Below are 144,179 nucleotides of genomic sequence, written 5' to 3' on the forward strand. Positions count from 1 at the left end.
AGGTCTGCATGATTCACACAGCAGCTTAAAGGTCTGCATGATTCACATAGCAGGCATAAAGGTCTGCATGATTCACACAGCAGCTTAAAGGTCTGCATGATTCACACAGCAGCTTAAAGGTCTGCATGATTCACACAGCAGGCATAAAGGTCTGCATGATTCACATAGCAGGCATAAAGGTCTGCATGATTCACATAGCAGGCATAAAGGTCTGCATGATTCACACAGCAGCTTAAAGGTCTGCATGATTCACATAGCAGGCATAAAGGTCTGCATGATTCACATAGCAGGCATAAAGGTCTGCATGATTCACACAGCAGGCATAAAGGTCTGCATGATTCACACAGCAGCTCAAAGGTCTGAATGATTCACACAGCAGCTTAAAGGTCTGCATGATTCACACAGCAGCTTAAAGGTCTGCATGATTCACATAGCAGGCATAAAGGTCTGCATGATTCACACAGCAGGCATAAAGGTCTGCATGATTCACACAGCAGGCATAAAGGTCTGCATGATTCACACAGCAGCTTAAAGGTCTGCATGATTCACATAGCAAGCTTAAAGGTCTGCATGATTCACATAGCAGGCATAAAGGTCTGAATGATTCACACAGCAGCTTAAAGGTCTGAATGATTCACACAGCAGTTTAAAGGTCTGAATGATTCACACAACAGCTTAAAGGTCTGAATGATTCACACAGCAGCTTAAAGGTCTGCATGATTCACATAGCAGCTTAAAGGTTTGCACGATTCACATAGCAGCTTAAAGGTCTGCATGATTCACAAAGCAGGCATAAAGGTCTGCATGATTCACATAGCAAGCGTCAAGGTCTGCATGATTCACATAGCAGGCATAAAGGTCTGCATGATTCACATAGCAGGCATAAAGTTCTGCATGATTCACACAGCAGCTTAAAGGTCTGCATGATTCACACAGCAGCTTAAAGGTCTGCATGATTCACACAGCAGCTTAAAGGTCTGCATGATTCACACAGCAGGCATAAAGGTCTGCATGATTCACATAGCAGGCATAAAGGTCTACATGATTCACATAGCAGGCATAAAGTTCTGCATGATTTACACAGCAGCTTAAAGGTCTGCATGATTCACATAGCAGCTCAAAAGTCTGCATGATTCACATAGCAGGCATAAAGGTCTGCATGATTCACATAGCAGGCATAAAGGTCTGCATGACTCACATAGCAGGCATAAAGGTCTGCATGATTCACATAGCAAGGTGAACATTTCTTCTGGTCTGTAAATGTATTGCTGTTGATATTAAATGATTGCTGGTAATTTGTATAAAACAGTGTCACAAACGTTCCAATTCTGAGCTGCACAGTGGTGATGTGTTTAAAGACTTTATGAGTGAGTGAGTGAGTGAGAATGGTTTTACGCCGCTTTTAGCAATATTCCAGCAATATCAAGGCGGGGGACACCAGAAATGGGCAGAAGACTTGATGACACACAACAAAACATATTGTGCAGCAAGAAGTCCACTGTCAGCAGTATCACAACAGTTCATCCAGTGGTCTGGTTGTCATGGGGGGGGAGGCCTGGAGCACTCTTTACTTCATTCAGTACAACTTCCAATAAGTTAATGAGAAATGGCGAGGATGGTAATCTTCATGTTGTTACTTTTCAAGGTAATGTTCAAATGTCCATTTCTGTGAATCGTCTCCGTTGCAAGCGTTGACAATGACAGCGTCGTCATTTTTTAGTTTGGCCTTGTCTAGACACATGCCTGACTTGACGTGGATGATTGTCCCGTCCTTCTGGAAAACAGAGTGAGTGAATGAGTGAGTGATTATTGCTTCATGTCACAGTCAGTCATATTTCATTTATATCAAGGTGACCTGTAAATATTGTTTGTTTGTTGTTTAATGCCGCACTCAGCCTTTAGACAGCTGTCTATAAATATATCATATCTGGACCCAACAATCCAGTGATTTACATCATTCATTCGGGATACCAAGTCAACGAGCCTTGTGTTTTATGAAACCATGTAAACTGTTCTGTATTCAGTATTTAGTTTTCTGAAATAAACACTATAAAATCCAGATGATTTAATATAGTGAGTGAGTGAGTGAGTTATGGTTTTACGCCGCTTTTAGCAATATTCCAGCAATATCATGGCGGGGGACACTAGAAATGGGCTTCACACATTGTACCCATGTAGGGAATAGAACCCGGGTCTTCGGCGTGACGAGCGAACGCTTTAACCACTAGGCTACCCGATCGCCCCGATTTAATATAGTGAAGCCCATGCGCTCCAGGCAGTTAGGTGCGTATTTACCTTATTGTGTTTCCACTTCAGGGTCTCAGGGTTCCCGGTACATCCCGTGAGTCGGACTGCCTGCCCCGCGACGCCGCTGGACAACAAGCAGCCCTCCTCCCGGCGAAGCTCGTCTTTCATGCTGATTGACAGGATCTGAAGCAGGCATTGGAAGGGGAAATAGAGGTTTGTTTTAAGTCAAAGTGAGTGAGTGAGTGAGTGAGTGTGGTTTTACGCTGCTTTTAGCAATATTCCAGCAATATCACGGCGGGGGACACCAGAAATGGGCTTCACACATTGTACCCATGTCGGGAATCGAACCCGGGTCTTCGGCGTGACGAGCGAACCCTTTAACCACTAGGCTACCCGACCGCCCCGTTTTAAGTCAAAAGGTGGCTCATAATTTCTGAATACTGTCTATAAGACATAGCATAATTTCACTCTTTTTAGTGACAAATGCTTTAGCTTGCGGATTTTCATGCAGAATTTGAAGAATACTTCTGGAATTGAGCAGCCAGTTATTATCTGTGAGTGACTGAGTCAGGAAATTATTTCGTATGACTATAGTTAATCTGTCATGTCAATTGGAGTGAGTGAGTGAGTATGGTTTTACGCCGCTTTTAGCATTATTCCAGCAATATCACAGCAGGGGTCACCAGAAATGGGCTTCACATATTGTACCCATGTCGGGAATCGAACCCGGGTCTTCGGCGTGACGAGCGAACACTTTAACCACTAGGCTACCCGACTGCCCCATGTCAATTGGAAGGCCCACCAGCAAGGTGCCAAACTACCCAACAGTGTTAAGGTGTCAAAAGGACGAGTAGAAATTTGCCATTATTAAGGGGTTTGCTATTTGTTAGGACTAGCAGACTAAAACAGTTCTTCTATCGCTGACCAGCCATTACAGATTAGCTATAGTCATCTGAAAAGATTGTGAGTTCTTTTCAGTAGTTTTAACATGATATGTAAGATAGCTAAGTGATAAATCGCAAAGAACAATGAAGAACAATGAAATTTTCATCTATCATGACGTCATTTCTGGAGCTGAGCAATGCAGAAAATACGTGATGGCTGAACGATCACTTTCCAAAAGCAGGAGAGATATGACAATAGGCATTGGAAGAAAAGGTACAGGTAATCGACGTGAGGATTATGAGAATATGCAGGAAATATCCACCTGTACATAAAATGGACTTGTCCTACATTGCCGAGGTTGGATTCTATTGAGGGAGTCATCATTATTAAGATACGGGTAAATAATTTTAAAGCTTGTACATTTTATCATCAACCTTAAAGAGGCTGTAAATAATGTTGATATCTCATATAAGAAATAAAAGACTCGTGGTCGTCGTTTATCGTTCAATAAAACACAGCAGGGAGAATAAACCACTCAGGACTGCTCCTCAAGGTTCCTTCTCCCTGCAGTGTTTTATTGTACGATGAACAACTCCCACTCATCGTTCATTTATAATTACATGATATAAAAGAGATATAAGGCTAAAAAAATATATATAAAAAACTGGTTCTCTGGACTTTTGAAAATAAAGTGCATGCGGGCAGTGTTTTTTTGTTTTTTGGCTTGTTCAAGCTATAGTAAGTAACCAAATAAACATTTGTGTACCACCTTTTGGACTGGACTTTTAAAAATAAAGTGCGGGTGGGTGGTGTTTTTTTGTTTTTTGGCTTGTTCAAGCTATAGCAAGTAACCAAATAAACATTTGTGTACCATCTTTTGGACTGGACTTTTGAAAATAAAGTGCGGGCGGGCGGTGTTTTTTTGTTTTGGGGCTTGTTCAAGCTATAGTAAGTAGCTATAGTAAGTAACCAAATAAACAGTTGTGTACCATCAACCTGGGAAAGAGCCTCCCTACATAAACAAGCATAGAAACTCCTATTGCCACCATGGCCATAACACGAGATGCGCAGTAAAGCAGTGCCCATGTAAAGGGAAGTAACCGCATTGTTTTTAAGTATTAGGATTCTTTTATGTTTTTTGAAAATGGAAATAAAAATGAAACGTGTGGCAAGCTTAATGATGATGCGGGCAGTGCTTGAGAACAAAGACTATTATTTTTTTTAACCTAATACACTGGATGATCAAGGATGGAGTGTCCTTCAGGATCCACAGGTAATCCACATAACAGACTCACGTTAATGTATCACTGAATGACAAGCACATTTTCACCAGACTAATCAGATAAACATATGACTAGAATGGAAAATGGTCTATTTAATAATGTTTTTTGAGAAGAACTCACTTGATTTGCACTGACACCATTCTGACAAGAGAATAGTCCCATGTCGAAGGAGGACTTCTCGTCTTTCTGTAATGTGTCGAGGCAGAGATTGCTGGACGGATTCCTCACCTGAAACAGGAAGTGGTGCATATATATCTATGTCTTTGAAACACTCCATGCATTATCTCATAATGCAGTAAGAAATTCAAAACCAGGTGCTTTTAGATTTGATTGTTTGTTTGTTTAACGCTGCACTCAGCAATATTTCAGATATATGACGGCGGTCTGTAAATAATCGAGTCTGGACCAGACAATCAAGTCATTGACATAATGAGCATTAATCCAAGCAATTGGGATTGATGACATTTATCAACCAAGTCAGTGAGCCTGACCACCTGATCCCATTAATCGCATCTTGTTACAAGCATAGTCCCCTTTCACGGCAAGCATGGGTTGCTGAAGACCTGTTCTACCCGGAATTATCACGGGTAGGTGCTTCAGAGACTATTTATACATGCAAGACTGTATTTCTACATGCAAAACCGAAATGTTTTCAGGGTGTGTAAAAGTGAGCACTATTTCCGTATACCAGTATATATCACAACACGTCAGCTTGATGTGGGAGAGAAGCCCAAGGCAGGTTTTAGAAGTTTACCACTTTGTCAAAACCCATGGGCATTAGTCGGTACTGACAAACCTAGATTGTAATCTAGGCAATTCTGGGATTCAATCCCACCATCATAGGATTTTGGCACATCTAAGGAAGGCAAGTATTTTTCACATACCAAGGATAACAAGAGGACAAAACCATTGATATCCCCCACTTTTGAATGGTAAATACTTGTTGTTATACACATATAGATATATTTTTTAATTGAAACTCCAAAAATATTATTTTTTTAAATCCCAAACTATCAAAAGGCACCAGTTCACCACTAGACCTATCTATTAGCCAAGTTTGGTGATAAAATATTGTACTTTTTTCAAGATCTGCTCCGGAAACAACATCTTGCACCGACAGACGGACAGTGTCCATTTTAATACGCCCCAAAAAGCACAGGGGATAATAACCTAGGTGGATCTGGGAATCAAACTCATGACTTGCTGATCGTGGCAGACTCAAGTTATAATGCAACCTAGACCACTGACCCGTTCACACTGCTAGGAATGTCACAGGATGGATGTATGTGTTGTCATAACAACTTTAGCTGAATATCAAACTTGTGACATGTTCAACAGATGATTTTGATTCAAATCAGTTCACATTTTTTAAAGTGACAGTTATCATCTGAAAACCTTGTTACAATCGTTGGCCTTTCTGAACACACAGGTATCCTGGTGAACCTTCCATTTTTAAGGCTGTCCGAAATATGAGTAGTCCATGGCACAGTCTGATAAGGAAATGTATGACAAGGCTACAGCTGAACTAACACATTCAACTACTTACAGTTATAGTTGCAATGTTTAAATGTATGCCTTCTTACAGTGACTGACTTCCAAGTTCACTCATCGAATGAAATGATTGAGAAAAACTGAAACCATTATGGCAATTGCATGAGTGAGTGAGTGAATATGGTTTTACAAAGCTTTTAGCAATATTCCAGCAATATCATGGTGGGGGACACCAGAAATGGGCATTACACATTGTACCCATGTGCGGAATCGAACCAGGGTCTTCGGCATGATGACCGAAGCTTTAACCACTAGGCTACCCGACCGCCCTTTGTGGCAATGGATGGTCCTGCTGAGTAACAATAATCTCATCTGACTGTCAAGTTCTATTTGTAGCAGTTTCCCATTATCAAGGGTGGTCAACTGATTTGCAAATTCATTGAAAAGATTTAATGATCCTGGTAATTTCACAGGTTACCATGGTTACACACATGAAACTGTAAACCTACCATTCCCCAAGCCTTCACATTCTCGTCAGGAATGAACTTTTCAGGGTAAACATTGTCCAGGTACCACTTGAAACTTTTACACTGGAGCTTCTCCCTCAAAGCCTTTCTCTCCGAGATGTCGCCATGGTCCTTGCCCTAGAAAGAAACATTTCATAGATTGATGGGATGAGTTATGGAGTGAATTGTTTGCACTGCTTTGAACATTATTTTCATTGAGTATATGCATGAGTAACCCAGGAACTTCCTGACAAATATGTGAGTGAGCATGGTTTATGTTTGCAGCTGCTTTGAACAGTATTGCAGTTCCATCAGCCTAAACCAGGGAGGAAATCCTGAATTGATGCAAGTCTTAGATGTATACTACTTCAGTGAAACTTACGAGTACAGAGTGAGTGAGTGAGTGTTGTTTTACACCGCTTTTAGCAATATTCCAGCAATATCACGGCGGGGGACACCAGAAATGGGCTTCACTCATAATACCCATGTCTGGAATTGAACCCAGGTCCTCCGCGTGACGAGAGAACATCTTAACCACTAGGCTACCCGACCGACCCTACAAGTACAGAATGGATGATAAATCAAAGATCATAATCCATGATTCCAGCTTATGACAAATAATGCCAGTCAACAAACCTATCCTAAAATCGAGACACAATCCAGGGGAGGCTTTACACTTGAACGGTTACCAAACAAGGCAATACAAATACAATGGCTGATGGATAGTAACGTCCAAGGGAGATAACAAGCAGAGTGTATTCGACAACCACTAATAACAGCTGAACTGGGAGTGCTCATCAGTCAATAACATTTGGTCAGGACTGTTTTGGCAAACAGCTGACTGAAACTAACCAGCAGTTCTCTCCTGTGTGTGTAGTAGAGGCGCTTGTATCCATCCATCCATACCTCGGCAAGTCTCATGGAGTTGAGGCCGTGAGTGTCCTTGTTGCCTGTAACACAAAAGCCGGAGTGAGTGAGTGAGTTGAGTTCAATGCCACTTGGAGTTGTATTTCCTTTATATCATGACACGTCTGGGGTGATGTGGGTTTTAACTACAGTAAACTACGTTGATAACGAACACGCAAATAACAAACTTATTTTTTTTGTTCCGACCATTTGCTGTACATATGCTGTATATGTTTATAACGAACTACTGTTATAACGAACAAAAATTACTTGTCCCTTTGAGTTCGTTATAACCATAGTTTACTGTATTTACTACTTTAGCGAAACCCAACGCTTTCAACAATTTCAACAGCGTTCATGATGAGTAGGACAATACTTGGTTCATTTAAGATTTTTACTGAAATAAATGAATCTATATCAAAGCTAGATGTCTTTTCGTCTTTGTTTTATAAGTAAGCGTGTCATTCCTGTACAGATTTAGGTAATATTTTCCACATGACATATCAATGGGTCATTATGATTACCTGTGTCAGTAGCGGTATGTATGGGATTCTATGAGCTGAATGTAATGTAATCTTGTAAGGTTAAGATGCAGTTTGTACGATCCAGAGCCTGTTTCACAAAGCGGTCGTAGGGCTAAGACGATCATAGTGAGGGACTGAGTTGAGTTTAACGCCGTTTTTAACAGTATTCCAGTTATATCACGGCGTGTCAGCTTAATGTGGGAGGAAAGCCCGAAGTGATGCGGGTCTCTGACTTATACCACTTTGGTGAAACCCACGAGCACGGGTATGGTGCTGACAAACCTAGAAACATAATCAAGGCGAACCAGGATTCGAACCCACAATCATAGGTTTCTGGCGTGCCCAAGGGACGTAACTCTGCACAGCGAATTGCAGCGCCTTAGACGACTGGGCAACCCGTGCCCCCTCTAAGACGATCATAGCTCCCATACTTTAACATACTCTAACAGTCGTAGCGCTCTGATCATTTTGTGGAAGTGGTTCTTGTACGTCCTGCCTACAAAGATGTACTTTGTGCCTGTTGTCAATATACGAACTGGGTCAATAGTGTCGTGACAGGCAATGACGTCACATCAAACATAATGTCCTGATACCCGCACAGGCCGGCCAGCCGACTTGTATGTGTTCTTGCAAGACAGCAACTGGCCAGTGAGACAGCTAGATAATTAATGAGTGATGATGACAGTAGTTACCAGGGAATGTGTAGGGATGGCTGGACCGGAATATATGCCCCACTCGTGAACACGGAATAAACTCTAGTTTGCCACCACACATCCAGATCTGGAAAAGAAAATGGATGCATCTGACTCTGGGCCGATTGGGAGGTCCCTGGCAGGAGGGAGAGAGTGAATGAGTTTGGTTTTACGTTTTATTGTTCTCCTGTAGGGAATTGAACCCAGGTCTTCGGTGTGATGAGCGAACGCTTTAACCACTAGGCTACCCGACCACCCCTCCTTGGAAGGAAAGTCCAAGAGAGAAATGCCATGCATTATACCAGGGGTCCGGAAACCGTCATATGCGCCGGACATGTCCGATTGGGAATCTCAAATGTCCGTTTTAAAATATTGCTTACCGGACATTTTAAAAAGTATTGTCCGGACATTCTTAAATTTTGACCGGACATGATCAATAGTTAGGACTGAGCAGTTTCTGTCTGCAGTTGCAACACAATGAAGATTAACTACACTGACAAGCTTTGTTTGTTTTGATTGCTGTAAATACATCGTACCTACATGATAGTCCAATCGGTCAATCACTGTAATAGGCAATAAACTGAGTTGACACTGATTAATCGAGGATTAATTACTGAGAACATCTTGTTAATTTGAGTGAAAGGTGTTTACAACTGTACATTAATACCTTGCATCATCCATGTACCTCATTATCCTCACAATGCTACGATACGTAACCTCAGACAAGAAGCGAAAGCGTGACGACAGCCAGTCGACCGATGCAGATCAGTCGAGCGGATCTGCCAAACCCTCAAAGTCTGGACGATCATTTTGTAAGTCGTGGCTAACGGCTTTCACTTGGTTGACATACAATGAGGATTTGCAGATTTTATTTTTTTTAATAGCTAGTCGTATATTGAATCTTGATTGACCGCCATTTTGCTTTCTCGGACGATCGATATCCAATTTTTTTATGGTCAATAATTAAGTACAGATGAAAAAAGTATTCAAATAACTATTGCTATCAACGATATTTTAGTATTTGTGATTAAATTATCTGTCTTGTTTTTAAAAAAATCTTTAGTTTAAAAAACAACTTTTCCCGTGAGGTCACGTGATAACCAAATATGGGATAATAGTCTCGATCCAAATGTTACAACGCGTACACTTGAGCAGACTCATGAATATAACTCATGAATATTAATTAGACCGTTCACTACGTTAATAGATCGTTATTATAACAGAAACAAACGTATGTTTTCTATGTAAATCTAAAATGATATTATTTGTTATTAATTGTCCGGTGAATTAAACAATTTAAATTGAAACAATTCATAATTCATCATATTATGAATACGTAAACTTGTAATGTGTGTGAAAAGTCGTACTAAAATACTCTATTTGAAGGGGGCGTGGCCTAAATGCAAATGTCCGATTGGGATTTTAAATTTTCCGGACCCCTGCATTATACAATGAATCAGAATCACTCAGAAATACACATTTTTTTGTAGTATTCAGAATTTTAACAGCTCTGGCAACGTGGTAGGGTAATAATTCATTCATAGAGTTTGCTGCTCAGCAATATTCCAGCCATACTCAGGCTGCTTGTACACAACATGGACAAACTGTAGTCCTTGCCACTTGAAATAAAATGAAATATCACAATTAAAGAAGAGGGCTGCATGTGTTCTAATACTTATAAAATGAAAACAAGCCATTCCAGCAATAATAAACATTACTTACAGTAATGACAACAATTTGCAAAGTGCGCTTAACAAGAAATATCTATTTTGCATCGTTGAGTTTGGATCACCTGGTTACAATGCGGTTAAGGGTCGACATGTGAATATGAGTGGTTATATTTAGCAGTGTATTCATCTCAAACTAGGTCAATAGTACTACATGTGCATTTTTTTCCTGTTAGCTAGTGCTGGTAATGAATGTACACACTGCTACATGTTTTGTTTTTTTATATTTTTTTATAATTTATTATTTTTGTTGCATTTTACATAAGTTGCGCATACATATTAGACTTGTCACTACATTTTCTAAAATAGTAAATGACAGCTTGACCAAAACTTATTAAACATGTTAACATTCGATTTCAAAGTTGCTGCATATTTAGTTAAGTTGTAATAGTCGGAAAGCTCCCGTTGGATGTCTTTGAAATCTGGCTTTCTTCGGACGCTCAGATAATACAAATATATCTGAGGAAATAGTTTTCCTGGGTTACACCCAAACAAACAATTCTCCTCTCAACATAATGATAATTATATTAAAATATTACATATTTAATAAAAGAATACAACTGCTACATGTAGCCGCTCGCAGCTCTCTGACTGCCAAGACTTATCCCAGATTGAAAACAGTCTAGCTAGTCCTGCTAGAAGAAGGCAGTAATGTGAACTACCTTCACACTATCTGTCAGTTCCAATTTGTAGCAAAAGTGAAACATTGAGAACAGGTTCAGAATTATAGCTCTCAAATGCTACCAGTCTATGAGGACCATCATTGGAATTTTACTTGCCCTCACCACAATTAATTAGCCTTGAGCTAGCGGACTTGTGTGCATATCAAAGGTTCTCATATTTTTCTTATATAAGCATAAGAACTATCATTATTAAATCATTGTGGTCAGGACCACTAGAGATCCAAAAAGACCAGTAGATTTCTCTATCTGCTTGAGGGGGCACGGGTTGCCCAGTCGTCTAAGGCGCCGCGATTCGCTGTGCAGAGTTGTATCCCTTGGGCACGCAAGAAACCTATGATTGTGGGTTCGAATCCCGGTTCGCCCCAATTATGTTTCTAGGTTTGTCAGCACCATACCCGTGCTCGTGGGTTTCACCGAAGTGGTAAACTTCTGAGACCTGCATCACTTCGGGCTTTCCTCCCACATTAAGCTGACACGCCGCGATATAACTGGAATAATGTTAAAGCGGCGTTAAACCCAACTCACTCACTCACTCTATCTGCTTGTCCTTAATCCTCATTTATCCAGAGTATAATATCTCCATTCTATAATTTACATAATACCATAGGTAGTCAAGGGTCTTGTTCTTAGGACTACAAACAAATTCGGGTTAGTGCCCTTGTGTCTCATAAATGACATCACCACCTCCATCCATCCAATCTGTAACTTTGCACAGAATTTCTCTTGCTTATTACAGTATTTTGATTGGATGGTTATTTTTAGCAGTGAGCAATTATTATGGGGTGCAAAAAGAATCTATTTTAGTTCATGGAACCAGACTATTTATCAATAGAATGGAGATAAACTGCACTGGATAGTCAAGGGTGCTTGTTCTTAGGACTACATACAAATTCGGGTTAGTGCCAAACAAGGAAATACTCACTCTAAATGATATTTCCAAATTTTCTCCTCCCCAAACCTCCATTCCAGGGTCATATGATCCAATTTCAAAAAAGTACTTTCTGTCAGCAGCAAACAATCCTCCTGCCATTGTTGGAGACCTACAGGGGAGACAATAAGGAAGTCAATCATTGTATTACATAACATACTTACAATCTATTGCCATGATAATGATTAATCAATGTATTTTCACACCCATCTCCTGAATGGAACGAAACTTGATAAAAAAGAACATATTAAAATGCCACCCAATAAAGGACAAGGTATGATATACATGATATAAGCCTACTGGGAATGTAAAAACATTAATGGTGACCTTGAAGTTTCAGAGGATATATAACAGTTAACAACACACAAAGATTGAGTATGGTTTTACGCCGCTTTTAGCAATATTCCAGCAATATCACGGCAGGGGACACCAGAAATGGGCTTCACACATTATACCCATGTGGGGAAACGAACCCAGGTCTTCAGCGTGGTGAGCAAATGCTTCAACCATTAGGCTACCCAAACACCCTTTATGGTCCTGCTGAGTAAGAATAATCTCATCTGATTGTAATGTCAAGTTCTATTTGTAGCAGTTTCACATCAACAAGGAAGGTCAGCTGATTTGCAAATTTGTTTGATTAAATAATACTTGTAATTTCACAGGTTACCATGGTCACACACATGAAATATGCTAACCACAGATGCTGAAAATCTTCCACTTGAGGGTAACAATCATTGACACACAGATAGTTAAGTAGTACATATATTCAGAATCCCATACAACCAGGGATTTATCTAGGATTCCAAACTTGGTGCCCTTCACAGACAAATTGGGAAAAAAGGTCATTTTGTTCAAAATTTTGGATTTTCTAAAATTCTTATTTTGGTAAATTCAGGGGGTAATCCAACATGTCATTCAATGTAAAAAATGTTAAAATTAAACATCTGAGCTTCTTGTTTATTGGTTCTGTTGTCATTGAAATGCAAGTCACCTCTGCAAATAACATTAGTTATCAAACTTCCATGTCAGAATGATGAGATCTGATTGGTTCAACTGATCTTGATAAAACAACATGTATCCCACCTGGGAGGGAAAAAAATTCTGAGCGGGAGAATAAATCCCTTAAATCCCACCATGAAGAAGATAGGCTGCATATGGATTCCTGAGTGGGAGAATATCGGCAAATCCCTTCTACCCTGCATGCTTTTTCCGAGTCAGTGAAAGTCATGTGACAGCCTAAGTTAGCATGTCGGTAAGATTAATTCATTGTAGCAGTATCACTCAGGGTACATGTGGTCTTATGCATCCCTCGTTGGGTTTTATGGAGGCAAGTAGTATAAAACCTAATGAGAGTCAAATAAAACCACATTTACCTGAATGATACTGATACAATTTATATTATTACCATAATAACAAATTTTTCATTCTAATTTAGAAATTTTTGCTTCATACCTTGGCCCATCTTCCAGAGGCAAGAGAGTTAACTGACTATAAAAGTCCAGTTTCAACCCATGCCGAACTAGGCTGGTATTATGGAGTTACATTTTGGCTGGACTAAGGAGTCTATCAAAATCTTGCAACGAAATCAAAATCCAGTTTGTAAACTGTTGTGCAGATTTCGGTCGATTACAGGATTTGCAAAGCAGGTGCACCGCCAAATCGTTGTCAACAGATATTTTCCAGATCTTTTCCTATTTTTAATCAATGTGCTTATGTGATTTGGTGCACTTCGCTATATAAGACCCGTTTTATCACAATATAGATCTTGATTATCGATTAGATCATTTTGACTGAGCGCTGCCATTTGGTTTGTAGCAAATGCAAGTGATACAAGAGGTGGGATCTGATTGGTCCAAGGGGAGGCTTAGAAGGGACATAACTCGTAGTAGCCACAGGTGGCTCTACAATCGAGCCAAGGAATTCCAGCCTAGTTCGGCAAGGGTGGAAACTGGACTTATAAAGTCAGCTAACTCCATGTCTCGGGAAGATGACCTTGGGCTGAATATCAGCTTCTGAGCAGGGTGGGATAAATCCCTGATAACAGGTTAACATGACAAATGACAATAAACATGACACTAATACAAGATACATTTGACAAGGCTAATCAAGTTTATACGGTTCACAATAACCACAATAAAAGCAGAGGACGCTAAAGGTATTGATCTATACACACCCAACACGTTCCTATTGATATGTCACATGTTCTCATTGATTTTCCTATTTAATAGCAAATGAAACCATATCATAGCACAGCTGCTACATACATCAGTGCTTCAGACTACATAATGTATCAGTTAAATAAACAATGAAAGAAACAGGTGTGTTATGTGTTTAACATTGTGACGCAATCTGTGAAAACAACTCTTTTGACACTACTTGGCTCTCAACAACATTTTCAGCAGATCATGGTCTCTTACAAACTGAGTTTACAGTGTTTTTGTTTTTTTGTTTGTTGTTATTACTCAGCAATATTCCAGCTATATGACAGTGGTCTGTAAATAATCGAGTCTGGACCAGACAATCCAGTGATTAATATCATGAGCATCGTTCCGCACAATTGGGATCGATGACATGCATCAACCAAGTATGCAAGCCTGACCACCCGATCCCGTTAGTCGCCTCTTACGACAAGCATAGTCGCTTTTTACGGCAAGCCTGGGTTGCTGAAGACCTATTCTAACCCGTATCTTCACGGGTCAAGTTTACAGTGGGTGAGTGAGTGAGTGTGGTTTTATGCTGCTTTTAGCAATATTCCAGCAATATCACGGCTGGGGACACCAGAAATGGGCTTCACACATTGTACCCATGAGAGGAATCGAACCCGGGTCTTCGGCGTGGCGAGCGAATGCTTTAACCACAAGGCTACCCCACCGCCCTTGAGTTTACAGACCCAAACAGAATTTTACTCGACCATGTAGACTTTGGCTTCAGATGTGTGGATGAAGTCGCAGTACTGTCACACCATACCTATCTCAAATCTTAAATCACCATTCTACACTAACACCTGTTAGGGTGCTAGTTGGATGGAAATAACTATAGCCAGGCCAGACCTTTTCTTAAAAAATAGTTTACGAACTGAACTCCCAAAAATTTAAATGTGAACAAAAAACAAATAAACATAAAATGCAGAGCTTTTTTCATTCTGCCGATGCCATATAACATGATATAACATGCACAGTAATATATAAGTAAAATGTTACAAAATCCAACTAATATAATGATCTAATACTGTAATTATAATCCCACACCTACTTTTATATTTTTCCTACCTAATTCACATTTTGGGGGAAACATAATATATAATTGAAATTAGAAAATGAATTTTGGTATTTTTTCGACCTACCGACCTGTGATTTGGGGTCATAAATCTGTAAACAAAATAAAAAGCCTGGCCCTATAGTCATGACAGTAATTCAACACCGTAATGCATACCCTTCCCTTCTCAGTGCAGGTTACCTTGCATTCAACGTACAGGATGTCAAGGCCTAACATGTTCTGAATTTCAGTGGATCATTACCATGGTCATGTACAGGTGAGAGTATCTGTCTGCAAATGAGGTTAGTCTACTGAAAAACCTAGTGTCATGTATAGTCTGGTAGGTAATTTAAGGTACCGACATTTACTACAATATCTGAAAAACTATCGGACCTACTCCAGTCAAAGTTGGTATGAGATTATTAAACAGTCTTACATAGCTGTATATTACATTTAAAGACAATCAGTGCATCAATAAAAAATCTGTCTATTTAGCTATCACTATATTTCATCAACAACCAGACCTGTTCGTCACGGGTGGAACGAGCATTCATTGAAACAGCCATCTGCATAATGCTACCCCTGCGTCACAGGGCCATATGACACAGTTGAACCAATCAACTCAACTCGAAAGGATGCATAGGAATCACGCACGTTGACACGCCCAACGCTAACACCATCTCTCAATTTTCATTGGGAGGAATTTCTAACTTTCCAGGGTGTAGTTGTACAAAGCGATCCTAGCGATAAGGTGATCGTAACTCCCATACCTAAAAATAGACTTACGACAGTCGTAGTGATAAGGTTGTTTTGTACAATGGCACACTGGGCAGAAGCTCCTATCTGTAACCATGGTAACAGGATTTCACAAATAAAAATATAATTACAACAAAAAATACCTACCTTATGGGGTCGACGTTAGATTTCCTGCGTTCCCGCTCCCTCTGGGGGATGGGTCTCCAGGAGAAGTGCAGACTCCACCAGAACCCCCCCACTGAGAAGCTTCCTGTGCTCCCGTACTGAAGAGTGTCCTTATCAATGCTGTCGATCTCTGGACACAACACGGCAGTGCGGTCCTCCTTGATGCGGGCCAACAACGGCTCCAGCCTGCATCAGAAATAGTGAGTGAGTGAGTGAGTGAGTGAGTGAGTGAGTGAGTGGGTGGGTGGGTGGGTGGGTGAGTGAGTGAGTGAGTGAGTGAGTGAGTGGGTGGGTGCATTATCAGGCTGAATGTAAATATTTTAATGGGCTAACAAGCATCTTGAATAATATAGTGCTAAAGTGAAAGAGTGTGCCTAATTAAAGCCGGGAGGTTGAAAGCTTGAGATTATGTACACAGTCGAACCCTGTTATCTTGAACCCTGTTATCTCGAATGCACTGATATCTCGAACTTTTTCTCTGCTCCCAACTGCCTCACAATATAAATAAATAAAAAGCCGATGGCTAATCTTTAATTAAAGATGAAAATATATAGGGCGATCTCAAACCCGGGACTTGGACTTTACTTTTGAATATTGGCTCATTTATCTCTAAGTTGGCATTTGCCACATTAACAGTTTTCAGGAGTGCAAGAATATCTAGTACCTTTCCCGACACATCTAACATTGCTGTTATTGTAATGGTGACCTTTATTGACAAATATAACATTGTGAGTAAGACATGAGTAAATACATTGCAGCACTTCCTGGTTACATCAAACAGTGCTAATCAAAGTCAGATTTAAGGAATCAAAACTGTGTGATGCTACTCACACAACCAAGCTGTGATATGATAACCTCGCTTGAGGTGAATGTTGCACTTTGTTGTTTTGTCAAGTGAACAGGCTAAACAGTATGTCTATGCCTATTAAGGTACATATACACTGTACATATTTGTCACAATTGTTAATCATTGCAGTCGAATTATGTTTCAATCTGTCACTGCATATAGGAGATGTGTTCTTCGTAATTCCTTGTGTATTTAATCTTATGGCTATGTATCTATGATACAGTTACTTGATCTGTTTGGATGTTCGTGCCCCGTTATGTCAAATGTCCAAAGATACAATATGGTCCTGCTGGGTTCAAGGTAATGGAGTTCCACTGTATATAATTGTATTCCCCAAAGGGAATGAACTTAAAAAAGGGTAAATGAGTGAGTCTGGACCAGACAAACCAGTGACTGATAACATGAGCAGCTTGCCATGTGAGGTGAGGTGAAATGGGGTTTAACGTCGCGTCCAAGATTATTGCACTTTTATAGCGACGTGCATGTACATGTATGTGCTTGTGTGGCTGCTTGTACTAGTCCGGACTGATGCCGATTTATAGTGCTAGCTCACTGAGATACCATGCCGCAGTTTAACATAAATACCCGACTCAGACACAGTATACTGACTCCGAGCCGACCAGTCCTTGTTTTAGCCCCTTAATGCTGAGCGCCAGACAGGGGAACAACAATTACCATCCTTTAACGTCTTTTGGTATGATGCGGCTGGGGATCGAACCCCGGACCTTCTGCTCTCCGGGCAGACGCTCTACCACCAGACCATGGAGGCGGTCCTTGCCATGTGACCAAGCATAATGACATATAAATAGTCAAGCCTTACCAAACCAATCCTTGTTATAGTAGTGACAAGAACCCTTTTACCATGTTTACTTTCTTTCTAAATTTTGACCACTGCAAATGCACTTACCATCCAGGACTGGCCTCGCAATGGGAATCAAGGAAAATGAGCACGTCACCAGTTGCAGCCTTAGCCCCTGCAATCCTGGCCCGAATCAGTCCACTTCGCTCCTTGGTGCGGACAATCCGAACCACACCGTCAGGCCACGTCTTGGAGACAAAGTCCACTAGCTCCTGGCCCAGACCGGCTGACAACAAAACAGCGGAGGGGTCTTGCAAATACGAAATGTCCAAGACCTCGTTCCACAAAGCAATCTTAGCCCTACAATTATCTTTAGCAATTTTAAAGCATTGGAGTTATGATTATCTTAGCGCTTCCCCTATCATAAATCATGTTAAAGTGAGGGAGTTATGATTATCTTAGCGCTTCCACTATCGTAAGTCATGTTAAAATGAGGGAGTTATGATTATCTGAGCGCTTCGACTATTGTATGTCATGTTAAAGTGTGTGAGTTATGATTATCTTAGAGCTTCGATGATCGTAAGTCATGTTAAAATGAGGGAGTTATGATTATCTTGGAGCTTCCACTATCGTAAGTCATGTTAAAGTGTGTGAGTTATGATTATCTTAGAGCTTTGATGATCGTAAGTCATGTTAAAGTGTGTGAGTTATGATTATCTTAGAGCTTCGATGATCGTAAGTCATGTTAAAGTGTGTGAGTTATGATTATCTTAGAGCTTCGATGATCGTAAGTCATGTTAAAGTGTGTGAGTTATGATTATCTTAGAGCTTCGATGATCGTAAGTCATGTTAAAATGAGGGAGTTATGATTATCTTGGAGCTTCCACTATCGTAAGTCATGTTAAAGTGTGTGAGTTATGATTATCTTAGAGCTTTGATGATCGTAAGTCATGTTAAAGTGTGTGAGTTATGATTATCTTAGAGCTTCGATGATCGTAAGTCATGTTAAAGTGTGTGAGTTATGATTATCTTAGAGCTTCGATGATCGTAAGTCATGTTAAAGTGTGTGAGTTATGATTATCTTAGAGCTTCGATGATCGTAAGTCATGTTAAAGTGTGTGAGTTATGATTATCTTAGAGCTTCGATGATCGTAAGTCATGTTAAAGTGTGGGAGTTATGATTATCTTAGAGCTTCGATGATCGTAAGTCATGTTAAAGTGAGGGAGTTATGATTATCTTAGTGCTTCGACTATTACAAGTCATGTTAAACAGTGGGAGTTACAATTATCTTAGCGCTAAGAATGCTTTGTGGAACAGAGCCCTGAGATACAAGATTCACACAGTCAACGTTATAAGGGAGTTCCTCATCCAATCATCTTCGAGTTAAGATCACTGTGGAATGAGGCCTAGGCTGTAGATGTTCAAGTGTTGAGAAACCTACCATTACAGCCAATTAGATATACACTGCAGTGTTCATTCTAGAGCATCACAGCATCCTTGTAAACAGGTAAAATATTGCTGAATTTCACAAAACAAGAAACTTTAGCAAATCCCAAGTTTCGAAAAAATAATTAACTTTTCATTATTTTCCTGCCACTGGCACTAAAGTCCCTGTTACACTATCAAAAACTTTGATAAAAAACATCTCAAAATTAAAACCCTCTCTTGTGTCCTTGTATGTACACACTCGCCTTTTCAGAAAAGAAACATGAATGTTTCCCTGTTCATTCTTAGATCGTTGATATAGGCACTGGAATCATCTCTGTCCAACTCTGTCCTCTATTGTAGGCACTAAGCTGGTGCCATCTCAGCAGCCAATCCCATATAGTCCTTTGCCAACACCAATGCCTACCACAACTTTGACGAGTGTAAACAGCCAAACTTTGATCAAGAAAGCTAGTCACGTTTTCTTTGACCAAGTTTTTTTTATCAAAGTTTCTGATAGTGTAACGGGGACTTCACACTCACTCACCCCTGTCACTGAAGTCGTCGAGGAGAATCACTTCGTGGAGGTACTCTGGTGGCGACCTGTTCACAACACTGTGGACAGTGCGTATTAAGGGTGACCAGGCCTCATTGTGGAATATGATCACAACACTGGCAGTAGGTAGTACCTTTGGATGTGTTAATGTCCTACATCTGTCAAAAGTTGAGGAAGAAAATAAGAATATGTAAACATGGTAATATTCTGTTTGATTAAATGTCCTTCAAAATCCAGTCAATATATGGACCCAGTCAATTTTTAGATATCTTTCCTCTAATGATCATAGAGATTATTCCAGGGCTTGATTTAAGGAACTTGATTTAACTTGCACAAGGTGCATGTTGACATGAAAACCTTGTTGCACCAGACAAATCAGGTCACACCCTGGTCCCATGAATTTGAAAGTTGAAACATGCTGGTCTGCTGCGAGTGTCACATAAATTAATGACACATTGCTGTTAAACATAATAGCAATATGTGCACGATTGTGAAGTACCCACAGTTTGATGACATCATGCCCAAGAAAGTATTACAAATTACACATAACAGGGTGATTATATGAAAAACATTTGAGAGGTAATGAGTGTGTTCAAAGAGATTGATTTTGTGTGTGAACAAGTATGGATTATTTTTTTTTTTGGGGGGGGGGGGGGGGGGGGGCATGCACTTAGTACATCAGACATAGCTAGTAGGTTTCATTTAACAATAATAGGTTGCACTGGTGCATGTTTTATATAACTAAATCGAGTCCTGTATTCATAACAAAGTGAACAATGCATTTCATAAGGCATGACACATTCCTATGACACTATGTTGTAGGGCTGGGACCAGTCCAAATTTACTACCCGGGTACCCTCCACCCTATTACCCGACCCTACCCAGGTACCCATTGTAGATATTTAGAGATAGTTACAAACTGTCCGATTTGGAAAAGTTTGACCGTAGCCCTGGCAAAATGTATTAAGATACATGTGTAAAACAAAATCTGGTCATGCATACACTGAAGTTTACTGCATGAACTTTTATCTTTATTCAAACATATAAAAGTCAGAAGGAATGGGTGCATTGTCAGAAAGAAATGGGAACATTAGTGACTTGTAGTGAAGTTATTGAGTTTTCGAAAATCTTTGTCATTAAACAGTATATCATGTGACTAACCACGGGTCCGGGTAGTCCTGTGGGTACCTGAGTCCTACTCAGGACCCACCCGACCCGAGTACCCGAGTTACCCGTCCCAGCCCTAGTATGTTGGCTGTTAAGAAATCTGGTGCAAGCAAACCCAAGACAATGGGTTTTGTATTATTTTGAAAACATATATAAACACTTGCCGTTATTATAGAAATAGTATTCCTGACTTCAGGCAAGTATTATATGAAACCTGGTCAATTCTCAACTTTGATTAGATGCTGGTATCCTATCTCCTCCTCCACACCCTGCTACTTTTCTGCATATTCTTGTTAAAATATACATTTTATTAAATAAGGATAATTTCTTACATCCATTACCATGATAAATTAAATAATCCTCATTTACATTATTTAACATAAATGTTTTAATTTACATGATAGTTTAAAATTAATATTTAGGTTAAACCTTAAGATAAGGAAATATCAATTTGGGTGTCAGGAAAGCATACGTTTCCAATCATTTACATCCCAAACGTTGGTGGGGGAATGACAGCGTACAGTTATTGATCCTGTTGGACCAAGATAGTAGGGGCACTTGTTTATGTCTTCAGCATGCTTGTCTAGACAAGCCAGTCAGTCAGTAGTGCATAAACATCGATGTTGTATGACAGTCAACAATGCATTGGCTATAACATGTCCTTTCAACATGACATCTAATAAAAAAATGTGTAAGTTATTCAACCATGTGAAATGTCAGTTTAGGAATGACATAAACTATAATGCATACGGTAGGTGCAGTATCGTAGAGCTAAATGTTTACTTACTCTGGGTCTCTCACATCCTTCAGTCCCCTATCGAGGGCTATCTTATCGCTTGCAACTATATTAAACGCTTCTTTTGTCATGAGTTTTTCCGCTTTTGCTTTTTCTTCTCCTTCCAACATAACACCTTCTCCTAATTCGCCCGGCCCAGTCCGCTTAAGTTCACCGTTCTGATACTCCACATATCGCTTTTTCCGAAGAGAGAATAATTCGTCCGGCGTCTCCCAACTCGTGAACGCATACCAGTTGCTGTAGATGTAATATAATGCAATAGCCGCTACTGCAATTACAGCGATACTCCTCAACTTAAGCCTCTTGTAACGTGAAAATAATCTCATTATTGCTGTTATAGAAATATAATAAGTTTGTTTTGGACAACTGTCACAAACTTTCAGAAGTTCGCCATGCTCAATGACGTCACGACAAGGGTCGATAACTCTAAAATATTCGTAGCAGACGACAGGCGCTTGGAAAATGCCACGTGTAATGTCTTTTGCAGATCGATAATACTGATAACGACCTCCTCAGGCAGCTGTGATTCAGCAACACTGTGCATTTTGTAGTTCAGCTGAATCACGGCCATTCTATCATGAATAATACAAACAATGTAACGAATTGTGTGTTTCGTATTGCCTGGGAAAAATGTTATGAGATTATATTGCATAGCAGGTGCGACATAGTATGACAAAACATTTCTTTATGTTCAATAAATATTTATTGCAATGTTGCTAGATATGTTGTTATATTTATAAAATGCATAAGAATAATTGAAAAACGTAAGCTGATTTTTAGATAAGAATATCAATTTTTAGAGGCGGATACAGGATTTTGAAGAAGGTGGCGCACACATAATACTCTAGTCACGAAGTCACGACCCGTGAAGATCCGGGTTAGAATAGGTCCTGCGCAACCCGTGCTTGCTGACCAGAGGGATCGGGTGGTCAGGCTTGCTGACTTGGTTGATGCATGTCATCGTATCCCAATGCGTAGATCGATGCTCATGATATCAATCACCGGATTGTCTGGTCGAGACTCGATTATTTACAGACCGCCGTCATATATAGCTGGAATAGTGCGGCGTTAAACAACAAACAAACAAAACTTGACCTACGACGCAGTTTATATGTAAGGTGTCTGAAAAAAGTGAGGTGCGCACCCCTTGTAACCCCCTTCTCTGGAACCGCAAGTGAGTTTCAAGGAACGATTACACTTATTTGAATAGTTGCCGGTCATTGAAAATCGGGATAATGTCTACCGTATAATAAGTTGACACGTACTTGAAATAGGCCGTGCATCATGCATGTATTTCAAGCCACGGAACTCTCACACAAGCCTCTTTCCTCAAAATGCAACATTAGTAAGAAAAATCCTGCTGCATAGAAAATACAGTGACGCCATTTATTGATGCCGAAATCGGCATTATTTGCTGAGGTGGCTGTGTTAAGCGAAGAATGAAACATGATTTACGGTCGTTAATGTGTATGAGATCTGAATTTGTAGACGAATTATATCTCTCTGTCAAAATGTGCCACGGGTCCAAACCAAAAAAAGTGCTGATCATGCATATATAGCAGATTGTAAACTCAGCTCTCAGCTAAAAACGTTGAGTTTGTATGAAATAAGTCGCGGTCGCGGATGTATGGAAATAAGGCGTTTGTCGGGCAAATGATACACAGAACGTGACGTAAGGGACGTACGGCATCTGATATTTAACGAAGTGGTGTGTAAACACAGCCTTACAAACGAGGCACGTACCCAAATCTATAGGACTCGGTTTTTTATACATATAGCCAGTGTCCCAGTGACGGTTATTAGACATAGGAAATCAGTGTCCCATATGCGGAAACAGAACAATAGGCCTACAATCGAGCTGTTTGTTCACTTGCTCTGTTTTCCTACAGCAAATCCAAGTCGAGTGTACTTGAACGTGTTTATTTAGAAACAAATTAGACACAATACGAGCATGCGTTTTAACGACTCGGTTGAAGCGAGGGGCGTCTCAAACTTGTGTAAACTGATTTATGAGATTTTGGCAGCCATGTACGTTTAGTCAAAGGGCATCAAATGAAAGATGAAAAGGGGGACTGAAATGAGGACATTGATCTCAACTCTTTATAAATTAAACAAGCTCTTTGTCAAGTTTATTGAACCATTGTAGGTGGGAAGTTATATTTCTTGATAACACTTACGCGTGATAACGTCAGCTCTGTACTTTCTTGAATAATCGGCTTGTGTGTTTTGAGGCGTTCCTTAAATGTCGTGTCCATGTCAACTGTCATATAAACTGTATATTCACAGGTCACACAGCACGAGACCCTATAATATGGAGAGTGCGTGTGAAGACACAAGCAACGCTTGGTTATATAGGGTGTTCACACGTGAATTAACGGAGTACAGACCTACAGGTAGATCGGAAATAGGCCATAAATCCCAAATCAACAAATTAATATTCTTCAGATGGTCGTTAATACAGAGAGAATAATACACAGAGTTAAGGGACAAGGCATGGTTAATAAGCGCGTGCGTTTGGCGTGTGTGTGCTGTTTTACGCCGCATTCAGCAATATTCCAGCTGTATGGCCGCGGCCTGTAGATAATCGAGTCTAGATCAGACAATCCAGTGATTGATATTATGAGCAACGGTCCCCCGGGGTGCGATGTCACGTTATCAACCAAGTTGCTGGGCCTGGCCTCCAGGACCATTTATTCGCCTGTTATTTGCATTGATTGTTCGGGACCTACTATATCCTGGAATCCCATCGGAGTTGCTTAATAACAATCCTTAAAAGTATAAATATACCAGTGAAGCAAGTTGAAATACTTCCCATGTTTTAGCTCGCATCATCGCCACACTATTTACTTTTTCATCAAGTATACACTGCCGGGCAAAAGAAAGTATACGCTTGAAATTGGATGTGGCCAAAAACGTACAGACGTAATCAAACCGTTACTAAATAGGCTGAAACTTGAGGTTCAGATCACAACTAAGATACCCGTATCAAATACATCACCATTTCTTGTGAAATGTTTGTGTCAGTTTTAGTCTCCATCAAACATGCATAGGTGTATACTTTCTTTGCCCGGTAGTGTATACAGGAGTTTTGATGTAAAAACAAAAGAAGTAAAGATGCATGTAGACTTTCTCCTGATTATAATAATGTTACCAAACAAAGTTTTCTATAAAATAATAGAACAAAATCTGCTCAGTTGCGTAACTACCCTATATATAAAAAGGCGACTGCATGATTCTCTTTAATGATATTTGGAGAGAGAGAGAGAGAGAGAGAGTGAGAGAGAGAGAGAGAGCTCCATTTAAATGTAAAAAGGAGCTCTATTAAGATGGGAGATCCAGAGCCCTTGGGGAATCTAGACTTGCTTCCTTTAGGGCTATAGAAGAGATGCTATCTCATGCGCACAAGCGGTACATACCACATGTTGCTCAGATCGTTTAGCCAGGTAAGTATCGACACTTTGCCAGCAGGTGTATCGATAGCAGATGCTTGCCAGCGTTGTATCTTTACATTGTTATCATTGTTTATTATTCTTTTGCCATGGACACGTCTATTTATTGTGAATATATATGTAAATCATGCACAAATGTATTCATATAAGCTAACAAATATAATTTTCACGTTCAATGTTTAGATTAATAATATTATTCTCAAAGCTATGGTTGGCCGTGAAAATGAAGACTTGTATCTTTAGTGCATGTTATACAGGCTATGAGTTTTCCAGTATCAGGCATCTGTGTCTGTGGCTATTATTAGGACATGTATGTGTAGGACGTCAATGCTAGTTTCTATGACCCACAGTATATTTGTATCCCTTTCTGTTTAACAGAATGGACATAAGGGACTGGTCATTTATGATAGGGTGGGAGTGGGGCGAAAAAATGACAGCTAAAGAGAGGGTCACCACAATTTATCAACAGTATACAGTTCTATTTGACATTTTTTAAAATACTATATACACATTTTTTTACTGGTCATCTACGAGAGGGACAGGTGTGTCGGGAGTGGGGGTGGGGTGGGTAGGGTGAATGTTACATAATATGGGGAGTCGGCAAAGTAGGATACATTCCTAAGACAAATCTCCCTGATGTAAAGATACAACGCTGGCAAGCACCTGCTATCGATACACCTGCTGGCAAAGTGTCGATACTCTCTCTCTCTCCCTCTCTCTCTCTCTCTCTCTCACACACACACACACACACTCATGAAACTATCAACCTTGCAGGTCACTCTCCATCGATGACGCACAAATAGCTTCTATATATTCTTCCCACCTGTAGATGTATATCAAATGCCCGTGTTACAAGCCGCGCATTCCACATGAGGCTGACACGGTTTAACCAAGGAAGTATCGATAGCATGTCACCAGCCATGTCTCACGCAGGTGCCCGTCTCATGCTCTTGCTGTAGTCGAAAGAATGTTAGCTTTTTCTTTGACCTGAATTAAACCATTGTGTCTCTTTTGTTTTTGCTTATTTGGACTAATTGTTATGAGAAACGAGAAATAAGATTGTTTTTCTTTTACAAACAAATTAAAAACATCATTACCATTGTCTCAATAATATGGAGGCCGAGAGGGGAAACATCGCTTTATCGACTTCAATCATAGCAAACAGCCTCTGGGTAGAAGAAAACGACTCTTCCAGATTGAAAAAAGTGTTTTCTACACAACAGCCTCTGGATTTATCGAAAACTGTCATCGCAAAATAATGAAACAAGACACACGAGAACACCAATTTTGTAGTTATTATTCGAATCACTAACATATTAACTCAACAAAAGACCAACATTCTATCCAAGCGGTAACCAAACAAATCGACTATTATCGTCAAATATTATTCACATAAGGACAATTGATCAATAAAGGGAGATAACTCTAATGGGCGTATCACCAAAGGCTTGCGACGCATGAATGAAACAGTTGGCTGGCTTCCAATATAGCATTTCACGCTGTTGTGCAATATCCAATGAATGTCAACACTAGCGTTGTTTTCTAAACAAATTTGAGAAAATGGGAAAACAATTTCTCTCACATTTATTAGAAGTTTCGCCGTTTCATTTAACCGGGTACATATGATATTGATTGTTATACTATATATACACAACATGTGTAAAGTGATAAATTAGTTGAGCCAAATATAATTACTGACAGGTGATATGTATGCATATCGATGGTGGTAAGACATTATTTACTTTATGAAATATTCTAGAAAAGCTTAAATCATTTTATTCAAAGAATGACTTCATAACGATCAATTGTACTTGCACAGTATTGATGTAGAAATATTTGCAGTGAGTTGAACGCGGGTAGTTCTGTCTCGTTCGAAGCAGCCACGATCGGTTTAGACAGACTTGGGCAGACATGAACCGGTTCTCTTGTATATAACGCACGGCTTTTACTGCGTATTTCACAGTGGTGATTTGGTGGTAACCAAACGTCAAATCTCTGTCCGACGCTCATAGAAATTTACCTAAGATGGACAGATCAATTCCAACGTTTAAGTTAGTTTTGATCGGAGATGGGTCAGTGGGCAAAACGACTTTTTGCAAGGTAAAGAATAATTCCATATCTTTTACAATTATTAAAGACTCATTCCTTTTTTGTCTATTGAGGGAACCATCTATAGATAATAATGTGATTAATACTATACATTTATTTGCCTTGTTTGCTAGTAACCAATATAAACATCGTTCGTTCACGATCGTTTACATTTAAAATAAAATATACGTTAGTATAGTATGTGTTAATGTCTAGACATACGTTGTCAAATAGTTAATATTGAGTTAGTTAAATATTAAAATATTAGAAAAGGTATCTATCAAAGCATATCCATCGTTTCTGTTTAAACGATTTCCTATCAAGTGTACATATTATTCCATACTATAACATCATTATATGCATATAGTGCTAATAGAATAACGTGATTAGTAGATCAAATGTTATTCGCGAGTATTCACCAGGTATATAGTTCAGCCTTAGCCAGTCTCACAGTCCCTGGACCATATTACTTTCAGGTTGACCCAGCCCTTACTGTTATTCTATAGCCCTAAAGGAAGCAAGTCTAGATTCCCCAAGGGTCCTGGATCTCCCATCTTAATATCCAAATCATATATTTTCAGAGACTAAGCGTTTGTCTGAGTTTAGCCTCTGATGCATAGGATAAAGCATCTAGTCCCCCCCCCACCCCCCAGTACTCTCTCTCTGTTTAGAAAACTATACAAAAAAACGAATTAATTGAAACACCGAGTCCAATGCCTCTTTAGCAGCGTTCAAAGGATAATCTGTCTGGTGTACATGTGTGATGCATATAAAGTGAGTGAGTATGGTTTTACGCCGCTTTCAGCAATATCCCAGCAATATTGCAGCATGCGGTATATATAGTGGTTGTACTTGTTGCCGTGTATGAAAAGTGAAATTATGATCATGTCTCAAGGAAATCAAGGCATATAGAGAGAGGCCGAGAGTGTTTTCGTAAGATAATAATATTGCGAAGAGTGAGTGAGTGAGTAAAGGTTTACGCTGCTTTTAGCAATATTCCAGCAATATTACGGCGGGGGACACCAGAAATGGGCTTCACACATTGTACCCATGTCGGGAATCGAACCCGGGTCTTCGGTGCGACAAGCGAACGCTTTAACCACGAAGCTACCCCGTCGCGTCTAATATTGCGAGGAATACAATTTGTAAATACATATGTTTATACCCGTTATGTGATATTACGATACAAAAACACACCAGGGTTATAATCTCTTAATGATATGATTTTTTTTCTAAAGCTATTTTAGAAACCGCGTAAGTATACGTTTGGGTGAACCAGCCCATTTCACTTAGTGCTGAATGATTTTAAGCCATGTTTGTACACAGAATCACCCACACATCGGCGAATCCCCAGTCTTGACGTAACGTGAGCGTCAGCCAATGGTTTAGTGAGCAAGTAGACATTGCATCGATGTATAGGCTTGAAGTTATTTCCTGCTAGGTGACATCATTTGCATATTTATCGGATTGCTTTGTCGCATTGATAACACTATGATAAATTAATATATTTCTTTATTAATCTTGATAATAGAAGCTCGGCTAGATTAGGAGAAGGTGCTGTTTGAATGACTCGATGTGTAACAGTAATTTGACCCGATCATATATCATATGTGCTAGAGTCACAGTGGTCTAGTGGTAGGGATCCGCCCGGAGAACAAAGGTCCGGGGTTCGATCCCCGCCCGCGTCATTCCAAAAGATATTAAAAGATGGTACTTGTTGTTACAATGTCTGGCTCTCGGCATTAAGGGCTAAAACAAGGACTGGTCGGCTCGGAGTCCGTATACTGTGTCTGAGTGGGGTATTCATGTAAAACTGCGGCATGGGATCTGAACTTGCGATGGGAGTACTGGAACTAGTATTAGTACTAGTACTCGTGTACTGACATGTTTATTACTTTTATATTTTCAAATTGAAATGAAGCTGCAAATTTGTCAGTAACATTACAAATGTGCCCCCTTACGCAAACCGATCTTGTTAGTGTTAAAGTATGGAGGTACGATCATATTTTGGAAAGGGTTCATATCGGATTTGAAAGAGACTGGAAATGTGCCAGTTCCATGGTAATATTGATTACTAGTCATATGACAAAATAGCCAAGCAATCAATCGCGTCAAGAATATTTCCATTAAAAATTGAGTACAATTGACACATATGAGTAATTCTTACAAAGACGCCCTATGCATGTGATTAGATATTAAATATGATAATGTACGTATTTTGTAAGTGTATTTGTAACAAACAATAATTGTCTTCGCTTCCTGGTGTGTGGGGATATTTCGAACTTTCGTGTTTGCTTGTTGTTTAACGCCACACTCAACAATATTACAGCTGTATGACGGCGTCTGTAAATAAACGAGCCTGGACCAGACAATCGAGTAAGAATTGGTTCCCGGCATCCTTTTCTAGACTTCGCTCCACGATGCACAGGACCATGCAAGTAATAATAATAACAACAAACTTTTATTATAAGTTATATGGTCCTGTGCAAGAAGCAATCTCGACATATTACGACTGTCGGTTCCAAGTTAAATATGCCTCTTATTGTCATTATTTGGCTTATCTTAATTACTATCTTTATTGGCAGCGCCACCTGACGGGTGAGTTTGAGAGGAAGTACATAGCGACAATGGGAGCTGAGGTACACTCCCTCCTGTTCCACACAAACCGCGGCCCTGTGAGGTTCAATCTGTGGGACACAGCAGGACAGGAGAACTTCGGCGTCCTCCGTGACGGCTACTACATCGGGGTGAGTGAGTAAGTGGGTGAGTGAGTGATTGTTGGGTTTTAAATAGTATTTCGGTTTTATCACGGCATGTCAGCTTGATGTGGGAGGAAAACCCGAAGTGATGCATTTAGTTGTGAGATGAAATGGAGTTTAATGTGTGTGTGTGTGTGTGTGTGTGTGTGTGTGTGTTTTCAGATATAACAAGGTCCCAGTCTGCTAGGGAGATATTGGCAAATACATACCACATTGTAACCTACCAGCTGTATTTTCTGTGTTTGTTGTTTAATGTCGCACTCAGCAATATTCCAGCAATAATCGACATCATGAGCATGGATCCACGCATTTGGGATACAATGACATGTATCAACCAAGTCGGCGAGCCTGACCACCCGATCCCGTTAGTTGCCTCTTACCACAAGCTAGTCGCCTTTTATGGCAAGCATGGGTTGCTGAAGACCTATTCTACCCCGGGTCTTCACAAGTCACCAGCTGTAGTAAAACATATGAAGGGGAATTTCTTGAAATCGTTTTGCAATATTCCAGCTAAATGACGGCGGTCTGTAAATAATCTAGTCTGGACCAGACAAGCCTGTGACTGACATCATGAACAACAATCTAGGCAACTTGGATACGATGACATGCATCAACTAAGTCAGCAAGCCTGACCACCCGATCCCCCTAGTCGCCCCTTACGACAAGCATAGTCGCCTATAAGGCAAGCATGGGTGGATGAAGACCTATTATAACACGAATCTTCAGGGGTTACAGACTGATGTTTAAAGTCTCTTGGGATTTGATATATGAGGCACACTGCTATATGACGAATATTACAATGGTCAAGGCCCCGTTCCACAAAGCGATCTTAGCACTAAGGTGATCGTAAGTCCCATACTCTAACATAGGTTTACGATCATCGTAGCGCTAAGATCGCTTTGAGGAACGGGGCCCAGCACCCCAAACATGTCTAGAATGGGAATCAGGTGGTAACAATGTAGGTTGACTATGCCTTTCTACCACAACAGTGACTTGTTGCTCATGCTATCAACCGCTGTTTTTTCTAGTCCAGGTTCGATTATTTGCTGCGATATAGCTGGAATGTTTGAACTAATGCTGATTTCCTTCACATCTTCCACAGGCCGAGTGTGGTATCATCATGTTCGACGTGACTGCCATGACAACCTACCAACACATTCCTGATTGGTGGAGAGATCTTGACAGAGTCTGCGGCAAAATACCCATAATGCTGTGCGGCAATAAGGTCGATGTCCGCGAACGCAAAGTCCGATCAAGAATCATCAAATTCCATCGCAAGAAGAACTTGATGTATTGCGACATCAGCGCAAAGAGCAACTACAACATCGAGAAGCCGTTCCTCAGCCTGTTGAGGAAACTGGTGGGAGACTCAAAGCTGGAATTTGTGTCTGGGCCCTGTCATCCCCCACCGGAGATCAGCATCGACAAGGAAACTCTGGCCAGGATGGAAAAGGAACTGGAGGATGCAACAAACATGGTGCTCCCCGAAGATGATGACGATCTGTAGTTTTGCAGTACAGATACAGCTGGTGAAAGACACTGCATTCGGAGTCTTATACCAATGCTTTGGTTACAAGGGTCAAACGACCACAGGGATAAGGTAGCCTAGTGGTTAAAGCGTTCGCTCATCACGCTGAAGACCCGGGTTCCAATACACAGGCACAATGTGTTCCTCCTTGATACTCCGATGTAGCTGGAAAATTGCTAAAAGCGGCGTAAACCAGTACTCGTTCACTGGACTGAACGAAACTCAACAGAGACATCATGTTTCTTCCAGTGTCAAGCTTCATCCAAATGAAAGGTTGAATTCTAGGGTGAGAACCAGCGCTACAGGAAGTCTGGATGTGCATGAAGAGTGAAAAGTGGTCACGTGTATGACAGACCGAGTATTCCTCTACCATGACTGATGGTCATCAGGGATCATCCGTGTTCTACATGGGCCTTCCAGGTGCTCCCACCTCATCAGGAAACACCCCTTTACCTTTACACACTATTTCAACAAGCACCTGCAGTCCTCGGGGAAACACGCATTCACCTTCAAGGAACACCTGGCCTACAGACTATTTCAAGCACTTGCAGTTCTCAAGAAACACTCCTTAGAACCACCTGACTAACGGACTATTTCAAGCACCTGCAGTTATCATGAAAGACTCCTTAGAACCACCTGGCTTACAGAATATTTCAAGCACCTGCAGTTCTCAGGAAACACTCCTGGCTAACTGACTATTTCAAGCACCTTCAGTTCTCAGGACATACTCCTTAGAAACACCTGGCTAACGGACAACTAAAAGCAGGTGTACTTCTCAAGGAAATGGACTATTTCAAGCACATTTCCTTCTTGTTCTGAATAAATATATTTTTGTGCAATTCCACTTTGAGTTGTCCATGATAGTTTCTAATGATGAATGTTTCTGTGGAATTCACTGGCTCCAGTTCACGAAGATGATAATTCTGTAAATTGTATCATAGAAACATGATTGCTAAAACAGTCATTGATTCATTAATGTTGTCCCGGGATGATACAGTGATTTAAAGGGTGTGTGTGCTCTCAAAGGCCTGGTGCCCATGTGTTGTCTTGTTCTATATTTAAGAATTAATCTCATGGTGAAACAGAGCGATTCTGGCAGTGTAATTGTGTTGAACATTAACTACTACATTGATATATTTGTACATAACATTTCAACTAAAATGTAGCAGGCACATGCAATTATGTTTGTGGGACATTTATCAAATTTAAAGAGACTACAAATTTGACTGAGCCGAGCACCCTCTTTTATTAATGTCGTGGATGAAAGGGTTTGAATTGTCTTGAGGTTATCCACCTTCAACAAACGTACATTGTGTAGGAGCCTTCTTTATCACTCATGTAGCATCATTAAGGCCGTTCTTTGATTTTTTACAAGACATTATGTGTACTCTTTCGAAGTTTCATTTTCTTTGTTATATGTCAAGTTAATTGTGAGTGAGTTGGATTTAACACTGGCTTGAACAGTTTTCCAGTTATTTCGCGGTGTGTTAGCTTAAGTTGGTAGGAAGGCATGATGTGACGCAGGTCTGACATTTACCATCAAACCCAGCACGGGTACAGTGCCAACAGATCCAGAAAAATAAATGGGGCCAACCTGGATTCAGACTCCCGATCATACATTTCTGGTGTGCCAAGGGACGCAACTCTTCACAGCACGGGGCACGGGTGGCCCAGTCGTCTAAGGCGCCGCGATTCGATGTGCAGAGTTGCATCCCTTGGGCACGCCAGAAACCTATGATTGTGGGGTCGAATCCCGGTTTGACCCGATTATGTTTCTAGGTTTGTCAGCACCATACCCGTGCTCGTGGGTTTAACCGAGGTTGTAAACGTCTGAGACCTGCATCACTTCGGGCTTTCCTCCCACATTAAGCTGACACACCACGATATACCGGTAACTGGAATACTGTTAAAAGCGGCGTTAAACCCAACTCACTCACTCACTTCACAGCGCATTGCAGCAACCCGCACCCCTTGGGTAAGTGACTTGCTTTCATGCTTCGAGTCATATGTCAGGTTGACGTGGGTGGAAAGGTGATGCAGATTTTATAACCCTTACTTTACCACTTTGGTGAAACACACAATAGAAAAGTTTACACTATTTGGTATCTTTGTCGCACATGTCATGTCAAAACTTAAAACTCAAAACTTAACACCTACAACCTGAAACATAAAGGGTCAAAGGGAGACTACTCTTCAAACCTCAGAGGCCAAACCTTGTTGATAATTTTAACTTTATATAATCTTTATTAAAGTCACAAACGTGATCCAGAAAACATTTACATCCTTGCACATCAAAATTAATGGTATTAAAACACAAAACACAAAATGCATTACTGTACCAGAAAATTCTCATGTGAAAATTGTGAGGTGGGTGTTTGAAAATCCAAAATGGCTGCTACTAACTCTACATGGTCTCATATTAGGTCTCTAACAACCATCTTGGAATTTTACTGATGGTATTCATGCTCATTTGGGATTAGTAGTTCTGCTCTCTGATTGGTCAAACTAACTTTGAGGCATAATAAGCACGGGTATGGTGCTGACAAACCAAGTAAAATAATAATCAGCAAATTGCGGCACCTTAGATGACTTGAAATATTAATCATCATTACGAACAGGCACTCTATTGTATCTTCTTCAAGAATGTTTGAAATAAAAAGACAAACAGAATAAATGCAGTACATTTAATATATTAATAAATATACCATGATATACAACATATCAATCAATAAATACCCATAAAATGACTTCAATAAGATTTAGACTACAAATGGCAGCACTTGTCTTGTTACCAGTAGGGATAAAAAAATGTCAGTTAAGCGACGTGTTATATTGCTTTGATCAGTACTTTACAAACCAAAGGGAAGTAACTCTAATCTGAAGTGGTCATTATCCTTGCTAATCAACACAGTAGGTTCGAAACTGAGCTTTCTGACGCATAATTTACGTGTTATATCGTAACAGTGGTACAATATATATCGTATGTAAAAATGCTGATAGTATTGTCAACTGTATGCATATCAAGTGATAGTTCCAATTGTGGTAATTTTAAATTCCTATTGATACAGTACAATTGTAGGGCCAGAACTGCTATACATTGATAGTTCGATATATTGATACACTCCTGCTACACAGCATAGTAGATGTATTCATACATCTTCCCAAGGCAAGGGAGTTCACTGACTAAAAGTCCAGTTTCCACCCTTGCCGAACAAGGCTGGAATATTGTGACTCAATCGTAGTACCACAGTGGCTATTACGAGTCATATCCCGTCTATGTCCCTCCTTTTGACCAATCAGATTCCACCGATCATATTACTTGCATTTGTTTCAAACAAAATGGCTGCATGTAGTCAAGATGATCTGATTGATAATCAAGATCTATATTGTAATAAAATGGGCCTAACCTCGTGAAGAGCAACAAATTACTTGAGCACCTTGATTAGAAACATGGAAAGATTTTGAAAGTATCTTTCAACGCCAAGCTGGCTGTACACTGCTTTGCAAATCCAGCAATCAACCGATATCTGCACTGCAGTTTACGAACCGGATGCCAATTTCGTTACACAATTTTGATTGGACTGTGTATAGACTCGTTAGTCCAGCCAAAATAGAACTCCGAAATCCCAGCTGAGTCCGGCAAGGGGGGAAACTGGACTTTTATAGTCAGTTATCTCCCTTGCATCGGGAAGATGGTATTCACATGGATGGAGGAATGTTGTGTCTACAAACTCATGAAGTATTGACAATGGTGACAATATTCGGCATCGGTGGCAACATCGGTGGTTACATCGCCGACTTCGTCAGCGACTACATGGTGGTCACATGCGGTGTATTGTGGAGTGGTCATTGTCTTGGTCAACATTGTCCAGGTGATCCCACCAGCCAAACAGGAATGTGTTTGCCACAAGGCGAAACCAGGGAGTGAGAAGAATACCTTCCGCATCAGCTGTCTCTGAAAGTTCACACAGTCAGTGAGTGAGTAATTTAAGCAGCATTCAAGCAATATCACAATGGGGTCACCTTAAACGATCTTTACATATTGAACCATGTGGGGTACGGAGTGGCAAGTGAACGCTTTAACCAGTAGGCTATCCCACTGCCCCTTACAGTCTGGTTTGTTTGTTTGTTTGTTGTTTAACGCCGCACTCAGCAATGTTCCAGCTATATTATGGCAGTCTGTAAATAATCGAGTATGGACCAGACAATCCAGTGATTGACATCATGAGCGTTGATGCACCCAATTGGGATACGATGACACGCTTCAACCCTTTTTATACACTTCCTTTGGCCAAACATTATTTTATTTGGTTTTAGAATCAACTGACCCCAAAAATCGAAAATTTAAAGAAAAATAAATCAGAATTGCAAGATGCGATGGACAAATAAAATTGTTTTCCTGATAAAAATAATCTCAAAGCATTTATAATCAACTAAAATGCTGAAAATTCATGGGTACATTTTGAATACTTGAGACAATACTGAAATTTTCAACTCTGGTGTTCAAATCCAGTTATTATTAAAAGAACCAGAACCAGTGAGACCGGCTAATATTCCAAATGGAACTTAAGAACAAAGGTGATGACAAACCTAATAAATCTTTCAAGTCCTTTCTACTGACAAACTTGTAGTCCTTTACTTCATTCTCATTAGGAACTAGGTCTACATCTCTCTGTGACAACAGGATGTAGTCGATCTCGTGCTCCCCCCACGTCTTGTCGTCAGGCACGTTGTTGGAGCGGTAGTGAATTCTTGTCAGGTAGTGGAAGCCGTCAACAGGCACCTGCAAGAACAGACAAGAAGCTTTGATAAATAAGTAAAATTACAGGATCATAATTCTTTCTCAGTAGCAAGGCACATTTCATTTTCAAAAGCAGAGGGGAAATTTATTTCTGGAAGTCGACTTTCAACATGATCATAACATATTATGAGTGAGTGAGTTGGTTAGGTTGCTGCTTTTTGCATTAATCCAGAGATATCACTCACATGGCTTCACACATTGTGACCAATCCCTCGGCCCATTTTTAATTTGAGTCTACAAGCTGCAATGAGTGACTTGCAGCAACCAGGGACATCTTCTCTGTGTACTGATTAACTGTTTGAATGATATATATCATAAAGTTGAGTACAAGGTAAAAAACAAACAGGTTTTTGAATGACTAGAATCAAACTTGGAAGGTCCCCCTTCAACCGCAGATACAGTTTTTTGAAGAAGGCGCACTTGAAATATGAAAACAAATTGAGAAAATTTGGGAAACAATTTGTTTTTGTTAGCCAAAAAAGTGTTAATAAAAATGTTTTCTTTATTGAAATGATGATCATCAAAAGATTTAGTTAGGCATGACTACTGTTCTAGAGTATACACGCATGCGGGAGGTCAACTTCCATGCACAGTAGGCCAAAGGGTTGGTGCTGAAATGTCAGACCTGATTTTATTAATGTTTTTTCACCTGTTCTGGCTCAATGCCAAGTTCATGTTTGAGTTTCCGCTGTGCGGCTCTGCGGACTCCAACAGCAGCCGCCTCCTCCAACTCCCCCGTCACATTCAGGGGGTGGCTGCAGCATGTGTTGGTCCAGTGACCTGGAGGGAGTGAGGAAGTTGTACTCAACACCACGTTAAACAGTATTTCTCCAGCTCATCAAAATCAGATCTTTAGTCTGATAAATCTCCCTAAGCATGAAGATCTTAGGACACTGTCAAGGTTGTCAGTTGAACTTCAAAAAAACTTTAAATGCTCAATCAAAATGAAGGATGAGAGAGTTCTTGAGCCAATCAGATGTCAGCTTTCGAAAACAATCCGGCTTTATTTCTTCACTGCCCTTATTTGGAATTTCAGATCTCTGCCAACTGAAACCCCCCAGAACACAAATATACACCACCCTACATTGTACACCCTTTTGAGGGCAAAATGAATGAAATATCCACAATATATTAGTGAGCTTTATTATTTTCCAAATGGATCTCCATGATCATATTCGTTTCTGAGATAGAAAAATCAGATATGCTTGTATGAATGCTTTGCTCACTCGAACTAAAAATTTAGAAGCCTTGACGCTGATTGGCTGATTAGAAACTTTCATGGAGATGGCCTCCGATCTTGCAGAGGGGTATCATATCTGAGTAAAAGATTGATTCTCATAAGAATCAACACGTCAGTGTGTGTCAAGTAATGTGAGACAGTGAAGATGGTAAGATAAATAACTGTATATAAAAAGAATCTCTCCTGAGTGTCTTCTGATGTCAAACACATCAGCACAAATCGATAAACATTAAAAACTCCAAAGCAAATTGTGGCACTTTAGATGACTGGACCTGTGTGCTCCCATACTGATATACAGACACAGAGCTCCAGATAAGCTTTTGGTGTTGTGGGTATTTTACCCATGCATTTTAAAATCATTGGGTATCAGTAATTCTATCTGGGTATTCAAATTTCTGTTACCCACTAGTTTTTACACATGTGGGCATTTAAGTTAAATATTTAAAAAAACTATTCATCTAGTCCCTGCAAACTGGTGTCATGTGGGTTCGAGAGCTTTATAGGACTAAAAAATACCACAATACTTCCACAAGAAAATGTGATGGCAAATGATCATGATGTAACTGTCATCGTGGAGTTGGGCAAGGTTGACGGAATGCCCGTTTATAATTTCAAAAAATGTTGCTGATTTGCTAATCGAATACGCAGGGATACTTCACAATATTTTGATGATACGCTCAAGTTTTATTTTTGTAGCGTATCTGTAATGTTCGTTGCGTATTTGATACGCTTGGATTTTATTTTACTGCGTATTTCTGCATTTCTGATGCGTATTTTACGCAGATACACAGCTTATCTGGTGCTCTGCAGACACATGTACAGAGTAAAGACACCTACCTGGAAACGTAATCTTAGCATCCGATCTCTGTTGGATCAGAAGTTCGCCCTCCTTATTGAAGAGAAACACGCTGAATGCTCGATGCAGCATACCTGGAATCAGAGGATTATTACTTACATAAAATCAGATCTTTTACTCCGATACAGTACCACACTGTGTAAAGACTTGATGACACATCCAAGAGAAGTCCCGTCAGGTGGACATTCTAATCAGCCAATCAGCATCGTGGCTTCTACAACTTGTTAAAACATTCACACCAGATCTGATTTAAGCATCTTGAAAATAAAGGAAATCCAAATGTGAAAAAAGAATGCTGCAGTATTATCATGATACTGTAATGGAAACATTTTAACATCCTGTCATTTGTGAGTGCAAGGGTATCTACACCCAAAAGGGTTAAAGTCAGAGAAAGGCGTTAAATAAAATCAAGCCAAATTGTCTTAGAAAGCTGACATCTGATTGGCTCATGGGTTCCCCTGACACTTTCTGGTCCTCACATCTTGAGGCAGACAGGTATCGCATTTGTTACAGCAGTATTGACACAAAAGTCTAGACTGACAATTACTCCCAGAAATAAAGTTATCTCATTTAAAAATAAAGTTACCTTATTAAAAAAAATGATCTACAAAATAAAAAAATAAAAATCCAAATGGAAACCAGAACAATCCTGAGGCAATCTAGACATGCCAAATCATTCTCGACTTGAGTTAATTTTATTTTCTTTCTACTCTGGAGTCTGGGAGACAGACTAATGAAAGGCCAATAAGTCATGTTGGCATGTGCTTGTTGTTGATGATGATTTAGACGGAGATTTAACAAGCTCATGGAATGTGGTCAGAACATTTACCCGAAGGGTGTGAACGAACCCATACACTCTCTCTCTGTCTGAGTTTGGTTTAACGCCGCTTTTAACATTATTCCAGTTATATCACAGCGTGTCAGCTTAATGTGGGAGGAAAGCCCGAAGTGATGCAGGTCTAAGACGTTTACCACTTCGGTGAAACCCACGAGCACGGGTATGGTGCTGACAAACCTAGAAACATAATCGGGGCGAACCGGGATTCGAACCCACAATCATAGGTTTCTGGCGTGCCCAAGGGACGCAACTCTGCACAGCGAATCGCGGCGCCTTAGACGACTGGGCCACCCGTGCCCCCAACCCATACACTGTGTCATTACGGCACTCAAAAGCAAGAGTCTCGCCATAGTGATGTCTTGCCATCAAGAAGATATGGCGTTACACAGATGTCTACAGGGATTTATCCAGGATTCCAAACTAAGTTGCCTCAGCAGACGAAATGGGGAAAAACATGATCTTGTTCAAAATTGAGACTTTCTTACAAGTCTTTATTTTGTTAAAATTCAGGGGTATATTAATATTCTGTTTAATGCAAAAATGTAAAACTGAACATTAAAGCCTCTCTTTGTATACTGGTCCTGTTGTCAGTGAAAACTGAAATGCAAGTCACCTCTGCAAACCCCTTCCATTTAGTTATTACCATAGTAACACATCTTTACAATTTTTTATTCCAATTTGGGAACTTTTTATTGATAATTGCTTAAGACTTGGGGCCAAATATTAGCTTCTTGGCAGATCTAGCTAAATCAAGCTAAATCTATGTCCAACCATATCACTGTGGTAAGAAAAGGGCATATCTGTACAGATAAAGATAGTATTAAAGGAGAACTAATATTAATGTTTGTCGAAACATATACTGACGTAATAAGCGCTGTGCTCTAATAAGCGCCCACGGTGATATTTGCTAATATATTGGCTAGTGAACAATCCCAATTAGCACCCCTTCCGATTGATCAATGTAGACAAGAATTATTTGTTCGCGTATAATACGCACTCATGTGTTATATGCACCCTTGATTATGGGCAATTAAATTCTGGAAAAATATATATGTCGTATATAAACATTTCAGGCTGTCAGCATAAACCATGAAATTTACCTTTCAACTCTGTTTTTCTTTTACCAAAATAATATTCTAATAAGAGCCCCCTATTTCTAATTTTGAAAGCGCCCTGGGCGCTTATTACGTTGAATACGGTATACATATTTTTGAAACATGTCTAAGGAGCTGTTCTTTTGAACTATCCATAACGAACCATAGCCCTGTACCATGTGAACCCAATCTTTTCCAAATACATACAGAGAACATCAAACGTCAGGGAGATCATCATGTCAATGACAAGAAGACCCAAATGAGCTATTGGGAATAAAACCAGGGAGATTGTCTGTAAGCAAACACACCAACCACTGGGTATCAGGGTTAGACACAGCCACCAGTCTGTTAGTCGGAGACAAGTGAAAATCTAGATGGTCAAGTTGTTTTCTTCCGTATCCAATTATTCTATATACACCATCGGTCTGAAATGAGCTGTGAAGTAGATGGTGCTAGATGAACTAGACTCCCGCACTCAACATGTTCGGCTTGACTCATTCAACACCCAGTACCTTAACCACCTACCTTCATCAATATTCTTTAGCAGGTGACATTTTTTCTTGGAGGCTGAGCCAATATTTTTATCATTCCTATCCACAAGGATGCATTCTTCTTGTAGCAACTTGATCTGGGTGTCATCCAGTTCACGACAACTGTTTGCCATTACTGCGGCGTGTGCAAAATATCTGCAACCCAAATTTGAAACAATTCATTTTTTAAATTAGCAAATTAAATATTTGAAACACAATACAAAATGAACTATTTGTTTATTCCAACAAGGTTAGGTGAATGAGGTTTAGCGTTGCATTCAAGATCATTGCACTGATATCATGTATATAGCAATGTGCATGTGTGTGTCTGCTTGTACCAGATAGCACTAAGGCCGGTTTTATAGAGCTAGATCACTGACTCCTAGCCAACCAGTCAGGATTACAAGAAGTACGATCTACTCATCTGTTAGCATGATTACTAGAGAGACTATTGAAAGTTTTAAAGGACCATTTATAGTCTCCAAGAATCTAGATACTAGCATCCTTGATTATCCAGGGTAATATATCTCCATTCTATAAGGATATATACCCTGGACCTATAGCTGCGTTTTGAAATGACTTCACCAGCTCCATCACTCCTGTCTGTAACCATGGTAACTTACCAGAGAATTTCTCATGCTTATGCGAGTAATTTGATTGGGTGGCTATTTTAGCATTATGCCATTTCAATGATGCTTGAAACAAGGCTATCATAGTAAATTGGTCCAGGATTTTTATCCAATTAGAAAAGACACTTAATATGAAATAACTATTGCTGACACCAAAGAACTGGAAGTATTTGTCATAAATACCTCATTCACCAACTTACCGGTACTTGAATCTACAGTAATTTTAGCATGCTTTTATTTTATTTTTAAATGTGAAAAAAGAAAGCCTTCTTATTTAAGCTAAAATACAATCAGAACCAGACAATATTTTATAGGTCTCATAACAATGTACAGTCAATGTGGTCATGAATTCAGCCCCTATTAGGACACTTCAACATAACTGTACAAGACAACAATACTACATACATGTACGATATTTTACAGCTGGCGGGTGAATGGATCCCTGGACAACAAATGCCTCCTCCATATGCCAGACATCTATATCATCATGATCATGTAGCCATGGTAGCCAGGTCGCTTACAATGTTCATAGACAAGAAATAATGAAATACCTCCACAACAGATGACACGTCATGTACATGTGGTTAGCAAGGAACAGCAGGGTCAGTAATAAACTGAAGATGAATCTAATTTACGTACACCCACATGTTGCGTTCATAGTGAGTACTTTAATTGTATGACATATTGGTTAAATTTGCATTAGTAATATCACAGGCTATGTAAGAACGAGTTACATTGCATTGATCAGGATGTCTATCGGGCAGTCAATCACTAATCATTGTATTCTGAGGCCATTATTTTTTCATTTGGTGGATCACAGATTATTGTTTTTAATGTCAGAGGAGAGAATATAAAATAAGAAAAAGGCTGACATCTTCTCTCTTTCTTAACTAGATCAGATGACGAAATGTTTTTTACAAATATTAATATTACCTGTATTGGGGAAAATGGTTAAAAAATTAAGGCGATCTTCAGCGCCTACGTCTGCTGGCAAATATTTTGCATTATCATAAAATGATAGTGTGTCAGTCCTGTGCCTACAGGAAAGCACACTAACTTCTCACCCTCCATCTCATGTTGTCTTCAGCGTTAGGTTTCACCAATTTTATATTATTCGATAGCCTAAATTAGAAGCTACATAAGTGTGCTATAGGTCTAGTACTGTTTTCTCCTACCCAAACTTCTTAATTCGCTGATGACGGAGCAATATGCGTAAAGCACAGAGATATTTCACAAATCAAGGATAAAAATGAAATCATATCAATATGAGAAAATAGAAATCACATCAAAACAAAAACAGAAATTATGTGAATACCAAACTCACAATAGATATGTGTACCCTACTCACACACAGGAGTCCCAAAGAGGGACAGGTCAGCCGAAATTGCTTAGGCAGAAGGCGACCTCTTAACACTTAATGCAACAACTAGTAGCCCTGTATACCTCAGTCTGCTGAATGAAATGTGTAGACCTTGTGCCTTCTGATTTAACGTTGCCGTTGATCTGTTCGCCTCTGATCTCACCAGAACTTTCAAAAATGAATAAACGCTTTTCGATCTTATCAAGTTTCGCATGATTAGTGGACATTCATCTGATGATAAGGTGGGTAGGTATTCGAGATGTCTGCTTGGTTAAATTCAGTGGACTGATATTGCGGTTATATCTAAAACATACATTTGACGAATTAAGAACGCTTTCCATCACACAAAACGATTGAAGTTTGTGTATTTACTGAGAAATCATAACCTTTTGTGCTAATTTGCCCTTCTACGTGAAACCATTATCGAGGTTTTCCAAGTAAACACAATACAGATAATGTTACCTATATTGCTTTCGTATATGAGTTTATATTTTAAATAAACCCATTGTTTACTATATTTTCGGTTGTCGCTAAAGCACGTGTTCCTAAAGTAATATAGCCTGGTCTTACAATATTACAGGTTTCATATAATAAATTGCATGGCGTTTGATCAGAAGCAAGTTATAACCTGCTGTGACTAAGATATTTAGTTCTTACCCTCACAACATATCGTATGTGGCATTTTCAAAATGGCAGCGCCCATGAAAATAAGTGTTGCACAACTATAACCCAATATTTTTTCTGGTGCAATCAGCTAAACAGAGGATATATATCGGAAGAATCACCACAGTCTGTACATTTGGAGGTAGGCTACCTTTTGCTATATGTTTCTGAAGTATTTATGGTTGTGAGATTGAGAAGATTTCACAATTCACACGACATAGTGGCACAGCTGCCATCACTAGTAGGTCCTATCAGATGGTGCTGACATTTGACAGTTCGTGAAAACCGAATATCTTAGTGTTCCTACATGGCAGCTACAGAAATTATCCCGTTCACTCTGAACAGTTTCAGAAGTAGAAAACTCAAAGCGGTAAGACATTCATATAGATTTGATAGACAATGTTCTCATCGTCGAGCGCTGCTAGTGCTAGACTAACGGCTTTCCGCTGTCAAACAGCAGAATTTGTACACGGAGCCTTTGACGACGAGAATTTTGTACTTTGTAATTTTGATACTTGATAGATAACCTTCCGAGGCTTCTACTTCCAATTCCACTATGTTGCCAGGATTTGTCATCTGGTCATATATTGCTCATGGTATTTCATTTTTTAATGATGTGACTACCACTAGTACCAGGCTTCAAATGGCTAGAAGTTTCATTTGTTAAAGAGGTGTGAATTTAAAAAGGCATTGTGTTTGTTCCACTCTCTTGTTCTCATTTCTAGCCTTAGTGCTAATTGTAACCATGCTATTAAGACTTGTCTCCTTGTAATTAGTGCCGACTGATGTACATCTTTGAGTCAACATAGTCAAGGATAGCATTCTAACAAATCTACGAGACAACTGACTTGAAACCATTTTGCCAGGACTATCACTTGTCCTGAGCAAAGTCTGGTGCCTTATAGCTGAACGTCTTTGTGTCACAAAGCTCTGGTTCCCCCTCCCCCCCCATTCCACTTTCATCCCTTGTTCAGCTCTAGGGATAGTAGAGGGGGCATGGGTGGCCCAGTCGTCTAAGGCGCCGTGATTCGCTGTGCAGAGTTGCGTCCCTTGGGCACGCCAGAAACCTATGATTGTGGGTTCGAATCCCGGTTCGCCCCGATTATGTTTCTAGATTTGTCAGCACCATACCCGTGCTCGTGGGTTTCACCGAAGTGGTAAAGGTCCGAGACCTGCATCACTTCGGGCTTTCCTCCCACATTAACATGATGAGCCGTGATATAACTGGAATACTGTTAAAAGCGGTGTTAAACCCAACTCACTCACTCATTCTAGGATAGTAGGAATTTGGGAACTCAAGGGTGCCTTTAATACTTGTGGGTTCCCTTGTGGAATGATTTTTATTTAACCTTATACCATGTATTCCATACCACAACATTATTTCAGGGACTATATGTTAGTCTAACAATGTTCATATGATTCTGGTTCTTGTAAGTGATTAATGATTCCCTTTGAAAAAAATGTTCCGATGATATCAATGTCTGTGTAAACATGATCAAACTAAGTATACCATTTCATGCTAATAGTGAGTGAAATCCACAGTCACCAGTCTGCCGGAACGAGGAGACTATCATGTATATGACACATGTTACTTTAAGGCCAAGGAAAAAATATTTGATTTTCCCATTTCAGTCTATCCCCCCAAAAGTGTAGGTAGAATGGATTGCTTTTTTTGTTCTTTTTGGCTTGTCAAAGTACAGTTTAGACATCACTCTACTGAACCTTTCTGAATTGCTGCAAAAAAGGCATTTTGATAACAGACCTTATTATGTTTTTGTTTAAAAAAAGTTGAGTTGTCACTCGTTTTTTGGCCAAACCAAAAGACCAGAAACATAAGACTTTTTATTTTGGCCTAACAGGTACATATATTCTCTGATCATGCTGATTGCAAGTAATGCCATATCTGTTTCCAATGATGATAGAAAATGGAAGGGGGCACCAGAAGTCCCAGGAAGCTGCCAAAGAAGAAGAGCCAGCATTATTCCTCCTGTATGTTATACCATGGGAGACTGGCCCAGGAGAAGCTGTACGGCATCACCATAGCAACATGCAACCCAAGTGTTGAGGATGATGACAGGATTATAGATAACGCTGATTCTGACAAAGGTAAGACAATGGACTGAGCAGCTTTTCATGTTTATGGTGTGTTCATCCTTCGAAAATGATGTTCGTCCATGAGCCTGGGACTACAATTCTTTTTGCTGAAGGCAAGTGAAAATACAATGATTGACTAGAAGTATTTGAGGGCTATAAGGCATCAATTTTACTACAGAGGGTCGGGTAGCCTAGTGGTTAAAGCGTTCGCTTGTCACGCCGAAGACCCGGGTTCGAATCCCGACATGGGTACAATGTGTGAAGCCCATTTCAGGTGTCCCCCGTCGTGATATTGCTGGAATATTGCTAAAAGCAGCGTAAAACCAAACTCACTCACTCACTCAATTATACTACAAATTGGAACTGAATGAAAGTGAATATTTAAACATAGTAAATGTTTCTGTTTCGTTCATGCATGACAAGTGATGTAGGGGAGATAACTCTCATTCCGGAAGTTCAGGTGTTATGATAGCGTGTGAATTATATCAGTAAAGTTGACAGATGTAAGTATAGAATGTGACCTTGATTGTGTTTTGGAATGATTGTGTGTGTGTGTGTGGAGATGATTGTTTTGTCAGTTGTAGAATGAAAGTCAAACGAATAACAATGTTTGACCTGAAGCAGCGAGTTTTGTTGTCTGTTTGTGTTCGTGCTTATGCTTTCAACATATTACTGAGCCTTGACAAGGAGAGGGAGAAATATCCCTGGTGTCCATGCTACATTCAAGGGAGACAATGATCCAAGATCTGCTGCAAATGTCCAGTCTTGGTTCAGACATTGCAATATGTGCCTTGTTTTAACTAGTTTAAACTGAAACCGTGTCTGTGTAATTAGGGTACTCATTTAAAAGATAAATGAACTTTTTTTTTTTAATTTGAGCTCGTCTCCTGTGGAATCAATGTCTCATATTTGTTATTTGGACCGAGCACTTAGCAGGGATCAAACATTCTGCTCAGTGTCATGGTAGAATAACTGTTGCATTGATTGTCATAATAAATATTGAATATTGATATTGTGGTAGAGCGTCCGCCCGGAGAGCGGAAGGTCCAGGGTTCGATCCCGGGCCGCGTCATACAAAAAGACGTTAAAAGATTGTACTTGTTGTTACCCTGTCTGGCGCTCGGCATTAAGGGGCTAAAACAAGGACTGGTCGGTTCGGAGTCAGTATACTGTGTCTGAGTGGGGTATTCATGTTAAACTGCGGCATGGTATCACAGTGAGCTAGCACTATAAATCGGCATCAGTCCGGACTAGTACATGGTACAAGCAGCCACACACGTGCATGCACGTCGCTATATAAGTGCAATAATCTTGGACGCGACGTTAAACCCAATTTCACCTCACCTTCAACATAATAAATATTGAGCCAGCAGACGAACAAAGTCATGTTTGAAGGTCTGGGATAAAGTGTGCCGGAAGTGCCAATTGCCTCATCCTATTTTGAAAAGCCCATCTTTCACGTGGTGTTGTTTCTTCTTTCATTGTTTTAATAAAACATGCCAAACTGCTTTTAATGGAGCAAAATTATTATTATGATCTTTCAGTTTTTTCCTAGCATTGTATTTTTGGAAAATCTTGATACAATTGTATATGAACTTTGGTTCTGCAGCCTCTTTGGGGGAATGACAGGGTCTTGATTGTCTTGTTTCCAGAAGTGTTCGGCCATCACCACCACAGAAGGCAGCATGTGGTGTCGGACAAGATGTCCTGCAACTTCTGCAGTGTAGAGTTCGACACACGCCGGGGGCAGGTACATGCCATCGTTATCTTGCATCTTTTGTCAGCTTGTGTAGCTCAGTTTTAAACATGCAGGTTGTGAAGGAGACGGAATTACAAAATAACTCCTGAACAAATGACGTTTGAGATAAAGTTGTGTTTTTATGGTTATGTTATATGTCTCTGTCGGTTGTTTATTTATCCACTCTTCTGTCCATTGTCACTGAACTTACAGAATTACAATTTAGTGAAAAACAGATCATTATCATGATTATCAGCTAATTATCATTTTCACAGAACATGTTTTACCCATACCTAAAGACTGCCTCCGTGGTCTAGAGGTAGAGCGTCCGCTCAGAGAGCGGAAGGTCCGGAGTTCGATCCCTGGCCGCTTCATACCAAAAGACGATAAAGATGGTACTTGTTGTTACCCTGTCTGGCGCTCGGCATTAAGGGGCTAAAACAAGGACTGGTCGGCTCGGAGTCAGTATACTGTGTCTGAGTGGGATATTCATGTTAAACTGCGGCATGGTATCTCAGTGAGCTAGCACTATAAATCGTCATCAGTCAGGACTAGTACAAGCAGCCACACACACACACACACACACACACACACACGTGCATGCACGTCGCTATATAAGTGCAATAATCTTGGACGTGACGTTAAACGCAATTTCACCCACCCATACCTAAAGTAAAGTTTTCATTTTGGACAATGCAAAATACACCCTGCCACAAAAATGGGAACATATTACACCAATTTCTGCATGCTATTTGATTTAAGACTATGGGAAAGTCTCCTTCAAAATGTTCATTTTGATGTCAATTTTTCACCCATGACCATCTTGAACTTTCAAAACTCAAACATTACTTCAACATGTTCAATGTTTCTGATGTTCAGACAGCGCTTCAAAATAGCTTGAAACCTTAACTCTCAAAATTTATTCAAATTGTTATGTTTTTAAATGTTGGAAGACTGTTATTAATAAGAACATTATCATGATTATATGTATGAGTAAAGAGCACATGCTGACACTGCTGAACTCCACTTAAAAAATGTCAATACCGTATTCGACGTAATAAGCGCCCAGGGCGCTCTCGAAATTAGAAACAGGGGGCCCTTATTAGAATAGTATTTTGAGTTGAAAGATCGTAAATTTCATGGTTTATGCTGACAGCCTGAAATGTTTATATACGACAGATATATTTTTCCAGGATTTAATTGCCCATAATTAAGGGTGCATATAACACACGAGTGCGTATTATACACAAATGAATAAGTCTTGTGTACATTAATCAATTGGAAGAGGTGCTAATTGAGATTGTTCACTAGCCAATATATTAGCAAATATCGCCGTGGGCGCTTATTAGAGCAGGGCGCTTATTACGTCGAATACGGTATAACAAAATATTATTCTAATATACAAATGTTGTGGTCATTGTCGTTCAGTTCAAATATCCAAAAGACCTGCCAGTACTCCTTTGTTTGAAGTTAGGCAGTGTTGTCAGCTAGTTATTTGGCCTCAGGCACCACACTTGTGCAGAGTTGTGTCCCTTAGGCAAGCCATAAACCTATAATTGTGTGTTCAAATCCCAGATTCGCCCTGATTATGTTGCTGACCCGTGAACCCATGCTTGCTGTAAAAGGCGACTATGCTTGTCGTAAGAGGCGACTAATGGGATCGGGTGGTCAGGATCGCTGACTTGATTGATGCATGTCATCGTATCCCAATTGCGTGGATGGATGCTCATGATGTCAGTCACTGGATTGTGTGGTCCAGACTTGATTATTTGCAAACCGCCGTCATACAGCTGGAATATTGCTGAGTGCAGGGTTAAACAACAAACAAACAAACAAACACACATAATTATGTTGCTGATTTTATCAGAGAAATTTATCATCCCAAACTGGCTCCCACAGGAGATATCGCTTGGGTGAGATCAAGCTATATCTTCAATGTATCTGCAATGAAATTGCATCACAATACTTTGCAGGCCATTGTGACGTCATTGGTTACCATGTCACAATCAAATGACATCAGTAATGGCTCTGCTACTGAAGCTGTTAGCAGTACATTTTACACTTAAGACACTGCTAATTACTGTCTACAAACCGAAAAAGTAGGAAGAATGATGTTGGATGATAGATAAGTTTTCACCCTCGTGTCTTGTGATATCAAATATAGGATCAACACTCGTTGATAAAAGTGGAAAAACTCCTCGGCAAGCCTCTATATCTTCCTGTGCTTGTTGGTTTCATATTGATCTCCAGTGTCTTAGATCTGCATCACTTCAGGCTTTCCTCCAGCATCAAGCTTCCCTCCATGATGTAACTGAATACAGCTCAAATTGGCGTGAAGCTAAACTCGCTATCTAGCCTCATCAGTACTAGTCACATCCTCTTTGTTTTAGTGCAAAACTTAGCTGACTCAGAACACATATGATTATTATGATTATTTAGTGATAATATGTTAATGAGTGTATTTAGTGGTAAGATGTAAACGAGTCAGATATTGTTATCAGATCTATTGAAAACGGGAAAACACGCGTATCAGAAGTACTTGTTGCACTTTTGGCAACATGTGTGCCTCACCTATCATTAATTTTACTATACAAATGAATAGCCTGATTATCATAAGTTAATCTGACTTAATCAGACTATCAAACTTTATGCAGAAACAGCAGAAAATTATCAGGAATCTATTGCATCAGATGTCACAATATATTTGCATCAACATCAGCCAGATGTTTCTCTCATGTCCTTGGTTAGCTTTACTGTCAAGGACATTTTATGAATTTCAAGTTCTCTTTAGAGAGACTCGTAATTTTTATTGGGGGGTGGGGGTCCTGAAAAAAAGGCGCATTACATGCAGGGAAGGGTAGGGGTCGCAGCAAAATATCATACAGTATTAGACAAATCTTTCAACACCCCCCCCCTATTAAATGACCAGTCTCCTTAAGCCTTGAATCTTTCTAAACACAAACAAGGACAAGTCACCATGGTAACTGTAATCAAATGTTTTTATTTTATATTTTCAGAAAGCGCATTACAAATCAGACTGGCACAGATACAACTTGAAACTTCGACTAAAAGGGTCCAAGTTTGTTTGTGAAGACGAGTTTGAAAAAATAGCAGGTACTTCAAGTTAAATATATCTGTAAACAATGGGTAACATGTCTGATAACATGTGGCCCCGTCGTCTAAGGCGCCGCGATTCGCTGTGCAGAGTTGCGTCCCTTGGGCATGCCAGAAACCTATGATTGTGGGTTTGAATCCCGGTTCTCCCCGATTATGTTTCTAGGTTTGTCAGCACCATACCCGTGCTCGTGGGTTTCACCGAAGTGATAAACTTCTGAGACCTGCATCACTTGGGGCTTTCCTCCCACATTAAGCTGACACGCTGTGATAGAACTGGAATAAATGTTAAAAGCGGCGTTAAACCCAACTCACTCACTCACTCACTCACTCATCTGGCATTGGGGCGGTCAGGTAGCCTAGTGGTTAAAGCGTTCGCTCATCGCGCCGAAGACCTGGGTTTGAATCCCGACATGGGTACAATGTGTGAAGCCCATTGCTGGTGTCCCCCGCTGCGTTATTGCTGGAATATTGCTAAATGCGGCGTAAAACCATACTCACTCACTCACTCATCTGGCATCATGGACTGTTGCTCATAATATCGACCACTGGTTTGTCTAGTTCAGTTATTTACAGGTGACAGTCCTATAGCAGGACTTGTTACTGAGTATGGCGTTCAACAACAACAATGAAACACAAAGCTGAACCTGATGTAAACTGGGAACTATGTGTCAAATTAATGTTTGTTTGTTGTTGTTTAACACCGCACCCAGCGATACCACTTGAACTAAATTATTCTTGATCAATATTTATTCACTTATTGTGGAAGTATGTGATGTCATCCCGACATGGGCACTCACTCACTCACTCACTCACTGTGTTACCTGCATTAGATGGACATTGCTGTCATTCCAGGTGATGTTTCCAGCATATCGGGGTCGGAGGATGAGTCGGAGATGTCTGACACGGACACTGATACCGGGGGAGGGAGAGGGAAGAGCAAACCCATGGCTATACCCCAGCATGTGAGGGGAGCGTCAGCCCACAGTGGCACAGACAGTGAATCTGAGGGAGGGTTGACGATAGAAGGAACAGCCAGGAAATACCCCAAAGTCTATTTTAAGAACAAAGAAGGAGAGCTAATTTCCGTGTTCCGATGCCTACTGTATCATAAAAAGGTGAAAACAATCATAAGAAATATTTTTGAAAGTGACCCAGCAATTCAATCTTATAATCATTTAAACCATCCATAATGGGATGAACTGTATAGAAAAATTAAATTTAAAATTAAAATTAAAATTAAAATTAAAATTAAAGTTAAGATTAGCTGATGAAATCCGTCAGGAATATCCCCAGAAATTTCATTTTACAATACCCTGAGACAAAAATATTAATATGATTTTTATGATATTGTGTGTGTTTTCAGAAACCTCCTAGCACCCAGGCTGAGCTGATAGCCACCGCTGCTGATCTGCCCCAGAAAACCAAGTGGGCGATCTGTATGACAGCTGGCGGCCATTTTGCTGCAGCAGTGTTTGAGGGGTACGTGACAACAGAGAAGAAGTGATTGTTGGCAGTGTATTAGGGCTTTGATGAGTCCAAATTTACCTGACCCCTATTACCTGACCCTATCTGGGTCTAGGTCTTGGGAGTTGGGTACAAAATGTCTGATTGGAACTGTTTTTCTGGAGCCCTGGCAAAACCTATTCAGATACACGTAGAAAATGATCAGGTCATTCATGCACTGAAGTTGACTGAAGCTTTATCTTTACTCAAACATTTAAGTCAAGAATGCGTACATAGTCAGAAAGTAATGTGACCATCAGCGACTTGTAGTGTAACCTTGGAGTTTTCTTGTTATCATCAGGGTCCGGGTAGTCCTGTGGGTACCTGGGTGTAACTTAGGACCAACCCGAGCCGAGTACCAGAGTAACCCGTCTCACCCCTACCCTGTGTAGAGGAAACTTCTGTGAACTTCTTCTCTTTGACATATAATGGATAGTGTTATTGAAACCATTCTCATAAAAATTTGCATTACAAGTTGATAACTATGCAAATGAGGTCACATGGCTGGAACTACTTTTTGTTCATTGATGTGATGGCTACTGGCTCATAAACCTTTGGGGGCACGGGTGGCCCAGTCGTCAGGGCGCCGTGATTCGCTGTGCAGAATTGTGTCCCTTGGGCACGCCAGAAACCTATGATTGTGTTCGAATCCCAGTTCACCCCGATTATGTTTCTAGGTTTGTCAGCACCATACCCGTGATCGTGGGTTTCACCGAAGTGGTAAACGTCCGAGACCTGCATCACTTCGGGCTTTCCTCCGACATTAAGCTGACACGCCGCGATATAACTGGAATACTGTTAAAAGCGACGTTAAATCCAACTCACTCACTCATAAACCTTTCCTCACTTCCCCCCAAAATAGATGGGGGTTTCATGATGTGAGAATGGTTTAGTAAAACAGACATGGTTGCAAATTAGTTGGCTCTTTTTAACAAAGTGGGCGATTCACTTTGGCTTTGTGTTCCTACACAGTCCTTTATAGAATGAAAATTAATATACTTGTTCATGGGAACACAAATTCCTATAGTTTCTTCTTTCATCTGGGGGCACAAGTGGCCCAGTTGTCACTTTGCAGAGTAGTGTCCCTTAGTTGTGCCAGGAACCTAATATGTCTAAGACCTGCACCACTTGGGGCTTTCCTCCCACATCAACCTGAATATCACTGAAACACTGTTCAAATTGGCATTAACACAATCTCACTCACTCTTGTTTTTTGTGTAACATAAGAACGAGATTTGCCAAGATCCATGCTAAGGAATTCAAAAGATTCGTGTGAAACTTTCAGAGAGACCTTGGTAGTCCACAAGACCTTCCATCGGTATGTGGTCCGGGCGAAACGCGGGACAGCACAGAGCAGTCGAGACAGCCAGGGGAATGCCCCCAAGTCAGCAGGTGCCAGCATTAGACGCCATAACGAGGCGGCACTTATACAGGTAGAAACACTTTTATAAATGTCCTGAATTTGCCCTTGAGATAGTTCTTGATATAAGTTGTAATCATGACTTGAGCTGTTTTACTGGTATAAACCCATGTAATTATAACCGGTATTATGCAACCATGTTGTACTGGTATAGTATAGACCCTGCTAGTTACACACTCCAATGTTGTGTGTTCAGGAAGTCCAGGATCTCCTGACCTCCTGGTCTGAGCACCTGAAGAAATGTGACCTCATCTTCCTCCGAGCGCCGAGCTTCAACAGACAGATGTTCTATGCCAGCAAGAACCCGCCCTTTAAGAAGGATGACGTTCGCATCAGAACAGTTCCATTCCCAACACGTCGACCAACTCTAAATGAAGTGAAACGAGTCCACCAGATGCTGGCATCAGTCGAGTGTTATGGTAAGACACAAATCCTTGCTACTTGTTGCCAAGGTGACAAGTGCCATCATTAAATGCCAGCATATTTTTCCGTGCATGATGACATATTTTCCGTATATGATAATTTTCAAACCCAATAAGACAGTCGGGCAAGTGATCCATTAATGTTGCCTGTCCGTCTTCAACATCTTCCCGAGGCAAGAGAGTTAACTGACTTTAAAAGTCCAGTTTCCACCCTTGCCGAACTAGGCTGGAATTCCTGGGCTCGATCGTAGCGCCACCAGTGGCTAATACGAGATGTCCTTTCTATGCCTCTCCTATTGACCAATCAGATTCAACCTCTCGTATCACTTGCATTTGTTTCAAACAAAACGGTGGCACCCAGTCAAGACGATCTGATCGATAATCAAGATCTATATTGTGATAAAACGAGTCTTACATCGCGAAGTGTATCAAATCACGTGAGCACCTTGATTAAAAACATGAAAAGATTTAGAAAATATCTGTTGACAACGAGTTAGCGGTGCACATGCTTTGCAAATCCTGCAGTCGACCGAAATCTGCATGACACTCTACGAAATCGGATTTCGATTTCGGTGCACGATTTCGATTGGACTATGCATAGACTCGTTAGTCCAGCCAAAATGTAACTCCATTATACCAGCCTAGTTCGGCAAGGGTGGAAACCTGGACTTTTATAGTCAGTTAACTCACTTGCCTCGGGAAGATGGTGTTCAAAGTTATCTGCCACTTTCAGAGATTATAGATATTTAAAAGTCGTGAAAAAACAGGGACAAAACCCATCTTGATTCATCAATAATAATGCAAACAATTACTTGAGAATCTACAAGGAATGATAATAAAACAGAATACATAATTAGTCATAAAATTATCTGCCAGATAAGCGGGCAAGTGGAGGAAAATTACAACAGTGAGTGAGTGAGTTTGGTTTTATGCTGCTTTTAGCAATATTCCAGCAACATCACGGCGGGGGACACCAGAAATGGGCTTCATAAAAATTGTACCCATGTCGGGATTCGAACCCGGGTCTTCGGCGTGACGAGCGAACTCTTTAACCACTAGGCTACCCGACCGCCCCTCAGCCCAGAAAAGTTACCAGCCACTGGCAGGCAGGCAGGCGGTTATTTCAGACACTCAATGAACAACTTATTCTTATGCTAGTTCAATGATTGACCCTTGAAATTCGACATTAGGTCAACACGTACCACACTGTTGAGTCCCGAAAATCCTGTAGAGAGACCCCCATTCTCTGTTCCAAAAGGTGTTGGCAGAGAGAGAAAATCAAAGCTTCTGTGAACCAAAAATAACATTGCTAAAGTGTTAAACAACACTTACTCCTTTATAATTTTTAGATTTGAAGTTTACACGATATACGGCTTTTCCATTGGACGAGAGGTCGGTCACAGGACCGCGAAATTGACGTTCATAAGTGTATGAACGACACAATTTGACGTTCATACGTTTTTCACGAGACCGTGTTCTTGAAATGACGTAAAAACTGACGGACTACTTCCACATTCCTGGGGAAACCCCTGGGAATTCCCTACCACGAAAACATGCATAAGCGTTCTTTCTGATCATTTAGAACCTTTATTCTTGGTCTCAGCGTTTCAGTATACTTTGAGAAATGTCAGAGAGAGTGACTGCATGATTGTTCACGAATATCCTCGCTACCGCCCATCCTAATGAACAAACGAAGAAATGCACATCTAAACTATCGTAGTATCGACTCGATGCGTGCCTAGGCTGACATTGACCGTCTCCAGCAATCTATGAATTTACCTTTGTGTCTGTTTGACGCATCTTTATTAACCTTTCAATGATCGGCCAGTTGATTAATGATGACTAACACATGTAACCGCCAAAGGTTCATCAACAACTTCGGAAATCTCTCCCGTCACGTTTATCGTGTCGGCCATTTTGACGTCTTGTACTTGATGTAAATGTATTACGACGCGCTGTCATTGTGACTGACTTACTGAGGTAGTTCTTTACAGACCTTTCTCATCTAATGAGGATATGATTTGAACACATGTGCTGCGTAAGATGTTTCTGGAGAGCAAGTTGTGCATCCATACGCCCATGTCACCTCTCTTTTTGAGGAACTATTTTACTCCGCGATGTAGCTGGTTGTTGTATGGCTGTCAGTGTAAACATGAAGTCACACGTACTAAATAAAATTGTGTTTAGATCTAGGCCTACATCTTTTGAGGTAAGAAATAGTGATAAAAAAATTATAAGAATTGACCTTCACTTTGTGTGAGTTCATTGGAGTATGAACCTTCATAGAGTGAGGGCCAAACATTGTATGAACGTCGTCGCAAGCTCCGACGTTCATACAGTTTGGCCCTCACTCTATGAAGGTTCATACTCCAATGACTCACACAAAGTGAAGGTCAATTCTTAAGTGTAGAATACCTGACAGTAATACAGGTATACAGTAAACTACGGTTATAACGAACAAGCTTATAACGATCTAACGGATATAATGAACTAACTTTTTAGTCCCGACTATTTGCTGTAGTTATACTGTATATATGCTTATAACGAATTACGGTTATAACGAACTAAAATTAGTAGTCCCTTTGAGTTCGTTATAACCATAGTTTACTGTACTTTCATAGAATTACAGGTAAATATTGACCTTTGCATGTAATAATATTCTGGCAATTGTTAAACTCGTTAGTATCAGGTTTTTACTCTGATATGTTGTAAAATGTTGAATGACTCAAGGGTTCATAGACTTCATTGACTGTACAGTCAAAGTTTGCTCTGGGTTCACATGATGCTATCTTCTGTGGCGGGTGTGTGAGATCTTTACGCAGAGAGGTATTGTGTCAGAGTAGAAAATCTGATTTTGATGATATTGGGCTTTGGCGGGAAGTGTGTAGGTGGAAGACAGGTTTTGTTCCAGACATATTTGTCTACGTTGTTTTTGTCACAGGTGAGGAGGGCAATGTGAAAGATTTTCTGCCAATGTCGCCATTGCGTCACTTTAGTCCTGAGACAGGGCGACTGGAAATTGTGTCTGAGGATTCGCTACGCCGATCTCCACGGAAACTGAAAGATAAAGATTTAAGCGTGTCCCCACTAGCTGCCTCCCCGAAATTTGTTAGTGGCAGCCCAAGCAACAAACAGACGGGCAAGTTCATTCTCCCAGGTGGGTAGTGATAGGTTGTGATACTAAAAACGTTTAGGCTTTATTAAAGCAATACTTGTTTTCACCATTGTGATGGAACAGAGGGCATGGATAGCCTACTTGTCACAGGCATTGCAGTTCACTGTTGCATCCCTTCTAACCAGCGTATAACCAAACTTGCTTTCCTGACCTTACCATAGTAGTAAGTTATTTTGACAATTACTGTGATCACAACAATGATAATAGTGTCATTGTCCACACCCTAAAGTATGCTCAAACATTATTACTCTGTTCAATGGTTAAGTGTGCTCTTGATTTTCATTCTCAGCTCCCTGGGGAGTATACAACTCAAGCTACCTGTTTGGCTCTAGATCGTTAACAGTCACATTACCTATCGGATATCCATTCATTACTAGGTGAACAGGGGCATATTTCGAACAAAGTCACTTGCTTAAGGCAACACAACATGTGACCGTGCTGATTGCGTGTTTTCGTGCCCCGATGTCATGTATCATTACTCATGCTATCAATCACTGGTTTATCTGCTTGATTATTGGCAAACATTCCATCACTCATTCCGTACAAGCCATTGGTTTTGTAGTCCCAGTCTTGATTACTTAACATGATAAATTTCAGACAATCACATGACTATCATCGAAGCCTTCACTCACTGCTTTTCATTGTGTCTGAATCAGATCACTTGCTTTGTGAGGAAAACCAGCCCTCGTCGTCGGCAACGTCGACCGCGAGTGAGGCAGACCTCGTGGAGATGGAGGAGACCATTAGTACACTAGATCTGCAGCAGTTCGAGCAGACTGGGAAGAGACCTCGCAGGAAGAAAAACAAACGGCAGCGGCGGCCATCTTTGAAACATCAAGTGGAACCAGAAGGTGATCTGTTTGGTGAGCAGACTCATTGGACTATCGTCTTATCTTCAGAAATATACATAGAGTAAAATATAAATGATGTGATGTTTTTTAAAAGTGGTCAGTTTTGTGGGATGATACTTTGGACATTTGGTGAGTCCAGTAGCTGAGTTTAGATGGACTCGACTTCTTCCTCAGGGACTTGCGTAACCGATCAGGGGAGATAACTCACATCTTAACTCGTCTGTCGTGTGTTGCAGACACATTTTGACTGAGATTATGTTTAAAAAGAGAAAAAATGTTGATTATCTGGAAATTGGGGATTCAAGTCTGATCAGGTTTCGAGACATGGTACTCGAGTCTGTTATTGTTATTACAGTGCGTCAGATTGTTTTTATGGACTAATGAAAATCTAAATAAATTTCAAACCCTGTGAAGCCATACTCCAAGTGGTGTTAAACGTTAATTCTCCTCAGAAAATAAAACATTTCTACTGCCGGTCTAAGTTAACCTGTTTGTGTTTTGCTTTCAGCTGAAGAAAGATACCACCTCCGCAACGCCTTGTACACCGCCTGCAAAGTCGGAGACAAGAGTGCACTCCGCAGTTTGTTGGCTATCTTCAACCACCCAGCAGCTTGTGTAGATAGTCCCCTGATTGACGACACTGCCCAGCAGGGGGGGCAGGGAGCACCTGTTGAGTCTGGGGAGGCAGAGGTCCTCCTGCCCGTGGGGGTAGACAAGGGGGAGGAAATATCCCAGGTCGATAAAGATGGTGGTTCAGCCACAGAAGGAAAAGAAAACATTCCTGAATCTGTTTTTGAGACAGAAAATGTTAAGGACGAAAGTTTCCATCAAGGAGAGGGGGATTATGAAATCAAGGTGACAGATTGCGGAGACATTGATTCAGAGATTGTCAGTAAAAATGGGCAGGAATATACAGAGAATGTTGATGCCTTGAAAGATGAGGATGCAATTTCAGAAATTGTGCATCACGACAGACATAAAAATGGCGAGACTTTCGAGAAAGAATCATCAGAGAAGATGACAAGCACGAAACCTGCAGGTCTTCCAGGTCTCACGCTGGGTCTGGCTCAACCTACATTTGAGTTATCTCCCCTTTTTACAGTTGAAGTGTTGAACGAACCTTTTGGTGACAACAGCACGACGTTGCTCCACGTGGCCTCGAAGGGTGGCTATCCGTCCCTGATCAGACTGTTGATGAAGGCGGGTGCCGATCCCGCAGTCAAGTGAGTCTCCTAGTCTCTCCAACCCGATGTCAGTACCTTTTACCGACTTACTGCTAAATACCGTTTTACAAAATGAAAATGAAAATGAAAATCAACCCATCTCACCTTCCCTATTTTTGGGGGATGGGCTGAACAATTATTTTTCTTTGGCCTTAAACATCTGTCATACGCATGACAGTCGTACAGGCAGACTAGAGACAATGGATTTCACTCACTTCTAAGGCCACACTTTTCCTTTTACTTGCTTTACAGATTTTTTACAGGTAAAAACCTGTTGGTAGGTGGGGGAAAAAATTGTTGGCTGGTTTAACAAAAATGAAAATGGTTTAACATTGGAGGAGAGCCTGCAACACAGCTGTTATTTTCAGCAATGCAAACCTGATGAATTAAGCGGTAATACTGTTGTGCACATGTGCATCCTATCAAAAATACTGTAAGGTCTGTAAGAGAGACCAGTTCATTTTTTGTACACGAAGCCATTCTACCATAAATGTTATGTGTTATTGGTTAAAAAAAAGGCACAAGACCTTGCTCAGGACAATTGAGTTAAAATGCCATGAGAGCATGAGGAACAGGCTGAAAATACAGTTGAATCAGATCTTTAAACACAGTGCACTCACTGTTTCTCTAAGTCTGGTCTCGGTTGTTCTTTCTTTTTTTTAGTTTTGAGATAAAATTCACATTCATGTTCCTTAAAACCATATGTTTTTCAGGTTTGTTTTATCTCTATATGAATATTTATTTCTCACTCAGAGACAAGTTTGGAAAAGTGCCTTACTCCGTTACGACCAGTAAGGAGACGAGGAATGAGTTCCGTAGATTTATGGGGGAGTTCCCAGAGAAGTTTGACTACAGCAAGGCTCAGGTAGGGGACAGTTTACATCATAGCTCACCTGGCTCAAGTAGGTCACAGTTTACATCATAGCTCACCTGGCTCAGGTAGGGGACAGTTTACATCATAGCTCACCTGGCTCAGGTAGGGGACAGTTTACATCATAGCTCACCTGGCTCAGGTAGGGGACAGTTTACATCATAGCTCACCTGGCTCAGGTAGGGGACAGTTTACATCATAGCTCACCTGGCTCAGGTAGGGGACAGTTTACATCATAGCTCACCTTGCTCAGGTAGGGGACAGTTTACATCATAGCTCACCTGGCTCAGGTAGGGGACAGTTTACATCATAGCTCACCTTGCTCAGGTAGGGGACAGTTTACATCATAGCTCACCTGGCTCAGGTAGGGGACAGTTTACATCATAGCTCACCTGGCTCAAGTAGGTCACAGTTTACACCATAGCTCACCTGGCTCAGGTAGGTGACAGTTTACATCTTAGCTCACCTGGCTCAGGTAGGTGACACTTTACATCATAGCTCACCTGGCTCAGGTAGGTGACAACTGATATCATAGCTCACCTGGCCCAGGTAGGTGACAGTTTACATCATAGCTCACCTGGCTCAGGTAGGTGACAGCTGCCATCATAGCTCACCAAGCTCAGGTAGCTGACATCATAGCTCACCTGGTCCAGGTAGTTCATAGCTGACATCACAGCTGACCTGGTTCAGGTTGGTGACAGCTGACATCATAGCTCACCTGGTCCAGGTAGGTGACAGCTGACATCACAGCTCACCTAGTGCAAGTAGATGACACATTGACAGCTGACATCATAGGTCATCTAGCTGAGGTAGGTGACAGCTGACATCATAGCTCACCTGGTCAAAGTAATCCATTGGGTGACATCATAGCTCACCCGGTCCAATGTTGCCTCCCCTACTTAAATTGTACTGAGGTATACAAAAATCCACTATTTCAATTTATTACTTTGCTGGCTTTTATTTCTGGTAATATCAAGCAAAATAAGAGTCTGACAATTATGATTTTTCTACCAGCCAATCAGATGCTCTTGATTACTGATAACAACAACTGGCCGCCACACACGCACACGCTCCTGATGTTCATAGTGGCAGTGTGGGCAATGTTTGGTTATGTGACTTCCTGTTTCTCCCAGATCCCAAGTGCACTCACACCCGAGATGGAGGCAGAGAAGCGGGTCAAGGATGCCGAGAAGAAGAAACAGCAGAAGAAAGCCAAACAGGAACGCCTCAAGGTAGACCTTCCCAGACTGTTGTCATGGTGATGTAGTATGTGTAACCCCTTCCTCTACTGTAGTAGTAGTAGTAGTAGTAGTAGTAGTAGTAGGGATTTGTATAGCACCTGTCGTGAGATAGTTATGACTACACAAAATTTGCCTAGAAAAATAATGTTAATAAAAGTAATTACAAACCAAGAAAAATAAAATATCGAGGAAACAGGAAGCAGTTTTATGGAGTACAGTAATTCTTTTTTAAGCTTTAGACTACTCACGAGGGAAAGAAGACATATTCAGGTCACTGTGTCATGTTACTGTGACAAGTCCCACATTACAGTATAAGGGTTGTAGAATACTGCTTTGTTGGTTGCAGGTTTCCCAGTGTGTCTCATTGCTGCACTCTGCTTTGTATTGGTGCAGCTTAGTATGGAACTACTGTTGCACTTTGTGCTGGCCAGTCTTTGTGTGGCCGAAGGTGTTGTAACTAACTCTACCACTCCAGCTCACCACAGCTCACCACAGCTCACCGCAGCTCACCACAGCTCGACACACCCCACCAGAGCCAACCCTGCTCATCACGGCCCTCCCCAGCAGACCCAGTACGCTCATACTCCAATTCATGCCACACTCCACTACATCATCTGCCACCCACCCACTTCACCCACCCTCACTCTACAATCACACTCCATACCACCAACCAACTACACTCTTCACAGCCACCCGATACAATCACACACCATAACAACCGCACCCACCCACTACATCCAGCCACACCCACCCACTACACCCACACACTACAACCACACCCACCAACTACACCCAGCCACACCCACACACTACACCACATCCACCCACTACACCCAGCCACACCCACACACTACACCACACCCACCCACTACACCACACCCACCCAATACACAACACCCACCCATTACACCACACCCACCCACTACACCCAGCCACACCCACACACTACAACCACACCCACCAACTACACCCAGCCACACCCACACACTACACCACATCCACCCACTACACCCAGCCACACCCACACACTACACCACACCCACCCACTACACCACACCCACCCACTACACCACACCCACCGACTACACCCATCACACCCACTACACCCAGCCACACCCACACACTACAACCACACCCACCCACAACACCACACTCAACCACTACAACCACACACCACACCAACCTATTACACCATCACACCCACCCACTACATCCAGCCACACCCACACACTACACCACACCCACCCACTACACCCACACACTACAACCACACCCACCAACTACACCCAGCCACACCCACACACTACACCACACCCACTACACCCAGCCACACCCACACACTACAACCACACCCACCCACTACACCACACCCACTACACCCAGCCACACCCACACACTACAACCACACCCACCCACTACACCACACCCACTACACCCAGCCACACCCACACACTACAACCACACCCACTACACCCAGCCACACCCACACACTACAACCACACCCACTACACCCAGCCATGCCCACACACTACAACCACACCCACTACACCCAGCCACACCCACACACTACAACCACACCCACTACACCCAGCCACACCCACACACTACAACCACACCCACTACACCCAGCCACACCCACACACTACAACCACACCCACTACACCCAGCCACACCCACACACTACAACCACACCCACTACACCCAGCCACACCCACACACTACAACCAGCTACACCCACACACTACAACCACACCCACCCACTACACCCACCCACTACACCCACACCACACCACACCACACCACACCCACACACTACACCCAGCCACACCCACACTATCAATATTAACTTACCACTGGTTTATTGGGCCTGGACTCAATTATTTAAAGGTTGCCATGATGTAACTGGAATATTGCTGACTGTGGTCTTAAACACAAACAAATAAGACTGGCCTGCTGAAACTCTCTACCTCTAACATGTCTTATACTCACTCACTCACTTTTAAAGATACTCCAACTCCAAAAACTACTAACCACCGTCTTTATGGCACTTATTAGGGCAGTGGGGTAACATAGTGGTTACAGTGTTTAACCCGGTTTGATTCCCCTAGTGGGTACAGTGTGTGAAGCCCATTTCTGGTGTCCCCTGCTGTGATGTTGCTGGAATATTGCTAAAAGGAGCGTGAAACCCAACTCATTCACTGGTGCCAATCACAAGTGGAAATCTCATCAACATGTATTTATTTTGAAATCTTATTCAGTGCAGACATCTATGTGGATGTGTTGACCTGACATTTGTGTTTCTTCCAGGAGAAGAAGGTGGAGATGGCTAAGACGAGAGCGGAGGAGGAAGAGAAGAAGAGATACCTGTCTCTCTCGGATCGGGAGAAGGTGAATATCACACACACATCAACCTCAGTGAAGACCCAGGGTAGAAGTGGTCTCCAGCAACCCATGCTTGACACCCCACCTGAAGATCCGGGTTAGAATTGGTCCTCAGCAACTATGCTTGTCGTAAGAGGCGACTATCGGGATTGGGTGGTCAGGCTCGCTCACTTGGGTGATTCATGTCATCCATTATCTGGCCCAGACTCCATTATTTACAGATCGCTGTCACAAAACTGGAATATTGCTGAGTGCATCGTTAAACAACAAACAACAAACAAAATAACCCACACATCAACAATTATATATATGTGTACGTGATGGTCTTCTATTTGCTAAGATCAAAATTTCTTGATTTGGGGTGGTTAGGAAATAAAACCAAATCGCTAAAGAAATCTGACATCTGATTTGCTCAAGATCCTACACATCCTTCATTTTGATTGGGGGGTCAAAGTTTACCCAGGGTTCACCTGACACAACAGTCTTTGGAGGTGTTCTCAGATCTTGATGGAGAGAGGTATGTATCTGAGTAAAAGATCTGATTTTAATGAGATTGGTCCCCATCTGTACTCTGTGTGCCTAGTGTGTACTCTATGAACTTGCTAATGTTGGACCATGGAGATAATGGAAACTGATGTCCTTTTTCTAGCGAGCACTGGCAGCCGAGAGACGGATCTTGCAGCAACAGGAAGTACAGGGAACAGCACCATCTGTTCTCAGGTAACCATAGAAACACTTGTCTCTCATTACCCCTGAGTTCAGTCCAGCTGTGTTGTGTTAGACTGGGACTACCCAGGCAGGCTAGGCAAACACATCAAGTATCACTGGTTTATGTAGAACTTGCAGAGAATATCTTGGTGACTCCACTGTAGCAATCTTCACCATGTTACAGCATCCTGACCTGATATGTCGACTAACGGGATCAGGTCTTGGTTGATGCATGTCATCGGATCCAAATTGCATAAATTAGTGCACATGATGTCAATCACCGAATAACGGGATCGGGTGGTCAGGCTCGCTGACTTGGTTGATGCATGTCATCGATCCAAAATGCTCGGATCGATGCTTATGAAATTAATCACTGGATTGTCTGGTCCAGACTTGATTATTTACAGACCGCCGTCATATAGCTGGAATATTGCTGAGTGCGACTTTAAACAACAAACAAACAAAGAAACAATCACCGAATTGTCTGGTCCAGACCTGATTATTTACACACCGCTGTCGTATAGCTGGAATATTGCTGGGTGTGGCGTTAAACAACAAACAAACAAACAAACTTATCAGTCTGACTACATTCAACTGCATAGTAGTGGTGTAACAAAACAGTGATACAGTATTGTATCCCAATACGAGGCCCAAGATACATAACATAGATTTACAACCACTTTAGCGATTCGCTGTGCAGAGTTGCATCCCTTGGCCACGCCAGAAACCTATGATTGTGGATTCGAATCCCAGTTCGCCCCGATTATGTTTCTAGGTTTGTCAGCACCATACCCATGCTCGTGGGTTTCACCGAAGTGGTAAACGTCTGAGACCTGCATCACTTCTGGCTTTCCTCCGAAATAAATCTGACATGCCGTGATATAACTGGAATACTTGTTAAAAGCGGTGTTAAACCCAACTCACTCACTACAACCACTTTATCGCGATACTTATGATATATTGCATCGCAAGTTTTATTGGTGTAAAAACATGTAAATAATAACAGCAATTGTTCAACAACCAGCATACACAGATTTTCTAGTATTTCCTGGTTGGCTATGAATAGCATAACAGTCACAGTGCCCTCTATCCTCTATGCTTCCATCTTCCCAAGGCAAGGGAGTTAATTGACTGTAAAAGTCCAGTTTCCACCCTTTCAACACTAAGCTGAAATCTGTGAGCTCGATTGTAGTGCCACCAGTGGCTATTACGAGTTATGTCCCTTCTATGTCCCGCCTATTGACCAAACATATTCCACCTCTAATATCACCTTCATTTGCTTCAAACAAAATGGTGGCGCCTCGTCAAGATGATCTGACGGATAATGAAAATTGTTTTTGTAATATAAAGGGTCTTACTTCGCGAAGTGCATCCAGTCACACGAACACCTTGATTAAAAACCTGAAAACATTTGGATAATATCTGTTTATGCTGAGTTGGTGGTACACATGCTTTGCAAATCTTGCAATCGATCGAAATCTGAACGGCAGTTTACGAACCGGATGTTGATTTCATTACGCGGTTTTGATTTGACTATGCATAGACTCGTTAGTCCAGCCAAAATATAACTCCATAATTGCAGCCTAGTTCAGCAAGGGTGGAAACTGGACTTAACAGTCACTTAACTTAATTTGCCTTGGGGAAGATGATATGGTTCTGGGGCACAGCATCCCTTCTTCGATTGCCGAAATTTAAGCAGTCAGGGTTGTGAGTCACCTGCAAAAAGAAAGAATATCAACTTATACAGTACAAATGAAAGTACTGTATCGGGATACGACCCCACCATATTGTTACACCTCAGCTGCGTTGCTAAACACTTGGCACTGCAGGTTATTATTCAGTGATTTAAAGTTACCCGGATTACATTGGGGCCCCCGTGAAGATTCCAGGTTAGAATAGGTCTGTAGCAACCTATGCTGGTTGTAAGAGGTAACCAAATGGATCGGATGGTCAAACTTGGCGACTTGCTTGACTGTGTATCATTTTGCCCCGATGACATGGATTGTTGCGCACGATATCAATCACTGGATTGTTTGGTCCAGGCTCAATTATTTACTGGCTTCAGTCATATTGCTGGAATATTACTGAGTGACAGTCAAAGTGATTGATATCGTGAGCATCGACCTACGCAATCGCGATAGGATGACATGCATCAACCAAGTCATCAAGTCTGACCACCGATCCCATTAGTTGCCTCTTACGACAAGCTTGGGGTGCTGAAGACCAATTCTAACCCGTATCTTCACAGAGACTTCAACAGTGGGGCAGTTCAGCATTGTTAAGTTTGATTCTCAATTTCGATCCATGTAAAGTTTGGCCAAATATATCGCAGTTATTTCTGAGGTGTCATAAGTTCACTCTATTTTCTGTTTCAGTCGCTGCTGGCAATGTGGGACTGACACCACTGGAAAGGTTCCCTTTGAATACAAAGACTACAAATTTTGTTCCCCTAAATGTTTACAACTACATCGTAAAAGCTGTGCTAAATCTTAACACAAGCTGTTTCTAGATATTGTTTGTACCTTCATCAGTGATGAACCAGAGATTCTTTCAGTATCTTACCATATTAAAACGTGCTTGTTTTTTGTTCATTAGTAGCAGATAAATCTGGAAGTTGAAATTTAATAAATAGTTTTTTGACCACCTACATTGAATTTAAGGCCAAAAGTTGTGTAAACCAACTAAGTAAAAGTAAAAGGCCTAATGTAGATGTGCAGAAGTCCTGACTGGCCTTGGTACGTCACTGATGGATTAAATTATTGAAGTCTCAAGTCTTCCTCGCAGTAAATTAATTAATGTTTATTCATTCCACTTGAGTTAGTGAAACACTGTTCTTCTTTCTCCATTGTGATATAGTTATGGATACATTGCGACTGTTTTGGCAGACATGTTCTCTGAGCTTGTCCTAGTTAAAGGATTAGCATTTTGTAGAGTTTAAGATAATTTAAAGTTTTGTTTAAGCTAAAACTTTGGGTTTATTTGCATCTTTCATAAAGCTGCAGTGAATTACATGATAGAAAAGAAGTGTTCTTATTCACAAGTTATATTCTTATCGACCTACTTTTCAACAACTCAGGCCATTGGGAGTGTAAGATCGGTTCAATCCCCTGGCTGCCTTGTGCCAAAACAGTGTAAAAAGATGGTTTGTGTTGTTACCCTGGTGCTGCGCATTTATGAGATGAAACAAGGACTGGTCGGCTCAGTCTGTATAAGGTGTCTGAGTGGGTATTAGTCTGGACTAGTACAAGCAGCCACACACACACACATGAATGCATGTCGCTATGCAAGTGAAATAATCTTGACGGGGCTGCTACATCCCATTTCCCCTCACCTAACCTACTCAGACTACTGTTTGACCTGTCAACCATGAAACTGGAATGGACATGATGAAATCTGCAAGGAAAAGACAAAACAGAGTTTACGTCCACGATTTCATTGACTCTTCTGTGGGCTTGGGCAGCTGGAGACTAAATGTTTTGAGAAGAGCTGTTATATAATATGTTGTTTGAAGTCATACCATATATAGTCATATTATTGTCAGTATGCAGTAGGACGGTCGGGTAGCCTAGTGGTTAAAGCGTTCGCACGCCACGCCGAAGACCCGGGTTTGATTCCCGACATGGGTACAATGTGTGAAGCCCATTTCTGGTGTCCCTCGCCGTGATATTGCTGGAATATTGCTAAAAGCAGCGTAAAACCATACTCACTCACTCACTCACTCAGTATGCAGTGTACTAAGTACCATGTAATGTCAGACCAGTGTGTGAAATAGTCTCGAAATATTTTCTGGCCGGGTGTGCTGGCTAGTCTCAAAAGTTACTTGCTAGTTTCAAATTTCATTAGCTTTGTTAAGCTACAGCTTACGTTTCCAGAAATATGATTCTGTGAAGGTATCAACGAAATAAACCGAAATTGCAAATTATGAGTCAAATATTTTAAAGGGGTTTGGTTAACTCACAACCTCACAACCTCATTTTTTTATTTTTGATGATCGTATTGATCTACAGAAACAGGAGGACCTTTTTTTGGTTTAACTAAGTGAGGTGCATAAAAAATTCTGTTCCAGTTTCAGTAGCCAAGCTAGGGACATTTCAGAATCTTTAGCCCGGCCAAAATTTTGCTAGCCACGGGCTACTGGGTAGGTGGCAATTTCGCACACTGCGTCTAACCAATGTAATTATTTTGTTTATAGATGTTCATGCCAGAGATGTTCAGGCAGGGGGCAAAACAATAGATAAAGAGTGACAGGCAATTCTGTATACAAGTAATTCTATTGGTCGGATGTTTGAGTGCATTCTATTGGTCAGATGTTTGAGTGCATTCTATTGGTCGGATGTTTGAGTGCATTCTATTGGTCAGGTGTTTGAGTACAATAATGTGATTACCCCCACAATGTTGTCATGGGCATTCCTGGTATCAAGCATTTAGTATGTGTGTGTTTCATTACAAATAATGTGTGTGTCTGTATGTGTGGGTGTGTGTATGTATGTGTGTGTGTGTGTCTGTGTGTATGTGTGTGTGTGTGTGTATCTGTGTATCTGAATGTGTGTGTCTGTGTGAGAATGTGTGTGTGTCTGTGAGAATGTGCGTGTGGCAGTAAGAATTGAATGTGTGTTTGTGTGTGTGTGAGTGAGTGTGAGACAGTGTGAGTGTGTGTCTGAGTGAGGATGTGAGTGTGTGTGTCATGAGTGTGGGTGTCTGTGTGTGTGGAGGATGGTAATTAATTAGCATATTTCCTCAACAATCAAACAGAGAGACGATGTCATTGGACCAATTTAATATCTTACTTTATGGACAATATTTGTCAATGTTCCAAAGGGCATGAGGCAAAGTAATATTTGCCAGAGTTGATTTTGAAAAAAATATCAAGTCATAAGTTAAAAATCATACCCCAAGAAGATGCTCACTAAACATATTTTCATTCAAACCGTTATTTTCTTCTCCTTTCTGTAATTTCAACATTGTTTTGAATTTTTTTTTATTTCATTATTTTTAGAAACACAAAAATGAAAATGTTGAGCTTGATTATAATACATGTATGTCAACAGTTTGTCTGTTTTCAAGATATTGTTTGTAAACATTGTACCTTGTGCCAAATGTGACGTTCACACCCCAAGATGCTTTAGTGCTTGTTGGTGTTCTGTGCTGGTGTTCTGGATATGTTAACATAGAAGACAAAAAGCAGTATGTGTGTTTCCTGTTCATGACGGGGGCACGGGTGGCCCAGTCGTCTAAGGCGCCGCGATTCGCTGTGCAGAGTTGCGTCCCTTGGGCACGCCAGAAACCTATGATTGGGGGTTTGAATCCCTGTTCGCCCTGATTTTGTTTCTAGGTTTGTCAGCACCATATCCGTGCTCGTGGGTTTCAGCGAGGCGGTTAACGTCTGAGACCTGCATCACTTCGGGCTTTCCTCCCACATTAAGCTGACACGCCGCGATATAACTGGAATACTGTGAAAAGCGGCGTTAAACCCAACTCACTCATTCACTCACTCCTGTTCGTGACAGTTCCAAATCTGGCCCTGAAACTTCAATGGATGCAACATAGCTGTGATCCTCGTCCAGAATTATCTGTATTTTAAGTCACCACCAGCTGGTACAGCTTCCCTGGGAACTCGTCATTGTCTTCATGTGAAATCAGGCTCTACTGACATGCTGAAAATTGACATTTTTCAAAGAACAATAACAGTTATTAAAAAGAATATGACACCCTTCCTATCCTACCTTTCAAGGGGCTGAATTACAAAACACATATATATTGCCATGGCCCTACACGCATAATATTAACTCTGCTGAATATGTCAGTACAATTTGAAGACACTCACTCTTAATCGTTATCCTTTCAGAAAAAGGGGACACGGGTGGCCCAGTCGTCTAAGGCGCTAAGGTGATTCGCTGTGCAGAGTTGCGTCCCTTGGGCACGCCAGAAACCTATGATTGTGGGTTCGAATCCCGTTTCGCCCCGATTATGTTTCTAGGTTTGTCAGCACCCTACCCGTGCTCGTGGGTTTCACCGAAGTGGTAAACGTCTGAGACCTGCATCACTTCGGTCTTTCCTCCCATGTTAAGCTGACACGCCGTGATATAACTGGAATACTGTTAAAAGCGGCTTTAAACCCAACTCACTCACTCACTCACTTTCAGAAAAAGTGACATATCAAATAAGATATGTATATTCATTTGAACTTTTGACTTCGATTTTCCAAAATTAAATCTTTAAATAGTCATTAATGGATATTTTTATTGAGTCAATGACTTATTTATTTTTTGTGCATGTGCAATATATATTTTGAGCGGCAAATAAATGAAAGACATTCTCATACTTGTGTTTGACTTGGGATATCATCATTCAATGGTTGTGTTAATTTTTCATAATTGGCAAATAGACATTGTGTTTACTTTCCGGTGATAAAAGGATATCATCAACTGCATCCTATAATTTAACATGTTTATGTTGACGGATCGTCTGTCATTACATTGGGACAGGGTATGCATTTCAATAATCATTCCAGTGACTACCTGTCCTGTGTCCTTCATCTATTTAGCAGTGGTGGAGTAGCCCAAGTGATGGCTCATTAAGATCATGGTTGCAGTTTGATTCCACAAATGGGTTAAATGAATGTAGAACACACGTTTTTCCATGCAGTGGTAAAACTCCTGTACTGTTAAAACCTGCATAAAACCTCACTCACTCACTCACTCACTCACCCACCCACCCACCCACCCACTCACTTACTCACTCACTCACTCACTCACTCACTCACTCACCCATCCACGCACTCTCACTCACTCACTCACTCACTCACTCACTCACTCACTCACTCACAATATTAATGTTTTTCATTTATTGTTATCCAAACCCAACCAATAGGCCCATCTACCTATGCTGGTCGTAAGAGGTGACCAAGGGATCGGGTGGTGGTCAGGCTCGATGACTTGGTTAATTGTGTGTCATCTACCCGATGCTATGGAACTTTCTCACAATATTGATCACTGGATTTATCATAGGGAATATTGTTGTCAGCATGTCTGTGTGTCTGTCTGTAATCATGTTCTTGAAAACATTCTTCATATCGGTACTGTATGTCTACACATACTTTTGCACACATATCAGATTAGGGGTGAAGTGGTGCCTTTCACATGTTAGGATTTTTTAAAAATGTTTTACTTACATCCCTCTGATGCTGTTTTCTTTGGCGCCAAACTCCCGAACTGTGGAATAATTCTACACAAGAATATACACACATATCAACGAAGTAGTGGGGTTGTGCCTCTGCGGTGAAGTGGATAGAGTGTGAGCCCGGAGAGTGGAAGGTCGTAGGTTTGATCCCTGGCCTAGTCAAACCAAAAGATGTTAAAAGATGGTACTTGTTGTTACTCTGCTTCATACACACACAAGCAGACACACAACTGCACACCGCCACACACACTACAACACACCACACGCAACACACCACCACAACCACACCACACTACAACACACCACACCCACACCACACCACAACACAACACACAGAGGCACCTGCACATACTATGGTTAACTATGCTATTGGATCGGTTGTTGGGGTGTCTTGAAGTGCCATATAATTGTCATGACTTTGTTTTTGTTATTATCATGATTATTACTTGTCATCATGGATAATTAGGTTGGATTGTACACTGGGAGCCATGCACATCTTTCACTCATGTCATGATGGTGGTGGTATTCCACAGTTGTTGTCATGCCCAGTAAACTGTCATTGAATGACCAGCTTTTGTTATTCTGTTCAAGGAGCGTTCAAAGACAACAGATTGGCACCTTCTCAAGGCAAGAGAGTTAATTGACTTTAAAAGTCCAGTTTCCACCCTTGCCGAACTATAGCCTTGTGTTTGAAGGGGTGGTAGTTTGGGGAGGGGGTTCCTTGTGGTTGAAGGGTGATAGTTGGTGGGGGGGGGCTATCGTTGTGGTTGAAGTGTGGTAGCTTTTGTGGTGGGGGAGGGCGTGTGGTTGAAGGGTGATAGTTGATGGGGGGGGCTATCATTGTGATTGTAGGGTGATAGCTTTTGTGGTGGGGGAGGGCGTGTGGTTGAAGGGTGATAGTTGGTGGGGGGGGCTATCATTGTGATTGAAGGGTGATAGCTTTTGTGGTGGGGGAGGGCGTGTGGTTGAAGGGTGATTGTTGGTGGGGGGGGGCTATCATTGTGATTGAAGGGTGATAGCTTTTGTGGTGGGGGAGGGCGTGTGGTTGAAGGGTGAAAGTTGGTGGGGGGGGCTATCATTGTGATTGAAGGGTGATAGCTTTTGTGGTGGGGAAGGGCGTGTGGTTGCAGGGAGATAGCTCAAGGGGGTGGCCTTGTGGATCAACGGTAATAGCTTGGGGGTGGGGGTAGCCTTACGGTTGAAGGGTTGTAGCTTGGATGGGGGAGGGTAGCCTTGTGTTTGAAGGGTAATAGCTTGGGGGTGGGGGGTGGTAGCCTTGTGGTTGAAATAGCTTTGGGGGGGGAGGGTAGCATTGTGTTTGAAGGGTAATAGCTTGGGGGGGGGGGGGGGGGGGGGGGGCTAGCCTTGTGGTTGAAGGGTAATAGCTTGGAGGGGGAAGGAGGGTAGCCATGTAGTTAAAGTGTGATAGTTTGGGGATGGGGTAGCCTTGTCGTTGAAGGGTATTATCTTGCAGGGAGGGTAGCCTTGTGGCTGAAGGGTAATAGCTTGGAGGGGGTGGGTAGCCTTGTGAGACTAAAAGGGGATGGGGTAGCCTTGTGGTTGCAGGTGTGATGGCTTGGGGTGAGGGTAGCCCAGTTGTTGAAGTGTGATAGCAGGGGGGGGGGGCTTGTGGTTTAAGGGTGATAGTTGTTGGAGGGGGGGGGGGGGGGCGGCTATTGTTGTGATTGAAGGGTGATAGCTTTTGTGGTGGGGAAGGGCGTGTGGTTGCAGGGAGATAGCTCGAGGGGGTGGCCTTGTGGATCAACGGTAATAGCTTGGGGGTGGGGGTAGCATTACGGTTGGAGGGTAGTAGCTTGGATGGGAGAGGGTAACCTTGTGTTCGAAGGGTAATAGCTTGGAGGGATAGCCTTGTGGTTGAAGGGTAAAAGCTGTGTGTGTGTGTGTTGGGGGGGGGGGGGGGGGGGGGGGGGGGTAGCCATGTGGTTGAAGGGTGATGGCTGGGGGTGAGGGTAGTCTTGTCATTGAAGTGTAATATCTAGCCAAGTAGCCAAGTAAATATATATATGGGGGGCATGCTGCAGCAGCACATCGTGAATGTAGAACAGCACTTACATAAAATATAATTTTGCCATGATGATTCAACTAAAACTCGGCTGAGGCAACTTAACCTGACTGACCATATATATCTGTGTAACGACCTTGACATACTCATGTTCTGTGGTTCAACATTAAAATGGCGCCATGTTATGAAATCGCCTCTCTACTAAACGAAATTGTAAATATATTATAAAGCATGTTCGGAAATGTTAGATCAGTATTTAGGGCAAGTTAATTGTTTTATATGCTGAATGTGTTATAATTAGCATATTTCCAGATTATGCTTCTAAACGTGTTAGGGGCGGTATAGGGGTTATCGCCTGCCAACACATGTTGACTACAGTGACGCGTGTGCTTGAGAAGTGCCATCAGGCATGGATAACAGCGGTAGGATGGGCCAGCAGGCTTGTGGACGGTTGGCCAGGTGGCGACTTCTCACTCCTCCAGAGTCGAGCAGATAACCACAACACATGGTGCCTGAAATACTCGCGGGAAACCACGGTCATGTCACCTGCATTTACAACAAACCTACCTTCAACAGAAATACATACACCATGTCATAAAATGTCTGCTGGCGTATGTTTTATTTTTGTTTAACGCCACACTCAGCAATATTCCAGCTGTATGACGGCGGTCTGTAAATAATCAAGTCTGGATCACATAATCCTGTGATTGGCATCTTGATTATCGATATACGCATTTTGGATACGATGACATGCTTCAACCAGGTCAGGAGCCTGACCACCCGATCCCGTTAACCCCTCTTACGACAAGCAAGGCGGTCGGGTAGCCTTGCGGTTAAAACGTTCGCTCGTCACGCCGAAGACCCGGGTTCGATTCCCGACATGGGTACAATGTGTGAAGCTCATTTCTGGTGTCCTCCCGCCGTGATATTTCTGGAATATTGCTAAAGTGGCGTAAAACCATTCTCACTCACTCTTACGACAAGCATTGGTTGCTGAAGACCCATTCTAACCCGGATCTTCACGGGTGAATTCATGGCAGGTGCATTTACAACACAGTTAACCTTCAATAGAAAAAGCATACGCTTTGTCATATATGTCGTATATGCTTATGTAATATACAAACGAATATATATTGTAGGTTATATTTCCCGAAAGCCGCAGAAGTCATAAAATGGTCATGTTAATGATTCAAGCGCTAAAAAAAAGGACGCGTATGAGAATCGAACCAGTACATAACGGTTGCTTGTCCCGTTCATCTAGCAGTCGGATTACGTTGAATTATAGAGTGAGTGTTTTGAGCCGCAGTCGGCTTTATTTTAGCTATGCCAGGCGACCTGTAACTAGTCCAGTATTATTGGGGGCACGGGCGGCCCAGTTGTCTTGGGCGCCGCGATTCGCTGTGCAGAGTTGCGTCCCTTGGGCACGCCAGAAACCTATGATTGTGGGTTCGAGTCCCGGTTCGCCCCGATTATGTTTCTAGGTTTGTCAGACAATACCCGTGCTCGTGAGTTTCACCGAAGTGGTAAACGTCCGAGACCTGCATCACTTCGGGCTTTCCTCCCACATTAAGCTGACACGCCGTGATATAATTGGAATACTGTTAAAGCGGCGTTAAACCCAACTCACTCACTATTACTATTATTATTATCATCATCATCATCATCATAATACTGACGGTCACTTATAAGGGAACACAATATTATGATTTGACTATTCAAAAAGCAAAATGCGACATATCGACAAAATCCTCTGAGATCCTGAAATTCACTGAAATCCTCACAACGTTGTGCATATCTGCCTGGTTGGGGTTGTCTTTCGGCGTTGACAAGACGGTAACTTTTGAACGTTGTTTTTTTTACTGAGAAAACTTAATGATATGGTCAAGGGATATACCCTGTGTAGAAACATGTTGTTGATATGTGTCTGTCCGTCTGTCCGTCCGTCTGTCTGTCTGCATATGCACCTTCAAGCATGCACACAGTATCAGTTCAGAAATAACATGAAAGTCAAATAGTCAGTGTAAAGGCCACGGTAGAGGGAACCCATAGAGGTCATAGGTCAGGTATGCCAAAGGTCATCGATCTGGTCGCATCACAATGACAAGGACAAAACAATGTCAAGACCTTATCTTGTCTTATCTGGGATAGAAACGGCAGGATTAATACTAATACTCTCATCCCATCCCCGTAACCCCTTACCGTCTCTTCGTATATTTCAACGGTTTTCAAAATAAAAAAATAACTAGATTCAGGTTGATTAAGACCGCCTCCGTGGTCAAGTGGTAGAGCGTCCTTTTGGAGAGCGGTAGGTTCGGGGTTCGGTCCCTCAAACACCTGCGACGTAATCTATTGTTTTCGGAGTGATTTTTCCTTAGTTTGTTTGTTGTTTATCGCCGCACTCAGCAATATTCCAGCTATATAATAGCAGTCTGTAACTAATTGAGTCTGGACCAGACAATCCAGTGATTGACATCATGAGCATCGAACCACGCATTTGGAATCGATGACATGCATCAACCAAGTCTGCGAGCCTGACAACCCGGTCTGGTTAGTAGCCTTTTACGACAAGCATATAGTCGCCTTTTACGGCATGGGTTGCTGAAGGCCTATTCTACCCCGGTTTTTCAAGGGTCTTTTCTTTCGAAATAATCAATAATTCCTATAATTGAGCACCTGTTTATGTTGGAAACAATAATTAAGCTTCTAAACTATCTAAACTAAATCCTAACATTAGAGTGAGTGATTATACTGGTTTTAACGCCAATGTTGAAGAGTGTTCAGTTCTTTCACGGCGTGTCATCCTACTGTGTGAGGAAAGTCAGAAGTGATGCAGGTCTCGGACGTAAACTACATTGGTGAAAGCGACTAGCATAGGTATGGGGCTGACAAACCAAGGAACATAATCAGGTTGAACCGGGATTCGAACCCAGGGTTATAGGTTTCTGACACGCTTAATTGACGCAACTCCTTACAGCGAATTGCGGCGCCTTAGGCCAGCATCATGACCTGGTCAATTTTATTCTAAATTTATTTTGCATTGTACTTAATCCGCCGACATTATACTACTCAAATGAATTAAAGAACACCCGTTTTGTTCGCATGACTCAGTTAATCTGTCTTGGCTGATGGGTATTGCAACGTGCAGGCTTCCAAAAGTGGGTGGGAGCACGGGCGCCGGGATGCGCTGTGCAGAGTTGCGTCCCTTGGACACGCCAGAAACCTATGATTGTGGGTTCGAATCCCGGTTGGCCCCGATTATGTTTCTAGGTTTGTCAGCACCATACCCGTGCTCGTGGGTTTCACCGAAGTGGTAAACGTCTGATACCTGCATCACTTCGGGCTTTCCTCCCACATTACGCTTACACGCCGTGATATAACTGGAATACTGTTAAAAGCGGCGTTAAACCCAACTCACTCACTCACTCACTCCAAATGTGGGTGTTCTTGTTTCGAGTAATATATATTGAACATCAAGCATTTCTTCCTAGCTGTGACACCGATTAATATAATCCTCCCTGAACCAGGCAAACTTGAGGTAGAGAGAGTGAGCATTAATCAAGCAGTTAAGTGACGACTCGATACACTACCTGTTTTCCCCTGTGGAAGATCCGGGTTAGAATAGGTCTTCATCAGCCCATGCTTGGTGGAAACGGCGACTATGCTTGTCGTAAGAGGCGACTAACGGGATCGGGTGGGCAGGCACGCTACATTGGTTGATGCTTGTCATCGTATCCCAATTATGTGGATCGATGCTCATGATATCAGTCACTGGATTATCTGGTCCAGACTCGATTATTTACAGACCGCTGTTATATATAGCTGGAATATAGTGCGGTGTTAAACAACAAACAAACAAACAAAACAAAGCGTTAAGTGACAGTTATGAAATGGTTGACCCAGTTGAGCACTCCTCCTAACAGCTTCCTCTCTGAACAGTCACTACAACTCCGCATAGACAACTGCGCCACCCCAGATCAGTAGGCCAGCCGTCCCCTCATAATATTTCAAATGTTCAGCGTGGCCGTGTCAAACCTTCAGGTAACATTAAAAACAAACCATATTTGTTCCCTAATTATGCACGAATCGATTTGTAGGATACTCTTGGAACTTCAGTAATTTATTATGAAAACCAAGCAATTTTGAATTTCAAACTTAAAATTGATAGTGTTGTACGTTTTATATGTTAACAACGGTGCGAAGAAGGATATTGATCCTTTTTGCCCACTGAAAACGTCAAATTTTAAAGTTGCGGAAAACTGTTGTTGTTTTTTAAAGTTATCTGACGTCTTCCAATGGCTGACAACGTGCCTTTTTCTATTTTTTTTCTTTCCTACACTTGCAGGTTGTAGACTTCTGTCATGATCAATTACTTGAGACTGGTGAAAATGAGTTTTAGAACTTCAAATGAAAATCTAGGTATGAGCAACGTTTGACACAAAATGAATGTTTTATGAAATGTTTGCAATGTTTTTGTGTCTATCTCATCTGAAACTCAGCATGGGTGAAAGCTCTGCTTATGTTCAGATAAATAATAAAATAAAACGCTTCGTGAAAACCTCTACAATCAGTCTTCTATTTACCCAGTTTGTTTGTTGTTTAACGCAGCATTCAGCAATATTCCTGCTGTATGAAGGCGGTCTGTAAATAGTCTGGACCAGACAATCCAGTGATTGACATCATGAGCATCGACCTACGCGATTGGGATATTATGGCATGCATCAACCCTGTCAACGAGCCCGACCACCCGACCCCGTTAGTCGCCTCTTACGATAAGCATAGTCGCGTCTCACGGCAAGCATGAGTTGGTATTCTCCACCCGGACCTTCACGGGGATTTTACACAGTTTCACCTTGCCTATGCATTTACGCCATTTTCAATTGCGTGGATCGATGCTCATGATATTAATCACTGGATTGTGTGGATCAGACTCGATTATTTACAGACCGCCGTCATATAGCTGGAATATTGCTGAGTGCGGCGTAAAACAACAAACCAACCAACCGTCATAACACGTAACTTGACAAGGATTCTCAACACTCAGATGTAGCATTACATTGTCCTGTATTATATATGATCCAGCGTCTAAGTGGTATGTGAGTGAGTTATAATTTAACGTCACATCGGCAGTGTTCAAGCCATACAGTGACGAGGACAGTTACATCGATAAAGATTTGACACAAAGGACAGAACGATGTCAGCACTATATCGCAAACAGTAGATTAAAAACTAACCTTTTCAAATACTAGTATAATCAAACCAACACATACATCAATATTACATGTTATACTATTGAAATACTAGCTGTACCGGTGGCTAAGATTAGGGGGGTGTGTGTGTGTGTGTGTGTGTGTGTGTGTGTGTGTGTGTCAGGTGCCCCCCTCGATTTTTTTTTATAGAAAACAGTTCTGTTTGAATCAAGTTGGGGACAAATGATACTTGTACAAATATTTGCCCCCCCCCTCCCCCTCTGTCAAAAAAATTTAACTATGGCCTTGAATATCGAAAAGGCACACGCATGAACGCATGCACGCACGCACGCACGCACGCACGCACGCACGCAGACAGAGTCGTTTCTCTCTCTCTTAAAATTGAGTTTTCTTCACGTTTTGCGGCCCATGGGCTCAAATTATGTCATCAGTGTCTAGTGGGCTATCGGGTGTTTCAAAACAAGTGGTATGTGACGGTAATTCATGGGTAATCTAGATTCTCTAGCGCTGGGAGAAATATTAGGTCCTAAAAAGTGATAATATCCACTATAAGACCCTGGACTTAAATACGTGTATTCCCGGTACATTAATAAATTATAAGACTATGTCGAGTTATACGTTATCTACTCAAACCAACAAAATAGTTTATCACGAAACCTAAATCACGTGACGAAAATTATACAACGGACTTCAACACATTCTAGATAATGTATAATGACCGTTATTGTCGACATCTGTTAATCAGCCTTATCAATTGTGCGTCTCTGCCCCCTTTCAATCCAACCTCCCCGTCACACGCGCGTTCCCATCCAGGGTGGCTCTGGGTATCTACCGGGTGGGGTAGCCCTATCTTCCTGTTGCAGGCCTGCACACAGCGGCGCGATCTCGGGCCAGGTGGTAAATTTCTCATGTCCCTCCGCCCTCATAAAGAGACCGCGCAACACTTGGTTGTCATTCCAGCTCACGCGACAAGCCGAATTTGATACTTGTCCAGTGATGGTTAAAGGGAAAAAGCGACACTGACTTCGGAAATATTCCATGTTGGTGCTCAAGGTGAGTGTAAAATATAATTATTTCGATTAATAATTGAAAATGAAAATAATATTGGCTCTTAGAAGTAATGTATGTTTTATATTTATTTATATTTCATTTCTCATTGCGCAACATATATATTGTTTTCGAGTGAAAAATATATAAGCTGAATTATAAGTAATAATTATCTTACCTTTATGATTATAAGATTGTAACAAAGTGTATCTAGGAAGAAATCATTACACAATCAGTAATCTTGTATAACAACAGATTTGGTTATTTCAATTACCACTTTTTGTCCACGTGTCTCTAATGTTTTTGTGGTATTAGAATAAAGTATTTAGATGTTTCAAATGCTATTGAGCGAGTCGAATTTGAGTTTAACTTATCATGTGCATCTACCGTTCAAATCAAAACGAGAAATCGGCACCAAGACAATACAGTTAATAGACGGCGTATGTGACATGACGTTATAAAATTTATATATACATGTATAGATATATATTCTCACCTGGAGTAAAAGTAGAAGTTAAAGCTCTACTAACCTCGTCCCTGCAACGCACGTGCACGGGACACGAGGTGAATCGTTCATATTCATTCTAGAGTATTCCACACCAACCGTCAGCTCCTTAATAAGTTACAAGTATATTTTGTGTTGATTAATACAAACGGGTTGTTGGTATCTGGTATTTTAATAAGAAAACAGCTGATGTCCGAGACAATGAACAACGTTTTTTCATTATCCAGCCACCTGTAATCGACCATGTGGTGAGAAGTACGGATAAAAGAGGTTAAACTTTACCGTTGTGTAACGGCGATGCTAATACTTCCCTGGAAGTAATTTGGCGATAAAGAACAATATCGTGTTGCGAAATATTGAATATCTTTTAACAGTTATCCAAGCCTTGAAAATATTCCAGCTGACTCATTTATTTAAAGATATTCCTCTCCAACAGGATGTTTTCAAGTGCTGATAGTGCTATCGGAGAGCTGGGCGATAATGGCGACCCTCCACTACGGACGATAGAACGTTTAAGATTTAGACACTGATTATATTTTAAAATTATCGAAAATTCAATATGCCTTATATACATTTCTGCCTTCAAAGGATTCAAACTTATCTCAAGTTACAAATAATCGTGATATTTTGTAAAAAAAACGCACCCAACAATCTTTTTTAGCTTTCGGGCCACGTGACAGTTTTTAACATTGTGAGCATGGCTTGTGGGTAATGAGCTTGTAGGTGTTGTTGAAGCTTAACCGAATTGCATATGAACATTTTAGGAATGTAATACATAATATACAGAAAACAAAAAGGTCAGAGTGGACAATATTAACCTCCTCAAAAGAAGTTAAAGAACGCCTGATTATTTTCATGTCATGTGATGACAATCATTTGAAAAAAAATCGGTGTTTTTTTTAACTTCTTTTGAGTAGTACGCAAACGTTTAAGCTATTTCCCTCCATTCCTTTCCGTCATTAAAAGTATTAATTGTAAATAAGCATACATGTACGTCTATGGTAGAGGGCGTTCTAAGTTGAAATAACATGTGCCCAATTCTTTTCGTGTAATTTAAAATAAGGTTAAACGTACAACTAAATTATGATGGTGTATTGGTAACCGCAACAAATACGATTCAAGTCTTCAAATCTCAAAGGTGGACGTAAACACCTTCTAGCGCCCCTAAGCAACAACAACAACAACAACAACAATAATAATATTAATAACAATAATAATGATAATATCACTTTGTCTAAATTCTCAAAATTCATTGACTCAGTTTTTTATATACTACAAACTATAAAGAATACATCAGTTACTGATAATACGTTGTGTCATATTTTCGAGTTTGAAATATATACGCGATGACCTTTTGCAGTTTTACTGTCGCGTGCATGCAGTGTATTACAGCCATTACCATTGTTCTTTATGCCGTGGTAGTATTACTATCTTAATTCAACATGATCCAGCTAGCCAACAAGTCCTAAAACTCCAAACTCTGCAGCTGTTCGTTAACTGACACAGGTGTGTTCGGAGATCCTTCGATTCTGCCTCCATAGCACGTTCCGGTATTGATATTCTAACAGAGCATTGTAGATTTGGTTTTGGGTTTGAATATAACCTACCGAACATGTCAATATAAGAATAATTACTTTAAGTGAAATTTTCGCATTCACGTAATACTTCTAATAAACTTTATTTAAACTAGACCCAAGCTCCTCACAGCGATAGTCAGTTCGCGGAGCTCTCTATGCTATGTTACCGAGAGTGTAACGAAGGAGTCACGCGCTGGGAAGGAGCTTGAATTAGACCTATACAAGGGAAGGTACTCCAAAACTTGAATAAATTAAGAGTTATCTCCCTTTCGAAAGAACGCAGCTAGACTCGGACAAATAGATGTAGTCCCAGCAAGTCTTTCCAACACCATTTTACCCCTGCCGCCGTAGGGTGTATAAGGTAAATCAATCTAATTATGGGCCTCACACATTGTAGGGAATAGAACCAGGGCATGACGAGTAAACGCTTTAGGTACTAGGCTACCCACCACCGTCCCTAACGTTAAAATCAGACAGTATCAATCAAGGCACTAATTACATCGTCTAGGCGGAGACTGAAAATCGGCAACAGATTGTGCAATAGTTTCCCTCTTAAAGTTTAAGTTTTTAAAAAGAAAAGTTATTTTTCGTCACAAGGATATTTGCCGTTGAAACAATCTCTTTTATTAATGCTCAAAGGTACTGATGTCACCCATGAATTAACCCAGTACTTAGGGGACTCCTACCCGTTTTAATCCCTATATCATTAGGGTCGTATGTCAGACGTTGAAACACACGACATAAAGCACAGTTTTGTTATCAAATTCAGGGTTACAGAAACAATGTCACTGCAGTAGGCGTGAATATGTTTCCAGTCCTAAGCGGTGGGTAAGACCAAAGGAAAGACCAAAGTTCGTCAAGTAGCAAACGCAATCTCATAAAAATCTCCGATATGATACTTCTCAGCGTCAAGATGTGAGGGCATCGACGTGGAAGCTCGCGTCGGGTGTACCCTGGGCAAACTTTGACCGCCCAATCCAAAATGAATTTTTAAGGAGGCGTGGGTTCATGAGCCAATCAATGCCATTTCTTTACCGCCTCGGTCAAAGAAAACGCCAAAGGACACAAATAAACCTTCAATAGTAACCATTGTGAGTGTAGATGCCATGGCTCTTACAAACTATAGATGTATAAAATGTCCACAACAATATAGCTCGACAAAAAAAAATTGCATTCACTTTCCCCGCCGATATTCGTTTTCCAGGTTCGAAAGTTAGGTATGCTTGTGTGAATGCTTCCGTTACTCGTACCAAGAATGTAGAAGTCTCGACGCTGATTGGTTGATTCCAATGTTCACCCCACGCAATGGAGGTGTCCACCCATTTTCACACAGGAAGGTATCATATCGGAGTCAAAGATCTGGTTTAAATTATATTTGTAGCCGACGTTTGCTTGATAACGGTATAAGGATCGATACAGAAACGTCGCGTCATAATGAAATAAAAAAGCTGGCACCCATAAACTATCTTGTCTTCACTGAGACGTTTAGTACGTTTGTGAAACCAGTGAGCATGTGGATGAAGCATCACCATGTGATATCGGTGCACATTTTCACGTTATTATTTAGTATAAATATATAAGCTGAAGTGTTTGTGGTTGTTTAACGCCGCACTCAGAAACATTCCAGCTATATGACGGAGGTCTGTAAATAATCGAGTCTGATCCACACAATCCAGTTATCGACATCGTGAGCATCGATCCACGTGATTGGGATACGATGACATGCATCAACCAAGTCAGCGAGCCTGACCCCCCGATCCCGTTAGTCGCCTCTTACGACCGGTCCTGTCAAGTCTGTGTACAGACTGCGATACGAGAGACAACCTGTTATCTGCGGTCTTCCTTCATCACAAAGCCCCCGTACTTGAACCAGCTGGAGAACACGCAAATATAGCGTTGTGGCCTATCTACGGGGAGCAGTCAAATCATTTTGTTGAGTACAAGATTATTGAAACATTTCCTTGACGGCATCATATCTCACGAGAAGCGCTTGATAAACAGCGCTAGCGCTAGCTTTGCAATAAAATGGTGGCCAACTTTGAGGTAAGGTGAAACGTCCCGATAAAAGATTATTGCACATATATATAGCGACGTGTGTGTGTGTGTGTGTGTGTGTGTGTGTGTGTGTGTATGTGTGTGTATACTTGTACTAGTCCGGACTAAAACACATTGAGATACCATGCCGCAGTTTAACAAGGCTACCCCACTCAGACACATCAAACTGACTCCGAGACGACAAGCCCTTGCTTCATCCCCTGTATGCGGGCGCCAGGCAGGGTAACAACAAATACCATCTTTTGGTATGACGCGGCCGTAGAAATTGAACCACTCCCTTCACCTTTCCGGGCAAACGTTCTGTCCATTAGATCACGGAGGCGGTCTGGCCTACTGTAACTATCTTATCAATTAATATAGTAAAATGTTCTGTGATAGATATCACGGGTTGTTGAAGTATCTGACTGTGAATAATTTGAAGATATATTAGTGTGTCTACTAAAACCCTAGGAAGTCGATACCACATACTAGAGGTAGTCATTTCAATATGAACTTTTCATCAGCAGCATTAATTTCCTTTGATGGGTGTAAAATATATTGCCCGTGAAAACGCACTTGCGGGTCTGAAATAGATTCAGCAAGAAGAATATAACAAACACTTTGAATCTAAAACCAATTACAGAAAAGTACGTTTATAACGAACACGCTTAAAACGAACTGACGGATATAACGAACTGATTTTTTGGTCCCGACTATTTGCTATTGTTATGCTGTATATATGCTTATAACGAACTACGGTTATAACAAACTAAAGTTAGTGGTCCCTTCGAGTTTGTTATAACCGTAGTTCACTGTATGTATTTTTCTTGTTATTCAGTGGAAGCTATATTAACATTGAGCATACACATGACATCCGAATTTAACGTGGTCAAAAGTTTGTCAAAGGTTTTTTAACGCCGCACTCAGCATATTCCAGCTATATGATAGCTGTCCTTGAATACTCGAGTCTGGATCAGACAATCCAGTGATGATCATCGATGACCCGCATCAACCAAGTCTCACCACCCGATCCCGTTAGTCGCCTCTTAAGACGAGCATGGGTTGCTGAAGACCATGAACCCGGATGTTCACGAGTGATCTAAAGTGAAGGCTGTGAAAGGGTACACTCATCGGGTCGATGTTAATACATGCGGACGCATGGAATATATACATCTCCAATCAGATCCACTATACCCATCTGCCAGGCCACTGTACGCTAAGTAACCTAACCCCTGCTGGCTGTATGTCTATAGTGGATGCCCTGTTTGCACACATGCTTAGTTCAATATGTATGCACACATGGACACGCGGCTCTTTGTTCCGCGTGCTACTGAATCTAGTGTCAATGACAGAAAACAATATACAGGTGTGCATGACAATTCTCCATCAGAATACTCGAGTACTGGACTTATTTCAAGTTGCTACGCGTAGGGAGACACAGTAAAACCGAGGACCAACCACGCGCTTCTAGCTTAATTTATACGCGAATTTGGAGTGTGAACAAAGAGATCGTAACTTCTTTGAGTGGCATTTTCAAGCAAATGATGTACAAACTAGGTATGACCTAGTTTGTACATCATTTGCTTGATAACGGTGTTAGAATCTACACCGAAACGTCGCCCAGTTGTAATAAAGAAGTTGCTCATCCATAACAATTTTGTCTTAGTTAAAGAGATCGTAGTGCTAAGACGGCCGTTAGTCCATGTTGAAGTATGGGAGTTACGGTAGTCGTAGCGCTACGATCGCTTTTTACAACGGCGCCCTGGCGCTACGATTGCCGTAAGTCTATGTTAAAGTATGGGAGGTACGATCGTCGTAGCACTGAGACAGTTTTGTGGAACGGAACCCTGGTGACAAAATTGTCGCTTTGGATAATGAGGTGTGAATTACGTCCCCTGGTCAAATACTACTTCAGTCAATATCTTGCAGACTTGAGTCCAGGGTGGAGATATATGAGAAGCTGACAGCTGCTGATCAGTGTCGGCCCTAGGACATCACACTTCTATTGCTTCATCACATGTGTTGAGCTTGATGCATGTGGGACTACATATCAAGCCAAGGTTTGCTTCCGTTAAAGGAACTAATGTATTTTTGTCAAACTAATTAAGCAAAGCTTATGACCTTGTGCAACAACTAGACACGGCGTAGCAGCTATGTAGTATTTTTTTGAACTATTTGTGAATACTAGTATTTTTGGTTGTTTTATTTCGATGTAATTCTTTCGCTGCAATACAGAGTTGTCTCCCTTAACTGCTAGGATCTGCAATACAGAGTTGTCTCCCTTAGCAGCTAGGATCTGCTCCTCTTCGGTCGGAATTTCACTTGATTCTTGATTAGCGAACACCATCCACGACTTGGTATCGTTGGGCCTTCCTCCCACTATAAGCCCACACGCTGTGCTTGAACTGAAATATTGGTGAAAGGGCACCAAACCCAACTCACTCATACATATTTTGATGACACTGTTTAGCTTATATTCACACCCGATACTCCATCGTTCTGACTGATGTTCCATTGTTTTCACTGATGCTTCCTTGTTTTGACTGACTGTGAACCCGCCATTAGAAATTACGATGTCTGGAACAATGGAAGATGACGTAGTCTGGGATTTATCAAATGTTTACGAACATCTGGTGTCATTATTGATTTTCAGTGATCCATTCATATAATTTCCATCACTATTTTGCCTTTTATGTCTATGGAATCTGTTTCGGCAGATAAACGAGACTAGGTTATTCTCTAGCGTTGAGTTGAATATTTACAGATATTTTCAAATGAATATGTTCACAATAAAAACATATTTCCACAAATTGTATTTTTTACGTGTTTATATACATTATACATAGTATACATGTTGTACTGTTCTCGATTTTTCGTCAGCACCGGGTGCCCATCCATACACACTTTGAAGTTCCGGAAGTGCAGGATGCGCTGGAGGCCGCGAAAGAGAATATTAAAGCTGTCCGCTGACCCGAGCAGTTCGCAACAAGACTTACTTTTGAGTGTTTTGTTCGTTCGGCTCGCGTTACCTTGACGGCACCTACATCATACGACACAGCCAAGGGGAGGGAGTGAATGCAGTGTAACGCCGCAGTCATCCACCTGACAGCTGTATCACAACAGTCTGTATCTATCTGGACTACACAACTACACAAGCATGGATTACTGGGGGCCTTTTCGACCCGGATCCACCACAGGGAGACAAGCATGGGCTGCTGGGGACCTATTCGCCCCGGGTCCACCACAGGGAGACAAGCATGGGCTGCTGGGGACCTATTCGCCCCGGATCCACCACAGGGAGACAAGCACGGGTTACTGGAGACCTACTCGCCCCAAATCCACCACACGCAGACAAGCATGGGTTACTGGGGACCTGCTCGCCCCAGATCCACCACACGCAGACAAGCATGGGTTACTGGGGACCTATTCGCCCCGGATCCACCACACGCAGACAAGCATGGGTTACTGGGGACCTGCTCGCCCCAGATCCACCACAGGGAGACAAGCATGGGTTACTGGGGACCTACTCGCCCCAGATCCACCACACGCAGACAAGCATGGGTTACTGGGGACCTACTCGCTCCGGATCCACCACAGGGAGACAAGCATGGGTTACTGGGGACCTACTCGCCCCAGATCCACCATACGCAGACAAACATGGGTTACTGGGGACCTACTCGCCCCAGATCCACCACACGCAGACAAGCATGGGTTACTGGGGACCTGCTCGCCCCAGATCCACCACACGCAGACAAGCATGGGTTACTGGGGACCTACTCGCCCCGGATCCACCACACGCAGACAAGCATGGGTTACTGGGGACCTGCTCGCCCCAGATCCACCACAGGGAGACAAGCATGGGTTACTGGGGACCTACTCGCCCCAGATCCACCACACGCAGACAAGCATGGGTTACTGGGGACCTACTCGCCCCGGATCCACCACAGGGAGACAAGCATGGGTTACTGGGGACCTACTCGCCCCAGATCCACCATACGCAGACAAACATGGGTTACTGGGGACCTACTCGCCCCGGATCCACCACAAGGAGACAAGCATGGGTTACTGGGGACCTGCTCGCCCCAGATCCACCACACGCAGACAAACATGGGTTACTGGGGACCTACTCGCCCCGGATCCACCACACGCAGACAAGCATGGGTTACTGGGGACCTACTGGCCCCGGATCCACCACAGGGAGACAAACATGGGTTACTGGGGACCTACTCGCCCCGGATCCACCACAGGGAGACAAGCATGGGTTACTGGGGACCTGCTCGCCCCAGATCCACTACAGGGAGACAAGCATGGGTTACTGGAGACACCACAACACGTATACTGTATTTATAACAATCTTTATTCAAGAAATAAAACTTACTAAACCCTCTTTTGTAATAATGGTTGCTTATGACTGAATTAGCATAGTTAAAATATGAGTATAAAGTGTTAATCGTCGTATGTTAATGAACAACAATTTTAGAATTTGTTATAATACAATGTCATACCACTAAGCGCAAACGTCCCACTCTCAGTAGTCCTAGCAACTTTGATTCAGGGTGTTAAAATCCCCTTTTCATTTGTGCTAACCCAACTTTATGATGAATTAATTATACCTGTAGTAATACAAATCAAAGCATAAGGATTAAGGTCTTCCAAGGTCTAAGGTCTACCAATGTCTTACGTCTATCAAGATCTAAGGTGTAACTTCTTCCACAGTCTAAGGTCTACCTAGGTCTAAGATCTTAAAAGTATGTATATTAAAGTGTAAGGTGCAAGGTCTTCCATGGTCTAAGGTCTATCAAGGTCTAATGTTTACTGAGGTCTAAGGTGTAAGGTCAACCAAGGTCTGACGTCTTTCACGGTCATAGGACTACCAAGGTCTAAGGTGTAAGGCCTTCCACGGTCTAATGGCTATCAAGGCCTAAGATCTTCCCAGTTGAAATCTGCACCAAAGGAAGGCACTGAACTTGTGGACTCCACCTGCCACGCTACTGTGGGCATGGGTGGCCCAGAGGCCATGGCAGTGCTGTTCGCTTTTCAACTATAATCATTGATTCTGATTGGTCAGCACCGTATCTGTGCTCGCGGGTTTTACCAACGTTGTAAACCACCATATGACCTGCATCACATGCTGTGTTGTGACTTGAATGCTGCTCAAAGCGCCGTTACACCAAACTCACTCTTTCACTAACGAAAGGTTCGTGTCACAAACACACAGCATCACGTTCATAACATGGAAGCATGACGTCACATTCAATATATACCATGGATCCATGACCCCACGTTTAATGCATACCCTAGATCAATGGCGTCATGTTCAATATATACCATGGACCCATGAACTTACGTTTAATATATACCATGAATTCATGACCTCACGTTCAGTATATACCATGGATCCATGACCTCACATTCAATATATACCATGAATTCATGACCTCACGTTCAATATATACCATGGACCCATGACCTTACGTTCAAAATATACCATGGATCCATGATTCCACGTTTAATACACACCCTAGATCAATGACGTCACGTTCAATATATACCATGGATCCATGATCTTACGTTCAATATATACCATGAATTCATGACCTCACGTTCAATATATACCTTGGACCCATGATCCCACGTTTAATACACACCCTAGATCAATGACGTCACGTTCAATATATAACATGGACCCATGACCTCACGTGCAAGATATATCATGGATCCATGACTTTAAGTGCAATATATACCATAGATCCATGCCAACATGTACGCTAATTAACCTGGATCCATGACCCCACGTTAAAAAAATATACCATAGATCCATGAGCTCACGTTCAATATATCCCATGGATCTATCACTTCATATTCGATACTAGTATATATCAATGATCCTTGTCCTCATGTTCAATATATACCATGGACCCATGACCTTACGTTCAATATGTACCATGGATCCATGACCTTAAGTTCAATATAAACCATGGATCCATGATCTCAGGTTCAATATATGCCATGGATCCATGACTTCGTGTTCAATATATACCAAAGATCATTGACCTCTCTCTCTCTCTCTCTCTCTCTCTCTCTCTCTCTCTCTCTCTCTCTCTCTCTCTCTCTCTCCTTCACAATACATAACACAGACACAAACCCCTTCACAATATATAACACAGATACAAAACCTCCTTTACAATATATAACACAGACACACAACCTCCTTTACAATATATAACACAGACACAAAGCTCCTTTACAATATATAATACAGAAACAAACCTCCTTTTCCATACATAACACAGACACAAACTCCTTCACAATACATAACACAGACACAAACCCCTTCACAATATATAACACAGATACAAAACCTCCTTTACAATATATAACACAGACACACAACCTCCTTTACAATATATAACACAGACACAAAGCTCCTTTACAATATATAATACAGACACAAACCTCTTTACAATATATAACACAGACACAAACTCCTTCACAATATATAACACAGATACAAAACCTCCTTTACAATATATAACACAGACACACAACCTCCTTTACAATATATAACACAGACACAAACTCCTTTACAATATATAACACAGACACACCACCTCCTTTACAATATATAACACAGACACAAAGCTCCTTTACAATATATAACACAGACACAAATCTCTTTTACAATATATAATACAGACACAAACCTCCTTTACAATATATAACACAGACACAAACTCCTTCACAATATATAACACAGATACAAAACCTCCTTTACAATATATAACACAGACACACCACCTCCTTCACAATATATAATACAGACACAAACCTCCTTTACAATATATAACACAGACGTACAACCTCCTTTACAATATATAACACAGACACAACCTCCTTTACAACATATAACACAGATACACAACCTCCTTTACAATATATAACACAGACACACAACCTCCTTTACAATATATAACACAGACACAACCTCCTTTACAATATATAACAGACACACAACCTCCTTTACAATATATAACACAGACACAACCTCCTTTACAATATATAACAGACACACAACCTCCTTTACAATATATAAAACAGACATACAACCTCCTTTACAATATATAACACAGATACACAACCTCCTTTACAATATATAACACAGACACCACCTCCTTTACAATATATAACACAGACACAACCTCCTTTACAATATATAACACAGACACCACCTCCTTTACAATATATAACACAGATACAAAACCTCCTTTACAATATATAACACAGACACACAATCTCCTTTACAATATATAACACAGACACAACCTCCTTTACAACATATAATACAGATACACAACCTCCTTTACAATATATAACACAGACACACAACCTCCTTTACAATATATAACACAGACACACAATTTCCTTTACAATATATAACACAGACACACAACCTCCTTTACAATATATAACACAGACACATAACCTCCTTTTAATACATAACACAGACAAAACCTCCTTTACAATATATAACAGCCGCAGAACCTCCTTTTCCATCTATAACACAGACATACGATTTGACGCTTATATATTACTCAACACACAACACTGCAACCTTTATTAATTTAGACGCATTTCTTTGTCAACATTCGCCTGCATTGTTCCGACGTATATTTGCACCAGATAATTACAGACCATGCGAAACAATTATCCAATATATGTTTGCTGTTTAACGTAGCACGCAAGAATATTCCAGTTATGTGACTACGGTAGAAGCACTCCTTGCATCGTTGCAAGAGGTGGATTAAGGCGTTGTTCATTGCGAGTTGATCAGTATATCAGAATAAAGTATTTGTTGAAGTAGGTATAATTATTCTCAAAATAGTCTTTCATTAAACAATATTATTTAGCTGAACGTGGACGTTGATGCTGGGCACAGCAAGTAAAAACGTTATTGTTTAAATAGCGTTGGATATGTAAGGGTAAATGTTGACAGTGTTAAACCTTTATAAAATATGTGTAGGGAAATGTGCATGGCAATTTGCAGTCAGATGTGGTGCGACCAAATCTTACAGTTTTCTAAATTTAAACATGTAATTTTTTTGTTTGTTTATTTGTTGTTTAACGCCGCACTGAGCAATATTCCAGCTATATGACTGCGGTCTGCAAATAATCGATTCTGGAGCGGAAAATCAAGTGATTGACATTATAAGCATCGATCTACTCGATTGGGCAACTATGTCACGCTATCAACCAAGTCAGCGAGCGTGACCACCCGATTTCGTTTGTCGCCTCTTACAATCAGTATATTCTTCTCCGGAATCATCTGGGTGCGATTCAGTAGGGGGAACTTGAGGACGCATAAGTTAACTTGGTTTGACCAATGTTAACACATGTTAACTGACCACACTTCGGTTGACCATAGTTGCCCATTCCTACTGAACCCCTGAAGTGGTGTTTGTTTGCTTGTTTGTAGTCTAACGCTGCAGCTTTATGACGGCGGTCTGTAAAAATCAAATCTGGACCAGACAATCTGGTGACTGACATCATGAGCATGAATCTACACAATTGGGATACGATTACATGCATCAAGCAAGTCACGGAATCTGACCACCCGATCCCGTTAGTCGACTCTTACAAGCATGAGTTGCTGAAGACCGATTCTAACCCGGATCTTCACGGGAATGTGGAGCGAAATACTCTGGTTAGGAGCCTCAAAGTGACGTCATCACGTTAAGGTAATTAGTTTTCACTGATGATTTATTGAGCACAATATAATTAATCAGGTTTCTATATTACATAAGTATGACATGCGAAATTTATAATTTTCAATTTTGGCATAAATACTTCAGAATCAATAATACAACTTCATGTTGATTGTGCGTCTCTACTTGGTGTTCTGGGCGTTATTTTTAAACATACTGTCTCGTTTAACTTGTATATAGACGCGGGCAGCATTGTCTCGCAATAAAACACCTGTTAGCCACTCACAGTTGTGTTATAGCAATGACTGACAATAGTTATTAATTCAGTTAGACCATTGAAATGTGTTTTAATCAAACCCGATTTTTTTTTTCTCATATATTTGTTAATTTTTAAAGACACAATCTTCAAAGTTGTGCAAGCTTTACTATGAGGACATGTCTTATCCATATTCCGCATTACAAAAAAAATTACAAAATAATTTTCTGTTCTGTCGACTCGAACACCATGTTTTCTCAATGCGAATGAAATGCTGTTAAGTTTTACTGAACGGAGTTATGCCCCTTTGCACGCGCAATCACAAACAGCGTAGAGACAAACTTGATTACTGGTACAGACATTTTAACAGGCAGACGTGGAATATATCGAGTTTAGAGCATGAGAAACGCAGGCTGTTTCTGTGTGTGATCTACCATACAGACCATCGAGAAATGCCGTGTTATTACATACTGAGATCATTAACGGAGACACGAAAAAAACGAGGGGGGATTTCCTTGTGTGACATATTTTATCGTTATTGTCATAATCTTGGCACATAAAGGTGAATTTATGAGGGATTTTTTCAAAGCCAATCCCATTACTGATTGGTCCTATTGCGTCGGACAAGACTAGAAAATGAAACAAAATCGAGCATCTTGGATCTTTTATAATACAAATAAATAATCAAACTTCAAAAACAACATAAAATTGAAATATATTTAACCACAATTGTAACACAATTATGCAAAGAACACACAGAAGAATTCAGATGACAACTATAGCTCCCAACACAAATAACTTCCCAAATGTTCAATATGCAAATTTCATGTACCGAGCACGTGGAAAATAATCCATGATCAACATCCTCAACGTTGCCATTACGAGATTCAATCAAAAGCAACACCCCTCGCTCAACTGCGTCAGCTTGGATCATGTGACTCAAGTCTGCCAAGAGAAGAGGGCAGATTACATCTGACTAAAGAAGCAGCTGATGCTTACATAGCATCTGCTGTGCCGAATGATCAGATACAAACTTTCATGATGGTTTTAGGATAATGATCAATCTCATTAAAATCAGATCTTAGTTCTTGCTGCTGTTAAACAAATATCTGAGGACATCCCATCACGGGTCAGTCAGACCGACCTTTCGCAAACTCTGACAGACCAATGGAATTACTGATAAGAAGACGACATTAGCCAATCAGAAGGCAGCTTTCTAATGCTTTACGGCACTAATTTCAAATTGGCGACTACGCTTCGAAACATATTTTGACAAATTCTCACTTAAAAATTTGAAACCTGAACAAAAGAACATTCTAGAATGGCTAATATATGGTCTAGATTGTATAGATTCAATCGTTAAGCCCGTAACTATCATTCGGAATACCCCGTTTTAACGTTTTCGAGGCTGCATGATTAGAAATCACATTCTGACTGTCACTTTCATGATCTGGTAAGCGACACTTTGATTGGTCGGATGAAAGGTCGTTCTGACGTGACCCCTAATGGGATGTCCTCAGATCTTTGTTTAGCGGTAGCGAGAACTAAGATCTGATTTTAATGAGATTGGGATAATGATTTAAGAATCTGTGGTATAAAGGGAGACACATTCCAGATTGTATTTGCAATCAAGTTGTCCAAGGGATAATGAGATGACAAGTAGCATCACATTCGTGCGTGCTCTCACCTCGCCGCCAGGTGGCACTCAAGGTTAAATCATTGCTGTTTTCTTACGGATTTGCAGAGGTATGGCTTCAACAGGGTGTTGGTAGATCTGACTTATTCCTACATCAGTTTAGGCAAAGGAGCGAGACATAGAAAATCAAGTGTTGCATAATAATTGTGAATCTTGTTCTAAGCTTGAATTGTTCTCTGCAGTAAATGATAAATTTTCATATAATAACTGGATTCGATTAATTGATGTAACATTATTTCGAATTAATATCTTGAATTTTCTTGGATCCAATCATCGTCTTATGGTTGAAACAGGCAGATACCATAATATACCAAGACATGAACGTTTCTGTCCCCTCTGTGTTGTAAGTGCTATTGAAGATGAGTTCCACTTTTGTATGGTGTGTCCGTTCTATCTTGATCTGCGGTCCAATCTCATACCCAATTATTATCACACGTTTCCAAGTCGTGAGAAAATGTCCTTATTATTCAGCTCGACTAATCAAAGTATTTGCAGCAATTTAGCAAAATATGTATTTCTTGCTGGTAAGAAACGTAATTCCATTTTCAAGGGAATACCTGTGTCATATAATTAACGCCAATATTAACAGTTTGAATACTGCATTGTAAATCTTATAATTCAGCGCTCTGTCATATTTGTATGCCATCATACTCTGCACATGTATAATGGGCCGGTGGCCTCATTACCTGAATAAAAGCATCATTAGTGTCACATTTGTTTTGTTTTAGTTGTCACTACATCTGTGAACAGATGTGTAGATTATTTGAATAGAGCGAACACACATTTGAGAGTCTGTATTATAGAGGGAAATCACATTTGAGAGTACCTGTATATAGAGAGAAGACACATTTGAGAGTCTGTATTATTGAGGGAATACACATTTAAGAGTGCCTGTATTACAGAGGGAACACACACTTGAGAGTCTATACAGGCAAGTCACATTTTAAAGTCTGTATTGAAGAGTGAACACACATTTGAGAGTGCCTGTTTTATAGAGGGGAGATGTATTATTGAGGAAATACACATTTGAGAGTGCCTGTATTATAGAGGGAAGACACATTTGAGAGTCTGCATTACAAAGGGAAGTCATATTTGACAGTCTGTATAATAGAGGGAATACACATTTGAGAGAGCCTGTATTATAGAGGGAAGACATATTTAAGAGTGTATTATTGAGAGAAGACACATTTGAGAGTGCCTGCCTGTATTATAAAGGAAACACATTTGAGAGTGCCTGTATCAAAGAGGGAAGACACATTTGAGAGTGCCTGTATTATAGAGGGAAGACATATTTGAGTCTGTTTTATAGAGGGGACACATTTGAGAGTGCCTGTATTATAAAGGAAACACATTTGAGAGTGCCTGTATCAAAGAGGGAAGACACATTTGAGAGTGCCTGTATCAAAGAGGGAAGACATATTTGAGAGTCAGTATTATTGAGAGAAGACACATTTGAGAGTGTATTTGAGGGTGAAGACACAATTGAGGGTCTGTATTATAGAGGGAACACATTTGATGGGGCGGTATTAGAGAGGGAACACACTTTTGAGAGTCTGTATCATAAAGGAAACACATGTAAGGGCCTGTATTATAGAGGGTACATATTTTCATCTGTTTTCCTTCTAAACTACAAACTTGCATTTGGGATCTCTCTAATAAAGATATTTAAATGAGCGTTTCCCCTTTCTTGTCTGCAATTACATATGGAATGGATTTCCATGAGACAATGATCCAAGTGATTCATTTAAAGGATCTGACAACCACATATACATAAGGGAATGAGTCCCACATGATACTTCAAGCAATCCAGTGACTGACATCATGAGCATTCTATCCCTACAAAAAGTCTTGGGAAGAAAAAACAACTGAGAGGTTGGAAATGTTTATCTGGTTTATTGCAAGTCCCTTTTGTACATTTGTTCCATTTCTGAAGACAGCAGAATGCTATTGCATCATCAACCAGACCGAAACACAAGTCCAAAACATCAATGGCATCCCTGACAACAGATGATGAGGTTTTCCTACCAAATAGACTTGATGTGTTCATTATTGAGTAAAGTCGCACAATGTTGAAACAATGTTGAATGTTGTAATTTTGGTGTATATCGCTGAGTATAAGGCGAGTTTTTTGTACCTAGAATTAAGGGGCTTTTCAATGTTTTTTTCTCAAACACGCAGTCCTCTATAGGCTCCCAGACATTACTGTCATCACGTAACACCGGAAATACCATGTCACCAATATTTGGTAGATATACGGTATTTTCTTTGCATGTTGGTAAAAGGGTCTGCACTGCATCAATTCTCAGTCCTTAGACTGATATGGGGATCTATACAGATCTAGGACATCCGCCAAGGGCGGCCCAATACAGACATGGCAGTTTTATTTGTTTGTTTGTTGCTGAACGCGTCACTCAGCAATATTCCAGCTATATGATGACAGTCTGTAATTGAATCAGGACCAAACATCCAGTGATTGACACCATGAGCATTGATCCACACAATTAGGATATGATGACATGCATCAACCAAGTCGGTGAACCTGACCATAGTCGCCTTTTACGGCAAGCATTGATTGCTGCAGACCTATTCTATCTCGGATCATCACGGGTCCATGGCAGTCTTATTGTCTGTCTATCTCAGTATGGATATACTTGAAACTCACCACCAAGTACAAAGGTTGAGTCAGTGTGTTTAATGTCACAGTCAGTCATCATGGCACCTCAGTACCAGGAACATCAGCCCCTTGGCACAGATCCATGTCAAGGCAATGTCATCCAGCCATGTTGCAGAGTCTGACTACTCTCTGTTTGTCCACTCACAGGACAAGCATGATACACTGGACTGTTCTCCAGACAGTTCCAAGCAGCGGTTGATTGTTTGGCCTTCAAGCCAGCAGCCACATCTGTGGACAGAAATCCCATGGTAATGCATGGGCAGTGGACACTTCAGCTGTTTGGATACCCACTGGAAGTGATCCCGGGCATGTCCAGGCGTCGCAGTGCTGGATGAGTCAGTTTCAGGTGGTCATGTCGTGGTCGACTGTCCAGGCTAGCGAGTTCAAGATGGTTGTGGACGACTGTCACAAGAGAGTTCCAGGTGGTCATGTCATGGTCGACTGTCCAGGCTAGCGAGTTCAAGATGGTTGTGGACGACTGTCACAAGAGTTCCAGGTGGTCATGTCATGGTCGACTGTCCAGGCTAGCGAGTTCAAGATGGTTCTGGACGACTGTGACAAGAGAGTTCCAGGTGGTCATGTCATGGTCGACTGTCCAGGCTAGCGAGTTCAAGATGGTTGTGGACGACTGTCACAAGAGAGTTCCAGGTGGTCATGTCATGGTCGACTGTCCAGGCTAGCGAGTTCAAGATGGTTCTGGACGACTGTGACAAGAGAGTTCCAGGTGGTCATGATCGTGGTCCACTGTCCAGGCTAGAGAGTTCAAGATGGTTCTGGACGACTGTCCAGGTTACAGAGCTCGAGATGGTCATGCAGTGTTTGACCAATCAGAGTAGCTGTCCCTCACATAGCGCACATCGGGTCAGGTCGGCGGCCAGCCAGGTTATATCTGAAACAAGACGTACATAATATGGAGGTTAATCTGATTCCATTTGGTATTTTTGTATGTGTGTTTGCTTAACGCCACAAAACGCGGCTACATGATGGCAGCCTGTAAATAATCATGTCTGGACCAGATAATCCAGTGATTGATATTGTGAGCAAGGATCCATGCCTTCAGGGTACAATGAACCGCAATCAACAGTCACCGTGCCTGACCAACCAATCCATTAAGTCGCCTTATATGACCAGCATGGGGAGACATTTTAATTGTGTATTGTCTCTTAGATGACTGGCCCATCCACATTGCAGCTCTTGACATCAACTATCACACTATTGAACTTGAGGATATCCTGGTACCTTTCAGTTGCTCCAGGTGCAAGGAGAGGGCGCCACAGGTCTGGCACTTCCTGTACGGGATCTGGTCACACGGCAGCAATGTCAAACAACACGCACCTGGAGATACAAGAAACACACATCAACTAAGACCAGGACATCACAAGTTTTCCATTCTAAGGAGTGAGTGAGTGAGTTGGGTTTAACACCGCTTTTAACTGTATTCTAGTTATATCTTGGCGTGTCAGCTTAATGTGGGAGGAAAGCCTGAAGTGATGCAGGTCTCAGACGTTTACCACTTCGGTGAAACCCATGAGCACAAGTATGGTGCTGACAAACCTAGAAACATGATTGGGGCGAACCGGAATTCGAACCCACAATCAAAGGATTCTTGCATACCCAAGGGATGCAACTCTGCACAGCGAATCGCAGTGCTTTAGATGACTGGGCCACCTGTGTCCCCTCATTTAGTAGGAGATGTTGATTAATTTATGTATACTACTCCAAAGTAAAGGTCCGTCCGACTCTTTCACATCATTAGAGTTAATGTGTCACGGCAGGACAGACAGGCCTTTACTTCTTGTGAGTAGTATATATAATTAACCTTTTGGCTAAAGTTTTGGGTTTGTCTAACTGCACTGATATATAAATAGAATGACAATATTAAGAAAAAAAAATAAATTGTGATGACATATGTGATTGTTTTGATAATATAATAACAACTGTCAAGATAATCAATATCAAACAATAGTGAAAACCAACACTTCAAAGATTATATTTGAATTTGGCAGTGTAGTGTTTTTTAAAAACCTGGCAAAGAAGAACCAAAAAGACCTTAAAGATTGTCTGTGCTATTTGTATTCAAATATCAAAATTAACCTGGACCTTCTTTTTATTAGAGTTAGGAATTATAACCTGTCTTTGCAGTTTCACAACCTTCATTCCACATAAAAGAATTCTATAGTCCTCAGTTTCCTTTGATCCTGACAAAAGAAGCTACTGGAGAGTCACTTTATCAGTTTGCTGATGTCTGTGAACAGCTGATTGAAAAGGCTCAGAAAACTATGGATGATATTAAGCATGGTAACCATTCTCTATCTGTTTCATTCCAGTAGTTTAACAAAAAATATAGAGCCATTAGGCTCTGTAGCTCACCTTGATAATAAACAAATAATGACAACCACGGCATACAATCACTTGACCTTCAGTCAGGTGAGCTAACAATGAGTGTGCTATGGAACTATGAAAACTAAATGCTTACCAAATGTATGCCCGTTGACACATTTACAGCTGGAGGGATCCATCTGAAGACCTGCTGATGTTAAGGTTAATTAGCGATTGCTCAAACCTGGGAGCCTATAGTGAGTGAATGAGTGAGTTGGATTTAACGCCGCTTTTTTAACAGTATTCCAGTCATATTGCGGCGTGTCAGCTTAATGTGGGAGGAAAGCCCGAAGTGATGCAGGTCTCAGACGTTTACCACTTCGGTGAAACCCACGAGCACGGGTATGGTGCTGACAAACCTAGAAACATAATCGGGGCAAACCGTGATTCGAACCCACAATCATAGGTTTCTGGCGTGTCCAAGGGACGCAACTCTGCACAGCGAATCGTGGCGCCTTAGACGACTGGGCCACCCGTGCCCCCGGGAGCCTATAGAAGACTAGCTGACTACTTCCTGAAACAAATTATCTTTACAACAAAGTGAAGTAGCTGTATGACTATCAGTTGCTTCCTACAAAGACAACCAACATGGTGTGCTCGGGACTAGTCTCAACCGTCCCCAAGAAGAGATAAGCATTGGGTGTTGGAATCTAGTCTGCCCAGACAGAATGGTTCTACAGGGAAGGGGTGCTGGGGATCTAGTCTGCCCAGACAGAATGGTTCTACAGGGAAGGCGTGCTGGGGATCTAGTCTGCCCAGACAGAATGGTTCTACAAGGAGAGGATGCTGGGGATCTAGTCTGCCCAGACAGAATGGTTCTACAAGGATAGGGTGCTGGGGATCTAGTCTGTCCAGACAGAATGGTTCCACAGGCAAGGGGTGCTGGGGATCTAGTCTGCCCAGACAGGGTGGTTCTACAAGGATTGGGTGCTGGGATCTAGTCTGCCCAGACAGAATGGTTCTACAAGCATGGGATGCTGGAGATCTAGTCTGCCCAGACAGGGTGGTTCTACAAGGATAGGGTGTTGGGAATCTAGTCTGCCCAGACAGAATGGTTCTACAAGGATAGGGTGCCTGGGATCTAGTCTGCCCAGACAGGGTGGTTCTACAAGCAAGGGGTGCTGGGGATCTAGTCAGCCCAGACAGGGTGGTTCTACAAGCATGGGGTGCTGGGGATCTAGTCTGCCCAGACAGGGTGGTTCTACAGGCATGGGATGCTGGGAACCTAGTCTGCCCAGACAGAATGGTTCTACAGGCATGGGGTGCTGGGGATCTAGTCTGCCCAGACAGGGTGGTTCTACAAGCATGGGGTGCTGGGATCTAGTCTGCCCAGACAGAATGGTTCTACAGGCATGGGATGCTGGAGATCTAGTCTGCCCAGACAACGTTGGTTCTACAGGCAAGGGGTGCTGGGGATCTAGTCTGCCCAGACAGAATGGTTCTACAAGGATAGGGTGTTGGAACCTAGTCTGTCCAGACAGGGTGTTCTACAAGGATGGGGTGCTGGGGATCTAGTCTGTCCAGACAGAATGGTTCTACAGGCAAGGGGTGCTGGGGACCTAGTCTGTCCAGACAGAATGGTTCTACAGGCAAGGGGTGCTGGGGATCTAGTCTGCCCAGACAGGGTGGTTCTACAGCCATTGGGTGCTGGGGAATGATTCTTCAGGCAAGGGGTGCTGGGGCTCTAGTCTGCCCAGACAGAATGGTTCTACAGGCATGGGGTGCTGGGGATCTAGTCTGCCCAGACAGAATGGTTCTACAGGCATGGGGTGCTGGGGATCTAGTCTGCCCAGACAGGGTGGTTCTACAAGCATGGGGTGCTGGGATCTAGTCTGCCCCGACAGAATGGTTCTACAAGCATGGGATGCTGGAGATCTAGTCTGCCCAGACAACGTTGGTTCTACAGGCAAGGGGTGCTGGGGATCTAGTCTGCCCAGACAGAATGGTTCTACAAGGATAGGGTGTTGGAACCTAGTCTGTCCAGACAGAATGGTTCTACAGGCAAGGGGTGCTGGGGACCTAGTCTGCCCAGACAGGGTGGTTCTACAGCCATTGGGTGCTGGGGAATGATTCTTCAGGCAAGGGGTGCTGGGGCTCTAGTCTGCCCAGACAACGTTGGTTCTACAGGCAAGGGTTGTTGGGGATCTAGTCTGTCCAGACAGAATCGTTTTTCAGGCAAGGGTTGTTGGGGATCTAGTCTGTCCAGACAGAATGGTTTTTCAGGCAAGGGGTGTTGGGTACCTAGTCTGCAAGGCAACGTTGGTTCTACAGGCAAGGGGTGCTGGGGATCTAGTCTGCCCAGACAACGTTGGTTCTACAAGGATAGGGTGCTGGGATCTAGTCTGCCCAGACAACGTTGGTTCTACAAGGATATTCTCTTCACAGATGGTGCAGGCGGAGGGTGGGAGGTCCATCACGCGGCCCATGACTTTGATGACAACGTCCGACTCAGCGTACTGGTGTAAAGTCTCATTTGAACTTCGCTCCAACCACTGGCACATGTGGGTCACGATTTTCTGCTCTGAAGTTTTATAATATCATTTCAGAAAGTAAAGAATGTCCTAAAACTCGCACTGTAAATATCATCAAGTATCTCTTCAAAATATACCTCGCTGTATGACATGTCTCAGTCTGCCATGACACTGCAGTACCCTTTGTTTGTTTGTTTGTACCCTACACAGCACTCAACTATACTACTCTACATATGACAGGGATATCTGTCATATGTCGGTTGGTTGTTTGTTTGTTGTTTAACGCCGCACTCAGCTATTTCAGCTATATGACGGCGGTCAATAAAAAATCAAGTCTGGACCAGACAATCCAGTGATTGATATCATGAGCATCGATCCATGCAATTGGGATACAGTGACATGCATCAACCAAGTTAGTGAGCCTGATCACCCGAAGCCGTTAGTCGCCTCTTACGACTAGCATAGCCGCCTTTTACATCAAGCATGGGTTGCTGAAGACCTATTCTACCCCGGATCTTCACGGGTTCTGTCATATGCCAAGTGTCTGACAGGTCTGAATATCCCTATCTAAGGGTGAGTAGTATATATACTCACCGACAAAAGAAACACGAATACCATACATGTTGGTTAATATATGACTCATATTCAAGAGACATTAGATTGGTTTGATGCACAAACGAACATACTGGTATGTTGTGTGAACCGACGTCATGAACGCATCACATGTGACGTCAGAGATCCATGACTTGAGATGCACCATTTGTCTCATGCAGAATTAGCGTGTTAAGTTTGGAAATCACGTGAATATTGTGATAAAAATAAAGAATCTCTGTGGTAACACTTGACTGATTGTTTGTTTTGTCATTAAGTGGTACACATTTGAAACATCTCTTCTTTACTTACAGTCTCCTCTACATGTTTTTATGGTTCGTGTTTCTTTTGGCGGTGAGTATATATACACTACTCAACTGTGATGGAGATATTCCTTTCAGGTTCAGATAAGTAGAAGGCTGGACAAGTGGACACTGCTGCCAGGGTTTTACCTGGGTTAATTATTTTGTGGATCTAGGGGACTTAAATTGTAGGGTCTCAGTTTAGAAAATGAGGCTCCTAAGCTTGAAAATGGGGTCTTACAGAAATGTCAAATATTGAATACAGTACTCTAATTGATTGGTTGTTTTACGCCACACTCAGCAATATCCCAGCTATATGATTGTGGTCTGTAAATAATTGAGTCTGGACCAGACAATCCAGTGATTGATATCATGAGCATCGATCCATGCAATTGGGATTTCAACCAAGTCAGTGAGCCTGACCACCCGATCCCGTTAGTCGCCTCTTACGACAAGCATAGTCGCCTCTGTGACATAAGGTTATGTCAGAGGTTGTAAGTTAAACATGGACATTGAGTTCGCCCACAGAAACGAATCTACAAGTACTTATACTAGAAGCTCGTGAAGCATTTGGCTGTGTACTGTTCTTTTTAAATGATAATGTACAGAAAATAATTGCAAGTTTGACCAAATTATGAAAAAGCAGCTTTCATTTCAAACATGTAACTTTTTAGGATCTGTTTAAGTTTTTATAGAGAAAGATGCAGGATTTCACGTCCAGTAACTCCCTGCTTGACGCTTGACTGTACAAAATATAATATCCCAATTATTGATATTTGTTTCATCTCCTTTTGATGACAAAGATTAGTTCCAACTAATTATTCAACATACCCAGCTGTGAGAGCTTTCCTTTGCATTTGTTGATGTCTTCAAATCTTTGTTTAATTAAGCGGCCATGAATTTCATCTGTGAACTTTTCAATGTCTTTAGAAATTGGCTGAAAACCCTGGAGGACAAAAAGATGGTAAAATTTGAGTGAGGGAGTGAGTGAGTGAGTGAGTAAGTGAGTGAGTGAGTGAGTGAGTGAGTGAGTGAGTGAGTGAGTGAGTGAATATGGCTTTACACCGCCTTTAGCAATATTCAAGCAATATCACGGCGGGGGACACCAGAAATGGGCTTCACGCATTGTACCCATGCCGGAAATCGAACCCGGGTCTTCCACGTGATGAGCAAAGGCTTTAACCACTAGGCTACCCGATTGCCCCAAACACTGGTGAGTAAGACATAAAAACTGAATCAGCTGATCAGGATTCAACATATCCCCATGCTCAGTAAATTGAGTAAGTCAGGGCATTAGAGTGCGTGGGTGGGTATATTCATTATACGAAACGTATTCGCAAACCAGGATTTGAACCCACAATCGTAGTTTTCTGGTGTGCCCAAGGGACGCAACTCTCGGCACCTTAGACGACTGGGCCACCCGTGCCCCCGTGAAGTATGTAATGGTGTAGTGTACTGTGTGTTTAGATAACTACTTTTGAGCAACATGAATACATAAGTCATGTGAACAGTGGCCATGATCAATGGATGAAATAACAGACACCCACAACTGCTCTTGATGTGCTGTAGGTACAATGAATATCATTATGCATCCCTTGGAACGCAGTATATTTTTTTTTTGCATCCATTCTCTACATTTGTGCATCACATAAATCCCTGGAACCCACAATCACTGGTGTCTGGTGTGCCCAAGGGATGCAACGTCTGCACAGTGTATTGCGGTGCCTCAGACAACTGTCCTAGACATAAGCAAGTGATACAGGACAACGTGGTGAACAGTCCAGGAAAATACCCTACCTCTTCTTCCTCATCAATTGTGTTTCGCAGAAGGTTATCCAAGACCAGAAACAAAAATCTGAAACAAAACATAATGCTCACTTTTATGTTCATTTAGCATCCATTTAGCATACGAACCGTGAAGAATAGAATAGGTCTTCAGCAACCCATGCTTTGCCGTAAAAGGTGACTATGCTTGTCGTAAAAGGCGACAAACGGGATCCGGTGGTCAGACTCGCTGAATTGGTTGATGCATGTCATCGATCTCTATTGCGTGGATCGATGCACCTGATATCAATCACTGGATTGTCTGGTCCAGACTCGGATTATTTACAGACCGCCGTCATATAGCTGGAATATTGCTGAGTGCGCCGTTAAACAACAAACAAACAAAATCATTTAGTATCCATATACTACTTGATGTATTCCATGAAGTCTTGCCCACTTTCACTGCAGGAATATGACCACCCCAAGGCAGTGGGATGTTTTCTACACAGCTGCAGTTTTTGAATTATAATAACATATGAATACACAATGCCATTTAGAGTGTGGTCAAATGTAACAAATGTTATATTTGTGGAACCCTCGGTTGCTAAGCGGGTTGGTTAGATTGCTGAGTTTGTGTGCTGACGATCTGGTGCCACACTCTGGCAGTGTGAGTTTTACCGGTACTCAGAAAGTGTTGCCCCCAAAATAACATTTGCTGACTATGAGATGTTTTAAAGTAACCAATTATATTGAATACTCATGTAACCTTTGAAATTCTGTTTTGAAGACTAGCCCAAAGGACTACAGGGCTACAACTTACCATATATTACACCTACCATATTCAACGTAATAAGCGCCCCACTCTAATAAGCGCCCAAGGCGATATTTGCTAATATATTGGCTAGTGAACAATTCCAATTAGCAACCTTCCGATTGATCAATGTACACAAGACTTATTTATTCGCCTATAATAGGCACTCGTGTGTTATATGCACCTTAAATATGGGCAATTAAATTCTGGAAAAATATATCTGTCGTTTTTAAACATTTCAGGCTGTCAGCATAAACATTTCTTTCAACTCACCAAAATAATATTCTAATAAGAGGCCCCATATTTCTAATTTTGAGAGCGCCCTGGGCGCTTATTACGTCGAATACGGTAGTACAAATTCCTGAGTGCTTGTATAAATTTTTCAATTTCCTCATTGTCTTAACATTACAAGGGCATTTTATCTTTATACCCATGCCAGAAAAACATTTGAATTTAACACTTGACTAGCTTCAAACCTATTTCATTCATCCTCAGAGTTTGCAGCTGGTCGTGCGAGACTGACTTGTAGTAAAACAAGTATTTGTCACAGAGTGACGAAATATCCCCCGCCATATACACCATAGTACCAAATATGAAGACAATCCAGCGATTAGTTCTTGAGATATTGTGGCAACACCGTTTTCCAACTCCAAAAACAGATTTGCCTGCTGTGACCTTGAAAATGGGGTCAAGGTCACCAAATCTGACAGGTGTATGCGGTGTCTGTATATACACTATAGTTCCAAATATGAAGACAATCCAGCGATTAGTTCTTGAGATATCGCGGCAACACCGTTTTCTAACTCCAAAAGCAGATTTGCCTGCTGTGGCCTTGAAAATGGGGTCAAGGTCACCAAAACCGACTGATGTCTGCGGTGTCTGTATATACACCATAGTTCCAAATATGAAGACAATCGAGAGGTTTAGTTCTTGAGATATCGCGGCAACACCGTTTTCCAACTCTAAAAGCAGATTTACCTGCTGTGACCTTGAAAATGGGATCAAGGTCACCAAAACCGACTGGTGTCTGCGGAGTCTGTATATACACTATAGTTCCAAATATGAAGACAATCCAGCGATTAGTTCTTGAGATATCGCGGCAACACCGTTTTCCAACTCCAAAAGCAGATTTGCCTGCTGTGACCTTGAAAATGGGGTCAAGGTCACCAAAACCGACTGGTGTCTGCGGTGTCTGTATATACACCATAGTTCCAAATATGAAGACAATCCAGTGTTTAGTTCTTGAGATATCGCGGCAACACCGTTTTCCAACTCTAAAAGCAGATTTGTCTGCTGTGACCTTGAAAATGGGATCAAGGTCACCAAAACCCACTGGTGTCTGCGGAGTCTGTATATACACCATAGTTCCAAATATGAAGACAATCCAGTGTTTAGTTCTTGAGATATCGCGGCAACAAACAGGTGGGACGTACGGACGGACGTACGGACGGACGTACGGACGGTCGTGAATACTATATCCCCCGCTTCGCGCTTTCGCACGGCGGGGGATAATCAAAGCATCGAGAACTGGTAAAGTTATAAAAAACAAAGAATTATAACCGTAAAATGTTACTAGTCATTGTAGACTACCATTGTTAAATTATTAATTATCCTCATAAACATTTAGTAGTCTCTTGCTAGCAGGATTCTTGAAGGAATGTCAAGAAGCATCTGATATAACAAAAAATTTGTTTGAAAACATTCTTGTCTAAATCAGTGTAATACTGTAAATCTTGAAATTATCACGAGCCCTAATTAAATGCGTCAAGAGTTCTACCCACTTGTGTCAAACTAGGCATCATTGACCACTCCAATCAGTGAACTGTTGTTGGGTTGGGGGGAGTCGCATTGATTTTGAGTCACATCTTTTTTTTTTGCATCAGCAGTCGTATTAATTTGGAGATGCATTAATTTCAAGATTTACGGTAAATGGTTGGGATTTGTTTCTTGAGTCGTGGGAATCCAATAAACGTTAAATCTCACCTGTAGATCTTGAGGGCCTTCATGGGCTGGTCGTTGAGGTCGGTGATGTTGAGGCGATGCTCCTTCAGGAGGTCCTGGGGGTCGACCTCACAACATATACTCTGTCTGTAGGCTTCAAACACATCTCCGGCCCTACATAACGACCCTGCAACACAGTCAACATTGTGAGTAGGACCAGTACCTGACGGCAGTGTATTGTTAACTTCCTTGTCCTAATTTCAGCAACATCACAGTAAGGGACACCAGGACCCACTTGCACAAAGAGATCTTATTACTACGACTACTGTAAGCCTATGTTAAAGTATGGGAGTTACGATCATCTTACGCTAAGATCACTTTGTGCAAGTGGGCCCTGAAATGGGCTTCACATATTACATGTATACCCACGAGGGGAAATGAACCCAGGTCTTTGGTGTGACAAGTGAACGCTTCATCCACTAGGCTACCCGACCGTCCTGATCGGCATGAACACCAGGTCAAGTGAAACAGGGAAACAAATAAATGTATGTTCCATGTGAAGTTGTGGTTTAGGACCCTGGTGAAGCAGCCCTGGATTTGTCTGGGGTTCCTTCAGAATGGCAGTGTGCAAGTAGTCAAGTGTTGAGCAGAGTAGACACCATACCTGCATACTCATGGATGATTTCCTTCTCTTCCACATGAATGACTTGAAGCTGAAACAAAACATAGAATAAGGCATCAATGTTTAAAGGTGTGTATGCGCCGGTGCGTCCGTGCGTGAGTGAGTGTGTGCGTTGTCTAATGCGATTGTGAGCAACATTCCACACGGTTGGGGTACAATGACACACTATCAACAAAGTCACATAGTCGGAACATCCAGTCCATTAAGTTGCCTCTTACAACCAGCAAAGATTGCTAGGGACCATTCTAGCCATGGTTGTTTGCTTTCAGACAATACAGGAAATTTGATTAACTGAAATTGAACACCTTTTCATTTTGTCAGAATTGTATAGCCCTGTAAGTTCAAACTTCATGCACTCAGTGTATTGTGTAAGCCAATGTCATCAGCATATAATCTGAACGTGGCACTGGACTTTGTCCTGAGAAGGTTTCCCTCACGTTGAGTCAGCTTACCTTTACTGGTTCTCTCATTTCTAGATGGCAGAACCTGGATGATGGTCTGAAATCAGATCCAGAACCATTAAGGTACTTGAAGACCATGGTAGCATTTCTATTGTCAACTGTACAAGACGTATATGACAGCACTGGAAGGTGGTTACAGGTGTCAATATCAGCTAGATATCAGCTGACTGTCTGTGATGAGATACTGGACAATCTGATTGTGAAGCTTGATTTATGATTTATGAACAGATATGGGTCATTCTCAAAAAATGTCAGAATTTCAACTAAGCAAAAACATCAAAATTGTCTTTTGTAAAATTCCTTTTTTATTGACTCAGTACACAAAGTAACTTCTGAATAATAATGTTAAGCAAAATGACACCTTAATAATCAATGATGTCCTAATTATGATAATTAATTAACACTGAATAGGAAAAATATGTCTGTCCTGTTACCATGTTTACAATTATATTTTCTGTAACAATATTTTTCAAAGTTCAACACAAATCATGTCAGTTCTTGTTTTTAAATGTATTGTTTAATATTTCAATGAGTACAATTAAAAAGAGGTTGGATACATTATTTTATGGACAGATTTGTCCAGCATTTGAGTCAAATGAAAACATTTGAATTCATTCAAATCCAATATGACAAACATACCCTGATTATTGCATCATATATTTGACACATATGCTTCATTAGATGATATATGTTTGAATTCAAATATGTTCTTCTGAAAAATAAAAATAAATAATCAGTATATTTCTATTTTAAGTGCTGGTAACAGGACAGACAACGTAGTAACAGGACGGACAATTGAAAGTAACAGGACGGACAATCGGCTTTGATTGCAGATAACTATAACGTTCAGGAGTTTCAAGATTTTGAAATATCTGACAAATACGAAAAAAGTATGTGCAATTGATTACACCTGAACATATAAGGTGTAATTAACTGAATATTCTTGTATGTAATCTGAACTATAGAAACCGGTCGGTAACAGGACGGACAATTGAAAGTAACAGGACGGACAAACTTATGTTTGCAGTCAACTATCCTGTTCAGAAGTTCAAAGTTTTGAACTCTGACAAATAAGAAAATGTTTTGCTTAATTAACAGTATCTGATCATATGGATGTTATTAACTGAATGTTCTTCTATGTAATGTGAATGTAGGATAATGGTAGGTAACAGCACAGACGGAAGTAACGCCAAAGACAATAACTTTTGCATTTTGGGTTAATCCCTAGAATTACAAAGAATTTAAATTGATTTAAACTTACACTAAATAGTCATGTGACAGTTTTTGTCATGAAGCAACAACACAATAACCAACTTTATCCATGTCAAACATCAACATAATCTTGTCAGAAGATTTCCTGTTGAAGCTGTATTCTTTTGCAATTGTATTCGCAAATACTCAAATAAACGGTCTGAAAAGGTGAATTATAGTTTCCTTAAAAGTACAATTCACTTGTATCTATGATTATTTGATTAGTGCCAGAATTAAACGGTGTCTTTCATTCACCCATAAACCACAGGTTGTTTATTGTTTCTGTTTTATCATATCTGTAATAGCTTCCCAGTAAATGTTTTCAACACTGAAGTGGGAAGCAGTGCCTTCAATCTTCTTTCGTTCAGGAATGATGGTAATAATGTCCTCGTGCTTGTACCAGCATTTGTCAAGCAGGAGTCTTGGCCAAAAGAATCATTTTTGATCCCATTTTTTGCCAGGCTTGTGCATGCATTCCACATATATATCATAGGTAGAAGCATCTATGTATCCAGGATATGGCAAACCATCATATAACACAACCACACATTTTCCAAGACACTCTTCTGTATCATCTGGAACGGATAGTAAATGTCACTCTCACTTTTCTCAACCTCACCCTTCTCCACCACACCACCTGTCCTCTCCACCTTTTTCTCAACCTCACCCTTCTCCACCACACCACCTGTCCTCTCCACCTTTTTCTCAACCTCACCCTTCTCCACCACACCACCTGTCCTCTCCACCTTTTTCTCAACCTCACCCTTCTCCACCACACCACCTGTCCTCTCCACCTTTTTCTCAACCTCACCCTTCTCCACCACACCACCTGTCCTCTCCACCTTTTTCTCAACCTCACCCTTCTCCACCACACCACCTGTCCTCTCCACACTTTTCTCAACCTCACCCTTCTTCACCACACCACCTGTCCTCTCCACACTTTTCTCAACCTCACCCTTCTCCACCACACCATCTGTCCTCTCCACACTTTTCTCAACCTCACCCTTCTCCACCACACCATCTGTCCTCTCAACACTTTTCACAACCTCACCCTTTTCCACCACACCATCTGTCCTCTCCACACTTTTCTCAACCTCACCCTTCTCCACCACACCTTTCACAACCTCACCCTTCTCCACCACACCATCTGTCCTCTCCACACTTTTCACAACCTCACCCTTTTCCACCACACCATCTGTCCTCTCAACACTTTTCACAACCTCACCCTTTTCCACCACACCACCTGTCTTCTCCACCCTTCTGTTGTTTTTGCATCAGATAACTATCTTCAACAAAGTAGTCTATTTTTTTATGTATATATGTTTTCTTCTAAACTGTGATAAATTTGAAAACATATCTCTTAATGTTTCATAAAATTAGAATATTTAGTGATTGGATAAGAAACGTTAGATAAAGATGACCAAATGTCTGTGCTGTTACTTTTAAGTCTTAACCAATTTTTTTTTATTTAGCTTGGAAGATTTGTTCAGCCATAGCGTCTTGAATGCCTGTGTTATTACAAAAGAATTATTTGTGTTAATATGGTAATTATATTATTGATTGGTTATACTAGGAAAGACAGTTTAAGGTGATGATAAGTCTGTGCTGTTACCACGGAATGTCTGTGCTGTTACTTTTTCATCAGATAACTATCTTCAACAAAGTAGTCTATTTTTTATGTATATGTTTTCTTCTAAACTGTGATAAATTTGAAAACATATGTCTTAATGTTTTATAAAATTTGAATATTGAGTGATTGGACAAGAATAGTTAGATAAAGCTGACCAAATGTCTGTGCTGTTACCAATATTTGTCTCTGCTGTTACTTTTAAGTCTTGAGCAACTTGTTTTTATTCAGCTTGGAAGATTTGTACAACTTTAGCCTCTTGAATGTCTGTGTTATTTCAAAAGGAATTATTTGAGTTATTATGGTAATTATGTTATTGATTGGTTAAACAAGGAAAGACAGTTTAAGATGATGATAAGTCTGTGCTGTTACCACGGAATGTCTGTCCTGTTACATGTTTGAAGGTAACAGCACAGACAGTAACAGCATAGACAAATTGACATTAATTACAGTTTTTTTTAATGAGACCTCCCTTGAAATGTTGAGACCACATGACATTGTGAACAATTCATATTTTCTAATATTCTGAAAAAATGGTTTTAGAAAAAAATATTTGTTTTGGCAAAAATGAGCAGTAACAGCACAGACATAAGAAAAGAGTATTCATGATAGGAATAAACTTCCCTGTCAAGCAGAATTATCCAAGGTCTTCTCTCACTTGAAGGACACTGCTGCCATGATAGTACAGGAAGTAAGCTGTATTTCTGTTATTTTGAATTATTGGAATCTTGAAGGATTATTTATTTTTCAGTTTTGATCCATCCTGGTAACAGGACAGACACTTTTTTATGTACAAGTGTTTCTTACCAAAAACCAATATAAATAAAAGAGTGTATCTTCAAAAGATAAGTTTATATCATGAGTTAGAAAGGTAATGTACAATATATAAACATTATTTACATAATATTTTTTATTTTTAGCAACATTAAACAATGTTGATGTGCAAACATAGGGTTACGGACACACCCTTCAGCTCAATTGAACCGCAATTAAGCAGTTTTAATTAAAATAAAATACCTAATAAGAAATACTGAAACTTAACTTTCAGACACCATGGTATGTTCTACGAAAAACACTTGTGTTTAAACATATCTAAAATAAATATTTTAATTGTTATTCAACACGGACTAAAAAACTCACTTTTTTTGAGAATGACCCATATATGATATGATATTTGTAGAATTTTCCTATTCGGAATATTCTATAAGTAATACGTTACCACTGTTATACCGAGGCTGTTGTCTCCCACAACTGCTGCTATAGCGAAATCTACCACAGAGATCTCAATTACCTCATGCAGCACGTGCGTAGCCATCTAGTTGCCATGTGACACCCTTCACTCTTGTCTCCTGCGAGAGCAAGTGCTCGGGGGACGGACGGGCGGGCAGCAGCCCAGTGGTAACGTATTACTTAAAGAATATTCCGAATAGGAAAATTCTACAAATTACATTAAGTAATACGTTACCACTGTTATACCGAGGCTGACTACCACAGTAGGCGGTGGGGAGCACCTACAACCCGAATTCTGACTGCTAGCGTTCCTTCCGACCAGCGGAAGTAAACACCAAGGCGGAAGCACTCGATGCGCATGCACCTAGCTAGGCGTTACCCTATAGGAATACCAAAGCACTGTCAAGCGCATACCGTAAGGCTCAATCGTCATTGCCAAAACGATTGGTGACTCCAAACGGCCCCACTGGATAGGTATTTCATCGCCGCAGCGGATGAGAACACTGTATCCGCGTGAGCTAAATCTTAGATCAGGTTAAACAGTCGAAAGAGGGAAATTAATTTCATTCAGACCGTATATCCCAGAGCAAGCCTACTTAAAGTATGCATTAGGCGCGTGACCTAATTCCAGTATTCGTAAGCATGTATCACAAGGTTGGAATACACGACAGACAATTAAATGCATAATTGTCAAAATACAAATAAGGACAAAACACACAAAAAGCCGCCTCACCTGTGGTGTGAGTGCGCTGGTTTGCAGGACCCCCACTCCTGTACCCACGGCGTGGGAACATTGGAGGCGACCCAGATTGACCACCGTGCAAGGACTGACGACTGCGATCAGCACCCCCTCCACGTCTTCATCAGAAACCTTTCTGAGGTAATGATTGGCAAAAAACGAGTCAGAACGCCAGTAACAACCTCGTAATATTCTCTGAACAGAGGTATTCGAGTGTAGGGCAAATGTTGCCGCTAGCGCCCTGATCTCGTGCGGGTTTGACCCCGCTACCGGTAACCCCCGAGACCAGTACGCCAGATTGATGACAGAACGAAGCCACAACGCAATCGAGTTGCGAGTTATGTCAACCGTGCGATTAGGGTTACACGATATGAACAGACGGTCAAGCCCTTGTCTACGTTCATTTCGAAGCCTTAAGATAATACTTAAGGGCCCTAACCGGACACAGCGCTCTGTCCTCAGTATCAGCAGGATGTAAGATTTCTTTGAGTGATCTTACAGTGAATTCTCTCTCCGTTTGCCCCACTCTCTGATTCTTGGCTCCTTCGTCACCCCTATCGAATCGTACCTTGGCGACATCGAGTGCATGAATTTCGGATACACGTGCCGCCGTGGCAAAGGAGAGGAGAAATGCTGTTTTCCAAGTCACATGCCGGAACGAAGCACTATGCAAGGGTTCATACGGAGCTTCCGTAAGTGATTGCAACACTAGGGAAAGATCCCAGGCCGGTGCCCGAAGGCGGCCCTTCTTAAGATCGTGCTGTTTGAAACCCTTGATAATACCCCATATCACCGGCACTTTGGAGAGACGGGTACCCATAGCAACGTCCCGTTGGCAATGGAACCCCCGGAGAGATTCCGGGTCTCTCGCAAGTGAGACATGAAACGAGCAATATCCTTCACAGATACCTTATCTGGCGAATGAATGTGATGTTTACAACACCACTTCGTGAAAATAACCCAACGTGCATTATACACCTTCTGGGTAGAATCACGATGCATACTAACGTATGCCCGAGACGCCCGGCGAGAAAAACCTTTACTCCTCAGACGCTCGGTGACAACATCCACGCGTGCAGATTGAACTGCCCTGCGTTTGGATGAAGCTGACGGGTGTGAGGGTGGATCAAGAGATCCGGTCTCACAGGCAGTGGAAGTGGCGACTGCGTGACCTGGGTCAGCAAGTCGGGGTACCAAGATCTGTTCGGCCACATGGGCGCGATCAGTAACATTCGACAGCGAACTCCTCGGAGCCAGCTTAGAATGTGTGGTATCAACGCTGTCGGCGGGTAAGCAAGAAAAACGCGAGAGCATCGTGATCGATGGCCCTCGGGTCCGGGACTGGTGATACAAACAACGGGAGTTGATTGTTGAACCACTTTGCGAACAGGTCGACCATCGGACGACCCAAACGTTCGCACAGCCACTGAAACTCTACTGGGTTCAGCATCCACTCTGTAGGGCTCGGATCCTGAGGCCTCGATAGAGCATCGGCCAGTACGTTCCGCACACCTGGGATGTGACGGGCGCTTATCTGGCACGGGACACTGTCCACCAGAGCGTAAAACTCGAACGTGAGATCGAGTAGCGAGTGACTGTGGGTTCCCCCCAGTTTGTTCACATAGAACACTACCGTCGTGTTGTCGGTCGCCAGCATGAGCCGGGCGTCGACAAGACGATGCTTCCAGTGATTGACTGCGTTGATCACTGCCTTGAACTCGAGACAATTGATGTGAAGACCTAGTTCGTCTACGCACCACAGCCCCGAGCTCACCTCCCCCTCTAGATGGGCGCCCCAGCCCACTAGAGAGGCGTCTGTATACAGGTTCAACGTGGCCCGGTAGGGCCGCATAGAGACTCCTGATAAGACATTGTAAGGGACCGTCTACCACTCCAGATGCGGTCGGAGCCGATCCGGGAGGGCGACGGTCGCACTGTTCACCTCCGTTGCTAACAACTGGATCAAAAACCGTTGAAGCGGGAGGAGTTGGAGACGACCCCGTTCGGTGCAGTCCTGGGCTGATACAAGTAGCCCTAACAGCTGTTCGCAAAAGTGAACAGTCTGTTGCACCGCTAAGACTTTGGCAATCATCGCCTGAATCTTGTGCCACCGGTCTGGGGGGACAAAGAGGCGATGGGACACCGTGTTGAACTGACCTCCGATGAACTGCAAGTTCTGAGAGGGGGTTAACTCGCTCTTAGGGAGATTGACAATCCACCCCAATTGCTCCAAGAGCCGACGTGCGAAAACGAGATGGCGTGACAGGGTGTCCGTCATTCGATTTGCTACTAGCGAGTCGTCCAGGTACGCGAAGTACCGGACACCCCTCCGGTGGAGGAACCCCACCATGGGGGTGGTTAACCGGGTAAACATCCAGGGAGCGGATGAAAGACCGAATGGGAGTACAACCCACTCGTAGTGCCTGCCTTGAAAGACAAACATGAGATACTTGTGATGATCCGGGTGAATCGAACATGCAGATAAGCATCCTTCAGGTCGATCGAAGCGAGCCAGTCGGCCGGCATGATCAGTGCTTTCAGGTCCGTCAAGCTCAACATTCTGAACTTGGGCGGCTGTCGCAGGTAGAACTCGTTGAACGATTTCAAGTTGTGAATCATTCTGAGTTCGGCACTGTCCTTCTTGGGAACGAGAAATATCCTGGAGTAAAACCCCGGTGTTATTTGTGGTACAGCTAACTCCCGAACTGCCCTCTTCTCCACCAACCTGCCGATGGCATCGGCAAGGAAGGGAAGATCGGTTTCCGAATAGAAACCTGCCAACGGGGCAACGGTGAGCGGCGGATTCGCTTTGAGATCAAGCCGATAGCCGTACCGAATCGTGTTGACCACCCACGGGTCGTCGAACACTTGTTCCCAATTCTCCCAGTAAGTCTGGAGTCTGGCTCCCACTGGGGAAGGAGAGGGGGCCCTGACAGGTTGCGGCAGGCGCAACTGTCCAGGGCCAAGTGACTCGGGTTCGCCTAAGGGCCAACCGAAGTTGGCGCTGTCGGCATACGAACCCCTCCAATGAGAGTCACCTGGAGGGGCCCTTGCCGTCCGTCGACGACTTGGGCTTCCCCCAGTTCCCCGTCTTCCCGCGAAAGGGCAGCTGATTGCCCATACCGGAACCCTCAGGGCGGGGCTACTTCCCAGAGGAAGAAGAACCCGACCCCTTAGACCTACCGGCCGCAGCAGCCTGGGGTGCGCTCCGGTTAGGAGCGGCACCCAGGCGCCTATGCAGGGACCCAACAAGAGCAAGTGTGTGCCGAGAGTCCTCGGCAACGTACTCCAGGGAAGCATTTAAACTGAGCAGGCAGTTGTAAATGCGCTGGTCACGGTCCGTGGGAGAACCTTCGACCAGACGGGCCGCTGCAGCCAAGTAAGTGTCTCCGTGAGACATGGAGTGCCGAGCGAGGGCGTCCAGCTGGTGCAAGGTAGCATGCGTTACCGTAGCAGCCGGTGGGTCACGGACACCCAACCGCTCAACATGGGCCTCCGCGGTAGGACCAGCCTCGGGAAAGGCAAGGTCATGTACCGGGAATAAACCCTTTCTCCACGACGTCGGAGGCAACGGGAGACCCCGACCGGAGGCCGCCGCGAAGGCGTTCTCCAAGGAAGGCTTGAAACCTCGCAGCAAGGTTGATGCGGGGAAAGCCGTGTCGGAAGATTCATCGTATACCTCGGAGGAACCCACAGTCGTGGATTCCCCGCGGTACCGGCCGGGGCATGTCCTCAAAGAGGTCATAAACCATGGCCACGCGGTCCTAAACCGATAGCGGGAGCAACGGTTCGGGGGAAGGACCGGTGACCACGGGAGCCGCCGCCGTACCGGTGGACCCCGCGTCCGACCCTGCGGCCACCGAAGTGGCCGGGGACGGAACAGCCAGCGGCCTATCCTGAGATAAGGCCGCCAGCTTGGAGTCCACAAGTTATGCAAGTAATGCAGCGACGGAATACCCGGACAGCACACGGGCCGCCAAGAGATCCGCCGCTTTACCGGTGGACCCCGCGGCCACCGAAGAGGCCGGGGACGGAACAGCCAGCGGCCTATCTTGCGATAAGGCCGCCAGCTTGGAGACCACAAGTTTCGACAACAATGTGGCGACGGAATCCCCAGACAGCCCGAGGGCCGCAAGGGGATCCGCCGCAGCCGAGGAGGTGGTACCCGCACGGGGACCCCGACCGGACGAACCGGCCACCACAGGGGTGGAGACGGACTGTACGTACAGCCGGTACCGCTCAAACTCCGCAGGCCCCAGACCTTCGCACAGGATGCACCGGGTGTCCCCGCAAGGAACCCTGCACCGCGGGCAACGATCGTGGGGATCCCGGGACGACAAAAACTTTCTGCACACCCCACAACTCCGAGGAGCAGGGGTAGAGGGGGTGGATACTGGGGACATATCCATGTCAGACATTGATTGTTTGCTATAAACAAAGAACAAAACATGGTTACAACGCACGCACCACAATGATTCACAAACGAACATTTTCACAAGAAAATAAACGAGCAATGTGAACATATAACATACACATATAACTTTTATTAAAGAAATAAGTGATGTTAACCCCCAAAACATACAAGAACAGGGGAAACGTAAAACACAACGTGCATACGCGAACCCCGCAAGTATATAGAAAAAAGGGCGGGAAAAATTTTCCGTTTGGCGGGAAAATTATAACCAAGCGTAGCTACTGCAACGCCCCATAAAAGCACAGTTTATTAGAGAATAAACTATAATAAATATCACCAAATCTTCAAGGAACGCTTCAGCAGGAGAAAACACGTCTTGCTACGCAGACGAAGGAGACAAGAGTAAAGGGTGTCACATGGCAGCTAGGTGGCTACGCACGTGCTGCATGAGGTAATTGAGATCTCTGTGGTAGATTTCGCTATAGCAGCAGTTGTGGGAGACAACAGCCTCGGTATAACAGTGGTAACGTATTACTTAATGTAATATGATATATGATGACATATGATATGATATATGATATGATATAAGACATATGACACATGATATGATGTATAGATATATGATGATATATATATGATAATATATGATATGATGACATATGACACATTATATGATATATATATATATGTTATATATGATATGATATGCGATGACATATATGACACATGATATGATATATCGTCGTATCATGTTTTCAGACAGCCATGTTTGTTGTGAGTACTCCCGCTACATTGAGGGTTGTGGCATCACAGACACTGTAAATACTCAGATGATGGCTTGATTTTAAGATAAAATTGTCTTTTATAAGTGAGTGAGATGTTTTACGATTGTTCTTGTGATTAGCAAGTAAACTAGAAATGTTTCTCAAGCGTCCGAATAATATATGGTATGATATGATATATATGATATATATGATATATATGATATGATTTAGTAAAATCTAAATATTTTTTACATTTGTATACTTATCCTGCATTACTCCTTAATGCATTCACTGCTTACCTTACGACAAAAAAAACTGGGACAGCTAACCGGCGATGGTCCTTGGGTGAATTATTCTGTTCACAATCCAACTTTTATATCCCGCCGTCGCTGTCCCGGTGATCACGTGACCAAAGGTCAACTCTTCACATCACTGCCTGTCGCCCGAGCTTAAAAAAACATACTTTTGAGGTTTCTGAAGCCAAAGTGGGGAGGCAAGTCTGCGACGGGTGGGCCTTAAACGTAGTAATGCAGGATAAGTATACAAATGTAAAAAATATTTAGATTTTACTAAATTTTTTACTTATCCTGCATTACTCCTTAATGCATCTGTATCGGACGGTATGGAGGTGGGAAATCCTCAATACAGAAACCTCAATAATTCACACCCTGACACCTGACACAGATTAGTCAGTAACCCGTTAAGCGGAAAAGTTGAGAAAAAACGCTTATACGGTAGGGTATTACAATGTGGCAAACAATTGCACATGGGAATTAAAGAATAGTTCCCTATACATTTTAGTAATAAAGACAACGAGCTGCTCAGCCAAATCTTTACTTACTATATGATTATAGCCCTGATGACAATAACTTGTCTTCCCTTGGCGAAATCTGATCAATAACACCGAACAGGAAAAGGCTCTGTATAGGGCGTGTATATTATTTGCGTCGAGGGTTGGTGACTTGCTGAGCTACAACCAACGGCCCAAAACTGCGTACACCTTCAATGTCCTCGAGAGTCACATCGCGAAGATAATGACTAGCGAAAACTGTGTCAGACCTCCAAAAACATCCTTCCATGATTGTCTTGATAGTACAATTGCTGTGTAAGGCCATGGTAGAGGCTAATGCCCTGATCTCATGAGGATTATTCGTTCTTGGTGGATCCAAATTGGCGATCGAATAAGCCTGAAGGATGACTGCGCGTAACCATAAGGATATGGTGTTGCGACTGACCTCGGTCGTGGATGTAGCAGATACGGGTATAAATAACCGCTTCCTCGAACCACGCCTAGTCTTGGAACGGCGGATGAAAATTCGCAGTGCCCGTACCGGACATAATAGAAGTTCACCCTCATCCTCACTGCCCACAATCGTCGAGATTGGTGGAATGGTGAAGGAACGATCAGGTTGGCCTGGTAATTGATTCTTGGCAATAAAATCCCAGCACAACCCTAGATGTACCGCTCCGTGCGTCCCATGCTCAAAACGAACCCGGGTGATGTCGATTGCATGTAATTCGCTCACCCGTGCCGCTGTGGCTAATGCCAAGAGAAACATTGTTTTCTTGGTGAGGTCATAAAATGAGGTTGCATTGAGGGGCTCAAATGGGGGTCCTCGCAAACCTCGAAGTACCACGTTCAGATCCCACGCAGGTGGGCGGAACTTGGTCTTCTGATCCTCAAGCCTAAAAGAGCGTAATAAGGCCTGTAGTTCCGGGATCTTAGTAATCTTACGATTATCCGGAACGGCCAACACTGAGTTAAGTGCAACCAAGTACGTGGTAATGGTGCTACCTTTCAAGTGTCTCTGGGTACGCAGATGTAGGAGGTATTCAGCTAAAAACTGAGGTGACGCCGTAGTAGGATCTTGACCTTTTGCCTTGCAAAAAGTCTCAAATGATCCCCACTTATCATCGTAAAGGCTTCTAGTAGAGGGACGATGAGCTAAGGTTATAGCTTTAGCTGCCCGATCCGAATAGCCTTTGGCACTTAATGCCTTTTTAAGACGAACCAACCGTGCAGACGAAATTTGTCTGGTGTTGGATGAGGCAATTTGCTGTGAGGGTGGATTAGTAGGTTGGACCACTGTGGAAGGTGTAGTGGATCTTTTCCTGCTAGCTTCCTGAGCTCGACGAACCACCCTCTCGCTGGCCACCAGGGCGCGACCAAAGTCAGAGCAAGTGTTCTTGTCTCTTGGATCTTTTGTATTACCCTGGGAAGTAGAACTGGTGGCGGAAATGCATACGCCTTTATTCCTTCCCAAGGAATGCTGAATGCGTCCACCGCCCAAGCCTTCGGATCTGGTAACGGGGAGACATATGTCAAAAGTTGGTGGTTTTGGCAAGTTGCAAACAGGTCGATGTTTGGTTGCCCGAACTTCCGAACCAATAATTGGAATGCTTCTGTGTGAAGTTTCCACTCGGTGGGTGCTACCCTGTCTGGGCGTGATAGAGCATCGGCCAGAATATTTCGACATCCGGGGATGTGCTGAACTATGAACTGTAGTTGCAGCCGATCCACTAGATGGAAAAACCTGAATGTCTGTTGAAGTAGCGAGTTGGAGTGTGTTGTTCCCTGATTGCGCAGGCACCACACCACAGTGCTGTTGTCTGTGGATATGGATAGTTGGGTTGATTGTAGTTGATTCTGCCAATGGGATATGGCTAGAATTACGGCTTCCAACTCCAGATTGTTTATGTGCCATTTCCGATGAGCGCTTGACCATAGCCCTGAGACTGTCTGGTCTTGTAGGTGAGCACCCCACCCCTGAAGGGAGGCGTCTGCGAATAGGTGTAGATTCGGGGACAACCCTGATAAAGAGATTCCTCCTAAGACATTCGACTCTATCGTCCACCAACGGAGATAAGGTCTCAAATTCGTTGGTAGCATGATGGCCCTGAGTGGATCCTGACTCCTGATGTAGGGATTCAGGAATTGTTGTATTGGGCGTAACTGTAATCGGCCTCTGTTGGTTAGGTCCTGGGCTGAGGTGAGTAACCCTAGCAACACTTGCCATTGGTGAAGTGTGCGTGGTTGACAAAGAGCAGGTGACAGGAGGCGTAAAATCTTGTGCCATCTGTCCCTGGGAACCGACAGGAGGTTCTGATCTGTTTGAAATAGTCCTCCTATGAACTGGAGTCGAAATGATGGAGTTAACTCCGATTTCGCCTCGTTGACTATCCAACCCAGTTGATATAGTAGTCTTCTGGTGAATTCCCGGTGACATATTAACGTCGGTGTGTGTTGATGACACAGGAGACAGTCGTCTATGTACGACTGGAACCAAATGTTCCTCAGTTGTAGAAACACAGTTATGGGCTTCATTATTCGTGTAAATAGCCACGGGGCCACTGAAATGCCAAATGGGAGTACTGCCCACTGGTAGTGGACCCCATTGAACTGGAACCTGAGGAATCTGCGATCTTTGGGATGAATCGGTATGTGCAGATATGCATCCTGTAGATCGATACTGATCAAGGAATCGAACGCTTTTATGCTGGTTCTGAGTAGTCTCAATGTAATGAGGCGGAAATAGGGTGGACGCTTCAGATAGAGCTCGTTGAAAACAGAGAGATTGTGTATCATTCTCATCTTGTCTGAGCCCTTCTTGGGTACCAGGAAGATGTGAGAATAAAATCCCGGAGTTAGCGCTGGGGTGTGTATAATCTCTACGGCTCTTTTCTCCAATAGTAAGTCTATGTTGGCCTTTAAAAGGACATGTTGCTTCCTTGGATAATTCCCCGGAATGGGTGCCGTGGTCAACGGAGGAAAAACCTCTATGTCTAGTTGGTAACCCTGGCGTAGAATGTTGAGAACATAATCGTCCCTGAGGATGCTCCAGTTCTTCCAAAACCGATTCAGTCTCCCGCCTACAGGGGTATCGACAATTGGGACGACTGGGGGTAGGAGATCCCAGTCGTGACTGTCTAACATTTCAATGTTTGCCCCTCCTATCACCTCCCTTACTGTGGTATTTACCACGTCGGGATTGATAAGAACCCTGGGGTTTTCCTCTGCCACGCCCCTTGCCACGAAAAGAATCTTGCACCTGTCCTTCCTTAAGCGACTCACGTCTAGGCCTGTAGTTGCCTGACTTGCCCGATCGCTGGGAAAAATTTTGAGAAACATGCTCCAAAGCCTTGAGTGCTGTTTCATCCCTAGCGTAACTGGAAACCTTAGCGTGTGTGTCTGAAATCTGTTCGTTGAACAGAGATGATGAAGACCAAGGTTGACGTAGCAATCTGCGTTTAAACTCTGAGTCCCAAGTAGATAAGGCTAAATAACCCAATCTCCGAGTGACAGTTATTTCTGCCAACGCAGCTTTAAGATGATTTCTTATATGGTCAATCTGACGCTGTTGAAAATCAACTATAGTTTGGAGGTGATCTAGTCTGTTAGGATTATCCTCTGACAGATCCTGCTCTACCGCCCGAGTAGACGATGCTAATGCTGCTAAAGGTTTTAATACCCTTCGGATTTCTGTTTCAATAAACGCAACTCTGGTATCCTGAACCTTAAGAGTGGTAGGCCTTGACGAGCCTGTCATTCTGTGTATATCCTCATCCAAACTATGTGCCTGGTTTGCTGCCTCAAAGCCATGAATAGGAAATTCATCCTTCCTAAACCTGGGAGGTCTGAATGACGGTGTAAGTGTGAGCTTGGAGAAGTCCTCATCCAAAGATCTAATCATATCTGACATCATAGGGTCAATCGGAATCGACGTAGGATGTGTCCAAATAGTATCTTTTTTATCTACCCCACTACCCGGGGAAGGTACTGAAATGAGGCGGTCAGCTACCCAATCAGGTACTTGAGCCAGGCTAAGGTGAGTATTCCATTCGTTCGCGGAATCTCCCTCCTCACCATTAGAACCATCTGATGAATCAGAACGACGTTGATGTGTACGTCTTGATGGTGAACGACTTCTACTCCGATGTGCAATATTACCTCTGACCGAGGGCTTAGATGAACTGCCTGGTGACAAGGAATCATGCGTTGATGTCCAAGTACGGGCAGGTGTACTGGTACTACTCAACGAAGAATGTACTGTATTATGACTCATAATAGGAGTGTTATACACATTAGTCACTGGAGTAGGCGGTAAAATATGTGCCGTAGATGTAGTTGATGCAGGTGTCTGATACATAGGCATAGGTGTAGGCAAAGGCATAGGCGTAGGCATAGGCGTAGGCGTAGGCATAGGCGCAGGCGTAGGATACAGTTGTGTCATAGACTGCTGCCACATTGATTGTAGAAAATTTTGCATCCAATTAGTGTTTGGAATTGGCATAGGCGCCTGCGCTGGATACATTGGTACAGCGCTAAGCTGATCGTGCGCTGGTTGCGTAATATCATACGCTGATAACCCTTGGGCTGAAGTCATTGTAGAAGCGCTTGGGTAGTAGGGCTTGGCTGCGCTCGGCGCAGGCATATGAGGCGCAATGCTCAATGGAGTAGACTTGAGTCTAGCTTGGCTTGGCGCTATCCCCGACAACGCATCTTGAGACGCTGGCGCACTGTCTGCATACGTAACAGATGTAGAATTCTCCAAATTAGGTGCAATTATAATACGCCCAACATTCTCCGGGAGAGAAGATTCCGGTGGCATGTGCACCTCCGCGGTGACAGTTACGGCCGACCTATTATCCCTCATAGATAAAGGTTGCGTCGTAATGATCGAATCCTGTCCCTCGCTCATTTGCGATAGCGATAGAGACATTTTCCTTTTCTCAAGACGTGATTGCTGCAAAATACGTTTGTGAGTGACTTGCCTATACCTCGCGAAACTCTTTGGAGAGAGGTTTTTACAAAAAACACATTTAGAATTTGGTGCACAAATTTGTGTACATGACAAACAACGTGGGTGAGGATCTTGAATAGATTTTTTCCCACGACAATTAGTACAACGCGCAAGCATAAGTTACGCAATAATATACTAGAAGAAAACGGGACTGGAATTTACTGCCGTAGATAATTTCTCGGCAAAATATTTGAACGAGTTGATAGTGTATAAATGCTTGAATATACGCAACTCAATGAACCGCCAAAGCTAGAAGTATTGAAAACAACATATGAAATATGTTATACATACCTAGCCGATAATTGTAAACAATTGACTACCTTTACCAAGCAAACAATTGTAACACAATTCAAAATGGCGGGGAACAGATAGCACGTGGCGGGAAAAAAGACACGTCTCTTTTTCCGCCTCAAAACATCAAATACAACTTCACAACATGTTGAAAGTAATATGAAAGGTATACATCACCCATCGCAGAAGAATTTTAGAATGGTAGACGAATGGAAAGCCTAAATAAATCCAAAAAAACGAGAGCTCCGCTGGAAACGTCCTAGCTATGTCGCGACAGGCAGTGATGTGAAGAGTTGACCTTTGGTCACGTGATCACCGGGACAGCGACGGCGGGATATAAAAGTTGGATTGTGAACAGAATAATTCACCCAAGGACCATCGCCGGTTAGCTGTCCCAGTTTTTTTTGTCGTAAGGTAAGCAGTGAATGCATTAAGGAGTAATGCAGGATAAGTAAAAAATATATGATATGATATATGACATGATATATGACATGACATGACATGACATATGACATGACATGACATGATCTGATCTAAATCAATCAATATTTGGCACACTGGTTTCTTCACTTCACAATACAACAGCACAAATTCATATTCAAGTGTAAAATAACAGCAAGGACTCGGTCAGCCTCCAGCTGGCTGCATGAGGTGAACACTTACGTGAAGACCGCCGCACAGAAGGAGCCATTTGGGGACAAACACGTGCCATGACAGCTCCACAGATATTTGTCGTCTTTAGGAAATGGTAGCAGGCTGGTGTCAACAACAATTTCTGCAATAAACAGCATGATTGAATCATGTTTTACGTTGCTTTTAGCAATAGTCAGCAATATGAAAATGAGCATTGAAATCGGGGCTTCCATGTGACAAGCAAACAAATTAACCACAAGGCTACACCTGCCTCAGAGTGAGTAAGTCATGTGTAGGTGTGGTGGTGGTGGTGGTGGTGAAATGGGGCTTAAAGTCACATTCAGGATTATTGCACTTATATGGCAATGCACATGTGTGAATGTGAGTTTCTGGGTCTTCTTGTACGAGTCCAGTCTAATGACCATTTTCTAGTGCTAGCCCACTGAAGTACCATGAGGCAGTCTAACTTGGATATCCACTCAGACACAGTATACTGACTCCGAGCCAAACAGTTCTTGTTTTAGCCCCTTATGCCAAGTGCCAGACAGGGAAACCATGAGTACAATATTTTAAGGCTTTTGGTGTGATGCCGCTGGGATTGAACCACCAACATTTTGTTGGTGGCAAACACTCTTTCCACGACACCACACAGGAGGTGCAGTGTGAATGGAGTTTTATGCAAAAAGGACCAATGTTGCTTCTTGCTGTAGCAGTATTCTCACAATACCACACTGGCCTGTAGTGAATGAGTGAGTTGGTTTTAACGCCGTTTTTAACTATATTCCAGTTATATTTCGGCGTGTCAGCTTAATGTGGGAGGAAAGCCCGAAGTGATGCAGGTCTCAGACGTTTACCGCTTCGGTGAAACACACGAGCACGGGTATGGTGCTGACGAACCTAGAAACATAATCGGGGAGAACCGGGATTCGAACCAACAATCATAGGTTTCTGGCGTGCCCAAGGGACGCAACTCAGCGCAGCGAATAGCGGAGCCTTAGACGACTGGGCCACCCGTGCCCCTGGCCTGTAAATATGGAACTGGGTTGAATCAAATCATCTTGACACCATCACAGCCTGTGATGTCTTATACTGGACAAGTCACAGTTTCAAGTGGGAGCTGTGACACAACCGCCACAGTACTGAACTCCTGGCATGGAGGTACTTCAAACAGCAATCATATCTCACACCCAAAACTGATTCCTGTAGCTGCTGAATCCTCATTAGTCATTGGCTACTCACAGAGACAGTCACTGGGTACCTATCCTGACTCAGAATCCTGAGTCATGCATTGTAACAGCATGATACAATGAAACCAGACTACCTGCACTTTTGTTCCTCATCTCGGTGACCGTCACCTTTTGTACAACTCCGTCCGCTGAACCGAGGACAGTAATACTGTCGTGACTGGCTAAACCTACAACATAGAAGGTACTGACACATTCCTCATGTTACAATTCAAAATTCATGCTAGCCCGTGACTATTGGAATTGTGTTGAGGAAAACAAATATAAAGATGACTAGTAGCATTTAAGGGCTATAATTTTGAACGAGTTCTCAAGGTTTCAATTTTGCTTCAAATTGGAACTGAAAAATTACTGACAGAATGTAAATAGAGTACATAGTTTAGTCTTGTTCAAGCATGACTAGCTACAAACGCTGAGGACTTGTGAAATAAGGTTTAGACAAGTCAGGACTAATCATAAAAAAGGAAAAAAGACCGATGAATTTCTCAGGCTGCTAAACTAAACCTCTCCAGCCATTCCTGGAGACTGCATGACAATATGGCCGCACTCAGCAATAGCCATGTGTGAAAACCTGTAAATAATCAGATCAGGGTCCCATTCCATAATGTGACCCTAGCGCTGCGACTACCGTATTTTCTTGAGTATAGTGCGCACCCATGTATAATGCGCACCCCCCTCTAGCGGGTTCAATATTTTGGAAAAAAAGAAATTTGAATATTATGCGCAGAAAAAAATTACACCGTACCCTTTCAGCGAAGTCCGGCAAACGAACGGGTGCTGAGAAACTTCGTCAGTACAAATTCAAAATTTGAGATAAAAAATCACCAGACATGTTTATTTACCGTTTAAATAGTATTTATTGTTCTGCTAGGCATTGTTTTATATCTAGGGATTAAAATTACCTTGTGTATTTTCTCATAAACTAAGCCGGAAACAGCAATCAGCTGTACACACGTTTTCTTGGAATCGACAGGTGATTCGGTCAAGACACACCCAATGATATAACTTTTTCGGATTTTTAATGCAAGGATCGGCATTAATTGTATCTGAAACTATTTTTTTTATCAGGAATAATATATTCCATTATTTTCTTAATTATATGCAGCCTTTACTAAACATATTTAAAATAATAATAACCCTAAGCGAAGCAGCTGATCGCTATTGCCGGGTATTATTTTTTACATGTAACCAGTCTGACAAGTCACCGTCAAGGCTCACGCGCATGTGATCGCGTGATCGCGAGAATTTCATGTTGACATAGAATCGTCAAACAAAAACAAATATGACTTTTAACGAGTCAAAGTATGTCATTTATGAATTAAGTTACAAACATAAGTCCAGATATACAAAGAAAACTTTTTATAGCCAGACAGTGTAATTACATGATTATTTTGCGTACTTCAGTATGGATTTGTTAACATGGCATTTCCGGTGTTTCGCGCTCACGGTAATGTCTTTCAATGGGGGAAAAAAACATCCAAACTCATAATTCGTGTATAATGTGCACCCCCTTCTACACAGCTGTGTTTTTTCGAAAAAAAGTGCGCACTATACTCAAGAAAATACGGTATCATATGTAAGTATCATATCGTAAGTATTGGAGTTACGATCATCTCAGCACTAAAATCAATTTGTGGAACAGGGCCAAGAGAAACAAGTGACAGATATTATGTGCAACCTACCGGTGCCGGCCATCCAGTGACTTCCTGTTACTGTGGCCTTCTGGGAGAAACTCAGTTTGTTGTCTACTTTAACACTGTGAGTCAATAAATATTGTTCCTTGCTGGATATCAGTAGATAACAATCCTGCAAAGAAAGGGGGGTGAGTAACATGGGATTGAACAGTCTTGTGACAAGGTGATTGTGGCATTAATGTTTCATATTATTATTCTATGATGTCTTTGAGCCTAGCAGTCGTTTAGCTGAAGGGCACAATGGTTGACTTTTTATATCATTTCCGGTTGGGGAAAATAGATGTCATATACAGTGTAACTTTCAATAGAAAGTGGTATGCCTCTTAGAAACATTGAAGACATGGAAGAAGTATGTTTTCATGTACTGTGAGTGAGTGAGTGAGTGAGTGAGTGAGTGAGTGAGTGAGTGAGTGAGTGAGTTGGGCTCAGTGCCGCTTTGAAAAGTGTTCCTGTTACAGCAAGGCGTGTCAGCTTTATGTGGGAGGAAAACTTGAAGTGATGCACGTCTCAGATGTTTACCTCTTTAGTGAAATCCATGACGGGAATTGGGGAGTTAGGGAATTGGGGAATTCTACGAGCACGGGTAAGGTGGTAACAAACCTAGAAACAAATCTGGGGCAAGCTAGGATTAGAATTCCGAATTATAGCTTTCTGGCATGCCCAAGGGATGCAACTCTGCCAGCAAACTGACTTGGCTACCAATGCTCACTGTGAGTGAGTTTGGTTTTACGCCGCTTTTAGCAATATTCCAGCAATATCATGGCGGGGGACACCAGAAATGGGCTTCACACATTGTAGCCATGTCAGAATTCGAACCCAGGTCTTCGGCATGGCGAGCTAACGCTTTAACCACTAGGCTACCCGACCGCCCCGTTCACTTAGAGAAATGTTCCAATATTTGGGTACATCTGCCCTTTAAACCACCATCAAGTAATGCCAGTGTTAGTACTCACCTTCAGTTTCTTCCAGCACATGCAGGAGATTCGAAGATCATCCTTCTCCCCGTAGAGGCATGCCGGTCTGACGGACACCTCGTCCCCACCGAGAGTCACGTCCATCAGGTGGATCACTCCACTGTTGTAACCAACTGCCAAAACAGCTGAAACACAGTTGAATCATCCTGAACTTGCTTCCACAGGAGATGTCACTTGGGCGATATTAATGGATATCTCCTAGGAGATATTGCTACAGTGAACTGCATCACTATGCTTGCAGACCACTGTGACATCATCGGTCACTATGACTTCATAATCAATGACTTCACTTGTCTCCCTATCACTGAAGCTTGCTAGATCCAATTTTTTTCAACTCAAGGCACTAACTGTACAAGCTTGAAAATGTTGGAGTGAGTGAGTATGGTTTTACGCCGCTTTTAGCAATATTCCAGCAATATCACGGCGGGGGACACCAGAAATGGGCTTCACACATTGTACCCATGTCGGGAATCGAACCCGGGTCTTCGGCATGGTGAGCGAACGCTTTAACCACTAGGCTACCCGACCGCCCCTGAAAATGTTGGAAGAATGATTTTGGATGATAAATAGAATCTCATCCTCAAGTCTTTTAAATCAAACAAACTCGTTAATAAAAGTTTAAAACGTCTCAGCATTGATAATGCCTCCACAACAAGTCTAACTCATTGTCTAACAAGAGTTCTGGAACAATGGCAGAAAATGTCATGATGTCTCCATTTCAAGTGTCATGACCGGTCTCTAATTTGCCACCCATCCTCGTGAACAGCGTGTAACCATAGTAACCATTACCTCGCTTGTCCTGTCCCAGCTGCCGACACCAGGACACGGAGGTCGGGATGCTGGTGTGAAGGGAGAGAACTTTCACAACACGACAGTCTTCACTGAAACAACATGGAGTATCCACAGAGAGATGCTAACACAGAGAGACATCGTATTGGGAGTAAAACATCTGATTCTAATCAGCTGGATATTAATTATACCTGGATTATATATTCATTTTATTTAAAATACTCATGATGGCAGCCTCTAGAACAAATTCAGGCATCATTATTTGTGAAATTTCAGCTAAGTGTTTGATGGATGACGACATTCGCTGGCACCAGATGAGAGCCCTCGGTCCAGGCAGACCAGCTCAGGGGTCCTTGGGTCGTTGCTTATGCATAATGACCTCACCAAGAGTAATTATTTGTATAAAGATAATATTATCTATAGGCGTGCGGAAAATAGATGAAATTTTTTTCAGTAATTCTCAATGAGCAATATCATTTTTACTTCATGCTGATTGGCTAGTTCCTTCTAATTGTTCCATTGTTTTCATCGTTTGTGGAAAGAACCATGGCAATGTCGCATTATATGAATGTACTATTGCAAATAATAAAAGATGACTTCAGCCATTGTTCATGACGTCACATTTAATGTGGCATTGTTCCAACAACAGACTAAATGGCCTGATGTATCAAATGACCTAAAAAGAAAACGAGAAAGTCGCTGGCTTAAGTTCGGAACTTTAGTGAATTCACTCATGAAAGCCAATCAGCAATTCTCTGTATTTTGTAGGCTATTCTCTAATGACTTCTACATCAATAATCGCAAATAGTTTGAACCCACTGACGAGTTCCTGGAGTTTTACTTTTGTACAGAAATAGAGTGACATTGTGGATTTTCTTAGGAGTCTGACAAGGACCCCTCGACATTCATTCTTAACATTCAGCACTGCAATGATTGACAGCTGATTGTGTAGCTGGCATTACAAAGAGTAAAGCTACAAATATATTTTTCTGTTTTATCTCCCAGATTCATTATACTGAAGGTGAGTTGTGTTTAGCGCCGCTTTTAACAGTATTCCAGTTATATCGCGGCGTGAGGGGGCACGGGTGGCCAGTCGTCGCAATTTGCTGTGCAGAGTTGCGTCCCTTGGGCACGCCAGAAACCTATGATAGTGGGTTCGAATCCCGATTCGCCCCGATTATGTTTCTAGGTTTGTCAGCACCATACCCGTGCTCGTGGGTTTCACCGAAGTGGTAAACATCTGAGACCTGCATCACTTCGGGCTCTCCTCCCACAGTAAGCTGACACGCTGCGATATAACTGGAATACTGTTAAAAGTGGCGTTAAAACCCAACTCACTCACTCACTATATCACGGCGTGTCAGCTTAATGTGGGAGGAGAGCCCAAAGTGATGCAGGTCTCAGACGTTTACCACTTCGGTGAAACCCACGAGCATGGGTATGGTGCTGACAAACCTAGAAACATAATCGGGATTCGAACCCACAATCATTGGTTTAAGGCATTCCCAAGGGATGCAACTCTGCACAGCGAATTGCGACGCCTTAGGTGACTGGGCCACCCGTGCCCCCTTTACTGAAGGGTAAAGACTGGAAATCTTACGGGTGCAGACAGGGCAGGTGAACCTTCCACAACACAACGTCTCCATTCTTCATGCAGACGGCCAGCAGGGAGTAGGGGCCTTCACCCTGGCTGCCTTGGTAGCAGTCAGACCAAGAGAGTTCTGCAGAAGTAATGAATTAACACTTGAACTCAAAAAGAATTTTGGAAATGAGCAAGTTACTTGTTTTCATCTGCTATTGTTTTATCTAAATCAGAATACAGTCATACCCATCTAGCCTGATCTATAGTTTGTGTATGATGAACAGTAATGTGTTCAAAGCGTTGCAATAAAAGTTATACAGCATTGTGTACAAGATGCAACTGCTCACTGAATTACAGAGCTTTAGACAGGCCTAAAGTAACAAGTAGTCCCTGAAATATATTCATATATAGGTTAAAAAAAAAAAAATTCCATACCGGAACTCTTGATTCTCTTTTTGATTAAATCCTCCTTGGGGCACTTATTGCATTTTCCTTGCTCAAGAAAATCTACATGACATAGTTGTAACCATTTTCCTTAATAAAAAATGTTACCACACAAAAAACTTCGTTTTTGTATGATATACGACCACCCTTACGGGGCCTCACCCCCAACGGCGCCTCACGCCAGGGGGAGCAACTCTCACCCAAATCACTTTCCTTATGTCATCTTTAAGAGACAGACGTGTTGATTTTTCACACAAGACAAAAATAAGAGAAATCATAACCTCTACAGGTTTGTAAAAGTTTTTAAGGTACCCCAGAAAAATTCAAAAAGGAGTCCAACACAAGTCTAGAATGATTTGGCAAGTCTAGATTGCCCCAGCTCTGAAATTTAGGATTTTATTTTTTTCAATTAATAGACATACTTTTTAAAATAAGATAACTTTATTTTTTGGACTAAAAGTCAGTCTTTAAGTACCCTGAGTTGAGAATGGTATGAGTTTAGACTGATAGAGCCGAGAAGGGGGTGTGGGCGATTATTGATTAAATATAGGCACTGGGGTCTGTCCCATGGATGAAACTCTGGGACACACATTCCACCTACCCATAGCTGCCAACTTGTATGTCTGTCCCCGGAGTGCACTGAAGGTGAGGTCACCAGGAAGTGGATTGTTGGAGGCATACATTTGTGACAGATCCGCTACCTGTAACCATGGCAATGACAACTTGTACATCACAGGCATCCCAAAAGAACCCATTCCTAGTGAGTGAGTGAGTATGGTTTTACGCCGCTTTTAGCAATATTCCAGCAATATCACGGCTGGGGGACACCAGAAATGGGCTTCACACATTGTAAACATGTCGGGAATCGAACCTGGGTCTTTGGCGTGACGAGCGAACGCTTTAACCACTAGGCTACCCGACCGCCCCCCTGGTTCCTAGTGAGTGAACATGGTTTTACACTGATGTCAGTCCTGCAGCAATAAGATGCTGATACAATGGGCATGATGGGAACTGATGAAAAATTCCCAATTTCATCTACAGTAGAACATGGATATAACGAACTCAGATACAGCGAACAAACGGATACAATGAACTGTTAAAAAATCTCCGATTTATCTCCTATATAATACCATATTAAATTTACGTATATAACAAACTCTCTACAGCGAACAAACGGATACAGCGAACTGATATCTGATCACCGGCAAGCCCATCTATCACTAATTAGTGATGTGTATAGCGAACTGAGAAATCTCACTCAGTGTCAAGTGTCACTGACAATTGGCTGTACGCAATCAGCGGCGAATCAAAATCAAAATCACAGACTACACATCTCCTATGTAAATCGAAAAATGATAAATATGTTTACATTTTGTACATGTATTTGATAACAATCTTCAGAAAATGTTATCAATTTAATGTTAGTAAATGAATGTTATAAATTGTTATCAAATGAATGATCACTGTTAATACAAATCAATGCTGCAATTATGTGTATTGTGTTTTGTCTTATCCTAGATGGCGGACGTTTCCGAGCGAAAACGTGTATAATGAACAACGGATATAACAAACTGATTTCTCTGGTCCCTTGTAGTTCGCTATACCCATGTTCTACTGGAAATGGGGACTGAATACCAGTCACTAATCTAAGAGTTACTACACCACTGACTTATTTAATGTCGATGCATGGTAACTATGGAAACAAATTATAACTCCTCCTACCGTAGTCGACGTAATAGGCATCCTAGATGCTTAGAAAATTTATGATAATTAAAACCGAACACATTTTAAATTTGTTGTCAGTGGTGGAAGAGAACAGATTCAGTTCAAACGTCCATGAAACAAACTTAGCATCTTCCCGAGGCAAGGGGTTAAAAGTTCAGTTTCCACCCTTGTTGAACAAGGCTCGAATTTCGTGGCTTAAATGTAGTGTGACTAGTGGCTATTTCAAGTTATGTCACTTCTATTGACCAAACAGATTCCACGTATCACATTACTTGCATATACTTCAAACAAAGTGGTGGCGCCCTGTCAAATTCCAGGACAGTTTGGCAAACTGGGCTTCTATACTCAGCTGACTCCCTTGCCTCGGGAAGATGAAATGATAGTTACAATACCCCTTCTATACTCCTGTGTTTACTGTAAAAACATCTGTAACAAACACAAGACATATGGATGTTGTGTCAATTTTCACTGTCATTTGTGAGACGTAACAGAGCTCTAGATAAGCTGCGTATCTGCGTAAAATACGCATCAGAAATGCAGAAATACGCAGTAAAATAAAATCCAAGCGTATCAAATATGCAACGAACATTACAGATACGTTACCAAAATAAAACTTGTGCGTATCATCAAAATATTGTGAAGTAACCCTGTGTATTCGATTAGCAAATCAGAAACTTATTTTGAAATTATAAACGGGCATTCCGTCAGCCTTGCCAAACTCCACGATGACAGTTACATCATGATCATTTGCCATCACACTTTCTTGTGGAAGTATCGTGGTATTTTTGAGTCCTATAAAGCTCTCGAACCCACACAACACCAATTTGCAGGGACTAGGTGAGGTGAAATGGGGTTTAACGTCTCGTCCAAGATTATTGCACTTATATAGCGACGTGCATGCACGTGTATGTGTGTGTGGCTGCTTGTACTAGTCCGGACTGATGCCGATTTATAGTGCTAGCTCACTGAGATACCATGCCGCAGTTTAACATGAATACCCCACTCAGACACAGTATACTGACTCCGAGCCGACCAGTCCTTGTTTTAGCCCCTTGATGCCGAGCGCTAGACAGGGTAACAACAAGTACCATCTTTTAACGTCTTTTGGTATGACGCGGTCGGGGATCGAACCCCGGACCTTCCGCTCTCCGGGCGGACGCTCTACCATTAGACCACGGAGGCGGTCGTTTGCAGGGACTAGATGAATAGTGTTTTTAAATATTTAACTTAAATACCCACATGTGTAAAAACTAGTGGGTAACAGGAATTTGAATACCCAGATAGAATTACTGATACCCAGTGATTTTAAAATGCATGGGTAAAATACCCACAACACCAAAAGCTCATCTGGAGCTCTGCGTAAGCTGAGCACTCATTATAGCATTTGGTTGCTTCCCTCCATCTGGAACCAGGCCTCTGCTTGACTTGCTGGTTAGACATAGCGGCTACACCAAAACACCGACATATCTATTCATGGGGACGGAGGAATATAGGGTATTCAACATTGTAAAGTGTGGACGATGTAATCTCACCTTTTTCCACGTCTTCTTGGTATCTGATGTGGTGTGGATACACACCTGGTGGTCATGTGACACACTCGCCAACACACACCTGCAACGCAAACCAGACCAACATTTTCATTATATAGGGTGAGGTGAGGTGAAACGGGGTTTAACGTCGCGTCCAAGATTATTGCACTTATATAGCGACGTGCATGCACATGTGTAGTCTGCTTGTACTAGTCCGGACTGATGCCGATTTATAGTGCTAGCTCACTGAGATACCATGCCGCAGTTTAACATGAATACCCCACTCAGACACAGTTACTGACTCCAAGCCGACCAGTCCTTGTTTTAGCCCTTTAATGCCGAGCACCAGACAGGGTAACAACAAGTACCATCTTTTAACGTCTTTTGGTATGACGCGGCCGGGGATCGAACCCCGGACCTTCCGCTCTCCGGGCGGACCCTCTACCATCAGACCACGGAGGCGGTCTCATTATATAGAGAGATGTAGCAAAACACATCTAACATCTAACATTCCATTGTTACCACATTTTCTTATGTAGTGCACACTTGAGTATAATGACAACATACTAAGAGCAAGATTCTCATTGCCCAAATGAAATCATTCGCCATCAGTTCCCTTCAAGTAATAAATCACAATGCAGAATTTGAAATTAACAGAGGTCCTGGGGTTCTGCACAAATAATGATCTCCCCTCAATTTACCTGCTAAGGACAATTTGATTAAAATCTAGACAAATCCCTGTGGATGGTCCCCTCACCTGCCAGCTATGTCCCCTCCTGCGGGTGACCAGGACACCACCTTGTAGCCCTTGCTGGACGTCTGACAACCTGTCCTTGGACATAGTGTCCGGTCAAGCATCAGCTGATGGATTTCCTCTAGCAAAAGGCAATACAGAGGAGTGAGTGAGTGATTATGGTTTTATGCCACTTTAATCAATATTCCAGCAATGGAACACCAGAAATGGGCTTCACATAATGTACCCATGAAGATTCCGGGGTAGAATAGGTCTTCAGCAACCCATGCTTGCTGTAAAAGGCGACTATGCTTGTCGTTAAAGGCGACTAACGGGATCGGGTGGTCAGGCTCGCTGACTTGGTTGGTGCATGTCATCAATCCCAATTGCGTGGATCAATGCTCATGATGTCAATCACTGGATTGTCTGGTCCAGACTCGATTATTTACAGACCGCCGTCATATAGCTGGAAAATGCTGAGTGCGGCGTAAAACAACAAACCAACCAATCCATGTCGGGAATTAAACCCAGGTCTTTGGCGTCATGAGCTAAAACATTAACCACTGGGCTACCCCACACCTCAAAAGAGAGGAACATGATGGTACTACAGATTGGAGATTCTGATACACAGCTATACAGATATTAGTATAATGAAATGAAAAAGATATTGTGAGCATGAATTTTGGGGTATGTCAGCCTAGGGATATTGTCTTGACCTGACAAGAAGCTGATATTCCGCCCCAAATCTGTAGCAAAAGTAACAAATACCAGTAAAAAGTCCCAAGAAGGAAATAAATCACTTTTACTGATAACATGGTCAGTAAACATGATGAATAGGACTTAGTTTTAGATTACTGTTTATCTCATTTTCTGACATGGAAAAGTCGACTTTTTGTGAAATTTCAACTGTCAAATGACTGAGATAGACATTTATTTGGACAAAAAGTCAAATATCTTTTTTGATAAAAACTAATAAAAAAGTTGATAGGTGTCACAGGCACCAATCACTAACCTGTTTCCAAAGATTTGGAAAACTTCTCAAAATCAAAAGGCACAAAGCTGACAGCATCCTCTTTGGAAGGGGGGATATTGGAGTGAAGGAAATGGCAAGCTCCATCTACATGGGAGGGCCTGATAGAAAGTTCCTGGAAAACAAATGGTACAAATCAATTCCCCATAGGAGGTCATGTCGGGTAAACTTTCTAATCAGTCAATCAGCATTGAGGATTCTAAGTTTGCAGTATTATATGAGGGAGAGAGGAATTTAAACCAGCATATCTGATTTCTGTATCTCATAGACGAGCCAAAACAATAACTTCTAAAAGTAGAAAGTATAGTGCTGCCATAATATTGTTGTGCTTAGTTTAGGGTCCTGACAGTGATGCATTTAAAATTATTTTTTTTGGATTTATTATTTGCATATGCAGAGTTTGTGCATGAAGTTGTATGTATCATGTGTATAGGCCTTCTGAACATGTGTCACTGTGAGTCACATGCAATGGGTCTTAGCACTGAAGTTTGCAATTCTAAGCTGGTAATATACACTTGTATGCGTGCAACTACTCACTAATAGTTGCCATTTGATTATTTGCCATGTTCATGTTAATTCACAGGTCATTTCGATCTCCTGCTTAGGAGATGGGGAGCATTGCATTTTACTGGGTGCATCTTTTTCATTTCAATTAGCACCCCATGTCTAAGCTAGGCTAATGACCTAATCAAGGTAGCCAAAGGCGCTATGACAATATTATAAGTGGTCGTTTTTCTAGTGATCAGCATTCAGCACTTGAAAGTTTACCCTTATGCAAATGTAAGGGTGTGTAGACTTCGGGGTAACACACTAACACTAAGAATCAAAGAGGTGGCGAGATCCTCCGCTGACAGTCTGAGACAATGACGCTAAAAGCTGCGATCAGTAAACTGCAACATTGCAGCTGATCATCCAAATCATTCCAGGTTTGCAGCTGTCCCTGTGGATCGTGATGTGACAGATGTTCAGATTAACAATGACATTATTTCCGAAATGATTACCAATAAAAACAATCCCCCGTCCGTTGCAATGGCCAATCTGTTGTCGTCTGACCACGCAACCGCGTTGCAGGCAGTAATATTTGAAGGAAATGTAGCTACAAAGGTTCCCGCGACCGCCATGTTTGAAACAAACTCGACAATGTTAAGAGAGAAGAAATATGATTGGTTGAATGTGGATCAATTATCCAATAATAATTCCGTATGCATATCGAGCCCATGTTGTTTCTATTGTATCTTTTTATTGGTTAATAGGCCCGATTTTACACCAATCACGTCGTTCGTTTCAAGTACTTCTCATATGTAAACTTCAACACGTGTTGTCGTTCATAATAAATACTGAACAGAAGCAATGCCATTTAAATTCAATTTTTCGACCCCTTCAGATGACACGATCGATGACGAGGGTAAATACATGACTTGTTCTTTTAGTTATTCATTCATTTCTAGTAGTGACAAAGACTGAATTATTGTAATCGCCATCGATCGTTGCAAAGTGAACAAAATACTCACTCATTGACGAAATTACTTAGACACGATCGACAGTCGACACCTTCCGATATATGTCGATTCGAATATAGCCAAGAAGGTTGGCCTTCATTGTGTATATAGCATTCCTAATATAAATTACAATGATGCATAGTTAATCAAGTCCTGATTATCCTATTTTACGACAAATACAACATATATATATACCGTATTCGACGTAATAAGCGCCCAGCTCTAATAAGCGCCCACGGCGAGATTTGCTGATATATATTGACTAGTGAACAATCCTAATTAGCACCCCTTCCGACCCCTATTCGCATATAATACCCACCGCTTCCTTCCCCTATTCACATATAATACCCACTCGTGTGTTATATGCGCACTTTAATATTGGCAATTAAATTCTGGAAACATATATCTGTCGCAAATAAACATTTCAGGCTGTCAGCATAAACCACGAAATTTATCTTTCAACTCTGTTTTTTTCACCAAAATAATATTCTAATAAGAGCCCCCTATTTCTGATTTTGAGAGTGTCCTGAGCGCTTATTACATCGAATAGGGTAACAATCTGGCCATGGTTATCTCCAGCATCTCCGTGAAGATATGGGACTGGAGTCACATATCCACCGATGCTGGGAAAGATTAGTTTAGGATGACCGAAAAGGCTGAAAATTGCCAAAATTGCGAGATACCCGAAGGGGCGTCAGATGATCATCTGTGAGCATTGGCCATGTTTTTGACATCGGGGAGACCCCGGTGGACACATCGGTAGAAAATACCTCTTGAGTTATTTTCTTGTGGTTGCTGGTGGTCCACACCCCCATCGGTAATGGATCTGGTACACATCTTCCGGCAGCCCACCAGTGACCCTCCAGGCACCTGCCAGACCGCAAGGGTGCAGCGCGTGGGTGTGGTATGGTCATCGGAGGATAGCTGAAAGGTCATCTGCCGGGAATCGGTCAATACTCAAAATGTTTCCCTCCGGTAACTGGATGATTAAGCCAAGTCATAAGGTGACCAACTGGAGTCCGGGCAAGCATCGAGTGGGTATCATTCATCGGACACCGGGAATGTTGACGTGCCTGTTCCAGAGTATATATAATGGGCTGAATGGGATGAGCAGCATAGAATGTCTTCACTCACACTGAGTACGCTAGAGCCCGAAGCTCCCTATGCCTTTCAACTCTTCATCTCCGAATTTTCAGACTCCACAAATCTACAAAACCAACTGAAATGTGATTCAGTTCTTGCAGCAATTTCCACGTCAAACACGAATGGGCTCCTTTTATAGCGAGCAGGACACAGGCGGTGTTCATCCAGGCATTGGCCGGTGCCAAGATGGGCATTGCACGTTCTGGTTTACACCGGACAAGCACCATCCGGGTATCGGGTGATTAACGGGCGATTCCCGCCAGATGACCGGTCAGTCACTGGACGGTATAAGCCTACCATTTTTTCCAAAATCCTTCGAACATCATCTTTGGTTTCATGACTACTGCACCGATGTGTCACAGATGTGGGCAAAAATCGGTTGCACACCGAAACCCACCGATGCCCCTACATGGTCCGGCGACCGTTGTATATGTGACTGAGGCATTAGAATTGGTCTGCAGCAACCCATGCTTTCATGTTGTCAAGCTCACTGACTTTTTTATGTATATCATCTTATCCTTATTGCTAAGATCGGTGCTCATGATATCAATCACTGGATTGTTAGGTCCAGACTTGATTATTTAAGTCTCTTATTATATAGCTGGAATACTGCTGAGTGTGCTGTTTATGAAGAAACTAATAATTACCTGCTAAGTGCACAGAGACAATATCTTAATTTTACACAACTTCACTCAATTTACAAAGTCTCCACCAAAATTGAATTATGCTCCAGACTATTGAGGACAGTTCTTATTAATAAAATTTTTAAAAATTTTTTTTTCTGTATATAGCACTTTACTGCATTTGTTCTTAAGAACTGTCATATATTTGAATAAGTTTTGCAAATGTGTTGCATTTATTCCATGGTTTAGAAGTATATCTTGTTTCAAACCGATGTCATTACAACTTAACTATTGAATGTATTGCAGATTAATATAAAATTAATGAAGTTTAAACTGTTAATAATATGCTTCTTTCAAATCAAGAAATCCTCTGAATGTTTAATCTGTATGTCTCTGGTGATAATATCCTTTATTAAACTCAAACCCTCCCACTTGTTAGGGTGTGCAACATTACCAAAATGAACATGTTATGTAACATGGAAAGCATGCAACGATATATTAGAAATAGGGGGCTCTTATTAGAATATAATTTTGGTGAGGAAAAAAACAGAGTTGAAAGATCGTAAATTGTGTGGTTTATGCTGGCAGCCTGAAATGATACAAAAGAAAAGTCTGTGCGTATTATACATGACAGATATATTTTCCAGAATTTAATTGCCCATAATTAAGGGAGCATATAACACACAAATGCGTATTATACACAAATAATTAAGTCATGTGTACATTGATCAATCGGAACGGGTGCTAATTGGGATTGTTCACAGGCCAAAATATTAGCAAATATCTGAGTGGGGCTCTTATTACAACGATATAACATGATATAATTGTGTCGTAAGCTGTGGGTCAAACTATAAAATGTTAATATAGTAATTATAAATAGACTGTTTTGCCTCATTTTTAGCTCATGGAGAACATGCTGATAACTTTGTCTCTGATGACGACGATACTAAAGCTCTCCCTTCACAAGAAATCTCACGGAACCCAGAACAGGTAAGTCCTGGCATTGGTTGAAGAAGTCAACAGTTGGAAATAATCACCAGCTGTTAATCATGCCTTTCTGGGAGGTCACTCTGACCTTCTTCTGCCAAGGAACATACGAACCATCTGCTAACTGCACGATGCCTCCTGTGACAATTAATGTTGTGTGTGGGGGGGATTATAAGGCCATGGAGAGAACATCTCCCTACTGTACATTTTTATGAATCACTGTGAAAAAGGCATTTTAATACCACAGACAACTGAATATGAAGATTGTTCAATTCATGTAAATAAGCTTGAACCGAAATGTTGCATTGAATTAATAAAGAAGGTGAGATTCACTTTCTTGATGAAGGTACTAACATCGGTACATGCTGTACCCAAATGTCGCGTTGAAAGAAAACTAAGTTGAACCTAGGGCTGGGACGAGTCCAAATATACGACCCGGGTACCAACACCCCTATTACCCGACCCTACCGAGGTACAGGCTGTAGGTCTCAATTAAGAGATTGGTACAAAATGTCCAACTGGGAATACATGTACAGTCAAGTCTCGTTAATCCGACATCGTTGGTTGCACATGATTGTGTCGGATTAACGAGTATGTCGGATTAACGAAATTAAGTGATTTGTGATCGAAAATCGGACATCTTCACGATAGATAATAACCGTGTGTTTCCTCGTGTAAATGCAAGTGCTACTGTCTTAACAACTTGCTTCATCTACTTAAAATAGTCTGTCAGTGTTTTCTGTTTCTCACATTTTGAAGGCACATTTCTCAAAGTCCCCTGTTGGCTTGACGTCTAGGGCTGGTGGTTCTTCAGCATCAACATTGTCGAGGTGTAATTTCATTTGTTTCTTATAATAAAGCTTGAAATTCTCTATGATCCCGGCATCTAGTGTTAATTGTTAAAGTTAATCTCTGCAGCCGGTGCATGTCAAAACACGGGGTTGTGTACTCGCAGGCAGATGACCACGGAGTATGCTGACCACTGTGTCGGATTAACGAGACTGATTAATGAGTGATTTCAGTAATTCGTTGCAAATTAGGTGTGTCGGAGTCGGAGTGCGAGAATGTCGGATTAACGGGACTAAATAGCGCTGAATCAATCGGTTCCCATCATTTGTGTCGGATAAAGCCGAGTGTCGGATTAACGAGTGTCGGATTAACGAGACTTCACTGTAGTTTGACTGTACCCATGGAAAAATGTATTCAGATGTACACTTCTTAATTAAAACGATCTGGTTATTCCTACGGTGAAGTTGACAGAAGTTTTATCTTTATTCAAGCATTAAAGTCAGAGAGAATGTGTGCACAGTCAGAAAGAAATGTGAACATTAGTGACTTGTTGTGTAACCATGGAGTAACCATAATCTTTGTCATTAAACAATATATCATGGTTCCGGGTAGTCCTGTATGTACCTGGGTCCTACTCAGTACCCACCTGACCCGAGTACCCGATTGCGAGTTACCCATCCCAGCCCTAGTTGAAACCCATTTGTCAATGTGATCTTCCTTGATATTACAGTTTCCAAAATGGCAGTTAAAGATACTTCCATAGTCCAACCATGATTCTGCCCAGAAAACAATGACAAGATGATGCCGCTGACTATATTATCACAAATCCATTCACAAACTCACTCAAATCATGAGAGAAGTTTACAATTTGTGTTTTCAGAATGTCAGTGATATGAGTACAATTGAACACAACATATGTGGTGCTGTATTTCGAGTGATCCGTCAACAAGATGTCAATGACAGCAGCTCGGCGCTCCAAGTTACAGCCGATTCTGATCTTGTTCCTGGTGTTTATGAAGGTAACCATAGCAACCAAAACATACTAATGTCTTCAATAAGCAAGATATCAATGTAAGCATGACTGATTAACTTTATGATGTGAAAAAGATCGGGTGCTCCTTAACTTCTTTTGAGTAGTATATAATCAGTCTCAGAGCTGTGAGGAAGCTAGGGATTTACCTTGGTTTGTCCAGGGAACAACTTTAAATTAAATTTGGGGACCAAGGCAAGATTGTTGGGGCCACAGACTGGTGCATTTTCAAGACTTTAATTGATCCCATATAAATGCACCTGCTCAGAAGCCTTAGGCCTGTTATAGATGGGAATTTCATTGTCAGATTGAAGAAAGTCAACCACTGACACTGCTAGTATACCAGTTATATCATGGCGAGTCAGCTTGATGTGGGAGAAAAGCCCAAAGTGATACAGGTTTCAGATTTTTCCCACATTGGTAAAACCCATGAGCATGGGGGTAACCGGGACCTTTCAAGGAAGGATGGGGGTACAGTTGTCAGTAATGTAAAGATATCACATGTAATCCTGTCATCATTACCTACCTGACTAAGAATAGGAATTATTTACCCTACAATATAAGAAAGCTATGCGATACATCACAATGAAGAAGGAAGCGTGGTTTACTTCACGATAAAACATTGATCTATCATGACGTCATTTCTGGAGATTCGAACATGCACTCACAACTTGATGATGTCGTAATTTTGAGAGGGAAGTGTCAAGTGAGTTGTTCCCCATAGATGTAGCTGTACAGCGCAGATGAGGTAATGGCTGAACGATCGCATTCAAAAGCGTGAGAGAAATGACAATCGGAATTGGGAGAAAAGGTCCAAATAATCAACATGAAAATTGTGAGAATATCTGAGAAATACCAAACTTAACGCCCCTCTTTATAAAATAGACTTGTCCGACATTGCCAAGGTCAGATTTTATTCTGGGAGTCATCGTTATTGAAAATAGAAAAATATTTTTAAACCTTTTACATTTTATTAAGATCCTTAATAGGCTGTACAAAATGTTGATATCTCATATAAGAAATAAATGACTTTGTTGTATGAGGTGCTACTATTTGCTATGCAGAGTTGCATCCCTTAGCTGTGTCAGGATTG

General features: G+C 41.9%; 6 protein-coding genes across 6 annotated transcripts in view; 3 read left to right on the forward strand and 3 right to left on the reverse strand.

The window, feature by feature from the left end:
• Nucleotides 1–1,224: 1,224 nt before the first annotated feature.
• LOC124131002 (probable N-acetylgalactosaminyltransferase 9) lies at nt 1,225–22,040 on the reverse strand. The gene is made up of 11 exons (XM_046494064.2): nt 21,631–22,040; nt 19,668–19,834; nt 17,803–17,980; nt 16,031–16,234; nt 11,867–11,984; nt 8,535–8,622; nt 7,265–7,362; nt 6,416–6,550; nt 4,536–4,643; nt 2,296–2,430; nt 1,225–1,774 (listed from the first exon to the last, which is right to left on the reverse strand). Exons 1-11 carry the CDS (start codon nt 21,963–21,965, stop codon nt 1,634–1,636), a joined length of 1,707 nt encoding a protein of 568 aa, XP_046350020.1. The 5' UTR covers nt 21,966–22,040; the 3' UTR covers nt 1,225–1,633.
• Nucleotides 22,041–27,033: 4,993 nt separating this feature from the next.
• On the forward strand, nt 27,034–32,973 carry LOC124131003 (GTP-binding nuclear protein ran-1-like). Its single transcript, XM_046494065.2, has 3 exons — nt 27,034–27,188; nt 29,762–29,923; nt 31,038–32,973. The coding sequence occupies exons 1-3, from the start codon at nt 27,114–27,116 to the stop codon at nt 31,440–31,442; spliced, it is 642 nt and encodes a 213-aa protein (XP_046350021.2). The 5' UTR covers nt 27,034–27,113; the 3' UTR covers nt 31,443–32,973.
• A 1,818-nt stretch (nt 32,974–34,791) lies between these two features.
• Nucleotides 34,792–43,102, reverse strand: LOC124131004 (isopentenyl-diphosphate Delta-isomerase 1-like). Its single transcript, XM_046494066.2, has 6 exons — nt 42,895–43,102; nt 40,818–40,978; nt 38,342–38,434; nt 36,914–37,044; nt 36,054–36,246; nt 34,792–35,418 (listed from the first exon to the last, which is right to left on the reverse strand). Exons 1-6 carry the CDS (start codon nt 43,023–43,025, stop codon nt 35,285–35,287), a joined length of 843 nt encoding a protein of 280 aa, XP_046350022.2. The 5' UTR covers nt 43,026–43,102; the 3' UTR covers nt 34,792–35,284.
• Nucleotides 43,103–43,504: 402 nt separating this feature from the next.
• On the forward strand, nt 43,505–67,425 carry LOC124131005 (ankyrin repeat and zinc finger domain-containing protein 1-like). The gene is made up of 16 exons (XM_048389760.1): nt 43,505–43,616; nt 45,397–45,580; nt 47,221–47,318; nt 50,324–50,420; nt 51,276–51,538; nt 51,787–51,902; nt 53,212–53,359; nt 53,543–53,765; nt 56,710–56,925; nt 57,600–57,806; nt 58,303–59,017; nt 59,771–59,882; nt 61,022–61,120; nt 63,437–63,517; nt 64,161–64,231; nt 66,595–67,425. The coding sequence occupies exons 2-16, from the start codon at nt 45,400–45,402 to the stop codon at nt 66,710–66,712; spliced, it is 2,745 nt and encodes a 914-aa protein (XP_048245717.1). The 5' UTR covers nt 43,505–43,616; nt 45,397–45,399; the 3' UTR covers nt 66,713–67,425.
• Nucleotides 67,426–96,322: 28,897 nt separating this feature from the next.
• LOC124128642 (general transcription factor 3C polypeptide 4-like) lies at nt 96,323–138,143 on the reverse strand. Its single transcript, XM_048389767.1, has 20 exons — nt 138,017–138,143; nt 136,998–137,130; nt 136,010–136,127; nt 135,256–135,334; nt 132,600–132,699; nt 131,573–131,693; nt 129,973–130,064; nt 129,163–129,308; nt 128,198–128,321; nt 126,593–126,685; nt 125,302–125,413; nt 108,513–108,558; nt 108,043–108,091; nt 107,421–107,565; nt 104,660–104,717; nt 103,694–103,808; nt 101,873–102,019; nt 99,596–99,646; nt 98,359–98,454; nt 96,323–98,008 (listed from the first exon to the last, which is right to left on the reverse strand). Exons 1-20 carry the CDS (start codon nt 138,134–138,136, stop codon nt 97,947–97,949), a joined length of 2,007 nt encoding a protein of 668 aa, XP_048245724.1. The 5' UTR covers nt 138,137–138,143; the 3' UTR covers nt 96,323–97,946.
• A 171-nt stretch (nt 138,144–138,314) lies between these two features.
• The window catches only part of LOC124131007 (histidine protein methyltransferase 1 homolog), a 13,903-nt gene continuing 8,038 nt past the window's right edge, over nt 138,315–144,179 (forward strand). Inside the window, exons 1-3 of the mRNA XM_046494069.2 lie at nt 138,315–138,420; nt 141,182–141,270; nt 142,937–143,075. Of these exons, the coding sequence (XP_046350025.1) occupies nt 138,366–138,420; nt 141,182–141,270; nt 142,937–143,075 (283 nt within the window). The 5' untranslated portion in view covers nt 138,315–138,365. The remainder of the gene's footprint in view (nt 138,421–141,181; nt 141,271–142,936; nt 143,076–144,179) is intronic.

The sequence above is a fragment of the Haliotis rufescens genome, unplaced genomic scaffold, assembly GCF_023055435.1.
Source record: "Haliotis rufescens isolate VD_foot unplaced genomic scaffold, xgHalRufe1.0.p SCAF_10, whole genome shotgun sequence".
Taxonomy (NCBI): domain Eukaryota; kingdom Metazoa; phylum Mollusca; class Gastropoda; order Lepetellida; family Haliotidae; genus Haliotis; species Haliotis rufescens.

Excerpts from the sequence above, each read along its gene's own strand:
- LOC124131005 (XM_048389760.1), top strand. The coding sequence starts at position 45,400 with ATGGAAGGGGGCACCAGAAGTCCCAGGAAGCTGCCAAAGAAGAAGAGC. Across the intron at positions 53,766-56,709 it reads GGCATCAGTCGAGTGTTATG|GTGAGGAGGGCAATGTGAAA; the intron begins GTAAGACACAAA and ends TTTTTGTCACAG. Across the intron at positions 59,883-61,021 it reads TTGACTACAGCAAGGCTCAG|ATCCCAAGTGCACTCACACC; the intron begins GTAGGGGACAGT and ends TGTTTCTCCCAG.
- LOC124131002 (XM_046494064.2), bottom strand. The coding sequence starts at position 21,965 with ATGAGATTATTTTCACGTTACAAGAGGCTTAAGTTGAGGAGTATCGCT. Across the intron at positions 16,235-17,802 it reads TGCGAGGCCAGTCCTGGATG|GCTGGAGCCGTTGTTGGCCC; the intron begins GTAAGTGCATTT and ends TTTCTGATGCAG. Across the intron at positions 6,551-7,264 it reads CACACAGGAGAGAACTGCTG|GGCAAGGACCATGGCGACAT; the intron begins GTTAGTTTCAGT and ends GTTTCTTTCTAG.
- LOC124128642 (XM_048389767.1), bottom strand. The coding sequence starts at position 138,136 with ATGGCGGTCGCGGGAACCTTTGTAGCTACATTTCCTTCAAATATTACT. Across the intron at positions 137,131-138,016 it reads ACGGGGGATTGTTTTTATTG|GAACTTTCTATCAGGCCCTC; the intron begins GTAATCATTTCG and ends TTTGTTTTCCAG. Across the intron at positions 98,009-98,358 it reads GCACCTGGAGCAACTGAAAG|ATATAACCTGGCTGGCCGCC; the intron begins GTACCAGGATAT and ends GTCTTGTTTCAG.
- LOC124131004 (XM_046494066.2), bottom strand. The coding sequence starts at position 43,025 with ATGCGAAACTTGATAAGATCGAAAAGCGTTTATTCATTTTTGAAAGTT. Across the intron at positions 40,979-42,894 it reads ATTTCATTCAGCAGACTGAG|ATATTTTGCACACGCCGCAG; the intron begins GTATACAGGGCT and ends TTTGGGTTGCAG. Across the intron at positions 38,435-40,817 it reads GCTAAAGAATATTGATGAAG|GTATGCTGCATCGAGCATTC; the intron begins GTAGGTGGTTAA and ends CTCTGATTCCAG.
- LOC124131003 (XM_046494065.2), top strand. The coding sequence starts at position 27,114 with ATGGACAGATCAATTCCAACGTTTAAGTTAGTTTTGATCGGAGATGGG. Across the intron at positions 27,189-29,761 it reads GCAAAACGACTTTTTGCAAG|CGCCACCTGACGGGTGAGTT; the intron begins GTAAAGAATAAT and ends CTTTATTGGCAG. Across the intron at positions 29,924-31,037 it reads GTGACGGCTACTACATCGGG|GCCGAGTGTGGTATCATCAT; the intron begins GTGAGTGAGTAA and ends CATCTTCCACAG.